The following is a 123,885-nucleotide window of genomic DNA, read 5'->3' on the forward strand; positions in this document are numbered from 1 at the left end:
TCGCATCAATCAAAAAAGTTTTAATTCTCAGACTATCCATTTTCTTGAATCAAGCAAAAACTGGGTTTAAAACATCTGTTTTACCGGTATTTAAATTTCTATTTTATGGACATTAAAATTAATTATTATAGTTCTTGCTACATTGAACAGAATACCCATCTCAATTTGTATGAGCAGTTTCTTGTAGTTTTTGTTAGTAAGTTACACAAGTTCTAGCCCAAAGGTCCAGACGTTGGAATGGACAGTTTACACAGTCGGAGTCTGGCTGAGACGGCGAGTGCGAAGTTAAGCAAGTTATGAACTTCTAATATGTGATATTCCACATAAAATTCAGATACATATAGCTTGTTATTGTATAATAATAAAATAATTTAAGTAATTTCACTTAGTAATTACCACTTTCCCTAGTGGTACAATACAATGAATGTTCAATTGTACTCGTTATCCATTTGTTACTCATTTTAGGCCTGCATTACACTAAGCCGCTGAGTTGCACCGATAGCATTCTACTTTTTTTTAGCATCTAATTGTATTAGACCTTAATGCACTAGGGTAGCCTGTGGCGCAGATGGAAATTCAGTGATGCAACACTAAAAGTCAACTGGCGAGCTCGCTGTTGACGGATCAGCCGAAAGTTGCTAAGCTGCGTTTTATTTGCATATTGATTTAAATACAACTTATTATACAATAACGTACTGTAAAGGTTCTTTGAATCGTCGTATAGAAGCGGTGGTACCACTAGCCACTTTAGCCTAACTTTTAGCAGCGCTGTTCGCTTATCAGTTGCGCAATTCAGCGGCCTAGTGTAATTGTAATAAACTCTTAGTAGTGCAACTAATTTAATTACCTTGGTTGTTGTAATGTAAAACTCTTAGAAATAATGGCATTGGACACGCTGTCTTTTCCTGGTTCTGCACTATGCGCCACTTGTTAGAATGCCAAATTCGATTATACTTTACAGCACTGGAACTTAAAATAGCAAGTGAAACTTAAGTGTTAAGGAGGAATCAAGAAACAATAAGCCAGGCGTGTTGGTGAATGTTGGCTTTTTGAACATAAGATCTTTGAGAAAATAAACTAGGTCAGTTTAGAGGCCATCTTGAATGATAAACCGGCCGACATTATCTGTCTAAATGAACACTGGCTCTGTTCTGACGAAGTGAGTTTACTATGTGCCCCATGGTTTTGTGCTGGCCAACTTTTTTGTTAGACAGTCCCCGCATGGTGGATCATCAATCTTTGTGAAGAAAGACTTGTCCTTTGAAGGGCATCGATATCTCGTCCTTCTGTCAAGAAAATATATGTGAGGGTGCAGCAGCTAGGCTACTTAGCCTTAATCTTGTTATTCTTAGCATCTACCGTACACCTGATAGTAATTTTAAAAATTTTATTGAAAAATCTTGAAAATCTTTTATTGTATGTTACAAGTAAATATGTTAAAACCAATGAATGTTTAGCCATTGCCGGTGAATTAAAATGTAGACCTGTTAAATAAGAGAAGTAATGAAACTGTCGAATTGCTAAATTTGTTTAAGGTCGTTTGACCTATATTGTACTAATCAGAATCCAACCCGCTTTGGGGCATGTTTGGATAACATATACACTAACCTAACTCAGAATTACTTTGAAGTCTCCTTGATAGCCCAGGATATTATATCTGATCACGCCGGTGTATGGGTTGGTCTAAACCTCAAGCATTGTAATAATAAAGACTAGTCCAGTCAAACAAAAGAAAACAAAACGCTAATAAATGATGTTAGATTAGAAAATTTTGTCTTCTGTTGTCTGGTCTTCTGTGTATCAAAATGTAGATGTGAATATTGCCTTTGTAACTTTTATCGATATTTTATGTACTGTGTTTAACCACCATTGTCCGGTAGTAAATGTTTAAGTGTAAAAAAAACCAGTGCTAGGCCCAACCAAAGCTCAAATACAAAAAACTGGTTTACTCCGCAGCTTGAAATGATGCGGAAATTCTTGCTAGTAATGTATGATAAGTGGGAAATGTACAGAAGACTTAGTTGATAAAAATAGATACGTAACTTTCAGAAAGCTATATAATAGAGAAGTTACAAATGCAAAGAAAACAGCCAATGAAAACCTCATTGTTAATGCCAAAAAAACAAGTGCCAAATGGCATGGAAAGTTATAAGAAGTGAATCATGCTATATTAAACCTAAAAATGTCATACCTATTTCTCCTGATTGTCTCAATAGCTATTTTGTAAATGTGTCAAAAAAATGTACATAGTGATGTTGATCTAGATTTAAATGACAACAACCATAATGATTTTATTGTAAACTTTGATAAGCCTACCCCTGTTTCTGGTTTTAGCTGGCAACCGGTTCAGTATGGAAATAGTGTCTCAAACTATTTCACACCATAGCAACTCTAAAAGCGAAGATGTGTTTTGGTCTGTCAAACTATGTTGTAAAAACTGTTGGTGAATTTATTGTCAAACCGTTAACTTTTTTTAATTAATCTAGTACTAAGACATGGAAATCTTCCCTGAAGGTTTTAAAAACTTACTAAGAATCACACCTATTTTTAAAAAAAGGGGACTTAAAGGCTCCTGAATGCTATCGACCCATAGCCATCGTACCCATCATTGGAAAGATTATAGAATCTTGCATGATCCTACAACTTCATGAATATTTTAATGGTAATAACTTATTGTATAGCCATCAATATGGGTTTCGTCCCAAACACAACACAGTTTTTAGCTATGGAAGCAATTGTAGAGTATATTATTAATGGTTTTGAAAATAGACACATAGTTGCATCTAATTTGATAGATTTGACAAAGGCGTTTGACTGCCTGTCTTTAATATTTTGTACGATAAGCTATATTTCTATGGTATCAGAAAAAAGGAACTAAACTTGATCAAATCTTATTTATCTGGTCGGCAGCAAAAAGTGGTTGAAGATGACATCAGCTCGATGTATGATGATGTTATAGCTGGTGTCCCACAAGGCTCCGTTCTTGGACCTTTTTTGTATCTAATCTTTGTTAAATGATATATTGTAATATTCCAACTTTTTGTGTACTCTATGCCGATGATACCACTCTACTCTGTTCTGATAGTAATTTTGAAATTGTAAAACATAACCTGTCTAATGCCTTTACTTATGCAAAAAAGGTGGTTTGATTTCTAATAATCTAGTTACCAATAATAGCAAAACTGAACTGATCTATTTTTCTCTCAGGGATGTTCTTGTTACTAGTAATGTAAGTAGCGAAGTAAAATTACTAGGCTTTACACTGGACAACAGCTTGAGCTGGGAACCCCACATTTTAAATTTTGTGTAAAAAAACTATCCCGCATTGTCTTTCTTCTTAGGAAACTTAAATTATCTATAGGCCAAACAAACGTTGTTAATTGTATACTATGGTCTTTTCCGTTCACAATGAACTATGGAATTCGCCTTTGGGGCAACGCCTGTCATGCCTCTAAGGTCTTCATATGGCAAAAAAAGGCCATGAGAGTTCTGGACTGCCTAAACCTTGAGACAATCATGTAAGGCTAGTTTTAAGAAATTAAAAATTACCACAGTTCCATCCTTATATATTTTTTAAGTACTTTGCTTCATGTTTAAACAGAATATAGACTCCTTTGCTGCTCAAAACTTGAATCATGACCATTTAACTAGAAATAGAAACAACCTTATAACTCCATATGTAAGACTCTCAAAAACTTTAAATAGGTCATGTTTATCAACAGCTCATATTGTATAACAAACTACCATTGCCTATTAGAAATCTGCCTTTTAACAAGTTTAAAATGTTTTGTATCAGACTGGATTAAAGACCAAAAGCCTTTTATACTGTGGCAGAGTACAAGGGACTATAATTTTTCCGAAAATTAGCTAGGCAACTGATTACTATTTTTATACTATAGCCTATAAGTTCTATAAAATTGTAAGATCTTATTATAAGTAACCTAATGATCTCAAAAATGCAGTGTTTGTCTTCTTTGTATTTGACGTATCCAATTACATTGTAAAATGTCTTAAAGGAAATAAATAATATTGTCTATTGTCTGGACCTGTTAGTGCTGTTAACATGGTTGGAATTTGTTTAGTAATCAATTGAGGAGTGACAAATCAAAACGCGTTTTGTCACAGTTACTAAAAATATTGGGAAATCACAAAAAATTGTTGATCATATGTTTTTTAAGCTTTACATTCTTTAGGCTGCCTCATTATGAAGTTCATACGATTTAAATTATAATTAACTCTGTTTTTTCTGTTAAAAGTTTCCTTTTTCTTTGTAAAAAGTGCTGAAATAAGTTGGACATAACACTATTTGAACAAACGGGTTGGACAAAACACGTTTTGTTTAAATTACTCAAGGACAAATCACGCTTTGATCGAACAATATCTTATAACCACGACAATGGGATAAGGGGTCATAATAAAGGTAAAACAGTATAGTTTGTTCAAAAAGTGTATTATTTACATTGATTTTAAGTTGCCTACAGTTGAAAATTAAGAAATACATTGATCAAACTATTTAGCATTTAAATTCACCTTCAAGAAATCATTGTTTATATTCTTATGGCAACCTCGTTTATATTATTATTCCAAACACTCACACAAAACCTCATCATTGTCATTGTCTTGATTATTTACTGTCATTGATGATTTTCTTTGTACCAATCAAAGTATTCACCTGGTAAGGTCTCCCAGTCCTGTCCAAACATAATCTCTAACAGTTTTTTTGAACGTCCTTTTTCTTTTCACTTGAAATTGGGTGGCCTAAAAGAATCTTTTCTAGTGCGATATCCATTACTTTCTTGTCGTTTACTTGCTTTTTGTACAAAGTCACAGAGTTATCTTCATCCATATCTTCAAAAACGGTAGTTTTTTGTAGCTCTCACGCCAACTTTAATAACTTTCTTCTTTGTCACCAATTGTTTTGTCTTTATTTTTCACTTGACTTGTCACAGTTGCTCTCTTGGTTATGGAAAATTCGTTTCATTACACTAATTGCTTCTAAGTTTCTTGAAGTACGTTGACAAGGATTTCGTTATTTTAAAGTTTGCCAGTCAATTCCAAGTTGTTTGACCTATCCAATTTGTTGATACAACTTAGTGTAATCTTCTTTCGATAAAATTGTGACATTCTTTCTTAGAATTTTCTCTACTCTGCCAAAAATCCGGTCCGCAGGTAAAAAGCTGTGTCCTTTGACGGGATAATATATCTGAATTTCCTCTAAGGTTGTATTTACTGTGTGCATGTAAAACATAAGTGTGTGAAGTACTATGTTATTTTTATTTTGAGCACCGCATCCGTCACAAAATAAACGAAGTACAGTCTTACCGTTGAAGTCCATTGTGTTAAGGTGATAAAAAAGTGCTGATGAGACCTCTGTGCTTCCTTTTCCAGATTGGTCTTCCGTCCAAGTGTAAAAAATAGGGTCCTTTTGTGGCCAAGTCAACTATTACCAATGAATAAAAATTAAATTGCCTTAGATAAAATGCTTCCTGAATGCAAGTTTTAGGCAGCGGCTGGATCTGTTGGAGATCAAAACATAATGAAATGGAGTTATCAGGTTCCGTTTTAATGTAGTCGTAAAAATGCCTTTGCTCTCCTCTTGTGGATGGTTTTTTCGGCCATTAACATAGCTTTTTCTTGCGAAATTTGGTGGCGCCTGTTTCAATTTTTTTCTTTTATTACTAGGCACTGGCTAGAAACATCAGACGCTGGAGTTCTGAAACCTATGTTGAATTCATTTCTAAAAATGTCTCTGAACATAGAAAAACTAACTTTTAAGCTACCTTCTGCATCAGAAAGCGAGTGATATGAATTAATGTAGTTTTTCTTATACTACACTGTCTGCTCAGATAAACCCTTTTTTGATTTTGTTCTATTGTAATGACTTTCAGTTGCATGTAACCCTGATATAAATTATCTAACCTTTTTCTTTCTTTGCAATGCTTTTTCTACTTTTTCTATCTCCACCTCTATGTTCAGCGATTGCATCTCCAGAATTTACCTTTTTAATTATACTTGCTAGCCTAGTTCGCCCAAAATTTGGTAATGGATAAGAAGTTTTCCTTGCAGACTGGAATACGTGTTTTATTATTGATTACTGAAGGAATAAAGTACTGAACTGAGAATGCATGTTTACCTGAACTTGGTAGCTCACTACGTTCCTTACGGGGCCTACGCCTCTTCACTGGCCTAGGTTGTACTAAACTGGCTACAATATTGTCTAATTTTATCTGGGATTTTGTACAGTTTGTCCCTGAGAATTTTGACATCTCTTGGCCTAATTTGACAACACATCAAATGTGATGTGTTATGTTTGCAAGGAACAAACAACACTGATCCGGTTGGAGCTGAATACCTTTTAAGCTTAGCTGCCTTAACCTTAGTTGTTACTTTTTTTTCTTTTTCTTGAATCGTTGTTAATTAAGGAAAACTGGCACTCCACCATCCAACTCACTATGGAAACTATGGATGAAAAACTCTTCCATCACTGAAACTACTGTTTATTCCTTTTTAAAACACAAGCAAAAATGCCATAAGTTTTTACAGAACTCACTGTAACATAACCTCTACCACTGTGAAATCAACACAACATGGTCACATGACTCATTGAACCAATAAGAAACACTTCGCTGACTGACTCCCATTGGTTGTTGGACAAAACATGATTTGATCCAAATGAGGGTGTGGACAAAAACACAGTTTTGATTAAATTCATGATTTTCCTACTTAAGTTACATGGGACAAAACATTTTTTGGTGCCTTTTGCTATGTATAGGTTGATAGAATTCAGTGAGAGGAAAAAAACCATGTGCATAACTTAATATCGAATTTTTGGTGACAAAACACGTTTTGATTTGTCACTCCTCAATTTATAAATCTAAGAAGTTAAAAATAAGTTATTGTGATTTTCATCACATTTAAAATAGTTTTTCTCCCAAATATTTCCTTTAACGTTTTAATTATTGGTATTAAAAGGTATATTCTAACATTTTCGTGGGGGTTGAGATCTTTAATTCTCTTGTAACTTTAAACAAATTAATGAGAACATCATGCTAGTACTCTTCAAGTACTATAATAAAGTGGAGTAACAGAGAGAGATTATACCAATATCTACCACCCTCAGAATCAAAAGGGCAGAGGAACAGAAAAATAATCATAACAATAACATAACCTGTGTTAAACAAAGTTTGAAGCAACTAGTAATTTTATTAAAAGATTATGGTAGCAAATAACTAAGTAAACATGAGAAAAGAATTTAATTCTATAAAATTTATTATCTATTTCCAGTTCATTTCTAAAATGCATGAAGGAACTCCTAGCTATGGAGATTGTCATAGAAGCAATATTTAAAGTGTTAGCTACTGAGGGATCATTTTATTGTATTTATTATTTTAGTAAGAAATGTATATTTTGGAATAAATCAAAAGAGTTGGACGTGATTTACCATAGTGATAACTATTTGATAGTTAACAAGGATTATGATGTTCTTATAAATAGTGATGAACCAAACAGTAAGGTAGGTCTAGGCTATTTCTGATTGTTTATAAAATGTTAAAAATTGTTTACCCCCACTGCTGGTTTACCTTCTTGAGTGGCCTCATCATACACCATGCCCTGATGTCTGCCACTTTTAATGGGTAGTTTTTAATGAGAGGCCTACGCTCTTTATTTGGTTGTTTTTATTGAATGGTATAATTGGCTTTGTCCGAATGAATAATTCGATATTACAATTTATTTAACAAAACGTACAATTCATACCTTTTAGTTACAGTCATTTGTCATGTAAGCAATAAACAGCAAAAAGTAACCAATTTGTGGAGAATTTGATTGATTTTTAGGTAGGTATACATGTGAGTTTGGTTACTGCATTCACAAAAGCGGTTACTGACTGGTATCCGCACAATCTATAAATATTGTAACATATTTCTGATGCCTAGGTCTAGGCCATAGTTGGATTTGTTATTTTGTAATATTATTGTTATATTTATGTTATTAAAAATTGGGGTAGGGTACGGTAAGCGGATCCGGTTTTTTATATCGAAACTGGCAACTGATATTACTTAATCATAACCATCGATATAATCAATCGATACTAATTAATTATTTTGAACAATTAACTTAAATAATCTATATCAACAGCTGTAAACACTTTCAAATAATACACGTAAGGTAATATTTCAATTTTACATAAGTAACATTTTATTATTAAAAATGGCAGTCAATTTTAGAAAACTACACAACATTGCTTTGAAAGATGATAAGAGATGTTTTTCGTGGCTTCAACATGTAGGATCGTTGCCGAAAAACCCATTATGTGAAATTTGTGGGAAAGATACAAATGTAACTGTGACAGGGGCAAATAAGGTCGTCTTCAGTTTTCCTAATTTCGGTTATAATAATTTTTTTTTATCACTGTTTATATTAAATTCACATTTTAATTTAAAACATATGTTGGTTACTGCGGACTATAGATACTTTTTTATCGATTGATAGTCTAGGATTTGAGATGCGAATATTAGGTATCGATGATTACTTTCTTCGATATAAAAAAACCAGGTCCGCTTATCGTACCCTACACAAAAATTGTAATGTATTAATCTAGTTTTTAATGTATTATAATTCTTTGTTTGGTACGATTAATATATAGTATTGAAATTGGATAATATATCAAATAGTTTGATAACAATTGAATAATGAGTGTAGGCTGTTTATTAAAGTTACCCCCTTTTAATGTGTTAAACTACTGTACAATAACTGTTTAACTCTAACATACATAGTTAACGTTAACTGCTAGTTTTAGTCTCTGCAGTATAAGAAGCGGCCACCGCCACAGTTGAATCAGGGTTCCAAAATTATTGATTTTAAACACCTAAACTATTGAATACTAAAACGTTATAGTTATTTACAATTAGTTCTTACCAGTTCTTTTTAATGTATTGAATAAAAGTATTGTTCCATATTAATTGAAAATTTCAATAAAATCATTTGCATAGTATTTGAGTAATGGGTGCAAGTACAACCCCAATATACATGTGTTATTTGTGTCAAGTTCTCAACCAAGGTATTCTTCAAAAATAGTAAAAATCGATTGTTGCCCCAACCAATAAAATAATATATAAATTCATATAACTGAAAAGCCTACGATTAAGAAAATATATATTAATTTTGTCCTATATATATATATATATATATATATATAGTTTGTTTAGTGCATAATACACATGGGTAAAATTTCACCTTTCTAGGATGTTAAAAACAAACATAGTTTATCTAGGGGATTCAACCTCTATGGCTGACTGATATTCATGACAAATAATTATTGATTTGTCTGTTGAAAGAATAAGACATGTGTATCACATTTTATTGTTATGAGATATTGGGAAGTTAAAAAACAAAATATAGTTCTAGAGATTGTAACACTTGTGGAAGATATTTAAGAAATTTCTTTTGATTTTCCATGTAAGTCATGGGACACAACTGTGTCAAATTTCATTTCTCTAAGACATCAGGACTGGGAAAACTAAAAATATAGTTCTTCTAATGGTTGCAACCCATTTCAACTCCTGTGGGTGGTTGAACTACATGAAAATTAGGTGATAAGGAATGTGTGTAACAATTTCTCTAAAGACATTGGGAAGTTTTAAAAACAAAAATATAGTTCTTTTAGGAGTTGAAAATCGTTTCAATCCCAATATAGGTGGTTAATATTCATAACAAACCTTTTACTTATATTTATCTGTTGAGAGCATAAGACATAAGTGTTTCAAATTTGATCTTTTAGGGCATCAAATAGTTTAGAAATGAAATATAGTTGTTCTAGGGGTTGCAGTCCCATTTTACCCCTATGAATATTTGATCTTAATGAAGACTTTTAACTTAGTTTTTCTATGAAAGTCATGAAGCATACATGTGTCTAATTTTAACTTTCTGGAATATCAAAAGTTGAAGAATTACTATGAAATAAGAGCAAATAAGTGAGTTAGGAGGGCTTTGCCTTTTATATTTATACATAGAGATAATAATATAAAATGTTACTAATTTACTATTTTTATACTTCAGACATTGCAATACAAGCTTTGCTGGCAATTCCCAAATCTAGTCAACCCAAAACTGCAACATGGGTTTTACTTCACTCACCGCCTGGATTACTGTACCAGTGGGGTTATCTGTATTGCCTTACACAAGACAGCCTGCTCAGCTGCGTCATCTGCCTTTCAGAAGAGAACTACGAGGAAATATTACTTAGCCCTTCTTCGGGGACATGTTTCCGAAGAGTTCATTGAAATAAAGAACGGTATTGGTAAGTTACTTTAGATCAACCTGTTAGATCTGGGATGAGGCTAAAATAAATTTACAATCCTAAGGAAAGAATAAGGCGATTCCATAAATCTATTTTTTTTTCAGGGGAACTATTTTAGTGTGTTTCTACACTATGTTCAAATAAAATATTCTTACAACAAAATATGTTTGTGAATACATGTATTAACTTATTTTTAACATCAGATATACGTATGCAAAGACTAAATTTGATTTCATTTATTTTATGAAAGCTTATAAAGTATACAACAGAATCAAACAGAAAAAAGCTAATTCTATGTTCATGTTCTACATGGAGTAAGAAGCTGGAAACCTCCATGCATTTACAGGAGTTCTAGTCAAAGTACAGAACCATATGTTTGTACGCATTTTTGAAATGAACACACAGCTTAATTTAGCTCTTTTCAGTTGTTCTGAAATTCCATGAGGAAGATGACAACCAGTTAATCTAAAGAAAGGTCTCTTTGGATTGAATAAATTTAAAATGTTTTTTGGTCTGACCTTTCATGTTTTCTGGATATAAATGGTTTTCATTAGTTGTAATTTTAAAAGTATTTTTAGTCTATCATCTTTAGTTTTATCACTGCGAGTGTCCAATTTGATAGAGGTTTTAAAAACCGAATCAATGATGAACACTAGGTAGTTCAGTAACATTAAAAGCATAATGTCAACAATGTACATTGTGATTACACTATGTTATTGTATTATTATTATTATTGTAATTCTTATTACTGAATGATAACTATTTGTTATATTAACTAATCATCTAAATTGTGGAGGAAAATATATAAGAATTCTGTGAGGAATAATAAAAAAAGGTATTATTCCTCATTCCACATGTCTCACTCCAACTGTGAACAGGAGAAGATGCAAGGGAAGTGGAGGGGAATCACCGCATGTGTGTGGAGGAGGATCAGTCGTGCCTGAAGCCTCGTAGCGCACTCACCAAGTTGCTGGTATTACAGCGAGGGATATATGATGGATATCCAGCCACCAAGGTAAGCACTGTATCTCGCAACGATTACAATGTATATCGTTGTATACCATTAATACATTTTGTGTATCCAAAAATAGAGTTTTAAATAACCAAGCTTTGTTTTACTTGACCGGTTGAAATCAAACAAAATATTAAGCCATTACATGACTATAGCAACACATAATGAGTGAGTTCATGTGTTGTGACAGGTTTTGTTGAGGCCCATTACCGGCAGACGTCACCAGTTGCGGGTCCATTGCTGCCACCTCGGCCACACCATTGTCGGAGACTACACCTACAGTCGACGGAGAGATATATCACCCAGTAGAACGTTCCTGCATTCCTTTAGGTACAGGGCCAACTTCTAAATTTCTGGTTGTTTGAACTTAAGTTTCCGCAAGATTATTTATTACCCAAAATTTTGAATGCTATGTTATTACATTTTTCATTTAGGCTAACTTAAATTACTCTTTTACAAGAGATTTTTAATAACAGATTATGGTTTAATTAAATATGAGTCAATTTAAAAAGCTTAGTTATAATACATGTCAGTATTGTGGTTACATGCTTACAAGAAAAGAATGCACTATGCTTCACATCTGTTGGTGCCATGGAGTGGGCATTCCCATTGAGTAAGCAGTAGAGTAATCTATTATCTTGATAGTTGCATTCTGTCAAAGTCGGTTATCCTAGCCACAGTTGGCACTTCATTAACACTGTTGTTTGTCTACCTCGGAATGGAAATAAATTCATGACACTTGGCTGAATTATTATTCTAGTAATTGTAATACTTTTTATATCAAGTACAATTAAAAATGATATTCACACAGTTGTTTTCTTATCACTAAGTGTTGATTTATCCCTACTTTAACCTTTTCCCTTTTAACTATTCAACATGCTGTGGAATACTGAATAATAATTTACAAGTATTATGCAGGATCCTTCACCAAATTAAGAAGGATCAATACGATGAAGTGTTTCTCAGTATTAGAACTGAAAATTATAAAAGATTTTTAATGTTTGCAGGTTGGTGCTGCCGAGTTCAGTGGAGCACATAGATGTGACTACTCCAGACCCATTTGACGAGGATTCTTGTGATGGCTGGATCCCGGTTGAGACACTAAACAAGTTGAACAGTGGTGACAAGTTGAACAATGGTGTCTTTGACAAGTTAAATATTTAATAACAGTTGCTATTGTATTCAAATTGAGATTTGTTCTAGCAAAGAGGGAATGCTAGTCAGCTGTAGGCTGTGAATCAGAGGCTCCACTTTGAACATGGGCTAAAATTTAAAACAGTGTTATAAATAGCAATTTGTCTCAATACTAAATAATAGTAAACAGTATGATTAACTGTTGATATTAATTAATTGTTTATAATTTATATTCAGTATAGACTTTCTCAAATAATCGTAAATTATATAAGTTTCTTTAGAGGAAAATTTATGGATTTTAGACTAATTCATATTTTTAATAACTTTTGCTCTATTTAAAAGCGGAGCCTATGGCCATATCTAACCAGCATGCTTTTATAAAAGTTGTTGAAAAAATGTTTATGATTTCTTAGTTAAAACATATTATGACATATTTTTATTAGTGTTAATATTAAATATAAGATATTTTTATTAAAGTATATTGTTGTTTTGTAAAGTTTATAGTGTTTATTGATTGAATAGCCAAGAAGAAATTATTTCATAATCTTAGAGTGTTAATATAATAACTTGTGTATAAGGAATGTTTAAGTGAATGAAACTTGAACTGGCGTATATCATATATTATAGGTGTAATAAATAAATGTTTAATTAATTATTATATTTATTGTAGTGATTTTTATTTTCAATAATAGAACAGTTTATCTTGCCTTAGAGTTTTGCTAATCTTTTTGTGAGTACAGAGGTGACTTTCAAATTACTAATAGACAGACAGACAAGCTGCTTGGATGGTCAGTACAACAGCAGTCACATCTGGGTAAAAATCGCACTCATTACTTACCTCGGATACTGCTCTATTTACTAGACATGACTTTTCTGCACTTACTCAATTTATGTGCAAGTTAAAGTATATACCATGTGTGACATAACGGGCTTCGCTAAGGTTGCATGTAAAATTTCAATCTTATTTCATTAGGCTACATGCTACTATGTCACAAGTTAAAACGTCATATGATTGAACTAAGATTGTTTACAAATTTATTTATTCTGTGATTTTCTCATTGCCATCATAGTTACCTGTAAAACCAATGTAAAAATGCTCGCTAACCCTCAGCCAAATCCCATGTACTGACATGCTCATAAATTCATAGCCACTTATTCTTATTTATTTCTACTGATGTATCTCTTTTTCTTTTTTAACAATTTTAAAACATGAGCTTATATTTTAATTGAATAAGGGATTACACAAATTATTGTACGGATTCTGCACTTATTAACCCTCTCCCGGTCGAATTACCGCGACGCGCTTTTGGCGCTACTGGGCTGAATTAAATCGCCCGCTCTGCCGCGAGGGCACACTTATTCGCGTTTTTACTACGTACTAAGAACTTTATTTTAATAAAACTATTATTTATAGTACATCGTTACAAAGATGATTAAATCCTCTATAATAACGTTGTATTTATTAAAAAAAAAAATATCAACCTTATGGTACCTAAATTAAAATCAAACAAAAAGTCAAACTTACATGAAAAATCTTGTTTTAATTATTGTATAAATTATCATATATAAAGGGTTATAAATATAAAAATTAAGATAACACTAAGACTTTGTCTAGTGTTATCTTTGTCTAGACCAGACAGGCGGGACCCGAGTGGCGGTACCAGAGGCGCGAGGCAATGGCTGGACACGAGTCGCGGTGTTGGCGGCGCGAGGCAGCGCCGGATTACGTGGCGAGTCATCAGTGTCCCTATCTTCTTGGTTAGAATGGTGAATTTCCTCATCACTAAATACATCGCTATTCATGGAACTTTCATCGTCACTGAAACAATCACCTTCATCAACCACTTCATTGTCAAAAACGCGATCAATTTCGCTATCACGCAACGACCTTGAACCTGCCATCTATAAAGTACAGAACCAAGTGAAAAGACTGCGAATACAACCAACGAAATGATTTAAGTAAATAAGTGGTTATAAAAAGTCCCAAATAGTTTATCAAATTACGTAAGATAGCAGCACAAGACAGAAAGAATTGTACTACTAAACAACTAGAGCACCGTCAATGAAGTAGTGAATAAACCGTTTCAAATTATTAATCCTAGATAGCGTCCCTAGTCATAAAACTATGAATAAACAAGGCAACAATGATACTGCCAATAGATATTTCCATTATCAGTTCCCCAAACAATCGTAAGAAAGCAGCACAAAGCAGAGAGCGTTGATGGAGGCGATTGGAGGCGTTTGGACTTTAGCGCCAGGCGCCCTGCCGAGGCGTTTCGAGGCGTTTGCCCGGGAGAGGGTTAATCTCCAGAGTAAGACACACATACATCTTAATAGTTGATTTAACTTTCAAAACAGAAATTTAAAATCCTCTAAATGCTTTAACAAGGAACAATACCATGATTAGGATCAGTGCCCCAACAAGGTACCATGGTATGATTAGGATCAATGCTTTGATAAAAATTGTTTCATGATGAGGATCAGTAATACAGCAAAGAGCAATGCCATGATCAGGATCATTGCCTCTAACAAGATACAGTAATATGATAAGAATCAGTGCCTCAAGAAGGTACAGTGACATGATTAGGATCAATGCTTTGACAAGAAACCGTGTCAAAATGAGAATCAGTAATACAACAAAGAATAATGCCATGATCAGCACCAATTCAGCAATAAGTAATACAAGTAGTATTATGATAAGGATGACAAGAATTGACATGGAAAATCTGTCATCCGAAATATAAAATAATATTTTTGAAAGGTGCTCTTTAAAGTGGTACGATCTGTATTATTAATATAATAACAGTCAACTCGCAAGACAAAGAAAATATAATTTATTATAATTGTTTAGAGGGAACATCTGATTAAATCATTGAACATTTACATTTTTAAACTAAAACTTGCTGATAGCGATTGGTTTAACTTGAAACTTTAAATCAACTACGTTTTTAATAAAGTAAAACAAAAAGTACAAATAATTAACAATAAACACAAGAAAATTTTACTTCTTATTATCTCCTAAACTACATAATAAACAACAAATAATTGAAGAGACATCATACTCAACATATGTCACTTTACATTCTTGTTGACAATCACAATCCAGCATGGTCAAATTTGGAAGTGTAAACCATAATAGAAGGAGAAACTAATAAATAAGCTCACTCGTACTTATTGTATTTATTATGAACAATAACATAACTTAGTCATATAATACAAACATAATGATATAAATACTAAATAAGATACATTCTAATCTGTAACACTAATTGTACAATCCAGTGGTGAAAAACTTAACAGCTGCGATCTTTCAGGAAATGTGAAGGGCGAAGAATTTACAAAGTTTCTTACCTTTGTAGCTTGGGCCTGAAAAGTCACAAAGTTCGATTATTATTATTATTATTGAAATCATAAAAGCAGTGATAGTTTAGAAAAAAAAACCCATAATTACTTACAAGTTATTTTGCGTGAAGATTTTGAACAAAAAATATCCACCTTGGACCTTGGCTTAAGACTTTGTATGATTACAATTTAAAACAGCAAATTAAAAATAGGGTCTTAGTCCATTGACCTCTTAATTTGAACAGCCACTGAATTTGTTGTTACAATCAATTACTAATGTTATTGATTGTTACTAAAAACAACGAAAATTTTGGTAGTTTGGTTGCTCAAAACATTGTGCCTTCCGTTTCTTGTTTAAGACAATTATCATTCTTGCCGACTGTGAGATTCATACTGTAATTCAATGTTTGAATGCAAGGAATGTGAAACCGGCTGAAATTTGTAGTAAAGTTAAACATGTTTACGGTGAAGACACGATGAGTAAGAATCGTAAGTGTGTTAGAATGTTTAAGGAAGGTAAAAAAAAAATGTCCATGATTAAGCTCGGAGTGCTCAGCTTTCTGTTGTCATAAATGATCTTGACGAGTGATGAACTGATCAATGGTGAAATTTATCCCAGAGGTAAATACCATTAATGTAGCATGATTTTGTGAGACTTGAAGAAAATACAATGTGCAATCCAAAACAAAACGGTAAGGAATGCTCAGCAAAGGAATTGTGTTGCTCAATGATAATGTTTGGCCCCAAACTGCTGACACTCAAACGGTGATTCAACAGTTTTGTTGGGAGCAGTTTGATGACCTGCTGTACAACCCAGAGATTGTGCCATCCAACTACCACTTGTTTTTCCTCTACATAAAGCACGATCCAGGCAACACATAGGTTATTATATTTGATCATCTTCTCAATTAAATAAACTGATACATAACACAGAGTGCCTAGTACAGGCATCTCTTGATATTAATTCCGGATTCCTTCCAGTGAATGCATCAAATCAGTGTTTGCTGGAAAAACCAAACTATTGTTCTGATTTGCTCTCAAAAGTTCCATTATCAGATATTTCATTTTGTATGGGTAGTGTTTCAATGTTTAGTGTGCAATTTAAAAATCACTATAAGCATCGCTTACCTAGGTTTGAAGGCGAACATGGACAGCAGACTTTTCTGGCAACCAGTGCTCTGTCGCTTGCTTAGGCCCACCTTCACTTGACGTCGAGGTGTGATACTTGCTGTAGACTCCTGCAATATGTCGGCGCTCATCATAGTTTTTATTTAAATATTATATATTAGACAAAGAAAATAGCAACAATTAATTCTTACTTATTCAAATGTGTAATGAATAATTTCAGAACAATTAAATCCATATCGCTGTTAATTACAGAAATAGTTTACGTACTTTAGCTCGGTCGTTCTGATTCTGAATTCATCTGACAGCAACCTACATAGTTTCAGGCATGTAATACCCAAACAAAAGATAACTAATTTTTGAGATCACAAGTTTTAAAACATAAAAAACGCAAATGAATTCATAACAAGATGTACCTTAATAGTTTGAATAAGTACAATTACGATTTTACACGGAAGCGAAAGTTGAGTCATAATCCAAAGTGAAAGTATTTAATGAAAACTGAAAAGTTGTATTTTGATTTTCATTGATATTTATAATTAAATATCTTAAATTGTTCTTTAAATCAAGCACTGGTTGGGTTTGTGTATGCCAGAACAGTAAAAATAGAATAGACAAAATATACACAAACACGTGATCATATAATGAATGAGACATCGTCTTTTGGGTCCTCTACATTTCTTGACATCAAAATTAAACCTTTTTAGATCTGAATTTTTGACCAAAAAACTGTTATTAAAGTAAAACTAATATAAACTATCATATAAATATCATATATCATAACAAATTAAGAATAGATTTTATGAAAATATTAAAAATTATTTTTTATTGATCATTTTACAAATTTATAAAATTTAATTTAAATAATGAGTAATTTCGTACAGAGACAGTTAATCAGTATGATTTCTATCATAATTTTAATACAGGATTTATTTTAAATTATTAAATTTTGCTATAACTTTTGAGTAATAATTCGTAGAGAAATTTGAAACTTTTTGTTTTGGTCAATGCAGTATAGTTATAAAAATTGTATCAACATTGTCTTATCTGGTTTTTTATAATATGCTCACTCTTTACAAAATAAAAAACATAATTTTTCAAAAACTGGGGAAAATATTTCTAGCATTTACTATTTGTATCCTATATTTGGTGAGATTTGGCCTGTATTTTACGCCTCTTAAATAAAGGCATATTTAATTTCATTTCAGATTTATTCCAATCTTTAAAAACATGACACCATTTATATTACTATATTAAACATTAAATTTGTAAAGAAGAAACAATTGTGAATTAAGAATCTTGAGACTTACCTCACTAAAGGTGTCCGGTGTTAACACGTCCGACTGAGAGTCTGGACTTAAGGAGAATCCCTGAGACCCCAAACTACTTGAACGATCATTCTCCTCTTCCACTTTTGTACAGTCATCCAATTTCTTCACTTTAGCAAACGGGTTTCGACTTGTAGGTTTGGTGTCCTTTACGCTTGACTGAGTATTCTGAGAGCAATCAGATTCCTCTTGAGCATCTGATTCATCTTTTGAAGGGTTCACGAAACTCTTCTGCACTGACGGAGATGAAGGCAAAGATTTGCTCTTAAACCCAAACATGTCAGCTAGAGAAGGCTTCCATTTAAAAGTGTTTTCACGCCTGGGCTTCACAGCCTCTGAGCAGTTCTCTTTTCCATCTGTTTGGCCTAAATCACTTCTTTCCTCCTTGATATCTTCGCTCGAGTCTTCAATCAAGGAACTGATTTTTCCATCAGAAAGTTTTTCTACATGGTTCGCAATATGCATTTTGCCAGTTTCTGGCACCTGATTCTCTAAAACGTTACTGAGATCTTTAAGGGTGTTTGTCTTGGATTCATTTTCATTAATATTTTTGACAGGCTGACTATTAAAATATCTGAAAGCAAAATTGTTTAAAAATTAATAACCAATTAAATAATTATTGAATTAACGATGTGGGAAACACCAATTGGCGTTTTGAATATTCCATATCTTACATTTAAAAGAATTTCATGAAACCAACTATATTCTGGGTATATTTTTACAACTTGACTATGTTTTAACCCTTTCCGCTCGGAGCGGTAATGTTAGAATGTCCACAGAGATCGGATGGGCAGCAGTGTTGGCCACCGCGCCATTTCCTCTAGCGCGCACATTTATTTTTAGAGTTGCCGTCCTCAGAGATCGGATGGTCAGCTGTGCTGTAGGTTGAATAATCCTACTAGCGCTCGGATGGACAGCAGCGTTGACCACAGGTTATAAACTCTTTTTTTTTATTCTGACGTATTTTTTTATAATACAACGCATTAAGATCAATCAGCTGTTTCTTTACAAAGCTTGGAAATTGATCATCTGGTCAATATTGCGTTCTAGGCTTTCGTTTTAGCACGCTTTTAACCACATTGTCACTAGTGAGTTAACCTACGTATGCATTATTAGAACGGATTGTTTATTATTCTTAATATTGTGCAATTTTATTAAATATTAGTGTAAATGAAGTATTGTAGATATCAGTGTAAATATGACTGTAAATAAGAGTGTAAATATATCAGTATTAATATCTGGTTTTAGTGGTATTATTATTAATTAATGGTATTAGAGCTTGTTGGCGATGTAAGGAACACAAATAAAAAAGGAAGACCATCCCAATTGCAAGACATTTCCTGACTAAATGGGAAACTTCATCTACCATATCCTCTTGAAGGTAGAAAAGTGAAGGATTGCGTCGTGTGTAGCAGCAGAGCACAAGGTGGCACCAGGAAAAGAGTGGAGTTTTATTGCAAAACTTGTGATAATGAGCCTGGTCTTCACTTCTTTGTTTGTTTTGAAAAGTACCATTCATCTCAGATATTTCAACAAGATGACAACTAGCCTGCAGTTAAATTTGTATTCGTAACAATAATAAGCAGTTCAATTTTATTTTTTATCATGTTATAATTATTTACTGTCACATTATTAATACTCATTGTAACTCATGTTAGTTTATAAAAATATAACATTTCCATTGTAATACTTTTCGACTACATTATTATTTACCTTTGGACCTTTAAATCCATTTAACTTTTTAAAAGGCACAGTATCAATGACGCGGCGAAAATAAATCCGAGCTGGTGGGGACGCAACAATGACATGGCTGCTGTGTGCACGCGGGCGCCATAGTGGACAGCACCGCTGCCCATCCGATCTGAGTGGACAGTACGCGCTAAAATAATACGAGCCTACGAGAAGCCATATTTGGTCAGCACTGCTGCCCATCCGAGCGGAAAGGGTTAATGTATCATTAAATGACACACAAGGTATTATAATGTATTGTAGTTGGAATATAGTTGGAAATATTTATTACTTTCTGGTCAGTTCTTGTACAACACATTCTGAATTCAATTCAGTTGTATCAGCTCAAAAATAAGTAATCAACATGAAAAATCTTCTATATGATCTATTATAACATAAAAATAAATACGATACCTGCTCTGTACATTTGATCCACTGACAGGAGTCCGCCTGAACTGAGCTAGTTTTCGACAATCCGCTGAACTTATTGGCACTAGAGGGTGTTGTCTTAGTGAATGGATTCGGGTTTGTCTTCCTTGGTGATTCCAACAGCTGGGATTGAGTCTCATCTGACCTTGGAGGTGTGTGGTCCGTCTTGTCCAAGAGATCCAGGATATCTTCGGCATTTTGGCGAGGCTTCTTGGTCGGTTGAGGAGAAATCCCAAATTGGGAGCGTATTGAGTTCAACTCTTCTTCTGTAGCTACAAAATTTCAATCAAAGTTAATAAATTTACAGCCTGTTCTGGTACAAATACCTCCTAAGTACTCAAAGAATGGAAAATAAATCCGACAAATGCATTTGTAGGATAACACTGGATTACAAACAAGCTGAATAATGATTTGGAAGTTTCAATCTACTTTGAAATGTTTGCTTGCTTTACTCAAGAGAACTATGTGTACTTATACTACAACTTTCAATTCAAACATTTTTTAGTTAATATTACACAAAACACATTACACTATTATATAAAGTCAAAAATATAAAATATCAAACCAAGCTGATATGTAAACGAATTAAAGAAAGTACATAAATTATACAATGCATCTTTACAAAAGAGATTAACCTACAAACACTTTCTAATGAATTTCCTCCAGTAAATATAACAATTTTTGCTTAAATTTTAAAGTTTTTATATTTTATGCTCTAGTTTACATTGTCTAGTAAGTCTGTACCATAATATAAAAATATAATAATATCTATGTGTATGTGTTTTACTTAATTACTTAAAACTACTGGACCACTTGTACTAAAATTTTACATGGACATTCTTAGAGTCCCTGGTTAACATATAGGCCTATTCCTAATTTTAAACATTCCTCTGTGCTATGTCTCACTGGATTCTAAAGGTAGTGAAAAATTACATTTTGGTCTCTAAAGGTGCATTACAACCTACAATTGTTATTAATTGAAAGAGCCTGTTAAATTTTATAAACTGTTCTGTGTAAGCATTGTTTTATGACAGGATGACCAATGTTTAATTAATTAAACAATTATTTTCAATTTGTTTACATTTATAGTCTTAAAAGCATAGAGTAAGCTTGATAGTAACAACACTTCTTATTAAGACCTTTTCTGCAACCGTTGTTGGGCACAGAGTAATAAAATATCAAAATGACAAAAACAAAAGTTTTAGTAAAACAAAGCTTTTAACTTTACATTTGAGCTAATATTAAGTATGCAGTGTCTGGTTGGTACTGTAGTGCTGATATCAATGACAAAGTTACTGTCTAACTTTTACTATAAATTCTTTTAAATTCATTGTAGTTGTCTTTTGATAGAAGTAGGCTTCTCAGACCTGTGAATGTGTCCATACATGTGCAAAGCCTAAATTGTGTGCGAAACCTCAGGTAACTGCTAGTATTCAACATATTTGAACCACAGAATAAAATTACATTTTTGGAAAGTAATTTAAAACTGTGTCATTCTGATTCAATAATAATTTCTTTTGTATTACAAGGAAGAATATGTTCGCTGCAGGTTACTGTCTGGACATTAGCGTGTCTTTCACCAAAACTTCGGAGGGCTGTCGAGACAGTTGTGCTACCAACACCTCAGCTCTTTGTTTTTTTGCCTGTCACATGCTGCAATCTTTCTGCAGATCCCTGAAAGCTTTCAGACTTGTTCTACAGTATAGGTACTTTCTATACATAACGTGGGACTGTATGTTGAGCTGCACCGTACTATTACACATTATACACTATGTGCGGGATCACTCTCTGGACAGTTACTTAGCTTAGAGACAGAACCATATGAAAATCAACAAGGTCACCCGAAACAATTCTGGTCCTTTAGGATATTGCTAATTAGAACTAGCAAGTTATTATGAATTTATATGTATATTTTAAAATACGCTTTTGCTAAAAATGCGGCCTACTGTCTGGACAGTCCACTCGGTTACTTACGCGTAAGAACTTAAAATCATCTAATAAGATGATTTTATAGCACGATAAACCAGAATAGCACCAACTGAACGAAAATGGTGAATTTTAGTTTTGTAGCATGTTTGTAATGGGAATTTTTTCTGCAGCAAACATGTTATTATAGAAGAGATCTAACATTTGAAAGTGGTACCACAACCAATGCCATGATGACCTATATATAAAACAAACTTACTCTGAGATGGACGCTTAGCCGACAACTTTGGGATCTCCACACTCTTCTCCACGATCCTCCCAGAGGTGGATGACCTCGTGACCTGACAAGGGTCAGGCTGCTGGGTCACCACTGGCTGAGGCTTGTAGTCTGCCGACCAGATACTCTTGTGCGGGGCGATCAGCCTCGCGTTCCAGCCATTGCTGCGGCCCTCGGCCTTCTGCTCATACAATGTTCATATTTTAAGTCTTCTAGTAATTGGTTTTAACTCATCAACACATGTTTCCTAATTCAGAAACAATTCTATTTAGAAATAATTAAAACCACATTTGAGAGAAAGCTTCAAGAAAAGTGCCATAAAGTACATATATCAACCTCAATGAATAATAAATTATTTGTAGCATATCTAGTCAGTTTTAAGCATAAATTGAAAAATCTTTTTTGGACAAATAGTTTTATTTAGTTACATGGTGTTTGCCTAAATTAGTTTTTAGATAGCTTTAAATTATTTATTGACACAGTTTTGTGTAATCTTTGTAGCAAATTGTATAAGCTAACCATACATAATTTTATCAAGATTTATTTTAAAAGCTCAACCAATTGTTTGGAACATTTTCCAAACTAATATGTTATACATAATTTTTTAACAATATAAAACAATAAATTGTTTTATTTTTATTAAAAGTTTATGCTGTTTCTAAGAAATAAGTAATTTAATGGTAAATCCCAATATAATCATTTCCTGCTACACAAACAAAATCTTTACTAAATAAATATATGACATCTACAAATTTAGTTTTTGCTGATACAACACCTGTAAAAGAAACTAAAAATAAAAGAACACCTAACAAAATTAAATATTACTGAGAAGTATGATTCTTTATCTTTGCAAGTATATGAATTTTATTGCAACCAAATAATTAATTAACTACTTCAACACTAACATTACATAATGTGGGAGAGAACAAAAGATATCCATTGACGGATTTGAAGAATGGCCTGAAAAGGTATTTGGCCACTGCCAGCTCTAGGATTAATGAATACATTCATTTTATTAGTCAGTTCTACCAACCATCAAAACCATGTTATTCATGTTTTTTTTACATAATTTGCTACAAAGTAAACTGTTTATTATTATTATTATGTTATCTCTTATTCAGTAAAAATAATGGTATCTTGCTTCTACTATTACATACCATGGGTTTGTCAGGGCTCCAGTCATCGACTTTAGTCAGAGTGAAGGGGTCGAGATTACCCAATGCGAGCTGTAGCAGTTGCGTTTCATCTAGTGGCTCCTGGGAGAGCAGGGGAGGTGGGGGAGCTCCTGGTGCCGGAGGGGTCAGTGGAACAAGCTTCTTCCGCAGGGGGTCGAACACAGGCTGGTGACGGAACATTGCATCGGCCTCCATGAACTTATCTCTGTACTCCAGTGGTACCACAATATTCATGTTCAAGTGGCCTCCCAGACGTGACAGAGCCTGAAATATGTACACGTCAGTACAAGTATAATCTAAAATTGTCTACTGAAACCACAAGAATCCGTCTCAGACAGCACAGAGAAATGTGGTTTTTACAATTGGGGCTATCACTTGGCCAACAATTGTGGAAACAATTCTCAAAAACAGAATGATAAGAGATCACAGTGAACAATAAAACAGTATGTTCTATGACTCAAAAGAAAGAAGATTAACCCTATCCTGTAAAAAAATAACCTGCATTCAAACACATTTATCAAACCAAAAAAGTGTTTATGGTTTGAGTCTCAATGAGTCATGACAAACAGATAGCTACTTTTAATACATATAAGTACAATACAGTCATGGTAAATTCTTCCTCGTATATTTAAATTGCCACTTAAAACAGTTCAGAGAGAATAAAAGTTTATAATCCAAAGTAGTGAATAAAGGAAGCTATTGTTCTCTCGGTGGCTGAAAAGTTATAATTGCATATTACATTTCTTAAACTCTGATATTAAAAGAACTTGCTTTACTTTATATTTGTACAGTATGTGCATTAAAACCTACTACTACGTAACGCTACCAAACCCTTCACTCTTTCCCTGAATGGTAAGCCTTTCTATTCTAACAATCAAATGTCACAACCGGTTCAGCCTTTCGTATCAGGTGAGAATATTGGTAATTAACACTTCCAAGCCCCTGTTTAGTGTAGTACTCTATTGTCAAAAATTAGAACTATGTTGGGAGGACCTGTAGGAACATGGTCTGTCAGGTTTTGGATTTGAGTTAGAGGTAGCACAAGTTCAAATTGTCTTTGTAAAACTTGTATCAATATAGTCAACCTCGTACTGTACCGACTCTTCCCCTTATTCTGTATGATAACATCCTCATACAAGCCAGTAGCCGATGAGGAACAGGAGAATAAGGCTAAAAAGGAAATCAGTTTCTCTTAAAAATCAAATAAATAAAAACCGATTGCATCATAATATGCTATAAATAATCTGTTTCATAACTGATCATGTCATCAGCTGATCAGATTATGGAATTTGTTCCCATTTGTCTCGTCATGTGGAGTTATTTTACAATTATCATAAGTATTTGATTATTTTTATATGGCCGTTTTAGGTCATTTATGCATATAATCTATGCTACTTTATATTTATGGTGTAAACATGTGTTTTTCAATGTATGATCATTGACATCGTCTAATATAGACTATGTGTGTGTACTGGTTAAGTGTAAGTAGTCTTTTTTTATTGTGCTATAAAAAAATACAAATAAACTAGTAGATAAAATCATGGACAAACAGAATACTTCACATACAAACCCTAAACAAAAGAAAATTAAAATAGACTAATACTTTGCAACATAGGGTTAGTTTTAAAACATTTACTTTTTGGTTGAAAATAAGTCAGAATGCAAAATAGAGGAAGCAAAAAGATAATTAGAAAGAAAAAGTTCAGTTTAGTGATAATGAGTTTATACATTTTCAATACAAATCTGACTTTAGATTATTTACGAGGGTTGTTCAATAAAGACTGAGACTGGGCCCGGGATTTCCCCATACTGCTCTGATAAGACATGATGCCAGGTTTTTCCAATACCTTTGGACCCTATTGTTTACCAACAGACATTGAATTGCTTTATCTCTATCACAAAGCCATCAGTGCTCATTTGAACATCAGCTTGGTAAGTGCCGCCTCCAACGTTTTATCATGTCCAGTTTGCCGTGAACAACGATATGCGATTAAGTTTTGTGTTAGACTCAACAAAACTGCGACTAACACTTATGAAGACATAAAGCAAGCTTTTGGGGATGACGCAATGTCTCGTGCTTCCTGTTTTTGCTGGTTCAAAGATTTTAAGGAGGGAAGAGAGGACCCAGAGTTGCAGGGAGGAGATGGTGCCCCAGTTACTGCTCTCACTGAGGAAATCATCAATACAGCAGCGGCAATGATCAAAACCGACTGACGTCTGACCGTCAGACAGATTGCTGAACTCCTTGACATATCGGTAGGTAGTGCTCACACAATTTTAAAAGACAATCTTAACATGTCTAGAGTGTGTGCTCGTTGGATTCCTCGTTTACTCACACCTGAACAAAAACAAAACCGTGTCGATGTTTGCCTTGAGTGGAAGCGGTTCGTTGAAGAAGATAGGGATTGGTGGAAGAGTGTAATCACTGCTGATGAGTCCTGGGTTTATCAGTATGACCCTGCAATGAAAATCCAAAGCACTGAGTGGGTAGAAAAAAATGAAGGTCGCCCGAAGAAAGCTAGGGCAACCAAATCTGCAAACAAAGCAATGGTCATTACTTTTTTTGACTATAAAGGAATGGTGTACACTCATTCAGTTCCACGTGGACAGACAATCAATGGAGACTATTACAAACAAGTTTTGGCTACATTAATGAATGATCACATTTCTCAAAAGCGTCCAGAACTTCGAGGAAACTGGAAACTTCATCACGACAATGCGCGGCCTCACATTGCACACGTTGTGACAGAATATTTGGCCAAACGAAACATTAAGGTCGTGCCCCACCCACCTTATAGTCCTGACCTTGCGCCCTGTGACTTTTTTTGTTTCCTACTGCAAAAAAGGAATTAAAGGGACGTCGTTTTGATTAGGAACAGGAAGCAGTAAAGGCTTTGGAGGTGATCCTGAAGAACATGTCAAAGGATGGCTTCTCTAACGTTTTCCAGGCATGGCAAAGGCACTGGGACAAGTGCATTTCACTTAATGGGGAATACTTTGAAGGTGAAAAATTTGATGTAGATCAGAATTAAATAATAAATGTTTTATAGACACAGTCTGTCTTTATTTATTGAACAACCCTCGTATATTGTTTAGAGAAATTTTATTTGATACTGAAGAATCAGATTACTATCTAGAGATTTTGCAACAATGTTAAACCATTTCTTTAAAGAAATCAATAACTTCTGACTTTTGTGACTCTAAGGTTGCTGATAATTTCTGGAAAAATGCCCTCTATACAAACAGAGATCCTGACCCATTTCAGATGATCTGGGTTTATCTGTGGTATTGACATACCCTGTGTATGTCGGGGTCAACTGTGCTCTTGATGAAGCGGCAAGCCTTGCCCAAACCAATTTTGGGTAGAGAAGGCAGATAGTCACATCCGGAGAGGATACACATGTGCCGGAACCTGTCCAGACTGAAACTGCTTGGACTGATGCCCATCGCCAGGTGTAGTCTCTCCTGTTCTACCAGCAGGCCGTTACCGCTTAGGTCCAACTTGAATATTACCTATTAACCAACGAGAACAGTTGAATTAGGCACAATTCTTACATTAAAACAATAAAAATTGTAGTTAGTTTAAAATAGTGATAAAAATATGGCACAAACATTCTAACTTTACATAAAGTAGTATTTCCAAACAACCAAAAGATTCTAGAAAGTTTAATGAGGTTGTCTGGTGCTATTTTGGTTCAAAATAAAGTATATTTAAAACAAGACTTTTCATCTTTTAATATTGGAAAAACTTTGGACTAAAATATAATACACTTGGTCTTTAACAATTTTTAAAATGAAAAGTTTTTCTCTACTCCGATCCAAGAGAATCTTCTATTGTGATTCTTACCATAAATAAATAAAATTTTTAAAAATATGGCTTTGATTGATTACTTCAAAATTTAAATGTTTTATCCTTTTTATTTTCAATATACATACAATAACACCCACGTGGATTAGTTAAAATCTTAGATAACAGGTTTTTTGAACATTTGCCAATATTCAATGGTACAAGACCAGTAACATTACGTTCCAAAGTCTGTTATCAAGAATCAAGAAAAGAATCAAGAATCAGTCTTTATTACCCATAAGGCACAGATTTACATGCATGAGGTATAGTCAAAAAACAGGAAACATGTTCACATTTGTCAAAAGGAACTATAAAATTGAGATTGAAAGTACACAAATATAAAAAGTTTTGTGGTTGGTTATACGATCTATTCCTGACGTGAGTCACAATGCTCCTGAAATTATTTGTTTATTTGAACTTATGTGTTAGGTTAGTTATCTACCTGAGAAAGACATCAGATTCCATATCTCAAAACATAGTGTTACTCTTCTTTGTTTAATGTTTGTTATTGACCATGGAAGGTTTGAAAGGATAACAGGATTTCGGACATTTGCCATCGTTATATGTTGCAAACGGTATAACACAACGTTTTGAGGATTTGGGCCTTGCATTTTGTGCAGTGATAATGCCTGGACTAGACTCCAAGCAACTGTTTGGTTTGAACCCTTTTATTTCCTTTTTTTCTTCTTTCTGTTCTTTATTTTTTATTGCATTAATACCTCCCCCCCACCTGATGAAGACGATGCATTCCAATCATCAAAACATTGTTTTTTACCTTTTTTAACATATAACGATCGACAATGTCCGAAATCCTGTTATAAAGTTACTGATTTCTTGTCATCACTAAACAATGACAAATGTCTGAAAAAAACCTGTTACCTTCATAATACTTTAACTGTCAAAAACTACCTTTAAAGAAATTAATAATACTAGGAATTTTTTCGAAATTCAGAACTAATGCGCATCTATGAAATATTTCAATTTTAGTTACAATTCAAAAACGTTTCAGGTTGTATGGTAAAAGTCTTATTTTAAATTAAATATGCTTTTCTACAAGTACATTATGTACAAGTTCTAAATTTGACACCTTAGTACAGCCGAAGAGCAGCAGGTCCGAGTCCTCAGTGATAATGATGTGAGCGATCCCTGCAAGGTTGAGGTAAGCGAGCTGCGCATCAGCCTCGTATGGTGCAGTGATGCAGTCCACATTACGTGCGCGACATTCTCGCATCAGTTCTACGGCCATTGTGTGAGTTACATCACCCCCCCCCCCCCCCACCCCCCCCCCCCCCCACCCCCCCCCCCCCCCACCCCCCCCCCCCCCCACCCCCCCCCCCCCCCACCCCCCCCCCCCCCCACCAGTGACTTTGGTAATAAACAACTCTAATTATTTACATCTGTTTATTTATTTAACCTCATGCACTGAACACAAGTGACAAATAGGAACACATTTCACATCACATCCAAAAGTATTAAAATATAATTTCAATAAATAATATAAAAATATTTTATAAAAATGTTTTTGAAAAGCCAGTACATTTTTGGTACAGACTGGTCTTGGTTCGTTTCGATTACAAAAGCTAGACTAGACCTTTGACACTTACGAGGTATAAACCTCGGGCCACTTCCGTTACCCGACCTCAGCTCATACAATACAATCTTAGTTAACTCAAATAATCTAATTGCATTGCTGATTCAATAAATGCATGATAATTAACTATAGCTAACTATTAGAAATAAATAAGCGGTTTTGAGAAATTTATTATGTACGGTACATTTTTTTACAATTTTTGGTAGGTTAAATCTTTTAAAATTTACGGTTAGTTCATTAATTACTTAAGTTCTATAAATATTAATTTTCAAGGAGAAATAATACATTTATAGTGGAATTTGAAAGTAAAATATACTTACACCACATTATATGAACATGACTAAAATTATGAAACAGAAACGTAAGTAACATATTACAGGACTTTATATTTTTACGTACTACAACTGAAAATGGGAAATTATGTTATGACAATGAACTGCAATATCCTATCACCAAGTAGAAAAAGCACCGATCCCCGTTAAGGCTAGCCTCCGACCTTAGATCCATTACAAACAGCAGAAACAAGAAACTTAATCTAAAACTAGTTTATAATTTTCTTAAGTGATTCAGTAGTTAATCAATTTCCGTACAATTTTATACATTTCCAAACTTGAGCTGATTTTGTTATATATAAAATCGTTATGGCATATTTTTCTTAAATGCCTAATATACAAAACGTTAATCCACATGGTGTTTTTCCTTAATCTAACATTTATAAGAAAATTTAGAATTTCACATTAATACATATTTAACTTAATCAATGGTTTAGATTTCTCTTATGCCTAATTTATTTTAAAAGCTTATAAAACAAATTAATGTTAATTTCTACACAAAATGTCACTCAAATATATCTACAAATCGATTATATTTGACTCTGCGTTAAAGTTAAATTTATACTAAGCGAACCAATAATTATTACATGCTCTACTACTGAACACAAATCTATGTAATACTAATAATCTAGTTGGGAAATACACAGATATAACACTGTATAAGAATTTAACATTATTAAATGCACACAAATAGTACGAGCAGGCACAATATTGTGTAAAAAACATTAAAAGAGCACAAAAACAAGTTATACAATAGTTTAATATACAATTTATGTTCACAATATTTTTTTTCCATTTTTCAATTTGCAACAATGTTTTGCTGTAACAATCTTCCACTTAGTAACAATAATTATTTAAAAAATTACTATAAATGTCTTATAAAAATCCATACGGTATTTTCAGTGCAGGCTTGTGTACTATGAATTTTAAAATGTGCATAAATTTTATAAATTAAACAAAAGTGACTTTTTCATTTAGTTTTGCATCAGACAATCTTATATATAGTCGATGAGCTTACATCAATACAGGCACACTTTCCTATGGGTCTTACTAAAATATAATAATAATAATATCAGAAACGTTATAAATTATGTCTGGCTACAGAGTAAATTAGGTTTTTGCGTTATAAATCTTATATACAAAAATAATATCTACACAATATGTACACTGTTATAAAAGAAATGCAACATTTCACACAGATCACAAAATGAAAAGAGAGCGTAATATAGAAAACAACGTAAGTACTTACAGCCCAAACAATATTAACGTACTAGTAGGTAGGTAGGTAGGAGTAAAGCTTACATATTAAATATATTAATAGGAATTATAACTTTCACATAAACTAATAAGACGTATAAATATAAAAAATAAAAATTACATGCAAATACAATTTAATTATTAAGACTTGTAAACGACCACCTATTAATATTTATGCTTAATTTAATACTATTATTTGATAATAAAAATTTAAGAACTATTATGATTTCAACTTGACATTACAAATAAATTATTTAAAATACAGTACAGTCACAGTTTCCAAACTTGCCGAATTTGACAGACATTCCATTTTATTCTGCATGGAACAGTGATACCACTATCTTACGTTAAAGGCCGAAAAAAAAAACTAAGTTTAAATATATATATTTATAGAAATGTAATTAAAAATACAATGCAATAATTTACCATGTATATTTTACAGTAAAATGTGCATTAATAAAACAAAAATGAGGTAGAAAATGCTCTGTGTGATTCGATGATTCTCTCCATACGCTTGAATTTTAGAAGCTATTTCGATCATGCTAAAACTAACATTTTCATCCTTCTGTCTCTACAAAAGTTCAGATACTTAAGTAATTAGTCAAGTCGCTTGCATCACAAAATGGTGATGAGGTAGATTTCAACCGTATGTGCCGTATTATTATGAGGTAGGTTTAAAGTTACTTCAAAGTACAAAGTTTCACAATGAGAAAGTCACCGTTTCGTATTTCTAAATCATGACCAAAAATAACAAAGACAAAGATAAAGAACAACATATTTTAGATCCAAAAATGTAAAACAATGTGTGTACTACTGTATAGCCTTTATCTATATTTTTCATAAAACAAAATTTTATATTTTACATTAAGATTTTAATTATTACCATCTCACATTTACTTATCTTAAGACTATCCACTCAGTTCGGATACATGCGGCTGTACTGTAATGATACTGATGCAATAATGCACATAGAAGATAAAAGAGGTAAATTACAAATATTTGCTGTATCAGAATATATTTCATGGTATTAAAAGTATAATTTCAATTTACAGCCACTAAACCTCACAACCCTGTCTTATTTTTGAGCACAACCTCAGCAACAGCCGCACTAGCGGGGTCTCTTATTCTTCCTTACCTGAGCATGGTCTCTAGTGCAACTCTACTACAAGAGGTTTGGTTGGAAACTGTCTTACGACACTTTCTGAAAAAATTTAAAAGTTTTGTTCAAACTTTTATAAATATTGTGATGCAAAAAGACGGATTTTTGATTATTTGTAATATCTAAGCACATGTTTTCTTGAAAACAGTAGTTTAAACATATAATCACTGTAGTTTTGTTAATTAAAAACAATTTTTTAGTTTAAAAAATAATTGTCTTTAGTACTTTACTCAACACATTTTTCTAATTACCTAAACAGTTTGAATCCCTATTTTTTTCTCTAAAACAGATCAAAACTGAAATTATACTTTTTACATAACAGAGTATTTGTGTGAAAGACGTTTTGTTCTGCACATGAAAGTCAAGTAAAAATTATCCATTATATTCGGTACAAAATTTGCAATTATAAAAGGTTACAATGTAGAATTCTAACGTAATCATCAAACTCTGAAACAATAATCTTATTTTCTCAGCAAACAACGTGTTCTCACTCATAATTTTCAATCTAGATCCGTACAGTAACAAGTGTGTACGCTGGAGTCAGACCTGCGTGACGTCGTCCTGTGGCGCAAGGGTAGCCAGCAACATTCCTGCGGCGCGCGCTACTTCCCACCCTGAGTCGTACAGAGCCGTCAGCTTGGCTACACTGTCAGCACACAGTTCGGGGGGCAGTAGCGCGTCCAGACGACACAGTTTGATGGCACGATGTACGTCCCAGTCCGTGGCGTTGAGTGCAGCCAGCCTGCTCTCCTCCGATACCTGTGGACACATTTAGACCTCTATGTAAGAGATAAACTGCGAAATGCACCATTGCTGTTGCAGTTCGATAGAAGTATCCTAAATGATGAAGTTGTGGGATATACTAGCGGTATTCAATCTTCTGTACATCTTCCGTTCATAGCAAGCAATTGTTCATGTACTTGCAGTAAAGGTTAGTTACAGTGTCACTGTTTTCCTAAGTATGAATATACTAGAAATATATTTAACTAAAACAAAAAAGGTTCCAAAAATTAAATATGGCAACATTTTAGTGAAGAGTTGTTGCTGTTCTTGCAACACTGTAACAACCAGAAATCCCAAAATCGTTAAATTACAATTTTTGTGAGTATCAACAAAAACTGTAATTGTATAGTTACAACACTGAAATGTTAGAAACTTTCTTTGTAAAATACTGCACAAAAACTTTGAAACGAGTTAAGTGGATTTCCAAAATATATTCTTTGACTGCTATTAGTAGTTGAAATTGTACAGAATAGTCTGTTTGGCAATTTACAACAAGAAATAAATTGCTTTTACATAAAATTTTATACAAATATAAAATCTGATACAAAAACTACATGATTGTAGTTATATCCTTATACAATATCCTTATCTTTTAACGATTTGATAAATGTTAAAATATTGTTACTAAACCCCCTTGATCATTATTTACTGAAATGCGATCATTATTTACTGATATGCGCAGTTATAATAAATATAAAAATTTAAAAATCTTGTAAAAAATAACATAGATATTTAAACAACCAGGATGTGATGATACAGCCAGTCAACAAAGATGAATAGGTTGACCTATTTTCTGTTCATAATTAAATTTGCATTCAGCTTTAGTTTTATATATATACAACTCCACTTGAATATTTGAAACTGATGTGTACTTTCTATTTTTAACTAAATCAAATACTGGGTTTTTAAATCAATCCAAAACTTTAGTACCTATTCTCCTATAATTATTTGTCACTGTTGCACTATTTCAAATAAACTTTATTTTGTTAATATATTTTTCTAAATCTGAATAATTACTGTGTATTAAATAAAGAAGTGTTTAGAAAAATTTCAGCAATACACATTCATTCATTTGTTGTATTATATTTGACAGCAACGAAACAAGAAAGCAAAAAAAAAATTTAAACAAACAGCACAAAAAATCAAACAATCATGGTATAAAACTTAATCAATCCTGGACCAAAAACAGCAGTGCTCAAAGCAATAATGAATCTTGACTCGTAATGAATGATCAAGGCACAAAAAGAACAATGTCCAAAGCAAAACTACTTTGACTTAAAATGAACTGCTGCATAAAGACACAGCATTAATTATTATGGCACAACCAACAATGCAACTTTTCAATGTTATAGATGATAGCAAAACCAGTAACCGAAGCACAAAATCCTTTGATTTTCAGTTTGTATTTCTTGCTGAAAATAATGAAGAACCAACAAATCATTATAAAAAATACATCGTCAAAGCAGCATTTGTAACTCACTTTACTGCCGAGCACCTTGCCCATAATGCGTACTTCATCACTGTTCACCCCACTGCTCTTGCCTCGGGTACGCCGCGTATTGGGGCCATCACATGCAAACTCCAGCAGGTCCTCGCAGCTAACATGTTCACGGAGGCCACGCCCTTCACCCTCTCCCTCCATCGCGTCCAGGGCCTCCAGCTCGCACGCGATTCTATCCTCGAAACTATCCGGTTCCTGCTTAGAACCCCTGCAGAACACATGCACATCAGTCAGTTAACTTTTACGGACAAAAAGTGATAGTTTCGGTTAATAATAAAACTGACTCATAAAACCTCTTTCAAAAACATACAATGCAGTTTACATGTGTTTCATAGAGTGCACTTCTGTATACAAGATCAGGGAAATAATATAAAATACTAATAATGAAAAAATTAAAGTTAAAGGCAGGACAAACGTAGCCAGGAAATGCAAGTAAAGACATAATGATTCAGAACATGTAAGAACAAGGAGAATGAGATGGATTGGAAACATCATTAAGAGGAGAGCAATGTTCACTTTTAAAAGAAAATATGACTTTTGAAAGATGTACAGTTCTTTTTTAGTGGATAACAATACCAGCAAACACATAAAAACACTTCCAAGCAAGCGTTGGGAGACTACGGATATTTCATCTAATTGCGTAAAAGTCTGTACTGAATAGAACACACACGTTGGTAAGTGTTTTTCCCTCTCCTCCAATAATGCAAACAAACGAGGTTAGAATATTCTTCTGGGCTATGTAGGACTTTTCGTAAACTACATGTTTAATTATTCTGAAACACAAAAATAGTGTGGAAATGGTCAAATAACTAATTCAGCATTTAAACACGCTATTTACTTGCATCTCATTTCATCTCAATCAACTTACAATTCAATCAGTAACTCGTCACACAAATTTTCCCTTTATAATTGTATTACTTTGTAAACTACATTTTATAGTGTCCACAATCAACTATAATTTTACAAAATGACTACTGTATAAATTGTTCCACTGATTTGCACCAGCAGTTTGTTAACATTTGGGAACAATCAGCTCATGTACCGTACATAGTTTGAGCTTGTAAACTAAAACTGTAGAGACAAATTTAAATAGGGCAGTTTGCCAACTCACATGTCCGGGAGTGTCCTGGGCAGTGGGAGGGGTGTGGGGGTAGGTCTCCCCTCCCCCTCACTGTCAGCCTCCTCCTCTCCTGCCATATGGTCCGATGACGGCTCATCCTCCAACCCAAGGTATGTGGGCTCTACAGGGTACATCATACTATCACAACTACAGCACTAGATTAGAGACTACCAAAAAATGAATTTGAAAGACAGGAGTCTATTCTGCATAAACATGTCATGTTCTGCATTCTGCACGTGATGTCAAAACCAGTATCCCTAAGTAAACTCTAGCCGTAGGCTTTAAAATACTTCAAAAATTTCAAAATGTTGTTATTCTTAAACAAATTTTTAGACCTGAAATATTATTTTATGTAAATTAAAGAAATACATCCTTATTACATATTGAGATAAAACAGTTAAAGGATTATTTTATATTTTTAAAATGATACAAATATAGTTCTTAGTATGAAATAGAAAATACAAATCACTTCAATAATATATTGCTTTTTCACGTTAAATTAATGTCTTATTGAACCCTCTCTCGAACTATTACTATAAATCACAATTCTGTGTAGCCAGAAGTCCAATCATCAAGAGTTCCCATGATGTGCTTTACCATCTCTCTAGTTTGTGCTGTCATCATGTACCAGTATTTTGAACTTCTAATGCAAATAATATATAAGTTGTGATTTTGTCCGAGTTTACTCAACGTTTTGCCTTGTGTTGCCAACTATGAGTAATATATAACATTAAATATATCACATTAAGTGTAACAATGTAATTACTGAAATTATTTACAACTTCCTACGACTAACGTTTATTAAAGACGTTATTTTCATAGTTTTACCACTAGATTGCTTGTTGCGTTTGCGTACTATGAAGAAGGCAAGTAAAAATTAAAGTTTGCATGATAGTGTAGTGAGATTAAGTATCTAAGTAGTGCTATGATTTGTACATAATAGAGTTAAACAACATTCATACTCCTCCGGTCTCAGTTCTGTTATCTAGGCAAACTTTGAGCCAAGGGTTAACTTATTATACACGGTTTTCACCAAATACAAAAAGGCAGTAAATCCTCTGTTATCAGGTAATGTGGAAATATTCAACTCTTCCCGAAACTTGGAGATACACTGCACAGCAAATCAATTGAAATCGTACATTATTATCTGTCATTTGTCATGTGTCTTTAGAAAAGCAATAAGTTCTTCTTTTTAATGCATTTTGTTCTCCAATTCTGAAAACTGTGGTCTGGAATATTTGTATTATTTGTCAACGCTATTATAATAGTTTAAAAAATTATAATTTAAAAAACAAAATGTGACTATTCATTTTTAAAATAAAATTGTAAATTTAACAATCATAAAACAGAATGTTGGTAATTAATATACTGGACCAATGACTAATAAATAGGTTATTTATTTTCTTTGAATATGTTTTCACTGATGGACTGAACATGCTCACCAAACGTCAACCTGCCCAGCGGCCATCACACTATTTTTATAGTTGTATGCAACATATTTATACTGATTTGGAATAACAACTTATCAGTCCATTCTTTGTTTGAAGTTTGTTTTTGACGATGGAAGGATTGTGACGGAAACAGGATTTATTTATTTGTTTATTTTAACCTAGATTTTAATTATGTGTTAGGTTAGTTATTTGCCTGAAGAAGAATGAGATTGCAGCTCTTAAAATGTAACATAACTGATTTTTTTGTATCACTGAACAACCCTGTTTTTTCACTATCATTGTAATGGCAAAGATTATGCTCTAAGGGGATTGAATCACTGAAAATAAAATAAAACGTTAAAAAAAAACTCTTTTAATAAACTTCGAAGAATTAAATTTTATTTTTATTGTGGGGTTCAAGAACTAGCTGAGCCTAACGCAACCTTGTTTTAATTAAAACCTAAGTTCTTATTTATTTAATCATAGTAATTATTTAAAAGCATAATACTGAAAACTAAAGTTCAACTAATGCTGGTAGTTTTCATCTGATTTCAGTACACTTAAAATTACTCAGCAGGGAATAAGCTGATCAGTTTTGACTAACTTATCCTAAGCTAACTACAACTTGTCATAAGTACCTTGCGTGTGCGTGTTGAGACGTGCCAGGGTGCGAGTGGCGTGGCCAGGGATGATGAGAGGGTGTTTGCGCTGATGTCTGGGCTTGGCGGTGGCAGGAGGCCTGTTCCTGTCTCTAGGTGGCAGTGGCACTGGGTTACCTGATCCAGAGCCTACACACACATGGAGAAGGTTTATCAGAGAAAAATATTAAAAAGAACCATAGTCTGAATCATAACCCAAGAATAGAATTAGTTTCATTGATAAGATATAACTTTGTAGTCACACATTTTCTGTATATATATTATATGAAAATATTAAAAATAAATAGGTTATATTTCTTTACTCTCTCTTTTTTATTTGCAAGAAAACCAATATATGCCGGCATTAAAGTTCTCACCACCTAACTCAAGATCTCAGGGAAGAAACTGGTGCTACGTTAAAGAAGAAACTGAAGAATCTCCTAATGGACAATCCAATTTACTCTATGGATGATTTTTTTCAAATCACCTGGACTTAATGTTATACATTTTATTGTGAATTTTATACAACATAATTTTGTACATATGACACTATTCCATTTCTTGAAGACATTGTTAATAAAGAATATTCTGATATAGAAAGTTTTTTAGAACTAATATTTTCTTAATTTAAACAAAAATGTATTTGCACAGACCAATTTTACACATAGGTCCATTTTCATGTGACTGTAAATGAGCACCTGAACACCATGTAAAACTTATAGCAGTGATATCACATGATATTTGTCAAAGGATCTGAATTTTTTTATAGTGTAATGTGACTAAGAAGTGATAAAACTATTTAGCCCAAACCAAAATAAAGATTTTCAAAAGTGAAAGTTTTAATTGTCCTACAACAGTGTTAATTCTATTTCGGGTGAAATAAGCATGGCTGAGTGATAAAATCATGCTCTGTTTAAAAAAAATTCTAAACCAGATGTGACGAATTAAGAGACTTGTTAGAGTAAGAATTTTCTGGTTTCAATCCCCCTCTAGAATTATTTAGCGATCCTAGGCTCCTGATATTGGCAGTGTTCCTTTTGTAGTGAGAAAATTCTGTAAAAAATTGAAAGTACTACAAAACCCCATTGGTTCCAAAGAAGTAAATCTAGCAAAACACTTCAAAGCAAATATTGCTGAATTGATCTGTTCAAAGAAATTTACCCCCTTGGTTTGTCAAGTCCCTCGAGGTGCTTTGAGGGAACGCCTGGCTCATGCACTGAAACTCATGTGGAACCATTGAGTTCCAAACCAAAACTCTTGAGGAGGCAAATATTTTTCACCTTGCATAAACAGATTACAATACTCAGACTAAAGCTGACACTACGTTGCTTTATGTTCACTTAGGACAAGAAGCTTGAGAAGTAATTGAACCTTTGGACAGAATGGGTAAGGGTAAGTTTGACTGAAGGAACTACTTCTTGTCAAGGTCGTTTGAGTGGTGATAGCGGGCACTACTCAATCATGACATCTTGAAAAAAAGGGAAGGCCAGGTCAGTTCCAACTTATTTCAGTAGAGAACAGTACTCCCTCATATTTAGGCTACCATCAGCCTTTGACACTAAGGGAGTCCGCTCACTCCAACAGTCATCCTCCGCAGTAAACTAGACTTATTGATAAACTCTTTTACCCCAATATCTTGATACTTTTAGTAATGTGCTGCTCCTGAACATCCATGCGGTCAATCTTGCTGTACCCACGGTATTTCAACGGAAGATATAAACCATCCAAAACTGAATCCTCCTGAGGACTGACAGTAAGTCATCTGTTACCTACCTTCTCTTTTGACAGAGCTACAATCATCATCAGTATCGGTGTCAGGTCTGGCACTGCTGGCAGCAGCTGAGACCGGAACTGTGCTATTCTCTGCTAGAGCCTGGTGCTGGTGCGGCAGAGTGTTGCTGTTCCTGCACCACATACACTCGTACAATAATACAATAACACATTTCTTTAAACAAACAATTAATTTCCAAGTTACATGGTTTTCAAATATGGTTTACAAACCAATGCTACGGTTAAATAGATGAATTTATTACACATTTACAATGATGATTACTCAATCAAAAATGTAAAGTGCTGAATGTCACTGCAGTTCAGATTAAATTCTAAAGCAATTTCTCAATTGAATAATTTTTTCTAGCGTTCTATTTTATAACACTGAAAAAAAAAAAACTGCTAGAGTGGCATGAAATTTCTAAAATCTCCTAAATTATACTAGGTTATTAACATTATAGTTTAAATGGAAGTTTATTAAGAAAATTAATATTATCAATTAGTAAAAATTAACTGTACATATATGTGGATGGGATGATTTGGCATTCTGTTCTGTACTTGTTTTTGGTATGTCCCTTATTAGTTTACATCTGATTCCTACATTTAAAAAATTTCAAAAATACATGAGAGGAAATATTTTAAACTTGAAATCTTTTGAAACCAAATTTCTGATTGATTTTGTCTATCTGATTGTACTGGATTCAAATGAAAACTTATTCTTAAAATTCATTTCTGACAATTTAATAATATATTTAAGTATGAATTAAGCTTCCTTAAAATAATATCACCTCACACGAGAAAAGAATAATACACAATTGACACATTTTGCTGTACTAGTATTATAGTAATGATTGTTTCCAACTCGACAAACTAAGAATTTAAGTTATTTGAAATTATAAAAGCTACTTCTACCACTTTAAAGTACTATACAGTCAAAGTACTGAAAATGGAGTACACTGTACATTTAGGAGCATTAAATAAATTGCAGTTGACACTAATATTTGACTTTGTAGATGATTTGTTCGATTTGTACAGTTCATTAGCTGTAAATCATTTTCCTCAGTCAGTAACTGTATCACATTAAAATTTAACATTGCTGCTCTCACTAATTAAGCAGTGTTATTTTAATGATTTAATAAAACCAACAATATAAATATTGTCTTAGACAAATATGTGCACCTGAAAGGCAGTATGAAAAGTAGGTACAGAATAAGAAATTGCAAAAAGCCAAGAGCTGAGCCCTGAGCAACCCCCTTATTTGACAGAAATAGAATTAGAGATAAAACTACCATGGCTGAGTGTAACCTTTTGCACTTGATTCAAAATATTGGACAACAGCCACTCACATATGTGATTATTTCATTCACATGAGTTATAACTTGTCATAAAGTTTTGCAAACTGAATACAAGAAAATGTTTTTGAAATACCAACAAATACTGAAACTAAATTTTGTTTGAACTGATTAACAAAAATAGATTAAATTGTTAAAGCCAGTTTGATGAACCCACATTCGGTTGGAACAAAGAATGTGTTGCTTGTCAACAAGTTTTAAGACAATATGTTAGTTTATTATTTTTTTAAATTTGGGTAAACTATTACGAACAAGTTTATTGTTTGAAATTTAAATTTTAGGACTTTTATTTGTTGTTATATACTTGTTTGACACATGATACACAGTAAAATGTGTCAAGCAGGCTGTATGGAATGCTATTTTATGTACCAGTGATGTTTAACAGATAAAATAAATCTAGTATCTTTCTACCACAGATGTGCACAACAGTATTAAACAATCAGAGAACATGCTTGGCTAATAGTGCTAATCTTAATATAGCTACCTTGCAGCTAAGTCAGAAGACTGTCGTTGTGCAGGGTTGGGCAGCGTGGCAAAATTCTTGTTACCGCGCACCCTGGGGCGAACGAATGGCACGGAACGCAGCATACGCAGAGGGTTGGTGTCCTGTGCGGGCTGCTCAACCAGCACATTGTACGCAGCTTGAGCCTCGGGCGTAACACACTCCTGTATGGAGGGGGATGAAAGGGAGGGGAGGGGGGACAACTCAACATAAAATCACTACATCACACAAACTAACACTAGCAACTAAAAATAAGGAAAAGTGTTAACATGCGGCAAATAGGATACCTATAGTAGAAATCTTGCATGCAACGATATTATAGAAAATCATGCAAAATAGAAATACCAATAAAGTACAGATGTATAGTAAAAAATATTCCTAAATTCTCACACAGGCATCGCGTAATAAAAGTAGAAACATACCAACTCTACAAACTAACTAGCCGAACTATCAAGAATAGACTAGATCGTAATACTTGACATTGGTCTCCTGTATGTGTGTGCTTAAATCCCCGAGTATGTACACCTAACCTAACCTAAGTGTTGTGTCTGTACCATTCCCAGAGACAAGAGGTGCCTGATATATAGGTTGCCGTTAGTAGAAGATAACACAAGAGTGGAACACGGCAAAAGGCGAGAACGGAAGCAAAAAAAAGCGATCAACAACGGGTTTGGCGAAGACTGGTTAGTGGGACTGTGCAAAGGAGGACAGAGAAATACAAGTTATTGTCAATTAACTGCATAATACATAATCGTAAAGCTAAGCTGTGCTAAAAATACCTTATACTATAATGCTGATGTAGTTTTATATAAGAAAATTATTTCAACTTTTATTCTCAAAGAAAATATTTAATTTATAAAAGTTTAAAATTTTAACATGGTCATTTTGCAGTCATTAGTTTAAAAATATACTAATATTACTTATGCTTAGTTTAAGTATAAAACTATATTTATAGTTTTGTTTTACTGAGTAAATATGCAATATAAAAATAAATTTTAATATTATTATAAAGATTTAAGGCATGACATTTTGACATAAAAATACATCTCATGTAGTATGTACCAGTTCGTAATCCATGTAGATTAAATTTTCACAGGCTTATCTGAGGCCAATATGGATTTATTTAGTTATAAAAAGTTTGAAAATGTTTCCAGTCTTAGTGAATTTTCGGAAGTAAAGTTTACGAAGTATTCTTTAGACTACTGTAGTTACTGTTTGCAAGTATTTACTTTACAGCAATGTTAAATCTACAATATCAATTTCTGAGCTCAATTACACTGACAATAAGTGCAACAATAACACAAAGCACGATGCAAATACGGATTCGATTGTGAAATACTCTAGCCAAGATTGACTGCTAGAATTTTGTTCTGACTTGATGCGAAGAAGACAGAGAGTGGAAGTCTTCGGAGAACTCGGGATAATCAGAGCAGGAAGAGGAGGAGGACGAGGAGGGCCAGTTGCGGGACAGTTTGACACGAGAGGGAGTCCTGGGGCACTTCTGACCTTGGCAGAGGGAAGGAGGGCGGTCAAACTCTGAGTCAGAAGAGCTGGAGTCGTAGTGAGCGGAATAGTTGTATGACTGTCGTCGACTGGGAGGAGGTCGTACTTTTTCCTCAGAGAGAGAATTTGTGCGAGGCCGGAAATAGACCTTAGGTGACGTTATGCTTGGAGAGTTAGGGGAAGATTTTGTGCTCCTTCTTGACGATTCTCCCATCTTAGGCTGTGAGAGTTTTCGCCTGAATACAGGTGTCTGCGGAACAAATTGCTTCCGACCAGAAAAAAGTTCTGTTCTCCTTAATTCTTCCTTTCTACCAATAGGCGAGACTTCATCAAAGGTTGAAATATTCTCAGAACTCCTCCTGTTCAAGTCTAACGAGTCCAAGTGCCTCTCAAGTTGCTTGAAACTGAGCCTAACCACCTGATTGTTTTCTCTAGGGTACTTCTCTGTATATTTCGAGAGTCGCTCAGGAGAATGAGACACTTCCCTCAGACTGGGATAATCACTCCCACCCCGAGAAGAATATCCAAGACTGGTTTTGTCCAATGGTCTAAAACTTTGACCCGGGGAATCGTCCAATTCTGGAAACTTATCGAGAAACCTTGACAAGGGCTTTAGTTCTGCAGAGCATTCTGTTCCATTCTTTAAATTTGGCTCCGAAACTGGGTCCGTAATTCTAAACTCAGCTTCTAGTTTTTCCAACTCTTCAAAACCATTAGTCGGAAAACTATTTTCTACTTTCTCCAACCCATTCTGCCGGCTTGATTTCAAATTATCATAGCTCTTCGTTAAAGTGTACATATTTTCATAGCTGCTCTTATTCAGATCCGTAACTGTATAGCCACTGATGTTACTACACTCGTTCAGCGAGGAGAGAGACAAGCCTTTCAGCGAGGCCGAGTGTTCATAGCCATTGCAATCTTTCAAGGTTGAGCTCTCGTTGAGGTCGGTTATTGAGGGACAAGCATCCAGTGTCGAGGCAGAATCAGTAGATTGTGACTTAGTTACAGTACCTTCGTTGGACAATGTGCAAGAGTTGGACAACCCGTCATGATTTTTGTACTTCCTCCCAAAATCTTGCAACGGTCTCCTCATTTTCCAATAGTCACTGTTGTTTTTATCGCTGCTTAAACACTTTCTCAAAGGTTCGCTGTGTTTCTGGTGCAAATCCAGTGAAGCGGAGACAGTCTCCTCGGCCTCAGAACTCTCCAGGACCTCGACGGAGGAGTCCAACCGGGGAGGACATCGAGTGAGCAGGTCTCTGGAGCGGGCAAAACAGAACTCCGCACTGGCACGGTCCCACAGAGGCAGACGGAAGGGGGCTCCTCCCCTCAAGGACTCTAAACTAGTGCAGGATGACAGAGAACGCAAACTACTGCACAATGACTGTTCATACCCAGGAATTACCAAAATCAAAATTGAACATCAATATCGACAAAAACGTTATCCGATAAATAAAAATCATGCAGTTTAATTTTAAAAGGGTTGAAAATGGAATGGTGGGGAAGGAGGGAGGAAAAATTAGAGAGCAGATGTTAGTAAACCCTACACCATTAGTAGAAGCTGCATGTTGCGTCAATGGCATGCAAATTCAGGCCTTACAAATATATTCTTCAATATTAATATTTAAAAATAAAGTTTGACATTTGGACCTAATGACCACTTACCGCATCTAGCCAAGATTTCATAGATCTGATCATGTTTACAGTAATAGCATTTAATAAAAGTTAGTTTCTTTACCAAACATGTATTAGAGGAATAGATATCCATTGCTTAAAGATTACAAACAAATGAAATATTATAGATAATAGATTAAATATAATAGACATTTGTATGTATTTACCTTAAATTTTAACAATAAATACAGATTAATTGGCATGAGCTACAGTTGATGATTAATGCCTTTAAAAATGAATTGTATGTTATCTTCATCTTAAATGAGCTCAGGACATCTAGTATTACTTGGGCTGGGCCATACATCGCTTGACACATTAGCAGTTACTCAGTATCAATTTGACTATAATTGTAGTTAGTCCGCTGTCTGTTACAACAATAGTGTTTCAGGCTATGTTGAAATTAACAAATTATATGGTGTTAGAAGCGATTTAATATTTTAATTATTACAAAACTACATTCTTTAATTGTAAATATTTAATCAAATTAATAGCTACTGTTGCAGTGCATTATTGTCAAGTGACCTTTGGTCCACTTTGTGTTTCACAGCAACATTAAGGCATAATATAGAAATTCAGTTTTTCAATGCAAATCTGAAAACTGTAGTTGTTTTTTCAATAATAAGGGCCTACATTTGTACATAGAGCTAATTTATCTCTGACAAAATTCAAATAGGTGATGATTTTACGGTTTCCTGAGTAAAAAACTATTGCTTATTGATTCGGTACTAGTTACATCTTTTAAAAAAATTTTTAAGTTTCTTGTTCCAAGTTAATTTTTTGAAACACCTAGTAGTTAACAACATTTTTAGTTAATGAAATCTAATTTCTTTATAGTTGTTTAAAGTATAAATTTAATTGTACTTCTAAAATAATAACTGTACTGTCCAGATTAAATGGGTCTAATGAAATTTTACTCAAAAACTAATTGAACTTAAATTAGTTGTCATGAATTGAAACATGAAATAGTGCACAATTTATTTGCTTAGTTTTGTAGTTTGCCAGCTGCAAATAAACACACATTTTTGTGCTCATTCTGTGCCAAATAATAATCGTCTTTTCGTAACAAGTAAATTAATTACATTATTATAAGCAATTTGCAATTACATTGATATTTGTAAAACTGCAATAAAACTTGTACGATTATTATTTCAACTGCTGCTACTTAATTCTCAACATAGATATTTTTTTTTTTTATAAAAAAACCAGAAATGATTGAGGAACCAACTTTTTTTACAAGAACCGAGGGAACCGTCACATCAAAGTTCTATAACTTTTTCACATAGTTTACAAAATAAGAAACTGTGGTTTAAAATGATTTCAACCTTAAAAAATGCTTTGATTTATAGTCCCACCTGAATATCAGGAATGGAAGCAGCCTCGTCAGTGAAGGTCTTGCCCTCAGGACGGGGGTGCTGTTTGTTGGTGCCTGGAGCTCCAGCTGGCCCTGCAGGGAAGCGGAAAGAGAACTTGCGCTTGGTGGGAGAGGTAGGACTGAGGGGAGCTGAGGGAGGACGGTCGCCCCCGACCCCCAGGTCATTCATAGACCGGGCTGCCAATTCGTTGGCCATGGCAATGGCACAATCCAATGTCCTTTCGTCTGCTGCTGAGATGGGTTTCACCTAGAAAGATATAAAGATTAAATTTTATATTTTTGTCGGCACAAGCACTGTCTTCTATTGTTCCAGTAGAACTAAAACGGCTAACTGAAACTCTATACTGGGTGACCTTCAGTATGCTAAACATACAGCAACCACTGTAGCCAACGTGTTAAAGCCCATGGAATAAAAAAAAACCATTACTCACACAAAATTACATCATGCAAAGAATTTATTATTAATAGATTCTATTACAGAAATGAGACCTAGTTGTACTAAATAGTTGCCCTAGGAAAGTGAAGAAGAAAGTGAACTTGTCCTGGCCTCAAGTTTCACTTTGAGTGTTTTTATGAGTTTTTTATAACAAAGTCTCTGTGTATACATACTGAAACACATTTTTTCCAAATGTATGACAAATCTTTATTTCTGAATGATGTGAGTTTGTTAACTGATAAAATCCAACTATACTAATAACAATTTTGAGAAATTTTCCATTTGAGGAAATTTATTTTTTGTTCGCTAAAAACGTTTTAAAATAATAATATTCTAATAAAGTCTCTTATGTGTTACTACAATACATACATTTTGAGAAAATTTAAAGTTAATTACATAATATATACAATCTTTTTTCAATAATTGACTACCATCACAACTATACGTTTGCCATCCTGATACACAATGTGCAAAGGCTGCAATACTTCCTTACAACTCTCTTCATGTCAGAATCACTAACAATAACAATGTAAGAAATCCTGGTGGAGAGGATTCAAGATTTATCTTTATAATACAATTCTATATTACAATGGATTAATTCTGGACAATCTTGTCTTTCCAAATTTATTTAAGACTTACTGTTGCCTGTTTCTTCTTAGACTTCGAGAGAGTGTTCTGCATCTCCCGTAGCTCGTTGCGCTTGTTGACCGTATCGTCCAGTGGGGAGGGTGGTGGTGGGGGTGAGGCGGGAGGCCTACTGGGCGGGGCAGGAGGTGGAGGCGGACCCCCTAGACACCTCAGCACAGCATCCATTTCATCCAACAGACTCGGACCAAGGTCAAATGGCTTTAAACAAAAATTTGCTTTTATTTCATGTAATCAAATAATTTGTTTTTCATTGAAGAATTTGTAGAGTTTGAGTTTTATTATTGTGTATATACGACACATGCAAAACTGTTTTGTCTTCAAAGCATACATATTGCATTGAAGTGAAACATTTATCCAGAAAATTTGTCACAATTTTATCTGAAACACAGTACAACAGAGAAACAAACAAACTACAACAAGAAGTGTCAAGTCATCACTCAAACATCTCAGCAATCTTTATCATTTATTTATTTAATACTAGTATTGTTTTTGACTTTGTTTGTCATGATTAATAAACATTACTTAACTGATTAATTAACTATTTAAATGATGATACTTCTATAAATATTTAATTTTGTGGTTTATTTATTTGACACACAGATAATGTTCAAATAGTTTCTGGTAAAAACATATTGAAAATACTGATTCTATATATACACATTTTTCAATGTGAGATAACTAACTAACCATCTAATACATTTTGGGCAAAAACTGTTGTTGCATTATTTGATATTAAATTGTATGAGATTATTATAATGTGATAGTAAAAGTGTGTAATTATGAATGTATTAGAATTTTTTTTTGAAAAATAAATATATGTGTACTGTATAATGTCTGACGTTGAAAGGAACAGCCCAGCAACCACAATATGGTGAAACAACATTTAAAGGTGTAATGACTCATTCATACACCCATCTCACATTCATTTCAATACTTAGGCCTAATTTAATTTAGAACTTTATTAATAATAATAATTAAGGAATAAATTATTTATAAATTGTCTCAAATTTAACTACAAACAATAATAAATACGAAATCAAAATTAATCAAAATTCACCTTATTACATATAAAATTCAAAAAGTTATAAAGTGAACTAAAGTCAGTGATACAGTGTGCAGGGATGATTGTTGAAGAGTGAAGAGAGCAGATATTTGAAAGGTGAAGAGGAGAGAGGGATCTGAAAGAAGTGAAGCAAGATTATTATTATAAAGAAACTGGTTACATTTATTCAGCAGTATTTGAAAGGTTACTTTATTAAATTCTTATTATCACTGAAGTACAAAGAAGCAGAAGACAGACATTTGGGTGAGAAAATTCCTTTTAAGTTTACTAGTGATTCATTGGAAGAACACAAAACCCAGGAACATTTCGATTTGGCTAATAATTCAAAATTAATATAATTAAAATTTAACAACAATTATTTTTCAAAATTACAATATCTTTTATAAAATCAAATACCCAATATTTCTATTTCATTTAAGCCAGCACGACCACCCTTCCCTAAAAATTAAGAATTGTATTTAAAAATTTACCATTATTGTATCCTCCATCTTGTTTCAAAATTCAAACTTGTATGTCAATTAATTTATCATCATTAAATTTCACATTTATATCATACTGAGTTATTTGTTATTTCTAACTATAATCAGAATACAAATTAAGTTTTAACCATTTATTTAAAGTAATAATAGTAGTAGGATATTACAAAATTGGCGTCCAACGTAGTGGCTTAATGAAATATTTATAATCTTTGATTTGAGACAATTTCTAGATCCTAACAATAGCCTAGACATAAGTACTGTACGTAGTTAGTTGTCATTTATTCATATTGTCTGTCAATAGGCTATAGGTTATTTAAATAACTCACTATATTAAACATTTAATTAACAAGACATTAGTCCTGTAATATTATTCTATCTTTTATCGCAATTAATGTCCCGTGATTTAAATTTAAGATACCCTAAACGGTACCCATTTCCAACAGATAATATGGAAAAATAACCAAGTGCTAAACGTAAACAAAGACGCCATTAATCCCGGTATCGAAAGACGAAAGCGAACAGAGAGAAGAAGCAGAACAAACTCCCACAATTTCCTCGCGCTAACCAAGTCAACATTCTCACAGCGGTCGACAACCAATCACGGATGAATGAAAACAGTGCTACCAACACCTACGCGGCAAATTTCCCTGATTCCCTGCAGAGACGTGAAGATGGAGCTACTGCGCCCTCCCACACTAAACGTAGTTGAACATTCTCATTATACTCAATCAGTTTGATGCCCATTGGCAGTGACAGGTCAAATAAACAAACCGCTGACGAATCCCAATCGACAGCTCTTCATGCTATCATGAAACGGTTTAAAACAACTTAATGAAAATTTGATCAACAACACTAAATCTGAGTTAAACGAAAACCTAAACGCAAAAATAAACGAAATAAGTGATTGTATTTCTAAAACTAAAATCGAACTTAGCTATGAAATCAAATCTTGTAGGGAGACACTCGAGACACAAATTAATGAACTGCGGGATAATCAAACTGAATTCCGAAATGAATTGAACGCTATAAGGGACAATCAAGATCAATTCCGTGAAAAAATAGACCTGAAAATTAAAGAATCCACTGACAGCATTAGAGGAGAATTAAATCATAGTTTTGAAGAACATAAGGCATTTGTAAACCAACAGATGAATAACCAACAATCCAAGATATTAGAATCGGTACAAAACAAAAATCAAACTCTAGAAAATAAAATTGCTTTTGAAATAAAAAATGCTATAGACCAAGTACGACGTGAAAACGCGGAAACAAATAAAATACAAATCAAAACCATTATAAATGAAATTCAACCACAAATCCAAAACAATCTCATGATAGAATAAACAATCTAGCCGAGTGTATTAATAAATATGAATGTGAATTAGAAAATATAAAATCTAAATCTCAAATTGAGACGAAACCATGTGAACCATTGCAAGTCATTTGTACCGGAGGAGATTCTGTAGACAGACAAGTGCCAAAATTTCAACGGACGTTTTCTACCAGTCCAATGGAATTTTTACAAAAAATTAGAAGGTTAATTACGAAAAAAAATATACGTCGTGTGCAACTCACACACACATCTAACACTGAACATCTCATTGACATATTAGAAAGTAGTCTCGAAGGTCACGCGTCACGATGGTTCCAAATTAATAAAACACGATATTAAAAGCTGGGAGGATTTTGCACAAGAAATTTACTACGAAATATTGGAGTCGTGATGTGCAACGCGGCATACTTGCAAAAATAGAATCAGAACATTACAAGAATAATGGAACATTGACTCGTGCTGAATACTTCACCGAGCGTGTTATCACACTACAATCGTTTACCCACCGATAACCGAAGAAGAAATCGTCACCATTTTATCGGAACGGTTTGAACAAATTATTCAGGGACAGCCGGAGCGTTCAAAACATTAACACCATTAAAGAGTTTGAACGATTACTACAACGAGAAGACATCCGAGACGGCCCAAAAACGGAACAAAATAATTTTCATCCCAAAATCACAATTCATCTGGTTATAAGCCAATACACCAGAAACCTCACCAATCCCCAGTCACACCACATAATAACATTGAACAAAGAGCATATCAGCCAAGGAATCAATATCACGGACAAAATCAACATTATAATTGATCGAAACCAAACATAACAAAAACTATTACCACCCATACAACAGTCGTAATGATAATGAATTCAAGAGTAAGACACAACCATACAAAGACCACTACCAAAATCGACAGAATACTCACTACTACCCAGGAAACGATAGACATTACCCCACCACAGAACAGGCACAAGTATGCACTATCGTGCGGCAAGGGAGAAAAATGCTCGAAATCTACCCTTCTAGTAACCGGCAACGACCGCAGCGAAGACGTTCCAGCGGCGGGAAACGGCTGCGCGCTGTAGAACGGAACCGAGGAAAACATCGCACCAGAAATAAAATACGAAACTACAGCGCTAGAAAATAACGACCTCGGATATTTAAATCAGAATTATTCTTCAAACTATAACCCTAGTAGTGAATTTCAAGTTAACAACATAATATGTGATAAAGATTTCCTTTTTGAGGAAAAAAAAAGAACATCCACTAATAACTAATCCTATACAAATAAGATGTCCAGAAATTAACATCAAAATAATAATGTAGAAAACTAATGCCTTAATTGATTCCGGATCATCTATTACTTGTTTGTCAGAGTCTTGGTTTATGGACAACCAACAATCATTAAAGCCATTTGAAGAACTGCCCCTAGCCAATACTACCATTAAAACTGCTATTGGAAACATTTCAAAACGAATCAACAGAGTAATATATGTACCTGTCACAGTAGCTGACGAGACTACTCACATACAATTCCTTATAGTACCGCATCTTGTCAAAACCAGTGATTTTAGGAATGGATATGCTAGTATTATGGAAAGCAGAGCTAAACTTTAATAATAATACAATAAATATGAAAATAAAACAATACAAATGTTATAATGAAGTTTGTAATGGCAATAAATGAAGGGCACTTATGTGAAATCACCACTCAACAAGGCGTTATGCTTATGGAAGATTTTAATGACTCAATGTCAACATTTAATGAGTATGGCACTATGAAAACAATGGGAAGATAACAAGATTAATAATGAGAATAATGATTACATTGATACACAACACAATATATCATCCAAAGATAATATGTCGGTGGAAGATATAATGAAAAACTCTAATCCCTAATAACTACATAAATGAAGAACAAAAACAATGTTTGATCAATCTACTATACCGATATAGGGACGTTTTCTCAGACAAAACCCGGATGTTGCACTAAATATGAACACGAATTAAATATAGAAAATCCTAAAAAATTTTAAATCATTAACCTATCCAGTACCTCAAGCATACCAAGACGCTGTACAAGTTGAGATTCAACGCATGGAGAACCTTAACATAATCGAGAGAAGCAAAAGTAACCTACGTAAATGCTATCATCCCAGTAATTAAAAAGTCTGGAGAAATTCGATTGTGTTTAGATGCCCGCAAAGTAAACGCAATAATTAAACCAGATTTCGAATGTAACCGCAGTGTTAGCGAAATTCTGAGTAAATGTAGAAACGCGAAATTCATAAGCAGTGTAGACTTAACGGCTTCATATTGGCAAATCCCACTTACTAAAAACTTCGCGTCAATACACCGCATTCCAATTTTAGAGGCAAGACCTACCAGTACAAAGTCACACCATTTGGAATTTCTACTTCCCAAGCTGCACTAGTAAGAGCTCTTGATAACGTGTTTGATGATGAGATAGAAGCTTTCACAGCAATTTACGTTGATGACATATGTATCATTTCCCCCGATTTCAATACACATCTACAACACCTAGAATACATATTCAAAAAGCTAGCTGAAGCCAACATGACAATAAACTTTGAAAAAATCTCAATTCTGTAAAGATTCTGTACCATTCCTAGGTTTTACTCTAACAAATGAAGGTCTTTGTTTGGATAACAGTAAGATTGATCCAATTCTAAACTTCCCAACTCCCAGAAGTCGTACACAATTAAAAGCATTTCCTCGGATGTATAAATTATTACAATAAATTTATTCATAAATTCTCTGAAACAGTCCAGCCACTATTACGGCTAACGTCAAAGAAGGTTAAATTTCATTGGACTAGAGATGAAGATACAACATTCAACAAAATTAAACAGCTGTTCATAAAAACTAACACTCTAACACACCGCCGATCCATCCAAAGAATTCTGCTTTACAGACCGATGCGTCCGAATTTGCAATTGGCGGACATCTATATCAAATAAAAGACAATAACGAAAAAGCTGCAATTATGTTCATATCACGCACATTTACAACCAGCAGAACAGCGTTTCACCACAACCGAAAAGGAATTATTGGCTATAATCCCACTGCCTACAGAAGTGTCGATACATTGTTATGGGCGTTAAGTTAACAGTAATTACAGATAACCACGCCTTAACTTTTTTGAAAACCTGCTGTTTGCTAAACAATAGATTAGCAAGATGCATATTGGCTATACAAGAGTACGACTTTTAAAATAATCCATTGCAAAGGGACGGACAACATTACTGCTGACACTCTCAGTCGTATATCCCCACAGCACATGTCAAGCGATGCAAACAACCTCACTAAGTTATCTATTCATTACATCGAGGAGAATTCCCGACCAACATCTACAAGATCAACTCCGAAACTTACCTCAGCTTCAACATCAAGACCCTAAACTACAACCACTTATAGAAATCTTACAGTCACCTATGGAAACAAATGAATTTCAACAATTATATACTAATTATCGTTTATATGACAACACTTTACTACAAAAAATTTAAGGGCAAATGGCTTATAGTCATCCCAGAATCAGTAATTAAACCACTAATACTAGAATGCCATTCTCTATTATCTACACTGCGGTGCAAAAAAATGTTTCCTGTTTACTGCGTGAAAATTTTATTTTCAAGAATATGCATCGAACAATCAGGCAACTGTTATCATCATGTGATAAATGTCAGCGCTGCAAAATCAACAACCATCCACTCAACAGTCAAGCCAAAGGAGTTAAAATGCAGAGAGAAGAATGACCAGTTAGCAGTTGACATCATAGGTCCCTTACCCGACTAGTGTAGGAATACAAAATACATGTTAATTGTTTTTGACATATTTTACCAAATTCGTTAAACTTTATCCACTGCAAAGAGCAACAACCAGAAGTATATTACATAAATTATTTCACCATCACTTTCCTAATTACGGTTTTTCCTAAACGAATTCAATCAGATAACGGAACCCAATTTAAAAGTAACGAATGGATCAGGAAATTTGAATCCCACAGCATACAATTAATATACTGTCCAGTGTATCACCCCCAGTTTCAATTTGGCAGAACGGCCAATTAGAGAAATAAAGCGTTGTCTCAGATACGTATTGTTCACAGAATCATAAGAGATGGGGTGAAATATGTACCTGTTATAAATGAATGTCTTAATGAAATTTACCATGAATCAACTGGATTCACACCAAACTGAACTACAGTTTGGAACAAGAAAATATCAGATTTTGGGAAAAATATGTATCAAACCCTCTAGCAGAAGAAGTACCAATCGAACACACAACTACTGATTGTAAGGCGTAAACTTGAAGAAAGTAGAAAGAAGAGATCTGATAAGATAAATGAAAAGAGAAAACCAGTTTCTCTCCAAATTAATGACCAAGTATTGGTAAAGTCCCATCACCTTTCTAAAGCTATAGCTGGTGAAACATCAAAATTATTTGAAGTGTACGAAGGACCATTCATAATTCAAGAAATCCTCGGGGAAATCGACCTACCAAATTTCTGATTTATCCCAAGAGCATGTATATGGACCTTATCATATATCCTCTTTGAAGCCATATAAAAACTCGGTCAACAACGCTACAGAATATACTGAAGTTGACGCGTTGGGACCTGTGTGAAATTAATACTATTTCCCCCAAATAAACAGTGCAACTATACACCCAGTGACATAGACACTTTTAATCAATACTATATAAACATTTTCCTATCAGGAGGGGATAATAATTTGTTAGTGGAAAGTATACCGCTATTCGGTACACAATTCATTAAATGTGTATTTCCAAAAAAAAAAAAAACTATGTCCTTTGACATTGAGTTAATATTTGCCATTGATCTAATGTTTCTCTATTGTTTGTTTATTGTATACTAAGAAACTTGTAACTTTGTTCGTTGGCTTAGCTTAAATACTACCTAACCCTAATGTTAATTTTGTTCTCCTTTTTCCCTATTGTTTGTTTGTTAATTAAATTTATTAAATAGTATGTATGATCATCAATTAATTCACTCATTTAATGTGGTTCATCCTTCTCTTTAAGTATCACACATCTATATGTATCATTTGCTATTCATTCGTCATTGTATCGAAACCATGTTCATTTATTTCACATGATTTCTGAGGGGATATTGTAATGACTCATTTCATACACCCATCTCACATTCATTTCAATACTTAGGCCTAATTTTAATTTAGAACTTTATTAATAATAATAATTAAGGAATAATTATTTATAAATTGTCTCAAATTTAACTACAAACAATAATAAATACGAAAATCAAAATTAATCAAAATTCACCTTATTACATATAAAATTCAAAAGTTATAAAAGTGAACTAAAGTCAGTGATACAGTGTGCAGGGATGATTGTTGAAGAGTGAAGAGAGCAGATATTTGAAAGGTGAAGAGGAGAGAGGGATCTGAAAGAAGTGAAGCAAGATTATTAATTATAAAGAAACTGGTTACATTTATTCAGCAGTATTTGAAAGGTTACTTTATTAAATTCTTATTATCACTGAAGTACAAAGAAGCAGAAGACAGACATTGGGTGAGAAAATTCCTTTTAAGTTTACTAGTGATTCATTGGAAGAACATAAAACCCAGGAACATTCGATTTGGCTAATAATTCAAAATTAATATAATTAAAATTTAACAACAATTATTTTTCAAAATTACAATATCTTTTATAAAATCAAATACCCAATATTTCTAATTTCATTAAGCCAGCACGACCACCCTTCCCTAAAAATTAAGAATTGTATTTAAAAAATTTACCATTATTGTATCCTCCATCTTGTTTCAAAATTCAAACTTGTATGTCAATTAATTTATCATCATTAAATTTCACATTTATATCATACTGAGTTATTTGTTATTTCTAACTATAATCAGAATACAAATTAAGTTTAACCATTTATTTAAAGTAATAATAGTAGTAGGATATTACAAAGGCTTCTGGAATGCAGGGCTTCTATAAGAATCTGACATAATCCCAAACAATATGGACTTCAACTCTGCATTGCTTACTGATACTCACATCAAACCTTGGACTGTCTGGTGTGTTCTCCTCATCACTGATCTCATGGTACTCGTGGTCTGTCAGCAGCTTGGTCAGGGACTTGTTTTCTCCCCACTCACTGGAGAGCCCTGCCCCAACAACACACACATTTTTACATTTCATAATGATGAAGTTCTCCAAGGATACGTTTTGGGACCTCTGTTATTTATGATACTTCAAACATACTATGATAATAGAGATAGGAGGAATGAAGACTCTAAAGGGTATTTTTTTATAAACGTATAGAATTTAAAAAATGTAATAACAATAGTTACTGTTAAATTATGGCATATCAGACTGAACTTCACTGAAGGAAACAGGATTTTTCCGGACATTTGCCATTGTTCAATGATACAAAAATTCAGTAACACTACGTTTTGAGATCTGCAATCTGATCTCTTCTTCAGGTGAATTATGTAGTTTAGTTTTAATGATTAGTGTTGTGTTTAGTTTTTTACTAAGTGCATGTTTTAGAGTTAATGAAGTTGACACACAACATGGTGGTTGTTATTCCTGACTTATGGGTGTCACAACGCTTTGGTATGATTTGTTTATTTTAACCTAGTTTGTAATTATATCTTAGGTCAGTTATTTACCTGAAGAAGAGATTAGATTGCAGATCTTGAAATGTAGTTTTACTGATTTTTTTGTATCACTGAACGATGGCAAATGTTTGGAAAAATCCTGTTTCCTTCACAATCCTTCCATCGTCAAAAACAAACTTCAACTTCAAACAAAGAAAAGAAATTAAATTCACTAATACTCATATATTTTGGAAGACAATAATAAACTATCTACATTTTCTTTAGATTTTTTCAGAAAACTGGGCTTTATAAAAAATTTAACCATACAGAGAACCATTGCTAAATTTTGTACTTAGCCATACCAAAAACGTAGTCATACTAAGCTTTCTACTATAATAATAATAATAATAATAAACTTTATTGTGAACAGACAATACACACATTGTATCACAATCGTCCTACCTAACCTAATCATTCATACTGACAATATACCATTCAGACATACATTGTATCACTCACGCCTCTTTCACACGATTTACAGGCCCGGCAAATTTATTTGTTTTGACGGTCTTTGAGAATTTTAGGTTTTTATCATCCCAGCGACCCATCATAAACTCACAAACTGAGTAAAATGCCCTCGAAATTAGAAGAGTTTTCAACTGAGTTTTGAAATGTTTTCCATTTTGTTGTTTGATGTGTTCAGGGAGACTATTGATCAATCTGACACCAACCTGGAATGGTAAATTTCTGAACGCATTTGTCCTGTGCTGTTGGACGCGCAAGTTGTCCCTGCCTCTCGTTCCGTGTTGGTGAACATCCCGTCCCCTAATCAAAGCACACCTTGACATGGAGTAGAGGATCACCTCGAGAATGTAGAGACAGGGCAGAGTCAGAAATCCCAGCTCCCTAAACGCGCTTCTACACGACTCTCTATTGTTTAAATTCAAAATTACTCTTACGGCTTTTTTTTGAAGCCTGAAGACTCGCTCCAGCTTGTGCTGTGCACAACTGCCCCAAAGTCTGATTCCATATCCCAAGTGGGGATAAATTAAACCATAATAGGCCGTTTTTAACACCGTAATAGGGCAGTGCTTTGCCAAATTGCGAAGGGCAAAGATGCCCGATGCAACCTTGGCACAGACATGATCCACGTGAACGTCCCAGGTTAGTCCTTAATCTAGGAACATTCCTAGGAATTTTGTTGATTCCGTTTCATCGAGCGGGAGATCATCCAAAAATAGTGAAGGTCTTGTTTCAGATTCTCGTTTGCTTAGCGAATATTTCATGAAATTTGATTTTGATTCATTTGTTTCAGGTTTATTTCAGAAAAAAAGGTTTATTACTGAACTGAACCATACCGAGAACAGAGATCTATATTTTGAACTCACCATTGCTACTAGCAGAGTGGCTGGACTGTAGTAGGGGAGCTCTGTCCGAGCAGCTGCGGGTCTCCACCTCAGCGCTGGTGTCCTCGTGTGGCTTGTATGGTGTCACTACTTGGTGTGGTATGCCATCATACTGCCACACACAACAATCAGCTGGTTGTTCAGGCAACCATATAACAGGAATTTAACAGTTTTTTAAGCATGGTTACATACTACACAAACAAACTGAGGTACTCCAGATCTATAATCAAAAAATAAAATATTTGGCCAAAAATGTTATTTTAACCCTCCTGCTGGCGCGCATTTGAGCCTTGACTGGCACCCTGTTTTGAAGCTTTGTGCAGAGTTTTTAATTTTTTATCCTGTACAATTAATTATTGGAAAAAACACAAAAAGTGTTATACATCAAATTACTCTGCAGAATATGTTGTACAATATAAACATAATTATAATTTGACTTGCCTAAATAATGGTGGATGTTTGATGGTCAGAACTCAACACTTTTTTTTCAAAAAAACACTTTTTTATATTAAGCCATTAAAAAAAACTCAAAATTAATTTTATTTAAAAATCTAAAATATGCATAATGTTCACTTACTTATGCACAAAAAGAAAATACATAGTTATGAACACTTTTATTTATAAATGAAATTAGAATTGAAAAAAACAAGACTATATACAAGCATTAACAGTTGCCGAGTCGCGTCACGCGGAAGTAGTCGGGAGCTTTTAGCGGCCAGTAAAATAACAAATATTCATATATATATAAAAGTGAATACATTATTAGAAGGCTTGGGATCTTGTGATTAAAGTGATATAACTTTTATGCGATTCGAGCGGTAATTATCAGAACTATGACGTAATTAGTAGACGATGTTTAATGAGTCGCATATTACGACTCTGCCAGTTCACGGCGGGAAAAAATGAGTCGTAATTTACGACGTTGCCAGCCGGAGGGTTAAGTCACCCGTAAGGTTAAAAACATATTAGAATATAAATACATCAAAACACAGTAGTAATTAAAACAAAAGTAAACTTTTTTCGTTGTTGTTTTTTGTTACAGTAAAAGCAAATCCAGCCAGTAGTAGCAGCCTAGCCAAATTTTTCAAACCATTCTAAGCCATGATAAAATATTTTGATAAAAATAGTAATATACAAATATTCTTGTAAGTAACAGTATTTTACAAGTACGCAAATTAAGAGATTAAACAAAATTAGCTGTCTGTTTATTTACCACCAAGTAGGGGATGTCCTTACATAGAGAGATGCAACAGATGCACGTAAATGTTCAAATATAGATATTTAGAGAAAGAATTTGAGTGCGCTTAAGAGGTTTGGTGATCATCTGCAACGACTGGTAGCCAGTGTGATCTGTCCAATGCTCCCCAAACACTATGTCACCGGGGCTGCAACACGCTGCGATCTGCGATGTGTGGTGTTGGTGTTTGCGATTGTCGTGCCTGCACGTTGCAATTGCCCAACTTGCGCTCGTTCGTGTAACCCAAGTGTCAACCAAGCCTTACAACATAGTTAGGTCAACAATGCATGTTGATTCATTTAATCGAAAGTAGTATATTTTCACGGTTTGTAAATTATTTCACAGCTTATTAAAGATTTTTACATGGTGAACGAAATTCACGGTTTAATCACAGTTGGGTGGGGACTCTGGTAATAACTACAAAATATTATTTGAAAAACCTATAGTAAATATTTGATCTATTTATGTTTTCCAAACAGAAAGTACGACAGTAGCACACTAGCGATTGATAATTTACATACTGCCTACAAACTGTTGTCCGCAAATACACAGCAGATTCCTGATAAAGTGCGATACAAATACATAAAATACAAGCTGTGAGCAAAATCGGTCAGAAATATCAGCCTATGGGTGTGAATTAAAAATCCTTATTCTGATCAATAAGATCCTCACTCAGATATGTGGCCCATGAGAAGAGGGAGAATGAAGCAAAAAAGGAGAAAAAAGACCAGCCTCTCTCGCCAAAAAGGAAATAAAAACTGACATTTGTATTATTTCAACAACATAAATAATAATAATAATCTTTCTTTACTCCTCTCATTTTTACATGTATACATAAAAATGTATAATTTCATATTAACCCGAAATACCACTCTGAACTTAAAAAGAAAATCTTACATAGTAAACACGAAGAAGTACATTCACTGTTAAATTCCCAATAATAAATACCATAAAGAGGAATCTCCCAGGCCTAGTCTGATTGGAGGACAAAATCTAAACTTATCTGAATGGCTGGCAAAATAATATACAAATAAAATACATAACCATACTGAACTAGACTGAAGGTGAAATTGGAAAACTAATTCATTGAAAACAAAACTCAGATATATGTGTACATTTAAAATATACTAACAGTGTTAGTAAGTATTGCTATTAAAATAAAATATTACAAAGATAAAAATATAACAAAGACATGGACAAATTGAACCATAAACACAGATTGCAGTGACTCCCCCCTCCGCTGCACCAGCAGACTGAACGATAGATAAGTTCAGGTGGGGCAGGGAGGGGAGGTCACCAGACTAGATTAAATGAGGACCAGCAATACAAACCAATAAAAAACTGATGTCGTTAAAAAGTCTTCAGTGCATGCTTGTTCTTCAGTTTGTGTTTGTGCGTACGAGGTGTGTCCAAAAAGTATCCGACCTTGACGTCTGGCATGAACTGACGTTACTCGGCGGCAATAGCAATCTGGTCCCCTTCAAAGCACTCCCCTCCACAAGCCACTACCTTATTCCAATGCTCCCTCCACTTCCGGAAACAGTCCTTAAATTCATTTTGCGGAATGGCTAACAGGTCCTTCGTCTCATTTTGTTTTATTTGTTCAACATCGTCAAATCTTTTCCTTTCAAAGAAATTTTTAATTTCGGAAATAGCCAGAAGTCACAAGGAGCTATGTCAGGACTGTAGGGAGGCTGTCGTAGTTGGTTGATGTCGTGTTTGACCAAAAAACACTGAATAAAATTTGAGGAATGAGCTGGAGTGTTGTCGTGGTGCAGGATCCAGTCACAGCTTGTCCACAGTTCAGGTCGTTCCCTTCGCACTGCATCTCGTAGCCGCCTTAGGACCTCAAGATAATACTCCTGATTCACTGTCTGGCCTCTTGGAGCATATTCGTGATGAACAACGCCGTCCTGGTAAAAAAAAAACTGTCACCAACGACTTGACATTGCTTCGACTTTGTCTTGCTTTTTTGGCCATTGCTCTTCACGAGTTTTCCACTGTGAAGATTGAGCCTTTGTTTCAGGGTCGTAGCCATAAACCCATGACTCATCACCACTAATAACTTTTTTAAATAGCCCTGGGTCACTTTTTATCAAATCCAGATTGTCCTGTGCGATTTCAAGTCGACAGTTCCTTTGGTAATCTGTCATCAGCCGAGGAACAAATTTTGCCGAAACACGGTTCATTTTTAAATCTTAGTGTAAAAGGTTACAAACTGACGATTTTGGTATTCCTAAATCTTCTTCCAGCTCTCGGACAGTCAATCGACAGTTTTCATTAATTGATGCACGAACACGTTCAACATTTTCAGCATTTCTGGCCGTTGAAGGCCTGCCAGATCGGTCATCACTCTCCACTGATATGCGGCCATTTTTAAACCGCCTAAACCACTCTTTTATTTGTGTATCGCCCATAGACACGTTACCATCAACTTTCTGTATCATAGTAATCGTCTCTGATGCTGAATGGCCAAGTTTTTGGCAAAATTTAATGCAATGCGCTGCTCAACACGTTCAGTCATATTGAAATGTGACACACACACGGCAGTACTGTACGGAACAGAGCACTGTGACTCACTGAGTGACCGGATCGTATTCAATGCCTAATATGGGAAGGAATAGGCTCTCCCCTCCCCTCCAATAACCGGTTCGAGCCGGACGGTTATGCCGCGGCCGCCTACTGGTCGGCGGTCGGATACTCTTTGGACAGACCTCGTATTGATCGTTCACATAGATCAGTATTGACAGAAGCACAGTGACGAATTATTGTTTCGAAAATCTAAATCACTATCAATAGAATAAGCATATTTGAGTATTGTTACCATGCCTTAGATACGAGATTACCTTGGTGCCTCCGAGGAAGGAGATGTCCCCAAAGTACGCCCCATCCAGCCCCACATGTCCCGTGTGTTTTACATCCCCCTGGGGACAGGAGATCATTTCTGGCCGCAGCCTGTTACGGCGTGAAGAATACGCGTTCTTACCATCTGTACAACAGTTCACAGTCTTGCTTTAGTTCACAATGTCGATTGTTTATTAGTAAAACACAGTGAAGCCAAAGTCAAAATATCCTAATTTATAATGTGTAGAAATAAATTTTGTAGATTGTTTAAGACATATCAGTGTAATATACATACCCGATTTTCAATTTGTAATTGTATTAGTTAGGATTATTTTGGCAGTCAAGACAAAAAAATGTTTAATCATTAATAATGATAGCTACAATTATGAATGAAAAATCAGTATCTGTATGAAGTGGTTGGTTAAAATATTGACTTTTTTAAATCAAAATAAATGAATATTTTGATTTATTTTCTATATATATAATTAATCGAACAGGTTTTATAGTTCTTGCATTTTTTGTTGTTACAAAAATACTGTGTCAAATAAGTTATGGATTTACTAGTGTAAAAATAAACTCTTTATATTACATAAAGTACAAAATTATCTGAAATATTATTGTTTTATGTCAGAAGGCTCGTCTATTAAAATGTACAAGTTCAATCAAAGCAAGTTACGACATATCACTCACCACCCCTGGTGAACTGCCCTGGCTTGTTGGATGGTAGGTTATTGCCCAGGTAGGCCACTGTGTGGGCAGGGTTGAAGAGTCCGGTCTTACCACTGTTGACCACTCCCTTCCAACAGTTTGCCACCCCCGCCACAGGCCTGACTCACAACAACATGGGTTAATCCTTCTTTTACTTTATCCCCCACAGTTTGTTCTGTCAACACTGAAATCATCTATGATGAATTCACACTATCCAGATTCCAGAATCTGTAAAAGACTAGCTAAACTTCAATAGTTCAACACAACATTTTTGGTTAGTTAGACTTAAGATAAAAACACAACAAAAGATATTAACTAATAGTTTAATCTTTATCCACGTAATGGCTTTTCCAAAAAAACTCTGCCCACGTGTATGACTTGATACTTACAGCATCCAAGAATTTTCCACACAAAACAAGAATAACTTGCAATGTTCTCACTAGAATACAATGTTAACCCAAGCACTGTGCATCCAGTGTCTGTACGTAGAAGAGTATGAAGATGAGAACTACTCACGTCTTGTCGAGGACTGTGATGACTTCTCCCACTCGGTACACCAGCTGTTCTCTCTTCACTCTCTCGTCTCCCAGCTCCTGGACTGCCTGCACTTGCTCCGGCTTGTACTAAAACAATCCCAATATTGTGTGCCCATTTGATTTTCCTACTTTTGAAATTTTCCATGCAAGTCACTCAAAACCAGGCTGTGTTGACAAGTTCTGTCTTGTACAAACACAAAATATCTACCCTCACGGATTGTTTCATAATGAACGGTTTCACCAATGTTTGTACATGTCAGCAACTTTCACACCATGCAGACATTCCTTTACTCTTTTGTTATTTTGTGAACATTTACAAAACCGAATAACTCTCAAATTACAAATTATATGATTTTATTAGACGGTAAAAACCTTCTTTTAAATTCAGAAAATTCAAATTTAATTTCTTTTAGTAAAAAACAATCAAGAACAAAATTCCAACCAAATCTTTTTATAAATGCAGACTTACATTAACCAGAAAGTGTGTACAAAGTGTTTAGGGTTAGTAATGGATGAAAATTTAACCTAAGACTCTGTGGACTTTGTTGTTAATAAAACATCTTCTGGTTTGGATGCTCTGAGACAAATATAAAAACTCTGTGGTACTGAAACTCTTCAAACCAATTACTTTTCCTTATGGAATATCAATATATCATGCTATTACAGTTGGTATATATTTGAATGTATAAAATATACAGCAACTTACTGGATCTTCAATAACAAACAAAAGCCACAATTACAATACCCTATTTAAATTGAAAGTTGATAAACACAATTTAGTACTTATAATTAACAAAAGTTCCTTAACACGTTCGCTACCGCCATGTTAAGAAAAGTCGTATACCACACAGACCAGCCGGCTCAAATACGAGCCACACGGTTTCTTCCCGTGCACCGGCGTCCCAAATATGCGCCGCTCGGGGCACCTCAAATAGACTGATGTCCCCATATTTGCGCCGCTGTTTGCATGCCACTATTATTGCAATGAAAGATCATTGGTCTATTTTAGAGGCTTGATACTTTTGTAATTTGTTCTATGGGGATGTCTGGCTCACATGTGGGATGCTTGGTCTCTGGATATCTTAAAAATTACGTCCCGCACAGTTGGTAAACTTGTTCATTGCCGCCTGCACTGTTCTTGTTGTAAACCTCACACACCACGGGCTTCTTTCTTCTGAACTACGGTTGAAGTTTATGTTTTGTTAGTGTTTAGAAAGTATTGTAGAACAAAATGGAACGAAATAAGAAACGTAAGCTTGTGTGTACTGACAGTGAAATAGATCGTGAGCTGAGTAAATAGTGACTGTGAATCTGACTCAAGTTCTTTGTTTTCATCGGATGGACAGAGTGAGTACGTTTCCGAGCTCTAATAGTAGTGATGATAGTAGTGTAGTAGAACAAAATGAATTGTTTGACATTGAGGCTAATGAAATTGTAAATAACTCCTAAATTGTGACTGATGAAACTGAAACAGTCTCAAAATAGTTGGCAGATGACTCTAACGTGCAGTTCGTAACAAATGAAATTCACAATGCCTACGTTAGTTCAGTTGCTTGTTGGACCAACACAAACAATTTTCCACTAGTTCACGAGTTTACAGGTAAAGAAGAAATACACTTACAAAACAACAGATCCCGTTGAAGTTTTTGGTGCTATTTTTGACAACGTTCTCCTAGAAAAAATAGTCACTTGGACAAATAAGAGAGCATCAAATCATTTGAGGAAATCCTCTTCCTAAACATGCATCATTGAACGTTGGGAGGATGTCAATATAGAAGAACTTAAAAAAGTTTTTTGGGTTTGTGCATATTGATGGGTAAATGTAAACTTACCGTCAATAAAGCACTATTGGTCCAATGATAGCCTATACGAACATCCTACTTTTGTGCGGACAATGTCCCGTAACCGTTTTGAGTGCATTTTACTATGCTTACGGTTTTATGATTCAGACACCGACAACACAAGCAACAGAATGCATAAAAATATGGTCCTCTTTAGAGGAAGACAGTCGTTTCGGCAGTATATAAAAAATCAAGCAAAAAAATATGGGATTAAACTTTACGAGCTGACTACATCAGAAGGATACATTATAAATATTATAATTTATTCAAGGAAAGGGGGACTCTGATGGATACAGATAAAGGCCACTCCTTTGAAGTGGTCAAAAATTTAATGAAGGACCACATTGGCAAAGGCCACATACTTTTTCTTGACCACTTTTACAATAGCGTCGAGTTAGCGGAGTATCTCATGAACAACAAGACCAACATGAGTGGTACTTTGAGGTCAACTAGAGCTGGTAATACGGATGTTGTGGTTCAAACAAAGTTGAGAAAAGGGGAGTCTATCAGTCGCCAAAAGGGAGATGTTACAGTTATGAAGTGGCGTGACAAAAGAAATGTGTTAAACTATTTCAACATCGAATGGCCCTGAGAATTGAAATACTCTCATAATAAGATATGCATGTTTTGATTGAAACTTACCCTAAAACCTACAGTAACTGAGCAAATAAATAGTGGCTCATATGTGGGGACACTTGGTCTATGTTAAGATTTTGATGCTATAGACCAAGCGTCCCACATATGCGCCGCCGTAAAAAATTACGCAAATCAGCAATGTATCAAATAAGAACAGTACAGACGTACATTTTAGGTTATTTTGTTGAATTATAGCTCAATTCGACAATATTTTAATCCTTGGTCTGTGGTTAGTCTCACACCAATTATTCTCGGTCTGTGTAGAACAACCACATTTTGTAACGTTGGTCTGTTACGGTGACCCAGGCGGCGCAAATATGCGCCGCCTGGTAGCGAACGTGTTAAACTATTACCTAATTCAATAACACCAGAAAAAATTTACTGAATTTCAAAAATGTTGAAAAGTAAATTTAAAGAAATCTCTTTGTTACTCAATTGAGGACTTCTTCAATACCAAGAGGGAGGTTATGATTATAATTTATGTATGGGTTTAACAAAAGATTGAATAGGAATTGCATAAATATTTGTCTGGCTATTCCTATGCAATGCTTTGTATAAAAAGATTGAACAAAGATATTCTGAATTTGAAAATTGGAATGGCCTGATGGTACTTGGTGGCCGTTAAAATGATGTCTACATATAGCAATGCTAAACAGTCAAGTGGATTGTGAAACATCACTAACCTAACCTAACTTAAAAAATACACAGCAGTTACAGTACTCACATCAGGTAGTAACGACATGAGATCAGCGAAGCGAGGCCTCTTGTTCGGATCATGTTGCCAACATTTGAGCATAAGAGAGTAGTATTCTTTCGGACAGCAGTCTGGCTGCTCTAGCCTCTGAAAGATACAATTTGATACTGTATACTATTTTCGGCTTCTATGTAAATACTTAGATAAATAGTGTAAAAGTATGGCGTATGGTCTCTTAAGCTACCAACAAACTGAAACATTGTATTCGCCTATTCTACACTACCAGAGCTCTGGAAAAGATGGTGATTTGTAGTGTAACTCAATTACTACATATATGATGAAACTGTAATTAAAATTGCTAGAGAATTCCTAAAAAAGAACTTTATTTTCAGGAACGAAAACATGATTTCATTTGAAAACATTATGATTTCAATAGCATGTTGATATAATGCTCGGTACACTATGTGAGCATCATAAGAAATGTTTACATTTTTTAAATCTCAGAATTACTTAAGCCAGCAAACCTGATAAAATTTGCAATATCACCAGTTTTTCTTCTTTCACTACGAGATTGCTGAGTAGGTGTTAGTAAATATGTTCCTTACTGACCTGAAAGTTGGGTTCGTCTATGGCCTCTAGTATTTGGTGGCCTGTGAGCGCGGCCCACGGCTGGAACCCATAACTGAACATCTCCCACAGAGTCACTCCGTACGCCCACACATCTGACGCTGACGTGAACCTCAGGTAGCTTATACACTCTGGAGCACACCTGCACATATAAATTTGTTTAAACATACCAAGTCTCAGTTTTAGCTTATTTTTAACAATGTTTGTATAGGATTGTAGGATTGCTTGGAAAAGATGGTAATGCAATACAACATCATATTATTCAACCATTAGAAAGAAAAACAATAATATTGTTATAACAAACAAATTCAAAAGATGTGCAATTCCCATAATACAAAGACAATACTGTAGAATACAGTTTTACAGTATAGTACAAGTTTCAAATGTGGTAAATACCATAAACGCATCAGGGGGGATAAAAGTGACAGCAAGGTAATAGTTCTACCGTGCTTGACATTTTGTGTTGTATTGTTTGATCTTATGACTTTCAATGAGGTAAAATCAGTATTAAAGATTCATAATTCTACATTTGTTTTATTATCTAAATTTTGTTTTATATTGAACAGATTATCTACTCTAATACAATAAATCAAAGCCAGCTTAAAGTGTGTCTAATAACTTATTTTAGATAATACAGGGTGGTGCAAAAAGAACACATGTATTTGAGTAGTGTAGTATCAGTGGAAGGGAGCTGTCAGGGACCGCCTAGTGACACCATTTTGAAGGTTAGATCACCCAGTTTTATTGGCAATGGCACAGTCGACCATGCAACGCAACATCGTTTATTGCTGCTGAACAGTATTTCAACTCAATGATCTGTCATCAATGTTCAATGAAGCTTTTGTAGAGTTTAATGTCGAGCATACCAGATCGCAACACAATACTTCGTGGGGTAAATTCGTTTCATGCACCAGGATCAGTAACAAAAAATAAATAAACTGGTCATCCTTGTATGGTGCAAACTTCACACCAATTTGACATAGGCAGAACCTTAGTTCTTCATAGTTCTCACCGCTCTACTAGGCGGAGTGCTCCTCCGGAATATCACGTTGATCACTACAGCACATCCTACCATGTGAGTTGACATTCCATCCTTACAAAATTATGATTGTCAGAAACTTTTACGAACATGATTTTTGATCAACGAAAAACTTTTTGTATGAAGTGATGTTTTGCAAATCACAATGCTGTATTAATGATGAGTGATGAGGCTCAATCAATTTGAAAGGATCTGTAAACAAGCAGAATTGTTGGTATTGAGCAGCTAGCAACCCAAAAAAATTCGTAAAAAACTACTGTGTTCTTAAAGTTACTGTGTAGTGTGTGTCTCGAAAATTGGTATCATTGGACCTTATTTTTTTGACAGAGCGGCACAACTGTCACAGGTACAACTTCTCAACGTTATGAAGAAATGCTACGCACATTTTTGTAGCCACATTTGAAGCTTTGTGGATCGACACCGCAGAAATATGCTTTTAACAGAATGTAGCTACAGCCCACACAAGTAAGGCATCTACGGAAGTCATTAGAGAAATGTTTCATAGTTACGTAATTTCCGCGATTTCCATTATCCTTGCCAGATCTATCGCCATGCGACTTATTCTTATGAGATCACTTGAAATTCAAAGGTTACTGTTGTAAAATCTTGTTCAATTGATGATTTGAAGGCTGCAATGCACAAAGAAATTGCTGCTGTACCACAGAACACTGACAAAAGTTATGAAGAACTTTGAGGAGAGACATTTAATGTGCATTAACGCAGAAGGATGCCATCTTTCCAGTCATTAAAAAAAAAAATTAAGTGCTTGGAATTCTTAATGTCAAATTCTCAAACTGGCTTGTTTGCTGATTGTTTTTGTGTTAATAATATGTGTCATGATCAAAATAAACTTACTTGTAGCATTTTAAAATACACACTTTCTTTTTGTGCCACCCTGTAAAACAATGTGTCTTTTACAGTAGTCCACACTTTCAGTACAGCACTTGTAGACTACACTATAAGGTCTTGTTTTTTTTTTTTCATAAAACTTATTTTCATATTGATAGTTTTAGCTTGACTTTAATAATTGTAATCAGAACAATCTGACACATCCACTTAGCCAACATCATGACCACCTGTTTAGTTCAGCTGATTGAGACTAAACTGTATAATAAACATTCATTTAGTAACTCAATTTAAAATTAGTAATATTTAATGCATGTCAAAAGTTAATGAAAGAGAAATAATTATTTAAAAGGACAGAATTAGAAGTTGAGTCATTTTTATACAACTTTATTATTTTAATGCATTGTTAACTGACATAGGTCATAAGTCATAAGTAGTTGTACTAAAACAAAAGACTGGACAGGTATTTTCTATAAGAAGATGATTGCCAATGTATCTGTCTCCCCTCTGTGAACCACTGTAAAGCACGGTGCCCACTGTGACCGGCCCGGCCCGGCTCACTCCGGCCTACCACCGCCCACTGCTATCGTCCCGGCCCAGCCCAGCCCAGCCCGGCCTTGGTCAGCTCTTGGGGTGACTGTGCCGGTGCCGCTTGCAGTGGGTGGGTGTCCATTTGATCGAATGCATTTTGACAGAGTACAAAAGCGGTCCGGGCTGGGCTGGGCCGGGCCGGTAGCAGTGGGCGGGTGTCCATTTGATTGCGTGTGTTTCGACTTCACGAAAAGACAAAGCCGGGCCGGGCCGGTCGCAGTGGGCGCTGTGCTTTAATATGTCCGAAACAAACTAATAACTACACAGTAACGTGGGTATTTACTTACCAGGCAATAGGTAATTTGAGGTTGACATTGAAATTGGTTTGATAATAGTCCTTTCCAACACCAAGTGCTCTCGACAACCCGAAGTCCGAGATTTTCACCTTGTTTTTTGAAAATACTAAAATATTTCTGGCAGCTAGGTCTCTGTAACAGGAACGAGAATTATTAAGATGTTTAGTAAAACAATCAACAAATAAGCACACGTGGTGGTTGAATTTCTTCTTCTGATAACTTACTATTGCACAATACATTTGGACTAAATACTAATTAAAAATTTGCTTTCTGAAACAATAAGACTTAAAACCACAAGAAATCTGCACAGGAAACTAAACATTTCAACATCATTCACTGAAACCATGACAAACATCCAGCCTTGCATGCTAAAATCTCTGAATTACACTGAGTGTGAAAGAACAGACTTCTGAGTATTTTAACACTTTCTTTTTTCCAAAGAAACTTCAGAAATTGAAATTTAGAAGAATGTAATAATGATTTATATGAAAGCTAATCTCAAGATATCTGACAATGGAAATTTGAGAAACAACAATCAGATGTTGCATTATCTAATCTGATTGTTGCAGATAATGAAACAAAAGAGACAGAAAAGTATACTCCAATTACCTACTGACCAATAAAGTTAAATTCGACCGTTTGTTACATCCAACCATCGCCACACCTTTCATTAATTGTAGTAGTTAGTTCAATTCCTTGAAATATGCCTATATGTTGGAGAATTCACTATTTTATGCAAGTGATATTGAACAACAAAAGGATTTGAAAAATTTGAAATCGCTGTAACAAATCTGTACAATGCAGCCAACAGAGACATGCGCCTGGTTTAAAACAGCCAACAGAGAGATATGTCCCATGTTTAGTGCAGCTAAAAAAGAGATAGGGTCTCTGGTTTAGTGCAGCCAACAGAGGGACATATTCCTGGTTTAGCACAGTCAACAGAGAGATATGTCCCATGTTTAGTGCACCCAACAGAGACACATCTTCCTGGTTTAGTGCAAACAGAGAGACATATTCCTGGTTTAGCACAGTCAACAGAGAGATATGCCTCTTGTTTAGTGCACCCAACAGAGACACATCTTCCTGGTTTAGTGCAAACAGAGAGACATATTCCTGGTTTAGCACAGCCAACAGAGAGATATGTCCCATGTTTAGTGCAGCCAAAAAAAAAAATAGGGTCTCTGGTTTAGTGCAGCCAACAGAGGGACATATTCCTGGTTTAGCACAGTCAACAGATAGATATGTCCCATCTTTAGTGCACCCAACAGAGACACATCTTCCTGGTTTAGTGCAAACAGAGAGACATATTCCTGGTTTAGCACAGTCAACAGAGAGTTATGCCTCTTGTTTAGTGCACCCAACAGAGACACATCTTCCTGGTTTTAGTGCAAACAGAGAGACATATTCCTGGTTTAGCACAGTCAACAGATAGATATGTCCCATGTTTAGTGCACCCAACAGAGACACATCTTCCTGGTTTAGTGCAAACAGAGAGACATATTCCTGGTTTAGCACAGTCAACAGAGAGATATGCCTCTTGTTTAGTGCACCCAACAGAGACACATATTCCTGGTTTAGTGCAAACAGAGAGACATATTCCTGGTTTAGCACAGCCAACAGAGAGATATGTCCCATGTTTAGTGCAGCCAAAAAAGAGATAGGGTCTCTGGTTTAGTGCAGCCAACAGAGGGACATATTCCTGGTTTAGCACAGTCAACAGAGATATGTCCCATGTTTAGTGCACACAACAGAGACACATCTTCCTGGTTTAGTGCAAACAGAGAGACATATTCCTGGTTTAGCACAGTCAACAGAGAGATATGCCTCTTATTTAGTGCACCCAACAGAGACACATCTTCCTAGTTTAGTGCAAACAGAGGGACATATTCCTGGTTTAGCACAGTCAACAGAGAGATATGCGTCTTGTTTAGTGCACCCAACAGAGATACATATTCCTGATTTACTGCAACCAACAAAGAGACATGCTTCTGGTTTAATGGAGCCCACAGAGGGACATGCTTCTGGTTTTTCATAGTCAACTGAGAGATATGACTCTTGTTTAGTGCATCCGCAGAGTGATATACTACTCCTGGTTTAATGGAGCCCACAGAGGGACATAGGTCTGATTTCAAATGTCACATGGTTACCACATACCTGTGTATGAGTCTTTTGGCCTCAAGGTACTGCATGCCATCACAGATCTGGATGGCAAAGTCACACAGGGTCAGCACTGGGAAACTAAAGCGCAGAGAAGGTTCTTTAAGGCACTCCAACAGTGAGCGAAGTGGTGCTAGCTCAGTCACCTGTCCAACACGATACAGTATGTTACGTGTTACGTTAAATATTTTAAGTATACCTACAAACATAAATGGGAAAATAGAAAGGGATAAGGGATGGAACTACAAGGAAAAAAATACAAGAAGTACTGATACTCATGCTTATATTTTATTTTGCTCCCACGGAAAGAAGGAGAACAGGTAGGAAAGAAGACTGCGAGAGAGCATTAGAAATGGACTTCGTGTTCACATGAGGTATGTAATATTGCTCTCTTTTTAAGTACAGTAGACCCTCTATAATCTTGCACTTTGCCAGTCCGGCACTCCAGTGCTACATAAATCCATCTGACCAACTTTCTTCACCACTCACCCCTGCGCACAATAATCAATACATAATATAACACAAGCACAGGTTGATTTCCCAAACAACTATTCCGCCACCAAAACAATGGAGGGATGGCCAAATACATCAAAATAAGAATTTTTTAGACCTTTACCCAAGAAAAACGAGCAAATTCAAAACCAGGATATTTTGTAAACTCGGCCCACCCAGCAAACAGTCTAATCTACACACAAAACAACAAGTTCAAATAAATTCAAGAAGTAAACTTCCAAATCAGCTTAACTTCTTCCACCAAAATATGGACAGGATGACAAACAAAATTGAAAGACTGGAACACCTTTTTGCATAGCACTAACCCGGACTTTGTAATTCTTACAGAACATGGTCTAAAAAGCAATGTAATAAACCATGCCAAGTTGGCTGATTACACACTTATCAGTGCATATGGAAGGAAAGAACATATCAAAGGAGGGGTTGTTATTTATAGGCATAACAGTATAGCCAACAAAACTGAAAATTTAGAGATTGAAGAGTACAGCTTAGAAAATGGTAATGTGAGGTAACAGCAGTAAAAATACACATAAACAAGAAAAAGAGTTTGTTCCTGCTTGGAGTGTATCGACCACCTTGTGCTGACCTTGATACATCACTACAAGTTCTGGCAGATGCCCTCGACAGCCTTCCTACTCAGAGAAATGACACACTTATCATGGGGGATATTAACATTGACAGTTTAGACGAGGCCTCTAGAGAATCCGTTGCACTAAATGCACTACTGGTTGGTTACAACATAAGAAGACTTGATCTCCCAAGCCACAAGAATCTCAGAGACCTCAGTGTCATCAATTGATATGGTGTGTTCAAACATTCATGACAGGATTAAAGTAGTGGTCTCTCACACAGGTCTATCAGATCACACAGGACAATACTGCACACTGGACTTTCCCAAAAATGAAAGCAGAAATGACATGCACTTCAAGACGGAATTTTAACTACAACAATCTGCTGTTTTTAAAAAATGAACTCTCCCTTGTTACCTGGGATTCTGTTTTGACAGCAAATGATGTGGAAGAGGCGTACTTTAATTTTAACCAAACGCTCCAGCTTGCACTTGACAATGCATGTCCAAAAAAAAGATCTCGAACTACACAAAAAAGGGGTAAACGACTGAGGTATGATGAAGAAATTATGACACTTAAAAAGGAGTTTTTAAAAGCGCAAGACAGATTTTTTCCTAACTGGCCATCCCGATGACAAGAAGACAGCCACAGATTAAAAAGAAATCCTACGACCAAAAATTAAAGAAGGCAAGGCAGGAAACATGTGCTGCATACATTGAACAAGCAGAAAACAAAGCCAAAGCTATATGGGACACCATCAATAGTGAGAGGAAAGGGAGGAAAGAACTTGACAACAATCCTACAATAGAACTAAATGACAATGGAATAAAATTTACTGACCCTACAGATGTAGCAAATCGCTTTAATTATTATTTTGTAAACATAGCAGAAGGAAACACTAAAACAGAACAAAATATATAACAACACACCACCAATAATTCAAAATCTTCCAGCTACCACAGACAATACTCTTACTTCTTTACGTCCAACAACACCTGACGAGATAGGCAGAACCATTCAATCATTAAAGAACTCCACATCCTCAGGCAATTGATGAAATATCTTCAAAAATCCTGAAAACATGTGCAGACAAGCTAATATTGCCTCTAGTGAAGATCGTCAACATGTCCATGGCAGAGGGCACTTTTCCATCCAAGTTGAAGATAGCCAAGGTATTTCCAAAACACAAGCAAGGGGACCTACAAAACATTTCTAACTACCGACCTATCTCACTGCTCTCATCTGTCTCCAAACTTATTGAGAAGATTGTTTAAAGTAAGACTCCAGGAACATCTTAGTCAAAACCAATCATTGACAGACAGCCAACATGGGTTCGTTACTGGAAAATCAACCACAACTGCACTGATAGACCTTGCTGAGTATATAATTGAGAACATAGAAAAAATGGCAAACACTATCACCAGCCTGTATCTTGACCTAAGCAAGGCTTTTGACTGCCTGGGACATGATCTTATTCTAGCTAAACTACAAAATTTAGGAATCCAACGAACAGCACTAAAATGGTTTGCAAGCTATCTAAAAGGACGAAGCCAAATGGTAGAACTAAAACACACAACAAGAGGATTTACAAATACTGTCAGATCTGAATTGGTACCGACTAACAGAGGAGTTCCCCAGGGCTCTGTCCTAGGGCCAATTCTGTTTGTGCTGTTTATCAATGATTTTCCAGAACATCTAGAGGAAATACAGTAAGATGGTCATGTATGCGACGACACTGTGCTGCTTACTGCAAACAGAAACGTAGATCAACTAGAAGTGAACACTTTTATTGCCTTCAATATGACACAAGACTACTGTATGAAAAATGACTTAGTTCTCAATGAAAGTAAGACCCAAGCAAATGTCATTTGGGAATAAAAAGTCTACAGTATCTGAAATGCCCAATCTGACAGCAGCTGACAAAATCAAACATCTAGGTGTCATACTTGATGAAAATTTTATCCTGGAATAATCAAGTGGACAATCTTTGCCTAAAACTCGGGTCAGACTCTCTATGCCATAAAATGAATTCAAGGCAACTAGTACCCCCCTGAGGCAACAAGGACTGCATACTATGCATTGTTTGAAAGCCATTTACGCTATGGTATTACTGTCTGGGGTGGATCCACTATGGGCAATCTCAACCGCGTCCTGGGTATGCAGAAAAGGGCAATCAGAGTAATAGCAGGCTTAAATCCAAGACAAAGTTTGTAGAGATGTTTTCAAGAACCTGAAACATCCTGACGGTCACTTTCCATCTACATCCTAGATACTGTCCCCTTTACTGTGTGACCAAAGAGCCCCCTAAACAAAGTGACGTGCATGAATACAACACCAGATATGCAGGAAAAACTATGTGCTGCCAGGTCACAGAACAGCCATGTATGAAAGGAAACCGTTGTATGCAGGAGTTGAAGATGCTAAACAAGATACCAGACCACTTGAAAGCTGGAGGCCCTGTGCTGATGAAGAGGAAGCTACAGAGATGGCTGCTAGACAAGGCTTTCTACACCCTAAATGAATTCTTTACTTGGGGAGACCCCCCATAACACTGAAGAAGGCTTATCTATTATACTAATTTGACTTAAATTTGACGCTGTAACATTTCTTTGAAGAAATTGTAATAAAGGATATTGTCTATTGTCTATTGTCTATTGTCTATTGTGATCCGGCATATTTTGACGAGCGTGGGAGATTCAAGTTGAGATGCGTTACTGAAAACTGTGTTAACAAACAACCTACGATTGCTCACTTGCCTCGTGGTTTACCCACTGTTCACGTTAACAGTGCCAGTGTTATTCATGTTATTGCTACTTTGCTTAGTGTTATAGTTTGTGCTTAATTTATATTTCAAGATATATATTTTGTTTATTATTATTATTATATTTATATTTCAGTAAGTGAAAAACCATAAGCTTGCTAACCTCGCAAACGAATATGGTGTCGGTCGCATGATGCTACTTTGAATGCCTTTGCAACTTCTATTAAGTGGGCAGAAGAAAATGATGTATCTGCTAGTGGTATTTTTGTTTAAAAGAGGTTTCAAGAGAAATAATAAAAGTGTCTTATCAAGCCAAGAAACAAAAAAGTCTAGTTGTTTTTACTCTAATGGAATATACCTACCGCACCATAAATTTACATTTTATTTATGTGGTACAGCATTGATAAAAACCAATTATTACATACGTAAAAAGATTGTTGAAAGAAAATATTCTAATGCCTTTAATTACTGATGGCGAGAGAAAAGAAGAGACCTGGCCCGTGCCGGCGCACAGCTGTGTACTAGTGTGTTGCCGCGCGGTAATTTCAGGCGCTTCGCCTCACAGCCAACCCTGCGAATTGATTATCATAGCAATGGAACAGTGAAACAATAATGGAATTACGAAACAGGCGCAGCAACATACTAGTAGTAGCGCCTGCAAATTTCAGATAGGCCAGAATCCAGGTCTCTTCTTTTCTCTCGCCATCAGTAAGTTAGTACACGAGCACTCTAATAGTAATTTTGAATAGTGTTTAGCATAGTGTTAAGCATTTTTATTGATGGCCTTTCATCAATAATCCAGAGTTTTCATTAATCCGGCAATACCGTGGTCTGATATCTGCTGGATTAATGAGAGTCAACTGTACAGTAGAGTTGGTATAAGCTATACTGTCGTATGTGAGGAGCAGAGGGCAGTTAGGCATACGAGTAAAACTTGTACTGAAACCATTGCAGCTTGCCATGAGCTTTCTGCTGTGCTTCTCACGCTGTGCCACGAGTAGTGATGTACTAAAAATTCAAGCACATATTTGAATATAAATCTCTTAGATAAGAGTATACTGAAGAGACTAAACTAAAATAATCTTAAAATTCAAACACTAAGAAATCTAATACCACACAGTTTTGTAATGGCCAGCTGACACCGTCAGACACAAACGGAGGCCTCAGCCTACCTGAATGGTGACCAGGTGGTCAGCTGGTGGGAATGAAGAGAAGATATATCAATCATGTGACTGCTGTGTAGCATTTGACTTTAAAGCCCACACGTTTGTCTACTAAAAAAATCAGTCCAGTTATAGTCTTTACTCAGACCTTATATAAGATTCTTTATCAAGTAGAAAAACTCCTCTTAAATATATCAAATACTTCTCTTTATACCCAAGGGTAAATATGATGGTTTTTGCATGAGAGTTTTGAAAGGACAGCAAGAGCAGGCTTACATGAAGAAATTTAAAAGAACACACATATAAATAGGATATTTCATGCCCACTTTAGTCAACCACAGAAAGATTATATTTTAAGTGACCAGTGTTGTCAAATAGCTGGGACAAATAAGTTGCATGATCATTCACTCAAGTTTACACACTATAATATATTAGCAAACTGTTAGTCTATACAGTTCATGTTACCAGGTTTTCTATTAACCCTTTGAGTGTCACGGATATTTTCCGAAGGCATATGCATAAAGTGCCACGCTGTTTTTCGCATATTTGTAAGCTTTTGGGAAAAAAGCTGTTGTAAAATAACTACCAAACAGATTTCCATCATTTTGTTGTTTTTTTTTCTTATTAAATGCAGAATATGATACATATCGTTACAAATAACATTTTATTTATAAAAATATAAAAATTTCAGTATTTATAAAAAGCGTTTTTTACTTTTGTATAAAAAGTTAAGTTTCGACCTAATTTGAGTGTGTACGGTATTTTTAAGATTTTCTTTCTTTATACCATGATAAAGGCCATATAATTCTAAATAAAACCCATGTGTAATATCTTATGCTAGAATTTTAAAAACATTGCATTATATGTATTAACAAAATGCTGCCCGGCACCGACATTTTATAAACTGTACTTCATTTGTCAGAGTTTAGAAATTACTTAGTAATGATGTAGTTTTCTCAATAAATCTAATAAAACATCAATATAACACAAATAAATATGACTAGCGGACCCGGCGCGCTTCGCTGCGCATTTCAATAAGTTTCCCGCGGCTTCGCACGCAATTTCCCGTTGAAAACAGTACACTATATTCACTTATTCATTTTCTATCACATTCTAAACATTGCTGAGATAATTGATAGTCGTTCCTTCGTGAGCTTCTTGGGCGCATTATGAAGGTATGTACCACATTCCTGATACTTCTGTCAAAAAAAAACAACTAAGGTTGATTTTATAACATTCTTTATATTTGTAGCCAACGTAAGATAGTAATTATGATATCTGCATTGCTCTTCTGATCAAGCATGAGCATGGTTTATATTAAATAAATATTGCAGTTAAAGGTGAATTTTTACGTCAAATTTGAATTGTATTATCTGGATAGTAAAGTCTATGTTTAACAGTGATTGCAGAAACAGTTTAAACAAAATTTGTCGTTTCTCTTAAGCTTACTCTATGCTTTAAAACTATAAGTGTAGTAATTAAATTATATATAAATATATTTTTTGTCGCATTATATATGTTTACAAAGAACAGCTGATTAAAAATTTGAAAAGACTCTTTCACTTAATAACATATGTTTGCTGCAATGCATTTCTTACGGGTATTTCTGTAACCAGTGGGGCGGAATCCTGAATCGGGAAAGGGATAAAAAGTATCCTATAACCTTCTACAGATCAAGACGAACAAATTTTAAAAAAAATTAGGCGAATCCGTCCAGCCGTTTGTGAGTGATGCTGTTACACACGAACAGTTTCATTTTTATATATATAGATTAGTAAATGTAGAAACAAAAACTTGCTTATATATTTACATAAAAGTTTACATTTACTAAATAATAACCCTAATAATATTTCCACTGAAAATTCACGTTTTTCGCTTTGACACAACTCAAATCACTAAATTACTTTTGTAAAGAAATACAGTACAATACTGTATAAGTTACTATTTTATTTTGTATTTACTCAAATGCTTGGTTATCGGCACATATACAACAAGAAAGGCCGTTATGCAACACAGTACTCGTCCGCTACGTCTCATGACTGGAAGACAGAATCATCGCACAGGTGCACAGGTACTTCGGTATTATCACAGCCCACTACTTTTGGACGAGTTTTCCTTATCAGAGATCAAAATAAACTTCACTACACGTTCCTTCTTCCATAATGAATCGAAAAATACTGGATGAGTCATACTTCCTATCTCCAAATCGTCTCCAAATAGACACACGAATGACCTGACATTTTCTAATAATGAAACGTTGTTCTTATAGTTTTTTATTTCATTGATTGTCGTAATAACTTGTAAATTCCAAAATAGGTTAAATAAGGTCAGTTGTTTTTAACAATGTAATTTATTTTGTTCACAATAAGGAAAACTCGTCCAAAAATAGTGGCTTCTTGATAAGTACCCAAACAACATATGTTTCACAGATAAAATAGTAGAGAAACAACATAAAACTCGTATTTATTGATAGTTTGGAACCTATTGAATACAGCTGTCTTGCTATTTGGCCAAAATAATCTTGTACTATATAAAATATTATCGAAATACGAAACGTCAAAATTGGCGACGCTGGCACTTTATGCACTTTTCGTACCGTCAAAATTAGCGACGCTGTGGCACTCAAAGGGTTAAGTATGCAAGTGAAGGAGGATATTAAACATGAAAATTATCTAATGTTTAATTTAGGTGACTCTCTATTTTTTTTACCCACTGATAGGCTAACTCCCATCCTCTCAGTTGTGGGATTGATTTGTCTGATTGGGAAGGACTTTAACCGTTATTAGAGGAGAAAATATTTTGTCTACACATGGTGAATAATCAATTACAAATTTTAAAGTGGTATATTAGTAATCTACGTTTATTGATAAAAAAAGTTTTAAATATAAAATCCATTAAAATTGTATAAATTAAAAAACTAAATCTGCGTATTTACCCCTGGCATGTAAATCTTTGCCAAAATAATCAGTGATTTTTTTGTATCACTGAACAATGGCAAATGTCCGGAAAAATCCTGTTTCCTTCACAAAGTCTTCTATTGTAAATGTTACAATTTGTTTTGTTGTGATTCTTTGTGAGTTTTATAAAATACTGTAACCACACTCTAAGTAAAACTTCAACCTATAATAGTCTTATTGAGATGAATTAATGCACTAGAGATTAAAAATGATAATAGTACAATTTGCCATTAACAATTTTTTTAAACTTCATTACTTGGTCTATGAATTTCTACTCTTGTAATAAGTTTCATAATTGATAACAGATTTTAATAAAAGAGGTCTCTGTGCATAATATGGGTATATTCTGTTATACGTACCTTGTTACAATTAACTAAACAGTTGAAAACAAACTTTAAGAATTTGTAAGTTTGTCGTAAATATGTAAAATTATAAATTATGTATTGTGATTTTGAGCACTTGAAAAAATTCACACAAAAGGCCAAATTTGCATGAATTTTACGTTGCCACTTATCGGTAGGTCACAGTGTTAAGCATATGGCACTTAAAGGGTTAAGTGTGTTACATGATACTAACCAGCATAAGAGCATTTGTGTCGAGAACGACACCGTAAAGCCTGACAATATGCTCATGCTCTATCCCATGCATGATGGCAGCCTCCTTCAGGAATTCTATGGGATTACTCTGCATCCGTTCCCGACTCAGGCACTTTATAGCCACTTGTATCTGAGAACAAGAAGAGTTCATGAGCTTTGTTATGTCAAGAACAAAGCTGTAGAACGTAAAAATATAATTGTGTTCTATTCTACATGAAGTATGGCAGTCTCCTTCATGAGCTCTGGGGTGTTATACTGTACATTTACACCTAGCTAAATCACTTATTCTTGTTAAAAGTTATTGTTTAGTAATAAATCAAACTTAATAAACAATACAACCTGAAGACTAAAAGTTCTACCAGTTTGCAATAGTTCAAACTCTTTATAGTTACGGGAATCAACTTCATAGATTCTGAAAAAATGTGAAAACTCAAATACTCATTGATTCAATTAAAACAACACTTTAATAGCATTCAATATCTACTATTCATATGAAGTTCGTGGGTTCTAAATGAGTCATTATCAAACCAACAACAATGTGTCATTTTCTTGTAAAGCACGCGTATAAATCAAGTTGCTTTAATAATGGTTGCTGATAAGATAAGGAAACATTAGATAATGATGTAAATGATCCTTGGATCAATGTAGTACAGCCCATGAAGGGAGAATCACAGCTTCATGAGAATGTATTAGGCATTAGACAGCATAGTAATGTATTGTTTTCTGAGACACAATCCTATTATAAACCAACAAGATTATCTTGAGATTTGTGTCACTACATCTAAGTAAGCTAGTTTAAGCCTGGTCATCTGAGAGGAAGGAGCCAACCAGTATGTCTCTCATGTAGAAAAGGTTTGATCCACCTTTCAATTCAAAGAATACCTCAAGGATTTGTACTTGAAGCTGTGTTGTTGGTACTATTAATAAATTACATACCAGAATATTTTAAGCACTACTGCTAAGAGTTATACAGAAAACAGAATATTCCTCGTATAAATTCCGCACATGAAAAGCTGACCATTCAATCATATCTGAACACAGAGTATCAATATCGCCATTACAATAAACTGAGTCCTGGTGGGATGAAAAACACCTATGTTCAAATATTCTTTTCCCAAACTTATTTGGGAAAAGAATATTTGAAGTTCTTCCTCTATTTGACATTCCAATTACACCTCGAGCAAAGTTTGTAAACTTGATCCTACCAACGCAAAATATATTCTTACACTTAAGACATGAGGTAAGATCATGAAGACAGGATAAACAAACACATAGATCAAATTATCACTTAAGCATCCATTTCCAGTCCAAGGTATGATGCAGATAATGAATAACACAAGACTGAACATTGAGATTACACTGGTGTAATACTGTGTACGAAATAATAAACTTGGAATATGACAATAATGCAAAACCATATGTACAGTACAGAGAATCAGATTTCATAATTTATTGGTTCCATATTTTAACAAAAATCCCTAAAGTTGAAATGTGTAAATTTGGTACGATGCTGAAGTAAACTAATATACTGTATATCTCTGCCCAGAACTAAAATTTAAAACGTGTATTAAATAACCAATATTTAGTTTTTTATTCATAAAAAATCACAAAATTAACACTTAGCTGAGCTGTGTACATTATTTACACTACATTGATGAAGGCTTTCAATTCAAAATATAAAAAAATCCAGCTTCAGCTAATCCACTAAACAGCGTATTTTCACTCACCATTGATCCATCTCACTTTCTAATACACATTCTACTTGTTGAAAGCAATAAATAAAAATTTCATAAAAACGAAATAATGTATAAAACACAACATGTAAACAAAGAGTACAAACAGCAGAGCAATCTCGACTCTGACGAGTATTCCAACAGCTACCCAGCTAAAATAAAACAAAATACTACAGAAGTATAAAACTGCTGCCAGTCTGATATACCCGTCGGTGATTTTCAGTTTAGTACACAACGTCCGTGTAACATCATTATTTTTGCTAAACCACAGATGTCCTTTTAGTGTGGACACTCGGGTTTCTGTAACTAATAAGCTTCATACTTAAACAAAACTTTAAAATTCAACAACAAAGAAATTAAAAATATCGAGAGCAAACATAATTAATCTTTCTTTAGGGGTCTATTATTAGCAGACAGTAGAAACTGTAGTGTAGGGCTTTTAGTGTGGACACTCGGGTTTCTGTAACTAATAAGCTTCAGACTTAAACAAAACTTTAAAATTCAACAACAAAGAAATTAAAAATATCGAGAGCAAACATAATTAATCTTTCTTCAGGGGTCTATTATTAGGAATTTAGCAGGAATAAGTATGCCATTATTCACTATGATGTACGTCAATAGGCTTTCATTTTCCAATGTCTTCAATTGCCTATATTGAATTTGAAGTACGTTTAGGTTTGCATTGCATAAACAGTGTAGTACAAGAGTCATAAACACTACACAATATCAGTCATCATTCTTATAGCAATACATTTTTTACCAATCACAACATAAAAAATGTTTGGATTTCTACTCATATAAATATTTAATTATATTTGATCATTAAATAAGCCACTTTTATTTTTCTAGAAAGCCATTTTTTCACACTAAATACAAAAATTAATTTTAAATACTACAAAATTAGACTGAAAAAAATACTTGGCAATTTTCGCACACTGAACTAAAAATTGACTGGCAAAGAGGTCACTTCAATTCACTGCAAACCTCAATAACTCAAGGAAAATAAAGATAAAAAGAACTTACTCTTTCTCCATCATTGGTCCAGACACCCTGCTGCACCACACCGAACTCCCCCGTGCCCAACTCCTTGTTGACCAAGATACTGTCTGCAGGGATGATGTGTTTGTTGGGAACCCTCACGGGAGGCTTGTCTAGACTCTCATCCGACAACATGGCTGCCATCAGAGACTGTCCGTTCTCCTCCTTCTTGTACACAATCATCTGCAGAACAACCACAAAACTATGAACTAGAAGTTTTGGGTTTAACACTAAAGACATTTTTATATCTTCCACAATTTTAATTTATTTTAAAAGCTTATCTATATTTTTATAACATTTTGTTAAAACTATTTAATGTTAACCAACCATCCCTAATAATCAAGCCGTAGTACATTATACTGTGGTAAAGTATACAGTTTTTGTTGTACAAAAATTAACACAATCAGAAACAAATTTTTAAACAAAACATACAAAATAAAGTTTTTTGACATCTTAAGACCAAGTCTACAGGTTGTGCTAGCAGTCATCTTGAGTTTTGCAAATTAAAACAGAAGAACCGCTTTCCAAATCCCTTATCTTTTAAGGTCACAGCTAATTATATTTTGAAGTTGTGATAAATACACTTAAGTGTTTTATCTTTTTCTCTGACAATATTGTGTTCTGTCCATTTAACCTTCAAGTACTGGTGTGAGGTGTTTTCAGACCCCCACCTCGGTAAAGATTAGCTGCAACGCTGCACTTCTCAATAATTCCAAGTCAACTCATGCATAATCTGTTTAAGTTGTTTTTGTCATTCACGTCAACTTGCGTGTTTTATTTAATATTTTATTTAGAGTTTACACTTTTGATAATGGAAAAGAGAAGAAATTAAGCCAGAACTAGGCAATACCTCTAATGATATGGAATGAAGTTGATAACTTTCTTATTGAGCCGGAATCAATCATGATGAAGAGGACCATATCAGTGCTTCTGACCATGACACTAATTCTACTACAGATAACAACAAGGAAGGAAATTGGATTTTTTAGTGGTAAACTTATAAGCTGTGAGGCAATCTTCCATTGATCATATTTCAAAATATATTTAGCGGTCTGCAAAGAAGATTGCACACGTTCCATTGGAGGAAGGAAACGCCAACAGAGCAAATGTGAATAGAAGGATAGTTCAACATGTAGTGTGCCCAAGGAACAGGGGCATAATAAAAAGTGCTTCCTGTGCACAAAATGTAGTAAACCAATATAGATAAAGCACATGAAACCTGTGTCTGAGGAGTGATTGAAACCCAAAGTTGAATCAGAATAAGAACTAATTGTATGCATTTCCTGCATAAGTAAATCATTAATTTTCTCCTGTAATTCTGCACACTTTTTATATTTTGATTTTAATTATAAGCAGTGAATTTGGTAAATTAAACAAATGTGTAAAAAAAATAAATGTGTGTTATGTTTTTGTACAAAACAAAAGCATATTTTCAGTTTCCAAAAGTTTGGTATTTTTAAGTACACAGAATGAGAAATGTATTGTTATAAGCCAAAAGAAAATATATTTTCATTTTACATTGCGTTTTTATAATGTTATCAAACAATGATGCAATAATTAAATACAACCTACATTATGATAAAATCACATTAATATTTAACAAAGTATTTTGGTGACGTTTATTAAAAATGTACTAAAATGGGTGTCTGGAAGACCCCAATGTCAATAATGGTGTCACAAGTAACCATGCCAGTACTTAAGGGTTAAAAAAATCTAAAACTTAAAAAACAAATACTAAACTAAACACATTTTACACCCAAAGGCAACAAAATGAAAATTACAAGCAATGAAAAATATTAAAAACAATACTGAGATTCTTAATAGAGGTTGTTTATTACTTTATACATTATTTATTATTCTATTATGCATTTAATAACATATAGTTAGGTACAGCTAGTAATAGTTACAAGACAAAAAATACGATACATGAAGCCTGTTTAATTTTATGATTACTGATTTGTAATTATTGTATTGTTTATTTGGATGATGTTTTAAGTTAGTGACAAGTTGGTGGCAAGACCACCCACAAGGAGTGTTTAGTATTCAATGCCTGGGTCAGTATGTATGTATGTATGTTTATTGCACCGTAACTTCCTAATGGCTCTTCTGATTTGGATCTAACACAGGCCATTGGAGTCTTCACTTCACTAACAGTGCTAAATACTATATATTACTAGATGTTGTTTAGAGAAGTGCACTTTTGGTTTGCACTGGAAGTGAATATGAGGTGTGAATTGCATAATATATTTTGTCATTATACCTATTATAAAATCCTTATTACAAACAATATGATCAGGTACACCAGAACTGCACTTACAATGTTGACTGTAAGTGTGGTACTAAGTAAATGGATAAGTAAAACAGTCCTCACAGTAAGTGTGTAACTAACAGTCATTAACATAAACATCCGAGATTACAATAATGTGGTACACATAGGAAATTAAAAAGTGATAATAATAATAATAATATGACACTTCTGTTGGGATTCATTTGGCATATATGTCCGGGAGCAGCGGGACTGGATAAAATTCAGAGATTAAAGCGAGTTTCTATAATTGATCTTGAATTACTTCATAAGTGCTGTGCACAATTTCTCTAGTTACAATCTTTAGCAGTTGTGTTTTTTATTATTTGAATAATTTCTTATTTCTACTACTATGTCTAATATTAATGGTAATGCTAGTTATTTTTAAAATAATACAAAACCATATCTCCTGTGACCCATTATAAAACAATTGATTTGAGTTTATATTTAAAGTTGAAATAAAATATTAATAAAGAGGGTTTTGCTGAGAAATATCTACAGAAACAACGGGTTTAACCATCCTATTGGCCAGAAACTTAGGATTTTGAGTTCCTTCATGCTCACTCTGTAATGGCCAGCAACTTATTTTGAGTTTCTCTAAGTTCACTCTGTAATGGCCCGTGACTTATTTTGAGTTCCTCCATGCTCACTCTGTAATGGCCAGCAACTCATTTTGAGTTTCTCTAAGTTCACTCTGTAATAGCCCGTGACTTATTTTGAGTTCCTCCATGCTCACTCTGTAATGCCCAGCAACTCATTTTGAGTTTCTCTAAGTTCAATCTGTAACGGCCCGTGACTTATTTTGAGTTCCTCCATGCTCACTCTGTAAAGGCCAGCAACTCATTTTGAGTGTCTCGTAATGGCCCGTGACTTATTTTGCGTTCCTCCATGCTCACTCTGTAATGGCCAGCAACTCATTTTGAGTGTCTCGTAATGGCCCGTGACTTATTTTGAGTTCCTCCATGCTCACTCTGTAATGGCCAGCTACTTATTTTTAGTTATTTTGCGAACTCCATTTCTTTGACGTACTTGATCAAACTAACCCTGATAAATTTGATTGCTCAGTGATATAGACTATTCCAGATAGGTATTGAAATTCTGATAAACTTCATCAGTTGCCTTTAACAAGTTGTATAGATAGCATAGCCACAAATTTGTGATAAGAGTAAAAAAAATCTACCTATATTTCTAAGTATCACAATCAGGATATTTTAATTTTTGCATTATATATATATATATATATATATATATATATATACGTTTTAGATTTATCACTATTTGAAAAAAATATTAGATTTGCTAAAAAATTAACAACACAATAAAAACATGCATATAACTAAACTTTTTATATTTTCATATTTTTGTTTGTTTTTCATATGAATTTGCATTTAACTAATACAACATAAATTTGGAATTACCAGGATATAGAATTTGTTATATTTATATGTAAAGCAATAATTTACACTAACCTATGGAAACATTGTAATTTTTGTTAAATTGGTACTTTTTTTGGATAATAGTATAATATGAACATCTTATCTTACACAGGGATTTGCATTTTATTATTAAATGCTAAATTCTGTATTTTGGCTATTTTTGTTTGTTCCTAAAATATTTTGGTACATGGCCAGGGAACTCAATAGTTTAGATTTTGTACTGAAATTGTTCAGCAAACTACTAGATTTTTCAAGGAAATTTTTTAATAAGTTCTAATATTTTACCCGATTCAATATTAAAATTCTACATACTTTAGGTGAATATATAATATGTATATATATACATTTTATTTATATATATATATATATATATATATATATATATATATATAAAATGTATACCTTTGCATAAAACATGTACATTTTATAATAGTTTAACCCTTTGTTTTGCTATATGGTATGCATAAAATGCTGAGCGAAAATGCCTGATTCTGCATGGGTCTGGTTAGACAATAGACAATAGACAATATTCTTTATTAACATATTCTTCAAGAACAGTTTTGCGTCAAATATAACATGTGGAATAAATTCACAAAAATGTACATTGTCAAGTGATTAAACATGATTTGAATCAAGAACAAAAAACTCATCAAGAAAATAAAATGGATATTTTTTTAGCCAGTTGCCAAGCCGTTGTCTCAGGTGCTGGTCATCTGTCCCCTTCACTGCTGCTGGAAGATGGTTCCAAAGCTTGGATCCCATGTAGCTTGGCTTCTCTTCATATTTAGTCAGGCGGTGTACAGGGAGGCAGTAGTTTGTTGCATGTCGGGTGTTGTATGTGTGCAGTTGTGATCCAGTCTTGAGTGGGTTCAGAGTCTTTGTTCTAGCATATGTTATGGTCTCAAGTATGTACAAATTCACTATAGTTAGGATTTTGAGCTCCTTGAACTTTTCCCTACAGGATTCTCTGGGTGATAGATCACAAAGTGTCCTTATAGCTCTCTTTTGTTGAATAAGTACACGTTGCACATTTGTCTTGGATGAGTTTCCCCAGACCAATAGCCCATATCGAAGATGCGTCTCAAAAAGAGAGTAGTAGGCTATTTTGGCAGTGTTGAGATCACTAATGGTCTTAATTCTTCTTATGACGTAGATTCCTGTGCTTAATTTCCTACAGAGGTTATCCACATGAGGTGTCCAATTTAGATGTTCGTCGAGTGTGATGCCAAGGTAGGTGGTGCTGTCAGTAGTTTCCAGGTCTGGCAGTCTTGTCACTGTTTGTTTTTTGTTTCCAAAAATTAATTGTTTTGTCTTTGATTGGTTTACAACTAAGCTGTTCTGTTTACAATAATTAATTGCTGTGTTTAAAGCTGTGGTGGCAGTGGTTGCTATAATATTTGGATTTTTATTACCTATATATTATATATTTATTATATAATAATTTGTTAAATATTCATAACAAATTTATTTATTGGTATAATGTCTTGGGTTTTTGTTTTTTTTTTAGATAAATACATTTTCCTTATATGTATAATACATTGATCACTTATTTAACGTTTTTATACAAATAAAAAAATCATTAACAAAAACTTTATGAGGAAAAACATTTAGTTGTTTATTTTGACACAACTTAGTGTTATTGAAATATTTTATTTTTACACTTTAGTTATTCTATCTTATACTCCATTTAATTCTTTACAAAAAGACATATAAACATTTTTTATACTTATAAATAAAGTTTGGAAAATAAATATGAACCACTACAAAACTAGAAATTTTCTAACCTAACCTAACACTATGTGTATTGTCTACACTGATAATGCTTAAATCTAATGCCTGCAATACTAGGTCTTCATTGCCAGCGATGTTTTTACGAATCATTGTTTATAAATATCACTGAACAAATACAAAAAACATAAAAACTATACAAACGTATTTAATAAAATACTAGATGCTTACGATCGCCGCAACTCGTGGCCAAGTCATTGTTCTACTTACACACAGACTAGAACAACATACACAAACCAATTAATTTGAAGATACTAACACTACAAACCCATTTACACTTAAAAACTTTCAAATCATTTGTGAAATAAACAGCAGCGCAAACAAAACACGTGACGGCTCGTCCGCGTAGCGGTCGATTCTAAACGCGGCTGACGCGCTTCACTTTACAACCGCTGTAAAAATCAGAATCTAACCAAAATGCAACAAAACCTATATCAAAAGTTACGTTGAAGCCTTTGGAATGCGTGTATGACTATTGACTAATTGAGCCAATTTAGATAAATACTATACAAAATATAAGCGTTACAGCAGAAGTCGCTAACAGCGATTCTGGCATTTCTTGCATATAATGCAGGATCACTGACAGCGATGCTCCGGCACTCAAAGTGTTAAATAAATCTTTGCAAATTGGCCAAAATGAGCTTCCCAGTACAGAAGTTACATGGCCAATTGGAGGGTAAAAGCTAATGATAGGGATTTTTATTTAAAAAAAAACTCATTCCTCATTTCCTGAAGTGAGAATAATTACAATAATTCCCTAGCTTTAATACTTAAAAAAAAGTATTGAAATCAAACCTCATACTACCTCAAGAAAATATTAAAAGCTCTAAATTAGTTTCAATTTATCGAAGTTCAAATTTATCTATATCATGGACTCATCTAATCGGTTTTAAGTTTTGCCTAGATTAAATTGACTATAAAAAATATGGAGATGACCCAATATGAGTTTGTTTTGCAGAATATATTGCAGCAAGCCGAGCCAACAGAGCCATTTGTGTGGCTGGCGGCGGTCCAGGAACTGGGAGAAATTGTGTGAACACAGAATACTGGACTGTGGCTTCCAAGCTGTACGAATGTGTTAGCCAAGCTTTCTCGCGCAATGTCACCTTCCTGTCTCTACCAACAATACAAATAACCTTATCTCAAACTGCACCCAAATTATACGCAGTTAAAAATTATCTATAAAATACATAAGATCGATTCAATTACAATTATTCAAATTTTATTTTATATTATGTAATTTAATTAGTGCATCTTGACACTACAATGTTTCATAGGTGTTAATGTATTATTGAATTACATACGATTTTAACATTAACGTCAGCTAAAGTGTTTTGGTAATTAGGAAACATCAAAACTTACAAAATATTGTAAGTTTATCTGGAACAAAAACTATGGAATTCTTATTCTCTTAATTATTTGATGATGTTTTTACTCTGTTTACGTTGTAAAAACAACATTTAGAGTTTAATGACGTCCTATGACCTTTCATAACTAAACAATGGAAGAACTATGAAATGGAACAAATACTTTTCTAACTGTCGAGAGAGAGTTACAACTGCTGTGCAGTATTTATTAATAAATGGGCTAGTGCCAAGATCATAAATAAACAAAGTCCACTGAATATTGAGCCCTATTCTGTCTGAAAGGATTCATCTGTTTGGTAGTATTTTTGTTTTAAACATTAATGTATTATAAATGGCTTTGTTAGAGCGTCATAATTTCACATGGGTATTTGTGTAATAAATACTTACAATTATGCTAAAAAGTAATAAAAATATAATTTTAAAGAATTTTTTGTATCAAAAAAATATAAAATTACAACACTTTTTAATGTTGTTACTGTTACGTTGTATTGTTTTTAACTACAAAAATTAAACAACATTTTATAATATATTTGGTATGATTGGATGAAAAATAACTAAGAAAATCCGTTTATACTATAAATGTGTTTGTGTGTGAGTGTATATTCAAATTTTATGCACACTGAGTGGATCTTTGAAACTATAAAAGATACAGCAAAAAGATTAAATATTATATATATACATACATATATATATATATATATATATATATATATATATATATATATATATATATATAGTATAAAATTAAGTACAAATTATTTTTTAATTGCTTGACATGGATTTTGTACTTATGTCAGTTTTTGTGAACACTGGCTTCTGAACTCTAAAGCAGCCAACATTTTAGAAATATATTTGCAACTTTTCATGAATTCAGACCTTTGTTTGCTAAATAACCATACAAAATTAAAATGTTTAATTTACTCCATTTGTCATGACTTTTTAAGTAAACACAATATACAGATAACCTAGTTTTAATTGACCTATAACAGTTATAAATTGCATGCTCTAAGTTTACTTTATGTAATCCTAAACAAATTGAAGGATATTTTCACTTGATTTTTAACATGTACATACTTAATGATAAATTATGACAATCATAGTCAGCATGAAACATGTACCATGCTTTAAATTAAATTTAACTGATTGGTGATATAGCAAGTTACACGAATCTACCAAACAAATGAACCTTGACCAGCTCCCATGTTTGATGATTAATTACAGTTCATTAGTTGAGTTTTAATTACTTTCCTGACAGAACCATTTTGGTTCCATTAGTAAAATTAAAATCAATTAGTTAAATGACCACCAAGAGTACATCTGATCCGTCCATTGGAATTGTTACTGTTTCTTTCTGTTCTTTATTATAAATTACAAATGCTACAATTGCTAATTTAAAACAAAATTTGTTTGCATAACACATCAGATACCTTAAATATTACACTTCAGGCAATTTTGCCTCTTTAACTTAGTTATTATTTTGGAAATTATATGAACACAGTATCAGATTACATTCACAAAAGCTCACCTTTTTTAATTTTGAAATATAGTTTTGCGGGAAGTGCTTTTGAAAATATTTCTTCAGTCTTCTCATTTCCGGTTTCGACATCCCCAACTGCTGCAGGTCATCGTCGGAGACAAATTTGAGCTGAGCTGCAGTTTGGACCTGTTTCCAAGAAAATGATAATGTACAAATCTTTCTAACAAAACATAAAAACACATTTTGCTATCATATATAATAAAATACAAACTGTTTTCAATTTGACTCAAGACAAATTTTAATAATTCAAGTTTACAATTGAATTTACTAAAGGTTGATTTTTAATGCAACAGCTGTTTAGATATCAGAGGAAAGTATCACTTTGTCCTTCTGAGAGAGGGGACTGACCCTGTGAGATTGAGCCGAGGATAGCTTCTCTTGAAGTTTACAAAGAAATTTCAAACGTAAACAGTTTGTATTTGAAATCATCTATAGCCATAACACTAAATCAGGTAGTTAACTGTATTTCCTGGACAGTAAAGTAAATTTTACTTGTTCATGTAACTTATTTGTATTAAACTTGATCACTCCACCATGCTTTAAGACCATGTCTCACAAAATATCATAGTGCACTCAATGTGCACCTGATGAGACAATCAGAACATGTCTTCATCTAGATTACACTTGACTGTAGTCTAGGTGTCTTTGATGTTTAAATGATATGCAAAGCATTTGTTTTGAGCTTCTTCGTTGCCAAATTCTTTTGGACCTCTTTAAATGTGCATGGGGCGTGGACTCCAAAAGTCTGTGATAGCGTCAGATTTCAAGTGTTCCATTAAGCGGAAGGTAAAATAGAGCTGAACTTAGCATACGCATTTTACTTCTTGATTAGACTGAGTACATAGCTAACTTTCATGGCAGGTGGAAGAAGGCTCATTTCAGCAAAGTCTACATGTTGTATAAAGAAAAAATTCAATCTCTGATAGTAAAATTCAGCCATTTAGCATAGTAATCAGAACAAAATTAGTTATGATTAAAATACACTTATAAACACCAATTTAAAATAAATGAATAGTAAAGCTATTAAACCAGATTGAATTCTTTTTGATGAGCAAGCAAAGTGCTAAAGTAGCGGACACGATACCTTTAAGTCATTTTTAAGGCTAGTGAAGTAATGCTGAAGTTCCGCTTCTATGAGGAAGTCGTACAGACCAGGACCCTTGGTGGATGTCATCCTCTCTCACTGAAACAAAACCGAAAGTCATTTTTCATTCAATAAACTTTAACTCAGATAGTAGAAAAAATGAAATTTCGACAAACTTGTATTTTTATTTATAAGACCTGACAAACATAAAAAATCAACATTTTTACATATTACATGGTTTCAAGCCATTTTATAGTATTAAAAATGTTGGCCACTGATTTCCACACGTAATTCAAAAACGTATTTAGACAAACGTATTAGGTCGCGTTCACATTGGAAACACACTTGGGCAAGTAAACTGGCCAAGCGTGCCTGAAAAAGCCAAATTTGTGTGTGAGCATATAAACTAGTGGCACAACAACGCTCACAGGCATGATCGCCACTGTGCACTTCTCTTCCATTAAACAAACAACATTCCAGGCATCCCCAAGAGAGCTTCCATTGTGAACGCGGTAATAATTTTTTCCAATTGATGTTTGAAATTACTCAATCAGCTGATTTTTGTTTTGATTATGGAACCAGTGGGCAATGAATGGAGTTTTGTTTGGTTCTGTGTTGTTATACTGATTTTGTTATTAAAATTGTCCTCATGGCAGCATTTAACCCATTTGCTGTAGCAAAAAGCATAATAAGGATTAATGGATGCGGAGAATTTTGAAGTATTCTATTTAGCTTTAACAACGGTGGGTTGCATTTGGTATTTGAAGGAAAATTTCCACACATAACCCTGGGGTGGGTTACGTGTGATGAATAAAAAACTACTCCTTTTGCAACGAGACGGAAACATAGTTGGATATTCAGTTGAAACTTACTACAAAATTGGATCTGATAAATATCTTGATAAGTTCGTTGGCCAATTCTGTATGCCATTTTATTACAATAGAGTTTAAACTTTCTAAAAACTCGATACTTATAGATCTAAAATCTAAAGAAAAAATAAAATGTATTCTGAAATGTTGAAAACATTCGTTAAAATTTTGGTAATTAACATATTTTATGTAACCAAAATAGTTTTCAAGATGTACGTTACATGTTTATCCCAAAAGAATAAATTATTAATATTTCTGTTCTGTCACAAAATCAAGTAATTTACATATGAAATCTAACTATAACTTGTGTTTTATGTGTCAATATTGTCTTGTTAGTCAGTTTTGTGTAGTAACTATACCTACTTATAGTAAGAAAGAAGACAAGATTTAGTCTGTTGCACATAAATTTTTGTGTTATATTGCCAAAACATCTACTGTTACATATCGCGTTATTCTACCTATAATGTTTTGCTATATTATTTTCCCATCAAGCTAAACAAATTACATAGTATAAAAACATTTAATACTAATAAAGAGCTTTGTGTATAGTTTTTCTTCATTTCAAAACAGTTTTTACTTTTTTTAGTGTTTTTTTTAAGTTTAAACAGTACTTTTATTCAAATTCATACAGAATTACTGCCAGATCATTGTTATGTAGTATATACTTTATTTTCCTGTAATTCTTCTTTGTGTAGAATATGAAAAAAGACAATACTATTGATAAAGATCAATAACGTTATCTTTTTACACATTTTGCACTGAGAAGAAATTATATGAAACACAACCAGAAAACTTGTGCCATATCTTTTTTACATTTAATCAACTAATTCAAAATACTAAAGATTGGTCTACCATCACGCTTCATTATATTTTTTTAGTTCCATCATTCAAGGGTTTCATTATACACTTCACTTTTTTTTAATTATATACCTGTACATATAGTAATGCTTTCAGTATAGTTTTTGTAAAGTTTCAATGAGTAATTTGTTGAAATAATTTTGAATTAATTTATACTGAATTGCAACCCCTGGGGCTCCAGGATCAAGGAAAACTTAACAGATGAGGAATATAAGCTATATACACACACTGTTCTTGGAAACGAAATGAGTCAGTACTGGAGTGGCTGATAAGTTTATTTGCTCTCAAAAACAAGTGGATGTGTCAGAAATGTTAGGTTAGATAAAGGTGTCGACATGACACAGATTAATTATATTTTAAAATTGTATATCAGTTGCCTTAATAAGTAAGTATTAAGATGATAACTCAGTGACAATGTAGACAAAATATTCATCATGAGCTAAATTTTGTTTTCGCCAAAACATAAAAATGTTATTCAGCAACTGAAATGTATAAAGTCTATCTGGATTAAAATTTTAAAGATTATTTCACAAAGCTGTAATAATTTACTAATGACATTACAAACATTTGAGTTTAAAGACAAAAATGGTTATCGATAAAGTAACACTGTTACAACAGTGACTAAAGTCTGGGAGGAAAGTTAGTAGAAGATAGTGGAAAGGGGTGGAAAATCACAAAAGAGTCAGATGACAAAGGGTTAGCCTGTGTTAACTATGTGCGCTGACCTGAGAAATATAGTGAGAGGAAGTTACGTGGGAGGGGAGGGGAGAGGGGTCTCTACTTGATAGAGATAAAGCTGCCCACACAACGAGGTTTCTCTCTTGCTTGGTGGTTAAATAATTATCTTTTCAGGAAAACCACAACTATTACTCTTTAAACCACCGTTGCCAAGAGTGATATAACATACACGAGTACAATACCTATTAGAAAGTCAGGGATTTAGTTATTATTTTGATAAATCAATAAAAACAATGGTAAATAACGTTTAGAAACAATTTGCTTTGCTATTATTCTTTGTGAATTTATATTTATAAGCACATTTTTCGTAAATAGAATAGTAAAAAATAATTTGCTTTTTATGACGAAATATTACAATATATTTACAAAGCACTGATTTCAGCAAATAGTAACTTCTCATACACCTGGTTTTAAGGGTGCATAAATTACCATCTGAAACTTCAACAACATTTTTGGCATTTATCTTCTTAGACCAATCGTCTTCTTTTCAAGGAAGTTTGCCATAATTACCTTTGGTAGCTAGCAAGTTAGATTTTCCATGATATATACATGTAAAATGAAACAGGAGAATGAAGCAAAATGGGTTATTATTTCGCATGTTGAAATGTATTGTATGATGATTCTATTCAATTTATTCCCAAGTTTATTTATTCTGCGATTTTCTCGTTGCCATTATGAGACTAATATAAAAATATTCTCTAACATAGCCAAATCTCATAGAATGATATGTTCATCATTGAAATCGATATTGCCTATATAGACATGAAGCATCATGCAATATTTCAAGTCTATAGGTCAGTTTATTTTTAGATATGTGAACAGACAGAAACAAAACTTTTCCAGCCATTCAAATAATAGGCTTCACTAAACCTCAGCCAATTACATTATTTTTAGCAGGATCCCTTTGTTGTTCATAAATTAAACGTGGCATGCAGTTAATATCAACGTACATTTTCATTTAAAAGAATCATAGGGGCTGTTTTTCTAGGATTATTCAAAATCCTTTTTGATGTGCCAAATTAAACATTTAAAGACTGAAGAAAGTAAGGACACTTTGAACTTTTTAGGTCTATTAGTGTCAGTGAAATATTGTGTGGTAAGTATTTAAATGTACTAAAGCAAGATCAAAGTTTCAATTTTTTCAAGTTTTAACATTCATATACACAAAAGGTAATACCTAATGTAAGAATCTAAAGTAACATCTTTAAATAACAATTGGTAATGAGTAAGGATGGATAAAATAGGAATAATGGTGGTTTAAACACCAGAAACATTCATAAAAGAATATTTTTTCTTCATACAAATATTAAAAAATTTCTTTCAAAGTGTTTTATTTCTTTATTTTTTTGATTGACTATGTAAAACATGTGAATGTTTTGATACATAAGTTTGAGTGAAATAAGCTTTTTGAAAAATACTTTACAAAAACAGAGCCAAAAATTATTGGCAAAGTAATTGGAATGGTGCCCAGAAACTAAATCTGTGAGCTGAAGAGGTCTACAAACAAATGCTCAAATTTATATTTATGGTTTTTTTAAAACAGAACCGTTTTCTTTAATTTACAAAAATGTTAACAGTTTTAAAACCATTAAAATGTTTCAAAATGGAGCTACCCTATATAATAGCTTATATTTTAAAGTGCTAATAAAAATTGAACAGTTTTGGTTAATTACAAGGAACAATTAGTCTTAAAAACTTGAAATATTGATTTAAGAACCAAAAATTTGGAACTACTAAGCTCAAGGCAATATATGAAATTTAATATATGTTCCTCGAATATGTGTTTTACAGAAGTATAATGCGGTGACTTATTAGTAATTCACTTTACTCATGAATAAATCAATCTGTCCGTATCGAACACATTGTTGGCAACAATTAATTCAATAAAATAATTATTCAAATATTACAATAAAAAGGTCAAGCAAAACATATAATAGCCCAAAGAACATTTGGAATTAATATTCAGCCTAATGTACTCCAGATGTGGCAGGAATATTACAGATGACGAAGTGTGTGGAGGGAGGGGGAGGGGGGCCAAACAAGGACATCCATTGACCAACTGGGCCAAGATGTGTATCAGTGAGCTCTCTGCATGACTCTGACTAACTGTCTTGCTGGCTCCAACTATTTTCACACACCAACAAAGTCATTGCTACAGTTCTGTTCTCTGATAAGTGTTTTACTAAGACTTCCTATCTTGGTAAAAATATCAAAATCATGTGTTTATTATTCAATTAAGTATGAATTCAATTCACTTAAAATCTTTGCCTGTTTTAATGACAAATGCTGTATTATGGCCACAATTAAATAGAGAAAGAAGGAATCCCATCATAAAATTTTTTTTAAAGTAAAAAAACGAAGTGGTCAGCACTCAAAACATTTATTTTGATTCCTGGAAGACTTTCAGAAGTAGTAAAGAAAATGTAAAAACAAGATTCTGACATTTACTTCTCATAACATTTTTTTATAATTTGGAAAGAAAAATACACAAATATGTATGATCCGTAGGTCACAAATGTCCTCTGTCCCATTTAGGAAAAAGAGGCTATAGAAGTTATATGTCATTTTGGTTTTTAGATTTTATCTGGCTATCCTATTATATTTTTACGTACTATGAATAATTAACCCTTCAGTAGAAGAAATATTCTTACATACTTTTTATTTTTAATTAATTTCAAGAAAACGTCTTGGTTAATAGATCACTGTTTATGAAGTAGCATAAATAAACAAAGTATTGATAAAAGATTTGACTCCCTGAAGAATGTAAAGGGCTCCTTTAGGGACAGAAAAGTCCTCTCCTCACTACTGTAGTTGTAACAATCAGATATAATGAGATTCAGCAAATGAATCAGTTGATGTATGGAAATCATATTTGACTTATCACAAAGAATACATATATGGTGGTGGTTGGCCATTAACCTTTCCCACAGGAAAATTCAATACATCTATCTAATTAGTAAAAAACCTAAGTAATATTTTTGATCATGAAACAAAACTAAAAGAACATAAGGAGAAGTTTTATTTTATGAATAAAAATTTTCAAGCGTTACACATTTTCATAGTGTCCTACACTTATACGAGCTGTACTCTTTATAGTTAGTATAGTTACTTTACACAGAAAGTATGTGAATCCATAAATTGTTGTGCATATGTATTCTTAAGAGAAAAAAAATTAGGATTTTTCTTCTAAACCTGTTTTTACAAAAATATCCTTTAGAGCCTCAAAAGTCAGAACAAATTAATCCTTCTTTCAATAATAGATAATATGCTATTTGCACAAACAATAAAAGAATGTGAGTTATAGATTTTTACCAGTGGATAATTTATTATTAACAATAAAAAAATCAAGGATATTAACATTTTTTTAATTTGTGAAAATGTGTCCAATTATAAAACCATACCACTAGTGTGCAAGTATACAATGCAGAACATTGACTCGTATGTTTAAATAAGAAATGTGGCTCAACAATCAGATTGTGTATAAAAGATGAATGAAATGTGATATTTTACATTTCTTAGGTATAGTATACCACATTCTATCTTCTTCAGCAGTAAAAAAAAAACGAGCCTTCTCTAACATGTGCATAATTCATCACCATGTATTGATCTGTGCTTCACTTTCTTGTAAATGTAATTAAAGCTTACATCAAGAGTTTCAACACCTGAAGTAGAAGATATATTAAAATACTTATAATGTGTTATATTTTTGTTACATACAACAGTAGAAAACGTCCAAAAACATGTTAATACTTACAAATAATCCATCATCAATAATAAACTTTATACAAAATATATAACATAAAATATTATACACTTTGATAAATTAAATCATATTTTGGCTATCATAGATTTCAATTTTTATTATATTGTTATTTTTTTAAGGTGTATCATTACTATTTAAAAAGAAATAAGGGGGGAACTGACACATAATATGATAGATTTTGTAATACAAAAAAATTATCAAAGTTGTGTGAAAATTATGTATATAACATGTAGGGTTTAGCCTATAGTAAATATTCTTAAAGCACATGCAAAACACAAAAGTTTCCAATTTGTCATTTAAATACCTTACAACTTTAATTTAGAAGTTTAAAAATTTCCTTAATAGTAAAAAAGCTACTTAAAAAAAACTTTGGGTAGTTCAAATTTTGAAAGAGTGAGTTTTTGGAAATACTTGCATAAAACAATGGGATATTTCAACATCTTTTTCCACAGTCCATACAGCCCCTTTATAACCATGTCAATGAAAGCACAACCGAAATTTCAAGTAACATCAACTTATTTCCAACCATAGCTACCAAGGTTGTGTGTACATAAATGTGTGTTTGGACAGCTGCAATCTGACACCTCCAAACATGTGACAAAGGGCATAGTGTTTACAAAGACAGCACAGAAGTTGTGCCATTCTGCACAAAACAGCTGCAAGCCGGGTTAACCACAGTGATAGTGATACCGTCCGTGACTATAACACAATAATACAGCCAAGCAGACCTAGTAATGCCACCTCATCAATCTGGTGCATACACACTCAAGGTCACACACTACTCATACCATATCCTGGTAGATTACCTTGCTAGATTACCAAACCGTTTTAAATTTACCTCTTCCTATTATTTCACAGCACTCAAATAACTTGTACAGTATTAAAAAAAATTTTAACTCAAAATTGTTTACAGACTGCTTTTTATTACGGTTTTAAAGTCGATTTACGATTGGAGTTTTTTTTTTTTTTTTTTTTTTAAAGTAAATTTGGGTCATAGCCTCTAGGTGCTATCCGTATTACTTTAAAGTGCTAACCCATCTCAAATGTATGGCATGGTTTGTTTTATTTATATTTTGTTTTACATACAAAGATACGTTCAAATATCATATTATACATATTTTGTCAGATACATATGCTCTATAAAGCGGAGGATAAACAAAATACTTCAACAGTGGGCCTTCTACTTGTAAAATTTTCCTCCTTGCAGAACTAATTGTAAAATCCATGATGCTGCTTACCATTTGGTTAGACAGCTTCTATGTGCTTAGAACACCGGGTTTCTGATTGCCTTTCAATCACAGTGGACCTTCAATTTATAACATTTCCCTCCTTGCAGAACTAATTTTCGCACTTCTGATAGTGTTTACCAATTGGTTAGACAGCTTCCATGAGCTAGAACACCAGGTTTCTGATTGCCTTTCAACTTGTAAGATTTCCTTCCTTGCAGAACTAATTTTCGCACTTCTGATAGTGTTTACCAATTGGTTAGACAGCTTCCATGAGCTAGAACACCAGGTTTCTGATTGCCTTTCAATCATAGAGGGCCTTCCTTCTACTTGTAAGATTTTCCTCCTTGCCAAACTGATTGTTGCACTTCTAGAACTCCACAGATTTATCGCATAGATTAGAGATACTTGCATAGCATATAGTACAATTTAACCATTAGATTGAAAATAAATTCGCTTGCTTTTATAAAAATGAACTTAATAGTGTTTGTGTTCTCATATCGTTTTAATAAAACTAAAAATTTCTTTAAAATTATTATTATTTTGTTGAGCATGGACACAAGGCCCAGGCTCGGGCCCAGAAACATGGGTCAGGCATCCACCCTCTCCATGTAGAGATCACATATACATGAGATGAAACCCGTGTTTGCTAATGCAGCATTTGTGTCATGTTATTTTGAAAATAAATATCTCCTTTTTCTTAATTGTCTTATTGGGTAAGCATCATCGAAGTCTATTACTGGAGGAATTGAAACATTTTCATTTCTATCACTCTATATGTCCGTCGGTCGGCATGATATATAGAAAACGAACTGATCTATAGACTTGAAAGTTTGCATGAAACTTAATTTCTATAAAAGCAACAACAAGTCCTATAATGGTGCATGTCACTTCATGGGATTTGGCTGCACGTTACAAGAAAGTAGCACAGTAAATAAATTTGTAAAGAGAGTACAATTGTATTTTAACATGTGACACTTATATTCATAGAGTAAAAAGAAAAATAATACAGTGGAAATTCTATATAGGCAATATTGATTTCAGCGTACTATTGTACCCTCCCTAGCTCGCTCGTACATTTATTATTTAAACATTTCTATGAAACCTAATTTAATGAACAAATTTGTAAATTTGTCATGTTGCAACATACATTGAGAAATATTTAACCTGCAGACTTTAAATTTTGTATAAAACTTCATTTTTACATGGACAAGAATAAATGAGAATTTAAATGCACGTTATCATGTTGTAGGCTGACATAATTTCTCTTTTGCCTGCCAGAGAGATGTTAAAATTTCTTGTCTCTATGATCGTCTGTCTATCTGTCTTGCAGAACAAAACAAGAATGAAATGAGCTTTAGATTTAAAATTTTGCAAGCACTATCAGCGAAGCCTGTTACTGTCATATACTCCTACCTTGTATTTACATAGTAAATATTGTATTTTAAACCTTAACAGATATCTGGAAGTCCAATTGGCTGGTGGCATTGTCCAGGCCATTATAATTGAAACTACTTTTATTAAAGCAAAATCACTACCTATATCATTTCTCATAACCTTTTTACCAGTGTATTACTTTTTTAGGAATTTGATATAAATTTAAATATTAGGATGCTTCAGACTTACATAATAAATTTCTAATCTGCTTTGTGATTTGTTTTGACCACCTGGTGAGTGGGAAGAGGAAAAAAATAGTATATTAAATTTAGCCAAATGTTGCAAATGTTAGCCAACGAGTCATGCAAACATTGTATTAATTTAATATACTGTAGCTGACAAGGATTCAATGAACAATTAAACTAACAAAACTAAATGTTTTCGTGAAATGTATCTGTACACATATAATCTATTTTATAGTCATAAATATCTATAACTGTAGAGAAACAATTGGAAACGAATATAATATGCCTATGCCGTCAAGAATAAATGTATTAGCTATTGTTGAAACAAACCTTTCCATCCAGTCACTTCACTTGTAAACAATGAAGTCACACACTCAAGCAGTTGGAATGTGAGAGAATGCTTTTGTGAGGGCATTGATATTGGTGCTCTAGGTTTGTGTATTTATGATTGTTTGCGAAAAAGAGTAGTAATAGAAACAACAATGAAAATAAGTAGCCTATTTAAGGACTAGGAGCAATAGAACACACTGTTTTTGTTTTTTCAGAAATTAATAAATTTTTAGTGTTGTTTATTAGTTTAAAATTACAATGAAGACATAACCTCCAATCTATGAATTTTACCACGACAATAACTTGATAATAATTTTCATTTAACATAATACAGTAGTTTATTTTAAAATTGCTGTTAGTTAAATATTACTTTCTTAAAGAATCGTTCATAACAAAGAACCATAAATTTATTAAATATTACTTCCTCCCCCAAAAGTAATATTGTGGTGGTCTACATTACTGAATTTCCGTTTACTCTGGAAACATTTATTTAGGAAATTTTAAACAAAAATATTAATTTTTTTGTACATTTTTATTCATGAGTATTGTGTATTTATTGTAATATTGCATGTGATCAAATGAACAGTTCATTTGACCCAGTTAGGCTTGCAGGTGAATGTAAAGTGACAAATAGCAATGTAGAACATTGTTTTCAAACCAGTTTTTCTCTCAGGCTTTTACACAATAAATTACGTATTTTTTTAAAAATTGTCACACATTTAATTCTAGAGTAAAAATGCAATCATAAATAGAAGTCATGTCAATGGTCTGATTTACAAAATTTAAGATTGGCTGAGCATTAGTGAAGTCTATCACTCATAGGGCTGGAAAAATTCTATATTTCTGTCTGTCCGCCCAATATTTCGGAAACTAACTGATCTATAGACTTGACAATTTGCATTAAGCTTCAGTTCTATATAGACCACACTGAGATTGATGATGGTGCATGTCATCAATCCATGGGGTTTGGCTTAGCTTTTGAAAATATTTTTACATCTGTTTTATGGATGGATGATTTCAGAATAGATTTATTAAATCATGTACAAAACTAGACTTCTACACAGACCAGGATGAGTTCTATGGTGCATGCCCAACCATGGAATTTGGCTGAGTGTAATTGAAGCCTATCACTCAGTAGGCATGCATAATTTTTTCTTTTGTTTTCCGGGGGGGGGGGGAGGGATGTAAAATTTCTTTCCTGCATTACGTCTGTCTGTCTATCTGTCTGCAGAACATTTCGAGAATGAAACGAGCTGTGGGACTTTGTATGCAGCCTTAGTAAAACCTGTTACAAGACAGTGGTATGGCTACGACTACCTTTTTATAAATACATCCCAGGTGAAATTTTATTCATGCCTTTAAAATTGTAACATATATTCAACCCAAACTGACAAATCCTAAACACTTATTTGTTGTAATAAAAGCAGAGTTTATGTAATAAATTACTCTTAACAAATATGACTGAAATTTTACCCCTTGTTACCCAATTAAATATTTTGAAATCAAATAAGTTAACTATACAGTTAACCTGGATAAAAATTAATAAAAACAAATATTGTGTTTAAAAATTCAATTGTAACTATAAGTAATCAAACAATATCCTAATAGAATGGAAACAATATAATACTGGTGTCCATTTTGCTTGTAGTTCCCTAAGAACAATATTAATCCTCTGCACTTTTACCACCTTATTTTTAGTCATAGAATGATGGGAAATGTCTTATTTCAAAGTGCTTTTTTACATTTTTCGATACTTTTATTGGATATTCTTAAAACTCTTTTGTACTTCATCGTTGAAATACCCAAAAAGTATAAACTTGTAAAACTAAAAAAGGTTTGGACACAAATTAATTATATCTTTAAAACAAGGCAGTCCCCATAATGCAACAATGAAAAATAAGGGCGGAAAAGTCAATGATGTTTAAAATTGTTCTTATTGAGGGGGGGGGACTCAAGGTCATTTCGCTACAGTTGGCTCTCAAGAAAGGAATTTTATGAAGCTTATGACTCATAAATGATATATTTTTTTTAAATAACCTGTTTAAAAAAATTAGTAATGTAACTGTTACAGCTCAGTTTTTAATATTATTTCTATTTCTATGATCACATTATCCTCATGATAATATTGTTTGAATTTGAGATTACTATTTATTACATGAGTAAATTGTGCTGTAACTTGTAACAATAGTACACAACAATATACAGTAATGAGAAATGGTTGCAACAGTTGAAAACAGTTTATTCCATTTTAAAACTATACACATGTAATCAAATACCATTTGGTGCAGTTACGATAACTGTTTCTCCTAAGTAAGTCTACAAACTTTTTAATTCATGTGAGAAACACATGACTAGAATTTACATGGAATTATGTCTTACAGTCTGTCTGATAAGGTAAATCTGTTTAGAAGAATAACTCAAGTTACGGTTCCACAGCAGAGACATCTATGCAAACATAACTACACTCAATTAATTAATTGACAAGGAAGAGAAAGCCTCCCTGATTTATCACAAGATCTTTCTCACCCATTTCCTCGCTTTCAATGGGGAAACTACAGAAGGCTACACCAGGTGAACCAGTTTCCTTGGCAACGCTATGATTACCTGGGCAAACTTAGCCTTAAACATCTGGTATGATGCTCACTTCACCTCAGTTGCCTGATGTGGTCTAGTAAAAAGGTTTTAAAACCTTTGAGGTTTTCTTACTGAAAATAAGTTATATAAAAATATTTTTAATATATTTTACCCCGTTAATAATGAGTTTTAAATCTATATTTAATAAATTCGCCTTTTGTATCAAAATAAAACAAACAAATTAAAAATTACAAAAATTACTCCCGAAATTATTTGACAAATAAAGACTGTTTTTTTTAAGATGAAATTAACTAATTTTTGTAGTATAACAGTGTATATATTGCATTTTAATTTGTAAGATTTTTTATCTTCATAAGTGTTTTTTTTTATCTAATTTATCATTATGAAATATTAAATTTTTGTATTAGTGCTAATATTTTTCCCCAGTTCATATATGTTTTATAAGTGTACCTTGCTTGTAAAACATACATGTTTTATAACAGTTCTAAAAAATCTCAGGCAAATGGCTTTACCAGTACTCAATTTTTACTATGGACAGAGGGTTAAAATTTTTGAATTATCCATATTCCACCATATTACTATATACCAGTAACAATTCAACAAGACCTATTATACCAACTATTTGAAATTACTCCACGTGAATACACTTTTCATTATTAGAAGCTTGTTAAGTGGCAGACTTCAGTAAAATAAGGGCCAAAAATATTCAAATTTAGCTAAAAGATTGTTTAGTAAATAGCAGTTTCAGTGAGTGAAATGAAATGATTTATTACTCCAATAGAACATTACAATGTTTTATAAGGCTCGTCAAGATATAAAAACACTAAATAGTAAATAGCAATTATAAAAAGACTAAAACACTTGTAACATATATAGATAACAGTAGGTGAAGTATGATATTTCGCATATTAATTATTTTCGGGTGAATCCGGACAATAATCCTCAAAGTTTAAATTTCAGTTTGAAGCATATATTCTTAGTATTTTGAAAAGCCTTTTATGTAAGAATCTCCCTCCATGCTAAAGGTAGTTTATTACTAAACAATATGACTATTGTAAGGGAAAGATGTATAAATGGGTTGTTCTATGTATAGGCACAGGTAAAGTATGACTATTTTTTGTAGTTATGATGAGAGATAAAGGGATTGGACTGTATTCTTTTATAAGTTTGAGTTGAAACTTCCATTAAGTAAATACTTCTCATTGTCAAAATTTAAAGATTAAAAAATGGCCTCTACATGATCGATTAGATTTTAAATTTCCTAAAATTGGGAATGCTCTACGTTGAAAAAACCTGTTCCATAAATAGTGAACTATCCCAGCAAACAATTATGTATCTTATCACAGGTTCAAAATAGCCTTAATAAATAGCCTTGCTGTTCTTTAATTTGCCAAATCTGTACTATATGAATAGTAGCGTAACATGCTGAAATTAGTTTCCCATTTAACTAACTAATGTGATTTTCCAATCTCAGATTGTCATCCAAGAACTTTACAATTTTTTGTGGAAGTTAGTTTATTTTGGTAAAAAGTTTTTCTAACAAAGTGAAAATAGAGTATAGATGTTTTAGAAATATTTAAGGAGAGTTTGTTAGCTTTAAGCCAATTAAAAATCAAATTAATGTTACGATGAAATTTTTGAAATAGGTCAATTTTTATCAGATTAAACTTGTGATATGTGATATCATCAGCAAAGAGAATTAAATTGTCACTTAAATTGAGCTGCTTGGGTAAGTAATTTATAAAAATTAAAAATAATAGGGAGCCTAAAACGGACTCTTGGAGTAGACCTGCCTCTAAATAGTGGGAAGGGGGATGGATATTTCTGGATAGAACCAGCACTATTTCTACTAGACATGAGTACATGAAATAGTACATATGTGTGTATATACGTGTACAAAATTCGAGTACACAAGTATACAAATAGTGTGGTGCATTTATTTATTCTGATGGTTACACAATTTCCGCCTGTACATGATGTTATACACAGAACTATTGTATAGATTTATAAAACTGGCTTACTCCAGAATATCACAACTTCTTCAGTTACACTATGACTAAGAACCAAGAATCAAGAATTTCTAAGAATCCGAATAAATTATTTAGGCCAGTTTGCTTATGCTACAATTGTACTTGTGCTAGAAGGCTGGTACAAAACTTCCACTATAGTGTGCAGAAAGGGAATATTTAGGGTGAGGAAACATGAAATACAGTAAGGAAGTTTTAGCAGTTGGCTCAGAAAGGCAGGTTGGCTATTGGGTAGACAAGTTGGCTTTTGGATAGGCCGGTTGGTCCTTAGGTAATTTGGTCAATCTTCGGGTAGTCAGGTCAACCCTAGGAGCATATATGTAAGGACTAGTTCATATTTTGATATAAAGCATGTGCTCTCACGGATTTTTGACGAAATCCAACTAAAAATCAATTAAACCATAATAGTTTGTCATAATGTGAAACAATGTAACTAATTGTAAATAAATCAATATGTAACACAATAAGACAAGTTAAAACCTTCTATTTAATGAATTTAAAAAATAGCTTGCAAAGTGCGTCACTGTGGAAGTTTAGCATTGCTACTTCTAGTGTTAAATATTCAAATACTAAAATGGAATTGCAATTTGTTATAATTGACATTATTGTTCCCCAACATTTTCTTTCAATATTTAGGAATTCCACTCTTATAACAACATTCTTGTCATTCGTAGACGGTATATAATTGTGTCCTCACAAATAGACTTTATCATTTTTGTGGTATTTCCGTGTTACTGTTTTTGCAACCTAACAAACAATTTTATACATGGAACATATACTAAAACCATCCCATGGTTTTAAAATTGAGACCCTCTGTGCATTAACAACTATTGTATTTTATAGTGAATTCCTAGTTATAGTTTGGGAACTGGTCATTGCTCCCATGGCTAGTTCATCAACCGACTAGTTTACCAAACAAATAACAAACACTTAATGTCAATCATGAGTAATTTGAAAATGCCAAAGATTACATTCATTAAAATATTTATTTGTTTTATACAATATTGTTCCACTAAAGTTAATAAAATAATGATGGTTTAATTTCTCTCATAATTTAATACAAACTCTACATAGCCTTGCATTCAGATTAATTTTTTTGTTTTCTTAAGGCAAAAAGCTGAGAAACCTGTTATTGCACTTAGTCCTACAAGGACCTTTGTACTTGCTTCAAGCTTTTTCTTGAGTGATAGGATATTCAGAAGGAACAGGATTTTTCCGGACATTTGCCATCATTCAGTGATACAAAAAAAATCAGTTATACTCCTTATTGTACTACGATCAGAAATGCCCTTGGCCACCAATATGCGTTTCCGTGGCAATTGTAGCGCCACTCCACACTTCTGGCGAAATAAGAAAAACATCCCTCAAGTTAATAACCAAATTCTAAGTCAGATCATGTAAGCACTTGTAGAGGTTACCTTGCTACTACTAGTAACATATTTATAATAACCTAATCTAAACCTGCTAATATCGTGTAATTACATTCTAAAGCGTAATATTTCCATTCCTAGCCTCATTGCTTGCACCAAATCGCCTCGGCTGTTACTGTTTACCGAGTAACCTAAAACCAGAAAGTCGTTATGAGAACGCCAAACCATTCAGCCCAGCTATTACTGAAATAACACTAACCCGGTAATAGATTATTATTGATTAACTTGTTACAGACACTAACTGACAATCTGTAACAATGTACATGTTTTATTTGTGTTACAAGGTGTCAGACACATTTATCCTTCAAAATATTAAAAATTAAATAAATGTTACATTGTTTAGTTTGTTACATGTTATAAATACACATAAAAATCCTAGAGTTTTTTATTCATCATAAAATTATTACTTTTTAAGATATAAAAACAGCTGAACCATCCAGTAATTTGAAACGTTTATGATGTAATTTGGTTTAAGTAGTTATATGAATAATTTGATAATCATTAATATTGATAAATCGAGAGTTGGACACTTATTATACTGCAGCCTGATCAGCTACTGCCACAATGGCTACGTCAAAGCTAAGCTATGACAACCGAGACCCATTTTCTGAATCGTAATGAAGTAAGCCTTTTATATGTATAGTCCTGGATCAGTAGTTAAGTTAGATATGTCCAATAGTTTACCTCCACTAACAACTGTTAAATTATAAACAATACCCTCAGGTAGGCCAACTGGCCCTTAGCTTAGTCTGATAATCAGGTAGTTAGGTTAGGTGTTTTCATTTGCATGGTTTTATTGTTGGCAGCCCTTTCATGCTGGTCATGCTCACATCCCTCCTTCTCTCATCTTGTTCATTAGTCACCCAGAACCCATTTCATCCCGGTGCCCTAGTTTGTTAATGTTAAGTGGGTATTGGGATAAACAGGTTATTGTTATAATTTTTTTGATACTTTTAATACTTACCTCACTCAAATTCAGGGTATTATGACAGTTTACAACGTCAGGATATTTTAAAGGTGGTTTTGGATTGTAGAGGCTGTCCATATACTCAATATTTAGCAAATGTACATGCAATGAGTGTAAAAATATTTAAGTTAACATTATTTAAAATGTAATTACACTTTCACAATTCAAGTGTTTTGTTCAGAAAAATAAAATCTAATTGATATCCTAATACTATTCCAATATTATCAGATAGGCTAACCTAATGTCAAATGATTTTATTTGCAGACCTAAAATGTGTCAGCTATAACTATTCCAAATGATAAAAATTTGAATAGTCTATTTTAACATTATATTTTTGAACTAACACTGCTAAACAATAAATGTATCTATAGATATGATTATCTTACCTAAATAACTGAGAAGTCAGTGAACTCTCTTCTGAAGAGTAAAGTCTACGAATTCCTACTTTTCAAACTACATAATAAATTAAAATGGTACTTATCACAGCAAATCGCTTGACTAATCTATTAACTTAATCGCCGTATATAAACAAAAACGAGCCACACTTTATCTACAATATCACTAAACAAAAACAACTACGCCGATTTGACAGCTATCCTACACCTTTCCCCCTCACTCACATAGTCAATTGTCATACACATTACACACACAGCTTTCAGTTTTCTTCTCCACATTCACGGTTGCAGACACTGCAGACTGCAGACTATTGTGGAATTCATCGAATAGAGCTAACAAGTTTTTCGATTGTAGTTGTCAATCGATTATTCATTTGTCGACGTGGTGAAACATAGTTCCTAAAACCTTAACGCCGACAACTTGATTTTATTCGTAGTACCCACAAAGCAATGATGTCGCACCGACAGCCGATTATCAATTCTATAACGTTTAAATTAATCATCTTATAACAATCGTTTCAACCTTCTAAAAGAAAAGCAGGTTATTGAGGGTGACCAGAAATAGTATAGACATTAGAGCAAAGTACTTAAGGCGCACTTAGTTATAAGCCTTAAGGGACAATGTAACTAAATAATTGAGTTTTCGAGAACAACAATATTATATATTTTTGTTCCCAAACTATTTGGAAACAAGTATTAAGTATAAGCACTGGTTTTGCATTTTCAATGTCAAAAGTGTGTCTTTTAGATTAAAATTCATTACCGCGCAGAGCTAATTTTTCTCCTCCAGGTGTCTATTAGAAGCAAAACGCTTCATATTCATAATATATATCATATATAAATTCATTACTAATGTGCTTTATTTCTGTATTTAGTTTACTAGGTTAGTTTCAATGTTTTAGAACCATTTTCCAAATTTATTCTTTTTATACTGTATGTACCTATTGAAACACACAGTTGGCCATCAGCTGTCACTTATCAGCTGTTAGTTGTTGTACTCATACATAACCCTACTTTGTGACTGATTCACTGTTCATGTTGGGTTTTGTGGTTCAGTTTAGTGATTTAGTTTAGTACTTTTGTGTTAGTCATGAAGCAATCAACTAAAAAACATTATTCAAGAAGTAAAGTTGGTAAGAAAAATAAATGATGGCCGGCAAATCAAAATGAAAAAATTGAAAAAAGAATAAAGAACATTGAAAAAAGAAGGTGTTACCTATGGGGCTGGCCTCTTTTAACTGCAAAAGATGTTAGTAAAATGTAAAATACCAAAAACAAAGCAGTTTATGTAAATAGCCTTACTTTTTCATTATAAATAAACATCTGAAGTTTTTTGCGATTTACCGTAAGTTTGATTTTCCTGTGTTTTTCATCACATTTTACAGCATACCTTTTTATTTTTTGAGCTAGAGAGCTAAAATTTTGTACATATGATCTTCAATATATTTTGCATAAACTGTAGCATGGTAATCAAAATATTTTTAGCCATACTCCTAATATAATTTTTTGCATTCATTGAAAAATTATAATTTTGTAAAAAAATTTAATTATATGTCGGTTATTTATTTTTTACAACAAATAAAAAACCATGCTACAGTTTGTATAGCTATTTATTAGCTTTAAACAATGTTTAAATAATTGAAATAGGTGCAATACAAAAGGAGTTATGTTGTAAAACAAGAATATGGGATTTTTTTACCCCTTCCACCGAAGGGGTGGGGGTGGGGTACACTAAGGTACACTTTTATCCATAAAAAGATTTTTTAGAAAGAAATATAAAAAAAATTGGGTAAATTTCTCCCTTAAGTGACTACTTCTTTTGGGTGGCTATGGGTACATAGGGGGGAAATACGTATCATGTCACGGAACGTCACGCATGTTCTCTTTGTATACGCTAGAGGTGGGACTATCGCGACCATTTTGATGACAGAGCGTTTCTTAGTTTCTCCTCTCAGTGGCTATCCAGGCGTGCCAGCGAGAGGTTACTACATGGCTCCTTATTGAAGTGACTATTTCTTTGGCAGACTACGGATGTATGTTTTGAATGGGGAATAGCTTTCGCGTCGCGTCACTCATGTTATGTTTCCACATGCTTTCAAAGTAGAATGACAGCTTTACTGAATCTTAAACAATCCGTTATACAGACATCTGATCTGAACTTACATGTCATTTAAAGCACGTTTTACTGCAACTACCAGCAATCAACAACTAGGCAATGGGAATGGTGTCTGTACTCAGCTATGACGGAGCGTGTATATTATTATTATTATTTGGATTCACAGGTAGAAAATACTTGTTTATCTCTTTTTCGACTAATAATTTTAATGGGTGAAAACGAAGACAATTATTCCGATTCACCCACAAAACCAAATAAAAATATATGCTGTGTTTACAAGATATTATTCCAGAATTTTTACTTTTTATTTTAATTTTCATAAATTCATAACTTAATTTTTAGAATATAATCAATGAAAATTATGTAATTATTTAGGAAATGCAAGATTTTATTGAAAATGATACAGGCCAAATTATAAAAACTAATATCAACGATAATAATGAAAATGTATAAATATTTATTACTTTAATATTTAGAAGTCAGTAATCATTGTAATATATGAAGTGTTCGCTCACTCTTTCATCCTTAGCATCATAGAACTGTTCCTGGCGTAGTTCGACGAGACAACTGGTCTTGCAAAGACATTACATACTCTTGTTGTTTCGGCAGGCACTCTGAATGCCTGAGCTGAGCAATAAGTCTCCATGGCAAAATGTGAGGCTACTACTACCCACAATCCCAAAGAGTTAGATTTGATCATATTTGAGATTTAGACGACATTTCTCATTCCCACAAGTACACCATCCTTTCTTATTTGTTAGTGCACAGTCTTGATTATAGACCCTTTTGAGGATCTATAATCAAGGGCAGTGGTCAAGTCGGAACATTTTGTGGTTGGGTAAACAAAACTCGGCGTCATTATGTCACCGTTGAGACTAGTTTTCTCCGTATTTATGATATCATGCAGTGTTATACGACCAGCGATTTAGTTGTAGACTAATTTCGATCTAAGGCCATTGATATTCCAGAAAGATACATCTACAACCTGATGTTGAGTGTGGAATTCTATACGTTGTTTAGATTTGGATTACACTATCTTAGACAGTCCATTAAGAAATTTAATGGCGAGATCCATCTTTTGAGGTCTTGTTCTAAGACACTCCTTTAATTCTCTCAAATATTTGACCTGTTTAGAAGTTTAGGAGGGAAAAAATACATCTCAGCGATTATGTTAGTGGATTATGATGCAGTGCTTCTCTGGAGAAGTTCTTCAGAAACAACTATATCAGTCTCACTCTAGAATGTATGCTTAGGGGTCTGTCATGCCATGCAAAATTCCTACACAGTTTGAATAAATACACTGAATAAGGTGATAAATCCGGACAGAAGCGAGAACGGCACTGAGTGATCAAGTAACTGATAGGCTGAAGGAAAAGCCAGGCCCAGGTACGTATTTAATATGCAAACATTAAGGTTTTAGACGTTTCATATTAGAAAGGTCTGAAACCAAAATACCAACAATTGTTTGTTAAACTTGATAACAGACCCACACTGTAACAGGACGTGTTCGGTACTATTTTATATGTACGCATAAATACATACTTTGTATAAATGATCTGAAGATATTGCCCAGAACCTTTTATCACATTAATTCAGGCTAGGATTAGATGATTATTTGTTACCATGCGGAAATACACTGCTCATACCTGGATTTGAATCTCGTTTCCCAGGGTGACGAGCCGAGACGCTATATACTTAGTTACCAGAAAAGGTAAGCAACCCAATAAGACAACATCTACATTAAACTTAATTAAACCTATGAAAAGTACTTTTTCCAAGATAATTCTATTTAAAGGACTATTATTTTCAGGTGGAAACATTTTGAAGCCAGGTTTTTTTTAACAACTATGCAAAATAATGAAATTGTATCTTAGAAAAGTATTGAACAGGATGAAAATTAATAAATGAACACCAACAACATAAAAAGTGTTTGCGACAAAAATCTCAAAAATTTAAAACAGAAATTCAAAACAATATATTGCGATATTAAACGCAATTTTTCTACGGATTTAACATCACAGTAATTGAGTAATAAGAGTTGACATCTAGAATAACTTTGTAAAATAATTTTACTTGAAAATTTCATGAAAAAACACTTCAACGTTATTTTTTCACAAATTATGTCCAACTCTAATGCTTAACGAGATAGTGTACCATTATGTACGGTTCAATTCACCGCAATTAATATGACGTTTTCGTATGTGTTATCTACAAGATTATTTTCAATGGTGTTCTGTGACAAAGTAAGGGTATTATAACTCGGTGTATGACAATTGTGCTGTATGACTTTGTTTAATTTCTAATTTAAGTGTCTAAATAGGGTAGAAATGTATTTTTCTACTCAAAAAGAGGGATGGTTTTGTCTTCCTCGGGATTTTTAAATCGCCACCACCATTTTGAGTCTAATAAGATATTTAAGATTTATAGATGAAATATTGATCATTAAATAATCAGAAACTGCTTAGCCGATACCTCTAGACTTTTCTTTAGACAATATACTTTAGTAAAAGTACACTTGAATATATATTGATTGATTCACGAAGTAAACTCTATACTTATATACATAATTTACATTCAATAAATTAAGCTAGTATAACACATCACACTGGTTTCTAAAAATCAAACAAATTTTCATCGTCACTGCTGTTGTCAGAATCGGCAACCTCCTTCATAAGTTCTCTCAGGACATCATCATCGACGTAATCATAATCATCAGTGCTATCTCCATCGTGAACATCACACCCTTCATCGCTAGTAATGTCTTCTTCTATTTCTTGAATCATCAACCCTGTTTTGAAATAAGGAACAGGGTTCTGCCAAATCTCGGTTCTGAATGTTTCTGCCAAAACTTCGCCCAAAAAGTCTTCATTATCTTCAAACCACTCAAAAAAGTTCTTCTCTTCAAATTTTCTCTTCTGTCCTAGTGAAATGGTTGCTTTTCTTCCTTTCAAGGGGATCTTTTTCTTCCATACAATTTGAGTGCTATTAGTTGTACATGCCATGTTGTCTTTGAAGGAAACCTCTTTAGTTAGTTGTTCATTTTCTATAAACGGGTTCTTTTTAAAGAAAAAGTGAATTTTAAAATTGGTTCTAGCACTTTCTCCCTCTTCTACCTCAAAATGTGTCAGGTATTTGAAACAATCCTCCACTTCTTCACTGACCAGAGAAGAAATCTGTGTGTGATAAGTGAATACAGTCGCCCAAAAATTCGGTATGTTATTAATGCATTTACTTCTTTCCTGAAAGAATGGCCTCTTCAAATGATCATACTTTATCAAAGTTGTTTGTTTTTCTATATAAGCCTTCTCATCTAAAGCATCTATCTTTGCCTGAACTGATCTCAGGTTATTTATACATCTTTTAAGGGATTTTTCTTCGCTCTTCAATCGGCTTCTTAAATCTGCTTTCTTTAGTTTTCTGTTTGTATGTGCAGGTTTTTCTTGAGACATGTTTATTAAATATTGGATAAAAATAAATTTAACAACAAATTTTAAAAATGTGCCAATATAAGTAACAAACTTACATTAGGTTCCGGTTTTATTTAACTAGTGTTTACAAACAACATTTTATTAAGATTGTTCAGATGTTGTAATTATTTAATTTTATAATTAACATATGGTATTATACTTAGATATTAACTGTTGTAGATATATAACTGGCTATTTAGGTTACAACAGAAACAAACAGTATTACAATACTAACGTATTCCTCATCTTAGTTTCGGAAGACAAAAATAAGTTACAACGACGCTATTAATATTGTCTCTTCACTGAATAATCATATGCCAACATCTAATAAACAATCTTAACATGTGTAATGAATTTTACAAGAAAGAATGTTCTAGAACATTGTTCAAACTTTGCATGTGCTTCAAAACAGACATTTAATAACGATCTCTCTTATTTCTTTCTTTTGTAATATTCGTGTAGTAAATGTAAAAATATAACCCCATCCCAGATTCAGGTTTAAGATATATTACACACGGAGCAGGTACGGACTTGCAGAAAGAGACGAGAGTTACTGTATATGGCGGAGACTGGTCTAGAGTTTTATGGACCTTTTCAAGGAGAACGAATGTGACCCACACGTTAAATTTGTTTGACCGTGCCCGAAGAGCGTCAGCACGCCAATGCTTCAGCGCGAATCCGCGTCCGCTCAAGGCGAGATTTACGTTTTTTTTAACGGGGGTAGTCATCACGTAACTTGGGTTCGAAAATACTCACTTAAAGTTGTAGCCCGCCTGATAGAAAAAATTGTTTAGTACAGTGCAGTGGTTAAGCAGCTGCATTGCCTTGTCATTGTTTGGGTTTTTGTTTTGGTTTCTTTTTGATGCGATGCGTATGCGCGTCAACGTACATATATCGAACACCTAATTACGCTAGAGTGCAGGAATCCTTCTATTTTGGGATAAAATGTTTAGAAGAGTACCGTTCAAGGGCAACAACCAACAAGGCTTGAAATAACGTGGGCATTGCAATCATTCCAAAACCTGGAGATCTTGCAAACAGATAATGAGCACTTGAAGTAAATTTGACAAAAAAAGAATATCCTTTTAAATATATTAATATATTCAAACACAAGCTCAGACTATGTTGTTGGGATTTAGTTTGAGGATAAAACAACAACATTAAAACAAACAAAAGTCAACAACAAATATTAAAGAAGCTACATTTAACACGAATTATAAGACTTTGTACTTTGAATGCATTGGTCAGTTTATTTAAATATTATCTAAATGCCAGTTTAAAGAACCCCATTCTTTAACAAAAACTGTTTTGTCATACGTACGAAGAGCCTTTTATCTTATTTCTCTTTTATACTCTATGCCTTTTACCTTTTCCACATTATGTTGGAGACTAATTAAAGAGAAAAGGAGAGTGTCTGTGTCTTCAAATAGATCAGTCCCAGTTAGCTCACATATGGTGATCGGGGCTACAGTTCATAGCTTCTTCAAAGTTGGGTAGGCATGAATCGTACCGAAAGGAACACTAGTAATTGTAAAACGTTTCTGATTGGCTAGGAATTTTTACTGTAGTAATATCAAAAATATTAACTGTCAACATGGCCTGTGCCAACCTGGGCCTCTCCAGAGGGTACCAAGGAAAGAACATCTACATAATGTCAGACAGCTCTTAAAACTCTTGACTCCAACAGCATTTCATCTAAGCTTGTGTGGGAGTGCTTCGACACTCTCTGCAAGCTTGGATCACGCAACTTTGTACGTCTTGGTTGGGTACCGGGCCATAGAGGCATAGGTGGCAACGATTGCGCTGACGAGCTTGCCAAAAGCGGAGCAAGCATGCCATACACTGGTCCAGAACCGAGTTGTGGTATAAGCAAGTCAGCTGCTTACCAAAGTATAAACAAATGGTCCAGGAAGACACACCGCTTGCGGTGGCAGAGTCACCAAGGACAAGCACTCGGCAAAAGACTGCTTACTGACTCTAGCTCCGGCTTCACCAGATGGCTGATGGAGCTGGGCAGGGATCAGGTTAAGCAAGTGATTGCCATGATCACTGGACACGGCCACTTCAGGAAGCACCTAAACACTCTAGGTTTACGAAATGAGGACTTGGAGTGCAGACTCTGCAATAAGTCTGAAGAGACTGCAAAACACATAATACTGGACTGTGAGAGACTGGGAGCAAGGAGAAGGGCTCTTTTCGGTGATAAACAACCAGGCGACGAACCAGATGCTAGTATCGGGGAAAAGCTTCTTAGCCTAATTAAGGGCACAAAGATAGGCTTACCCCTCTAACATCAAAGGGCCACACAATAAGCTCAGGTTGACGTGTGAGGATCTTTGAATCCACCCCAATATCCCAACGCAAAAAAAAACTCAACATAAGTTCATGAGATTAGTCGTGTTGTTTCACGTTCTTTATGAGGTTGCGTTCCGTTACAAGTGCTAGCTTAAACTATCTACATTGCCATATTTATTAATTTTTAAGTTAATTTATTATAAAATGTGCAGAAAACTGTTTTCTTAGTTATTTTAAAATATTGTGACACCTTTTATGCTACATAGTAGTTGTGGTTCTTTTCAATATTTAGTTTTTGTTATTCTCTTAAATATTGAAAAGAACATGCAAATTTTGTATATCGAAAGGAAAGGAGAAAAGTTAAACACGAAAGAAGAATTACATATTTATCTAAGTTATAAAAAAGATCCTCACAACATATTATTAAATAAAATTATTAAACACAGAATACTAATAAAAATTACAACTGTGTGATACAAATTTAACATGTGTTTAATGGTCCACATGCGTATATTTAGTTTGTTTATTATTTAGTTATAGGAGGTTAATATTCACACTGATGATGGTTTATACCGAAACACGTGTCTGAAATAAAATAAATTTCAAAAAGGGTTTTAGTTCACGATTCATTATACTAACGATGTCTTTATAGCTTAGTAAAGTGAACGCGTAACTTATCCAGTCTTTACGCGGACATTACACTACAAGTCGAGTTTCGGCCGGCCGCACATCAAATTCGCCGTGATACGATATCGTGTAAAAAAACGTATGATTGTACATGCCCCGCCGCGTCGCATTTTTTTGGAGGGGCCACTCCAAGACACAAGTGACATGCGAGCCTGGGACGCGATTTGTTACAGAAAGTAACAATGTCAAAGTTGTTTCATTCCCTCTTATTGTCATAAGAGAAGTGTGTAGTTAGCTTCAAAATATACTTGATTCAATGAGTTATAGCTAACAATGTATATGAATAGTGAAAACAAATAAAAATAACTATGTTAAATTATTGAAGCAGTTGGGATTAAACTTCAAACAAAAACATCAAAATTCTTCGTGATTGGAATTTCAGGTCTCCCAGTGGAAACGAAGACACCTTTTCAAAATTCGAAAAATTACTGACATGTCTGACTAACCAACGTCAGCATTTCGTTGTTATGGGGTATTTCATCATTGACACGTTGGACAACACTCACCATGCAACAATTCGATTGGTCGATTTACTTAGGTCATTTGAGCTTGATTTGCTAGTCAAATCTCCAACGAGAGTGACGGCTACAACAAAAACTGTAATCGACAACATCATTACCAATCACCCAAGTGTCGCAGTGTCTGTGGTGAATACAGCTATATTGACCACTACGGCCAAGAGGCCGTCATTAGTGGGATACAACTTATAAGGGAGCCCAAAATTAAACAAACAATAAGAGACATAACGCCAGAAAACATCACTCACCTTAACGCTTCCCTTTCTAAAGAAAGACGGACTTTTCTAAATTCATCTCAACGCGTAGAGCAACAGTTTAAATTGTTTACCGACACTCTTAATTTCCACGTTAACACCTGCTGCCCTAAAAAAACGATTAATGTCTTTGAAAAAACAATTGGATCACACCAGGAATATAGTTTCTAGAGGGAAACTGAAATTTATGTCCGAAATTTATAAAAACACTTCTAATGAACAGTTCAAAATATTTGTCAGGAATTATAAAGAAATATATATTATGAAAGTGATCCAAGCTGCGAAAGCACTCAATGTCTCCAAACTTCAAAAAACGTTTAGAAAACAACTTGAGGCATCATAAACAATAAAACAAATGCACACAAACAAATCAAAAATTAAAGTTGGGGATAGGCTTGTGGAGGATGAGACTGAGATTGCTTGTCGGTTTAACGAGTTTTTCGCATCCGTTGCTGACGGGAAAGGTCCTAGGCCATTTGACCCTAAAGTACACCCCTCGCGAAGGCAGAACCCAGCAGCATCAATGATGTTGGCGCCCGTTGTTGAGGATGAGCTTCACCTAATTATCCAGCAGCTCCCAGCCAAAAAATCAAATGACTTCAATCTGATATCCCCGTGGCTCATTAAAAAATGCTGCAAGCATTTAGTGAGACCCTTAACTGAATTAGTAAATTATTCATTCCAAACAGGAGTGCTCCCCTCTATCCTTAAAATTGCAAAAGTTGTTCCAATTTTAAAGAAAGACGACCCAGCTTCTATAAATAACTACTGGCCGGTCTCAATTTTGCCAGTATTCAGCAAAATTTTTGAAAAGCTTTTTCTTATAAGAATGCTTCACTTTTTGGACAAATACAATCAGCTCTCAAAATCTGAATAGTTTGGGTTCAGAAAGGGTAAATCGACAACCAACGCCGTCGTTGGTCTTGTCGATATTATTGTAGAGGGGATTGAATGTCGGAACCACACAATGAGTGTGTTCCTGGATCTGTCCAAAGCATTTGACTGCGTTGACCACAATATACTGCTCGACAAACTTGAGTCCCACGGCATTCGAGGCGTGCCTATTAAATGGCTTAGCTCATTTCCAAGTCACAGAGCCCAAGTTGTCCAGATATCAAATAAACCATCCAAGCCAATAGATCTTAGCTATGGAGTTCCCCAGGGGTCTATCCTCAGTGTGTTTTTCCTGCTTTATGTCAACGACATAGAATCATCGCTTCTGCATGGAAGAACAGTGCAGTTTGCAGATGATACAACTCTTTTTTTCAGTGCAAGATCAAGCAAAGTTTTGTAACAACAGGCTTTTGTTGATATCAACATGTCCAATACTTCAACAGCCTCAACCTCTCAATAAACTCTTCAAAAACCAACGTTTTAAATTTTTCTTTGCGCACTGCGGACAACCAGTGCGGACCTTCCATCTTGATGGCTGACTCCACACTGAACGAAGTCTACTCTTCAAAATGTACCTTGATCGAGGACTGACATGGAATGTGCACATTGATCATGTTTTCGCCAAAATCTGCTCAGGCATCTTTGTTCTGAGGTCTTTAGCAAAATACTGCCTGAGTCAGGTACTGATTACAGCGTGTTATGGCTTGATATACCCCCACCTGGCCTATGGAGTGATCCTTTGGGGAGCTTGTGCTAATACTCAGTTCCAAAGAGCTTTCAGACTTAAAAAAAGCAATTAGAATCATCGCAAAAATCAAATTCAGAGAGTTGTGCAGGCAAGTTTTCAAGAAATTGCAGCTGTTGACTCTGCCATGTCTCTACATATTAGAAACAACTATGTTTTGTATGAATAAATGTACCTTAATTAGAGGCCAAAACATACACATGTATGAGATACGTGGCAGAGCAAACTACCGAACTGGTAGACACAGAATGGTAGTTTATGAACACCTGCCTTCACAAGAGGGTGTTCAATTCCTCAACAGACTGCCCAATTCAATCAAAGATACTCCAACGCCAAAGTTGTTACAACTCACCTAAAACACTTCTTGGTGTCTCAAGCATTTGATAATGCAGGTGAGTTTTTGGCTTTCAACTGGGAGGCCGCCCAATCAGAAGACTGACACCGCTGTTCGACGTGCGTTGCATTGGCGATGAATGAAAGAGGTGTGATTGTAAAGATTGTGTGTCTGTATGTGTATTATAGTATGAATGACAGAAATTTTAGGATATCATTATTAATTGACGTTTGCCATATGATGTAATTATTGTCTCAGCAATAAAACAGATTTGATTTTTTCAAATATTTTAAAAAATGATGGAAGCAATGAAACTGGTCTGTCACATGTAACATTTTTTCCTTTTAAAGGTAAATTTGCATTACTATTTTTTATTAGGGTCAATGTTATTTCATCCACCCTAGATGAGTATTTAGTTTCAAAAGAAGAAATTACTCTAAAACGCCAAGTAATGATAACCGTACAAAAGGAAATTTATGTATTCTGTCTTTAATTTGAAAACTTCATATTGCTGATTGGCTTAATATTGGGTATGATTAAATTATCAACAGATTAAACAATAAATTGTTGAATGTTTCCTCTGACCTTAATGGAATTAGCTTATGTTATGTGTGAGTATACCTCTCCATGTTTCCAACCTGATTACATTCCAAATTGCTTTAATTCTGTTTGAAGAATTTTATTGCTTTATTTGAGAATCTACTAAAGCTCAATTAAGAAAAACAGTCTTTTTTCTTCTAATTTCTTCTTTTAAAGTAAGTTTTTTGTCAACCTAAACTCTTTTTCGAGCTCCACTATTTTAAATTTTAAACTCTTTATTTCATTTGTAACCTTTTTTTTCTACGTAACAAATAACCAAATAAAGAATGAAATAGTTCATATTTATTCTCCACTAATGTTTGGTAAACCTCCATCCAACTTTCATTTGAGATCTGCTTAGCAAAGGTTTCAAAATTTGATTGGCAAAATATTCTACTCTCTTTTTTATGTTCTTTCTATATTCGGTATTTTAATTTTATATACATCTAACTGTCCATCATGATTAGATATTTGTGTTATCACACACCTTGCATCAATTCTATGTGAAATGAAGTTAGTAGTAAAATTATCAGTAGAAGTACTAATAACTCTATTGGGAGATCAACCTTATATATTATGTCATACATTTTCTATAAATATATTTTTTATATATTTATACATTTTTATGTGTTACATTTGGTCAAAATAAAATTATTACATAACTCATCCATCACTCAGTAATTCAAACTTATTGAGAAAAAGTTAAAAGTAGCAATAGTAAGGGGTATGATGAAGACAACCTAAAAATGAAAATTCTCTTACACAAAATTCTGTCAAACAACACTCAAATTCCTTTTCAGCTGAAATTCCCACCACGAGAGGTAGGGCTACTGGTTTACTTTTTATACTGTTAATACCCAAACATTACCCCTCCACCGGAAGTGGCTTTCCTTAAAAAGTATGATCTTAAAGTATCATTCAATATTTAAATATAGTATTTGAGTTTCTTTTAAATTAATTCTACTTAGTGCAACTATGTCTGGTTTAATGATATACGTAGATAACTGTCAATTATTTGAGCTAAAGATGCGTTTAAAGCAGTGGCGTAGCGAAGGGGGGAGTCCAGGGGGTCCGGACCCCCCCGAAATTTTAAGATATATTAAAAAAAAAATAAGCATGGAGCAGGAGAAAAAAAAGGAGAGTTATCATTTACTCTTGTCTACAAACATTAAATTGATTGATTTAATTGATTAAAGTGACCGTTGTTAAAAATATAATTGTCCTTTCGTTTAAATCATAAAGTATCAAACGATACTTTTGGGCTCGGCCTTTCGGATAGTGTAGTGTCATCACGGTATTGCTACAAAGCGCGGTCACGTGACATCGCAAAGCAACCTAAATTGTAACACGGCGAACCTTCGACCTCCAGCGCTCGTTGTGTAAACAACTCCTGGAACAACATGAGTGACATCTTCAAGAAGATGGGACAGCGTGCCTTTGGAAGCGCCGGGCAGCCAGCTAAGAGGCTTAGCTCTCCACCTGCCAGCTCGGCGCTGCTCCAGCAAAGGGCCTTTTTAAAGGCCACAACGTCACCACTGCTACTGTGACATCTGACCAACCTACGGCTTTGGATTCTACGCCCAGGATACAATTGCTGTTCCTGGACAGTGTTCCGGACTGGCCTACCCACGCCAAGAAGTTGGAGGAGTTGGCGCGGGACGGCCTGACGACAACATTCCGCGGTGGTCACTTTCAAGCGATAGTGGAGGACTTCAGGGCAGTTCAGCGGTACCTATGTTCCAAGAAGCTGCCCTTCTACACTCACAACCTTGGGCGTGAAAGATCGCTTAAGGTTGTGATAAGCGGACTGCCCGACACCGATGATGTGGAGCTCTTCGATGTCTTAACTGACGAGGGCTTCGGCGTCGACGAGGTTGCACGACTTCGGACAGCTAGGGGACCTACCAGAAGCTGGCTGATCACGCTGACAAGGGACAGAACCCTGACACCAAGCGGGCTTGCCAAATCTACAACGTGACAAGCCTGCTCCATGTCAGGGTCTTAATCACTGTCTACAAGAAGCCGGTCGGCCCGCCGCAGTGCTACTGGTGCCAAGGTTTTGGCCACGGCTCCGAAAAATGTGGGAGGCCGAGAAAATGCGTCCACTGCGGGGAAAATCATCTGAAGATGAACTGCCCCAAAGTCTCGACGGAGAAGGGGCACTGCTGCAATTGTGGCGGAGATCACAACGCCAACTATCGTGGGTGTCCAGCCTACAAGGAGGCCTAAGCGGCAGTTGTCCAGTTAGGCCACAAGTCCCGGCCAACCAAACCAGCGGCGAGGCGATCAACGGCCCAGCCGCCCAAGCGACCAGCGCGGGACGAGTCACCAGCGGATTCCGTATCGAAGAGTGAGGCTGAGGACGACATGCCGCAGAAGAAGAAGCGCCGGAGGAAACCCCAGAACCCAGCCAACCGACTTCCTCACCCGCCGGCATCTGTGGCTAACCTTCCGGTCACACAGAGGCCCAGGGCTACTCCCAGGCAGAAACTAGAGTGGCCACATACACCAGCCACTCCGCCGCAACAAACGGAGGCGCCAGCAGCTGATGCAGCAGCAGAAGCAGCCGTCTTGAAATAGCTGCGCAGCTGACCGCCCTCACCCGGCTCTTCAATGAAGCAGTGGCACACCGACCAGCTGATAGACTGCTGCAGGAGCAAATTGTTCCAGTTGACAGGCAAGCCATTGAGCTCAA

General features: G+C 34.1%; 4 protein-coding genes across 7 annotated transcripts; 1 reads left to right on the forward strand and 3 right to left on the reverse strand.

Moving 5' to 3' along the window:
- Positions 1 to 7,141: 7,141 nt before the first annotated feature.
- On the forward strand, positions 7,142 to 13,103 carry LOC124359960 (RNA pseudouridylate synthase domain-containing protein 1-like). Its single transcript, XM_046813154.1, has 5 exons — positions 7,142 to 7,513; positions 10,057 to 10,297; positions 11,176 to 11,312; positions 11,500 to 11,639; positions 12,317 to 13,103. The coding sequence occupies exons 1-5, from the start codon at positions 7,301 to 7,303 to the stop codon at positions 12,471 to 12,473; spliced, it is 888 nt and encodes a 295-aa protein (XP_046669110.1). The 5' UTR covers positions 7,142 to 7,300; the 3' UTR covers positions 12,474 to 13,103.
- Positions 13,104 to 15,608: 2,505 nt separating this feature from the next.
- LOC124359961 (exonuclease 1-like) lies at positions 15,609 to 28,874 on the reverse strand. 2 transcript variants are annotated; one of them, XM_046813155.1, is made up of 6 exons: positions 28,708 to 28,874; positions 27,071 to 27,286; positions 23,756 to 24,037; positions 22,581 to 22,779; positions 20,381 to 20,667; positions 18,670 to 18,812 (listed from the first exon to the last, which is right to left on the reverse strand). In XM_046813155.1, exons 1-6 carry the CDS (start codon positions 28,864 to 28,866, stop codon positions 18,804 to 18,806), a joined length of 1,152 nt encoding a protein of 383 aa, XP_046669111.1. In that variant the 5' UTR covers positions 28,867 to 28,874; the 3' UTR covers positions 18,670 to 18,803. The 2 variants fall into 2 exon arrangements, with proteins under 2 accessions (XP_046669112.1, XP_046669111.1); XM_046813156.1 differs by lacking the exons at positions 23,756 to 24,037; positions 27,071 to 27,286; positions 28,708 to 28,874 and adding exons at positions 15,609 to 15,809; positions 16,914 to 17,023 and having other exon boundaries at positions 18,221 to 18,812; positions 22,581 to 22,717.
- Positions 28,875 to 29,007: 133 nt separating this feature from the next.
- LOC124359962 (activated Cdc42 kinase-like) lies at positions 29,008 to 109,597 on the reverse strand. 3 transcript variants are annotated; one of them, XM_046813159.1, is made up of 22 exons: positions 109,293 to 109,594; positions 92,482 to 92,580; positions 91,386 to 91,523; positions 82,950 to 83,147; positions 80,174 to 80,323; positions 71,632 to 71,780; positions 69,469 to 69,609; positions 66,688 to 66,847; positions 66,109 to 66,225; positions 62,888 to 62,994; positions 62,354 to 62,490; positions 61,666 to 61,808; positions 57,565 to 57,694; positions 55,632 to 55,741; positions 46,680 to 46,886; positions 45,585 to 45,851; positions 41,038 to 41,219; positions 39,205 to 39,335; positions 37,432 to 37,581; positions 35,355 to 35,484; positions 34,223 to 34,451; positions 29,008 to 32,718 (listed from the first exon to the last, which is right to left on the reverse strand). In XM_046813159.1, the coding sequence occupies exons 2-22, from the start codon at positions 92,569 to 92,571 to the stop codon at positions 32,500 to 32,502; spliced, it is 3,285 nt and encodes a 1,094-aa protein (XP_046669115.1). In that variant the 5' UTR covers positions 92,572 to 92,580; positions 109,293 to 109,594; the 3' UTR covers positions 29,008 to 32,499. The 3 variants fall into 3 exon arrangements, with proteins under 3 accessions (XP_046669115.1, XP_046669114.1, XP_046669113.1); XM_046813158.1 differs by lacking the exons at positions 29,008 to 32,718; positions 34,223 to 34,451; positions 35,355 to 35,484; positions 37,432 to 37,581; positions 39,205 to 39,335 and adding an exon at positions 42,562 to 43,942 and having other exon boundaries at positions 41,140 to 41,748; positions 109,293 to 109,597; XM_046813157.1 differs by lacking the exons at positions 29,008 to 32,718; positions 34,223 to 34,451; positions 35,355 to 35,484; ... (1 more) ...; positions 39,205 to 39,335; positions 41,038 to 41,219 and adding an exon at positions 42,006 to 43,942 and having other exon boundaries at positions 109,293 to 109,597.
- A 4,432-nt stretch (positions 109,598 to 114,029) lies between these two features.
- Positions 114,030 to 114,419, reverse strand: LOC124361159 (protein SET-like). The gene has a single exon (XM_046815199.1). The coding sequence runs from the start codon at positions 114,417 to 114,419 to the stop codon at positions 114,030 to 114,032; it is 390 nt and encodes a 129-aa protein (XP_046671155.1).
- Positions 114,420 to 123,885: the final 9,466 nt, after the last annotated feature.

This window comes from Homalodisca vitripennis, chromosome 4 (genome assembly GCF_021130785.1).
Source record: "Homalodisca vitripennis isolate AUS2020 chromosome 4, UT_GWSS_2.1, whole genome shotgun sequence".
NCBI classification, from domain to species: Eukaryota; Metazoa; Arthropoda; class Insecta; order Hemiptera; family Cicadellidae; genus Homalodisca; species Homalodisca vitripennis.

What these genes read in the sequence shown, in the direction of transcription:
- LOC124359960 (XM_046813154.1), top strand. Translation starts at nt 7,301, where the DNA reads ATGAAGGAACTCCTAGCTATGGAGATTGTCATAGAAGCAATATTTAAA. An exon ending in ATGGATATCCAGCCACCAAG is followed by an intron (nt 11,313 to 11,499) that starts GTAAGCACTGTA and finishes GTGTTGTGACAG; the next exon opens with GTTTTGTTGAGGCCCATTAC. An exon ending in ACGTTCCTGCATTCCTTTAG is followed by an intron (nt 11,640 to 12,316) that starts GTACAGGGCCAA and finishes TAATGTTTGCAG; the next exon opens with GTTGGTGCTGCCGAGTTCAG.
- LOC124359961 (XM_046813155.1), bottom strand. Translation starts at nt 28,866, where the DNA reads ATGGCCGTAGAACTGATGCGAGAATGTCGCGCACGTAATGTGGACTGC. An exon ending in TTGACCCCGACATACACAGG is followed by an intron (nt 24,038 to 27,070) that starts GTATGTCAATAC and finishes TACATATTTCAG; the next exon opens with GCTCTGTCACGTCTGGGAGG. An exon ending in GGAGCCCTGACAAACCCATG is followed by an intron (nt 22,780 to 23,755) that starts GTATGTAATAGT and finishes TTGTATGAGCAG; the next exon opens with AAGGCCGAGGGCCGCAGCAA.
- LOC124359962 (XM_046813157.1), bottom strand. Translation starts at nt 92,571, where the DNA reads ATGACATCCACCAAGGGTCCTGGTCTGTACGACTTCCTCATAGAAGCG. An exon ending in GCCAAAAGACTCATACACAG is followed by an intron (nt 69,610 to 71,631) that starts GTATGTGGTAAC and finishes TTCCTGTTACAG; the next exon opens with AGACCTAGCTGCCAGAAATA. An exon ending in TCATGTCGTTACTACCTGAT is followed by an intron (nt 62,995 to 66,108) that starts GTGAGTACTGTA and finishes GGATTGTTTTAG; the next exon opens with TACAAGCCGGAGCAAGTGCA.
- LOC124361159 (XM_046815199.1), bottom strand. Translation starts at nt 114,419, where the DNA reads ATGGCATGTACAACTAATAGCACTCAAATTGTATGGAAGAAAAAGATC.